Here is a 144,179-nt window from a genome sequence, read left to right as displayed (position 1 = left end):
AACTCTGTAAACGTGTAGAAGAAGAGAGGGAAGATAGCAACTGAATAACCCTTATGCATATGTGGAAGGAAGTTGTAACAATTATCAGTTACATAGGCTGTTATCCCAAATGGCATCCTATTCACATAGGGAAAGGGGGGAGGGGGTGGGTGGGATACCTAGTCAGTTATACAACTGAATGCATTCACCATAGGGCTCTGGTCAAAAGTAATGCACTATGTAGCAAATAGAGTGCTATTTGGGATGCAATCGTATTTGCTCTGCATGCCTTTGTAAAAAAAAAACAACACTCTAGCACTTTAGTGCATGTACATACAAGCTACTGCTGTCACTGTGCTCTGTCATGCCGCTGGGATGTAAACACTCGACTAAGGGGCTCTATTCAATCCGCATCGCGTAACTTCAGCTTCGCAGCGTGATTGAAATGTAAAGGCCATGTTTCCCGCTTTAACGGAGACTGCATTCCACGTGTCGGTCCAATCGGAAAATTACCTTTACATTTCTTTCATGGAATGTGTCACTGCTTTACCTTTTACAGACTGAATAGACCCCTAAAGGGACGGGATTTACTCCGATCGCACTTTGTCCGTAATGCGCGTTTTTAAAAGGTAATGTTCCTGCGTTTTGCAGAGACACATTCAATGCTCCATATGTCGACTTAATCAAAAAAATAACCTTTAAATTGCGCATTGTCCAAACCCGCGATCGAAAAGAACCATGGTGAGCTATCTTCAGCTGTCATTTTGTTGTCACAATTTAATTTAAATTAAGATCCATGTTTAAGTAGATGATTGTACTACTTTACTGTCCTTGTACAGTTGTTACTATGAGATAAATATAATTAAATGTTTTTCTTTTAAAGAAGAAAAAGCAAGATTGTGGGGAAAAAAAATGAATGTTTTAAATCAAATGTCTAAAAGTGTAATGATGTATAGTCAGATGAATTGGTAATAAACATGAATGTGTATTTACAAGACTGACAACTGCTACATTTGATCTTTAAACTGAAAATGTATCTGTGTATGCTGTTAACGCTGTGGTAACCCTGTGGTAATGCTGTTAACGCTGTGGTAACCCTGTTAACGCTGTGGTAATGCTGTTAACCCTGTGGTAATGCTGTGGTAACCCTGTTAACCCTGTAGTGACACTGTTAACCCTGTGGTAACGCTGTGGTAACCCTGTGGTAAGCCTGTGGTAATGCTGTGGTAACCCTGTTAACCCTGTGGTGACGCTGTTAACCCTGTGGTAACCCTGTTAACGCTGTGGTAACCCTGTTAATGCTGTGGTAAACCTGTTAACGCTGTGGTAACCCTGTTACCACTGTGGTAACGCTGTGGTAACCCTGTTAACGCTGTGGTAACCCTGTTAATGCTGTGGTAACACTGTGGTAACCCTGTTAACGCTGTGGTAATGCTGTTAACGCTGTGGTAACGATGTGGTAACCCTGTTAACGCTGTGGTAACCCTGTTAACGCTGTGGTAACCCTGTTAACGCTGTGGTAACGCTGTGGTAAACCTGTTAACTCTGCGTTAACACTGTGATAACGCTGTGGTAGCGCTGTTAACGCTGTGGTAAACCTGTTAACGCTGTGGTAACGCTGTGGTAACCCTGTTAACGCTGTGGTAACCCTGTTAATGCTGTGGTAACACTGTGGTAACCCTGTTAACGCTGTGGTAATGCTGTTAACGCTGTGGTAACGCTGTGGTAACCCTGTTAACGCTGTGGTAACCCTGTTAACGCTGTGGTAACGCTGTGGTAAACCTGTTAACTCTGCGTTAACACTGTGATAACGCTGTGCTAGCGCTGTTAACGCTGTGGTAAACCTGTTAACGCTGTGGTAACCCTGTTAACGCTGTGGTAACGCTGGTAACGCTGTGGTAACGCTGTGGTAATACTGTTAACACTTTGGTAACGCTGTGGTAACCCTGTGATAACGCTGTTAACCCTGTGGTAATGCTGTGGTAACCCTCTTAACGCTGTGGTAACGCTGTGGTAATGCTGTTAACCCTTTGGTAACGCTGTGGTAACGCTGTGGTAACCTTGTAAACCCTGTGGTAACACTGTGGTAACCCTGTGGTAACCCTGTTAACGCTGTGGTAACGCTGTGGTAGCGTGTGGTAACCCTGTTAACCCTGTGGTGACCTTGTAAACCCTGTGGCAACCATGTGGTAACGCTGTGGTAACCTGTGGTAACGTGTGGTAACGCTGTGGTAGCGTGTGGTAACCCTGTTAACCCTGTGGTAATGTTGTTAACCCTGTGGTAATGCTGTTAACCCTGTGGTAACGCTGTGGTAACGTGTGGTAACCCTGTTAACCCTGTGGTAACCCTGTTAACCCTGTGGTAACCAAATCCCACCAGCTGCAACCTGTTCCGTAATCAAGACCTCTACAAATACTCAGCCCTGCCACTTCCACGCTGCCAGATCGTAGCCTCTACTCAGTCAGTCTGCATTTCTAGCTGTTTGTTCCTAGCCTCACGCTGCTTTTTCTCTCTGCTACAGTCCCGTCTGCTCTGACTCTGGTACCTGTCTCCAGTCCCTCGTCTCTTCAGTCCTGCTTCCTTGCCCTGGATCCCCGCTCTACTGCGTCATTGGATTCTTCTCCAGACCTGCTTACCTGGTTCCTAATCTCCTTGCCCTCAGCCTCAGTCCGGATTCCCTACTACCCACCCCATCTCCTCTCCTGATAATAAATACATTGGTTACCTAACCTCGTCTCCTCGTCTGAGTCTGCATTTGGGTTCACCTGCACCGCCCCGCGTAACAGTGTATGGATTATAGTAGACAAACCATAGGATTGCATAGGTCAGAGGGGCCGGGCCACACAGAGGATAAGAAGATTGTCTCTGAAGTCAAATCCTCTTGTTACGTCATACGTGTGTCTCTACCATTAATCAGAGAGAGAGAGAGAGAGAGAGAGAGAAGAGAGAGAGAGAGAGAGAGAGAGAGAGAGAGAGGTGAAGAAGGAAGAGAGAGAGAGAGAGAGAGAGAGAGAGAGAGAGAGAGAGAGGTGAAGAAGGAAGAGAGAGAGAGGTGAAGAAGGAAGAGAGAGAGAGGTGAAGAAGGAAGAGAGAGAGAGAGAGATGAAGAAGAAGTGAGAGAGAGAGAGAAAGAGAGAGAGGTGAAGAAGGAAGAGAGAGAGAGAGAGAGGTGAAGAAGGAAGAGAGAGAGAGAGAGAGAGAGAGAGAGGTGAAGAAGGAAGAGAGAGAGAGAGAGAGAGAGAGAGAGAGGTGAAGAAGGAAGAGAGAGAGAGAGAGAGGTGAAGAAGGAAGAGAGAGAGAGAGAGATGAAGAAGGAGGAGAGAGAGAGGTGAAGAAGGGAGAGAGAGAGAGAGGTGAAGAAGGAAGAGAGAGAGAGAGGTGAAGAAGGAAGAGAGAGAGAGAGGGGTGAAGAAGGGAGAGAGAGAGGTGAAGAAGGGAGAGAGAGAGAGAGAGGTGAAGAAGGAAGAGAGAGAGAGAGGTGAAGAAGGAAGAGAGAGAGAGAGAGAGAGGTGAAGAAGGGAGAGAGAGAGGTGAAGAAGGAAGAGAGAGAGAGAGGTGAAGAAGGAAGAGAGAGAGAGAGAGGTGAAGAAGGAAGAGAGAGAGAGAGAGAGAGAGAGAGAGGTGAAGAAGGGAGAGAGAGAGAGGTGAAGAAGGAAGAGAGAGAAAGAGGTGAAGAAGGAAGAGAGAGATAGAGAGAGAGAGCGGTGAAGAAGGAAGAGAGAGAGAGAGAGAGGTGAAGAAGGAAGAGAGTGAGAGAGAGAGAGAGGTGAAGAAGGAAGAGAGAGAGAGAGAGAGGTGAAGAAGGAAGAGAGAGAGAGAGAGGTGAAGAAGGAAGAGAGAGAGAGAGAGAGAGGTGAAGAAGGAAGTGAGAGAGAGAGAGAGAGAGAGGTGAAGAAGGAAGAGAGAGAGAGAGAGAGGTGAAGAAGGAAGAGAGAGAGAGAGAGGTCAAGAAGGAAGAGAGAGAGAGAGGGAGAGAGGTGAAGAAGAAAGAGAGAGAGAGAGGTGAAGAAGGAAGAGAGAGAGAGAGAGAGAGGTGAAGAAGGAAGAGAGAGAGAGAGAGAGAGAGGTGAAGAAGGAAGAGAGAGAGAAAGAGAGAGGTGAAGAAGGGAGAGAGAGAGGTGAAGAAGGAAGAGAGAGAGAGAGAGGGAGAGAGGTGAAGAAGGAAGAGAGAGAGAGAGGTGAAGAAGAAGAGAGAGAGAGAGAGAGAGAGAGAGAGAGAGAGGTGAAGAAGGAAGAGAGAGAGAGAGAGAGGTGAAGAAGGAAGAGAGAGAGAGGTGAAGAAGGAAGAGAGAGAGAGAGAGAGAGAGAGAGGGGTGAAGAAGGAAGAGAGAGAGAGAGGTGAAGAAGGAAGAGAGAGAGAGAGAGAGAGAGGTGAAGAAGGAAGAGAGAGAGAGAGAGAGAGAGGGGTGAAGAAGGAAGAGAGAGAGAGAGAGAGAGAGAGAGGTGAAGAAGGAAGAGAGAGAGAGAGAGAGGTGAAGAAGGAAGAGAGAGAGAGAGAGAGAGAGAGAGAGAGAGAGGTGAAGAAGGAAGAGAGAGAGAGAGGGAGAGAGGTGAAGAAGGAAGATAGAGAGAGAGAGAGAGAGGTGAAGAAGGAAGAGAGAGAGAGAGGTGAAGAAGGAAGAGAGAGAGAGAGAGAGGTGAAGAAGGAAGAGAGAGAGAGAGAGAGAGAGGTGAAGAAGGAAGAGAGAGAGAGAGAGAGAGGTGAAGAAGGGAGAGAGAGAGAGAGGTGAAGAAGGAAGAGAGTGAGAGAGAGAGACGGGTGAAGAAGGAAGAGAGAGAGAGAGGTGAAGAAGGAAGAGAGAGAGAGGTAAGAAGGAAGAGAGAGAGAGAGAAAGAGAGGTGAAGAAGGAAGAGAGAGAGAGAGAGGTGAAGAAGAGAGAGAGAGAGAGAGGTGAAGAAGGAAGAGAGAGAGAGAGGTGAAGAAGGAAGAGAGAGAGAGTGAGATAGGTGAAGAGAGAGAGAGAGAGAGGGGTGAAGAAGGAAGAGAGAGAGAGAGAGACGGGTGAAGAAGGAAGAGAGAGAGAGAGGTGAAGAAGGAAGAGAGAGAGAGGTAAAGAAGGAAGAGAGAGAGAGAGAAAGAGAGGTGAAGAAGGAAGAGAGAGAGAGAGAGGTGAAGAAGAGAGAGAGAGAGAGAGGTGAAGAAGGAAGAGAGAGAGAGAGGTGAAGAAGGAAGAGAGAGAGAGTGAGATAGGTGAAGAGAGAGAGAGAGAGAGGGGTGAAGAAGGAAGAGAGAGAGAGAGAGAGAGAGAGAGAGAGAGAGGGTGAAGAAGGAAGAGAGAGAGAGGTGAAGAAGGAAGAGAGAGAGAGAGAGAGAGAGAGAGAGGTGAATAAGGAAGAGAGAGAGAGAGAGATGAAGAAGAAGAGAGAGAGAGAGAGAGAGAAAGAGAGAGAGGTGAAGAAGGAAGAGAGAGAGAGAGAGAGGTGAAGAAGGAGAGAGAGAGAGAGAGAGAGAGAGAGAGAGAGAGAGAGAGAGAGAGGTGAAGAAGGAAGAGAGAGAGAGAGAGGTGAAGAAGGAAGAGAGAGAGGTGAAGAAGGGAGAGAGAGAGAGAGGTGAAGAAGGAAGAGAGAGAGAGAGGTGAAGAAGGAAGAGAGAGAGAAAGGGTTGAAGAAGGGAGAGAGAGAGGTGAAGAAGGAGAGAGAGAGAGAGAGGTGAAGAAGGAAGAGAGAGAGAGAGAGAGAGGTGAAGAAGGGAGAGAGAGAGAGAGAGGTGAAGAAGGAAGAGAGAGAGAGAGAGGTGAAGAAGGAAGAGAGAGAGAGAGAGAGAGAGAGAGAGAGGTGAAGAAGGGAGAGAGAGAGAGGTGAAGAAGGAAGAGAGAGAGAGAAAGAGAGAGGTGAAGAAGGGAGAGAGAGAGGTGAAGAAGGAAGAGAGAGAGAGAGGGAGAGAGGTGAAGAAGGAAGAGAGAGAGAGAGGTGAAGAAGGAAGAGAGAGAGAGAGAGAGAGAGAGGTGAAGAAGGAAGAGAGAGAGAGAGAGAGAGGTGAAGAAGGAAGAGAGAGAGAGAAAGAGAGAGGTGAAGAAGGGAGAGAGAGAGAGGTGAAGAAGGAAGAGAGAGAGAGAGAGAGAGAGGGGTGAAGAAGGAAGAGAGAGAGAGAGGTGAAGAAGGAAGAGAGAGAGAGAGAGAGAGAGAGGTGAAGAAGGAAGAGAGAGAGAGAGAGAGAGGGGTGAAGAAGGAAGAGAGAGAGAGAGAGAGAGAGAGAGAGAGAGAGAGAGGTGAAGAAGGAAGAGAGAGAGAGAGAGAGAGAGAGAGGTGAAGAAGGAAGAGAGAGAGAGAGAGAGAGAGAGGTGAAGAAGGAAGAGAGAGAGAGAGAGAGAGAGAGAGAGAGAGAGAGGTGAAGAAGGAAGAGAGAGAGAGAGAGAGAGGTGAAGAAGGAAGAGAGAGAGAGAGAGAGAGAGAGGTGAAGAAGGAAGAGAGAGAGAGAGAGAGAGAGAGAGAGAGAGAGAGGTGAAGAAGGAAGAGAGAGAGAGAGAGAGGTGAAGAAGGAAGAGAGAGAGAGAGGTGAAGAAGGAAGAGAGAGAGAGAGGTGAAGAAGGAAGAGAGAGAGAGAGAGAGAGAGAGGTGAAGAAGGAAGAGAGAGAGAGAGAGAGAGAGAGGTGAAGAAGGGAGAGAGAGAGAGGTGAAGAAGGAAGAGAGAGAGAGAGAGACGGTTGAAGAAGGAAGAGAGAGAGAGAGGTGAAGAAGGAAGAGAGAGAGAGGTGAAGAAGGAAGAGAGAGAGAGAGAGAGAGGTGAAGAAGGAAGAGAGAGAGAGAGAGAGAGAGGTGAAGAAGAGAGAGAGAGAGAGAGGTGAAGAAGGAAGAGAGAGAGAGAGGTGAAGAAGGAAGAGAGAGAGAGTGAGATAGGTGAAGAGAGAGAGAGAGAGAGGGGTGAAGAAGGAAGAGAGAGAGAGAGGTGAAGAAGGAAGAGAGAGAGAGGTGAAGAAGGAAGAGAGAGAGAGAGAGAGGTGAAGAAGAGAGAGAGAGAGAGAGGTGAAGAAGGAAGAGAGAGAGAGAGGTGAAGAAGGAAGAGAGAGAGAGTGAGATAGGTGAAGAGAGAGAGAGAGAGAGGGGTGAAGAAGGAAGAGAGAGAGAGAGGTGAAGAAGGAAGAGAGAGAGAGGTGAAGAAGGAAGAGAGAGAGAGAGAGACAGAGGTGAAGAAGGAAGAGAGAGAGAGGTGAAGAAGGAAGAGAGAGAGAGAGAGAGGTGAAGAAGGAAGAGAGAGAGAGTGAGAGAGAGAGAGAGAGAGAGAAAGGTGAAGAAGGAAGAGAGAGAGAGGTGAAGAAGGAAGAGAGAGAGAGAGAGAGAGAGGTGAAGAAGGAAGAGAGAGAGAGAGAGAGAGGTGAAGAAGGAAGAGAGTGAGAGAGAGAGAGAGAGAGAGAAGGTGAAGAAGGAAGAGAGAGAGAGGTGAAGAAGGAGAGAGAGAGAGAGAGAGAGAGAGGTGAAGAAGGAAGAGAGAGAGAGAGGTGAAGAAGGAAGAGAGAGAGAGAGGTGAAGAAGGAAGAGAGAGAGAGAGAGAGAGAGAGAGAGAGATGTGAAGAAGGAAGAGAGAGAGAGAGGTGAAGAAGGAAGAGAGAGAGAGGTGAAGAAGGAAGAGAGAGAGAGAGAGGTGAAGAAGGAAGAGAGAGAGAGAGAGAGAGAGAGAGAGAGAGAGATGTGAAGAAGGAAGAGAGGGATGACAGAGAGGGCTGCAGGGGTGACCCTTTTTGGAGCTATTGGTGTTAATAATGAATGAGGCTCCAGATGTACACAGGAAGATGCTGATGGATACAGAGAGGAGTGGAGGAGGAGAGAGGAGAGGAGGGGAGGAGGAGATGAGAGAAGAGTGGAGGAGGAGAAGAGATAGGAGGGGAGGAGGAGAATAGATGATAGGGGAGAGGAGGTAGAGGAGGAGAGGAGAGGGGAGGAGGAGAGGAGATGATAGGGGAGAGGAGGAAGGGGAGGAGGAGAGAGGAGGGGAGGAGGAGAAGAGATGATAGGGGAGAGGAGGTAGAGGAGGAGGAGCGTAGAGGGGAGGAGGAGAGGAGATGATAGGGGAGAGGAGGAAGGGGAGGAGGAGAGAGGAGGGGAAGAGGAGAGGAGATGATAGGGGAGAGGAGGGGAGGAGGAGGGAGGAGATAAGAGAGGAGGAGAGGAGTGGAGGAGGAGATTAGAGGAGGAGAGGAGATGATGGAGGAGGTAGAGGAGAGAGGAGGGGATGAGGAGAGAGGAGTGGAGGAGGAGAGATGATACAGAGTTGATGTTGGATACAGGGAGATGATGATGGATACAGAGAGATGATGGATACAGAGATGATGGATACAGAGGGATGATGATGGATAGAGAGTGATGATGGATAGAGAGTAATGATGATGGATACAGAGTGATGATGATGGATACAGAGAGATGAGGGACGGAGGGAGGGGGAGAGAGAGAGAGAGAGTACAGTAAAGTACAGATATCCAATCAACTACTTAAGTAGTACTTTACTTTTACTTAAGTATTTTACACCACTGGTGAGTAGCGAGGGGGAGAGAGAGGAGACGGAGAGAGAGGGAGGGAAAGTGAGGAGCGAGAGGGGGGATAGAGAGGAGACGGAGAGAGACGGAGGGAAAGTGAGGAGCGAGAGGGGGAGAGAGAGGAGACGGAGAGAGAGGGAGCGAAAGTGAGGAGCGAGATGGGGGAGAGAGAGGAGACGGAAAGAGAGGAGACGGTGGCTTTTACCTCCACCACAGGAAGCAATGAAGGGAGGAGAGAGGAGAAAAGGACGGGCAACCACTAAATAATTCACACAGACAGCAGTGAATCTGTTCAGAGTGAGAGGAGAGAGAGAGAGAGCAAGATTGAGGGAGACCTCAGACTACTGTCCATCTGTCTGTTCCACTTCATCAAACTGAGTCAACCTTGATTTGACATCAATTATAGAGTAACAGGATAGGGAAGATGCAAGGAGAAACGGTAGAAGTTGACCCACTAGATGATACACAAGAGGTTGTTTCTTATGCATTTTCTATTTATTATGGATCCCCATTAGTTCCTGCCAAGGCAGCAGCTACTCTTCCTGGGGTTTATTATGGATCCCCATTAGTTCCTGCCAAGGCAGCAGCTACTCTTCCTGTGGGTTTATTATGGATCCCCATTAGTTCCTGCCAAGGCAGCAGCTACTCTTCCTGGGGTTTATTATGGATCCCCATTAGTTCCTGTCAAGGCAGCAGCTACTCTTCCTGGGGTTTATTATGGATCCCCATTAGTTCCTGTCAAGGCAGCAGCTACTCTTCCTGGGGTTTATTATGGATCCCCATTAGTTCCTGCCAAGGCAGCAGCTACTCTTCCTGGGGTTTATTATGGATCCCCATTAGTTCCTGCCAAGGCAGCAGCTACTCTTCCTGGGGTTTATTATGGATCCCCATTAGTTCCTGCCAAGGCAGCAGCTACTCTTCCTGGGGTTTATTATGGATCCCCATTAGTTCCTGTCAAGGCAGCAGCTACTCTTCCTGGGGTTTATTATGGATCCCCATTAGTTCCTGTCAAGGCAGCAGCTACTCTTCCTGGGAACCAGCTAAATTATATATTCATTTTTTAAAACATTACACTACATTGATAACAGATTTCACAACACACTAAGTGTGTTCCCTCAGGCCCCTACTCCACTACCACATATCTACAACACAGAATCCATGTGTATGTGTGTGTATAGTGCGTATGTTATTGTGTGTGTATGCATGTATCTGTGCCTATGTTTGTGTTGCTTCACAGTCCCTGCTGTTCCATAAGGTGTATTTTTATCCGTTTTTTTAAATCTGATTCTACTGCTGGCATCAGTTACTTGATGTGGAATAGAGTTCCATGTAGTCATGGCTCTATGTAGTACTGTGTGCCTCCCATAGTCTGTTCTGGACTTGGGGACTGTGAAGAGACCCCTGGTGGCATGTCTTGTGGAGTATGCATGGGTGTTTAAGCTGTGTGCTAGTAGTTTAAACAGACAGCTTGGTGCATTCAGCATGTCAATACCTTTGATAAATACAAGTAGTGATGAAGTCAATCTCTCCTCCACTTTCAGCCAGGAGAGATTGACATGCATATTATTAATATTAGCTCTCTGTGTACATCCAAGGGCCAGCCGTGCTGCCCTGTTCTGAGACAATTGCAATTTTCATAAGTCCATCTTTGTGGCACCTTACCACACAACTGAACAGTAGTCCAGGTGCGACAAAACTAGGGCCTGTAGGACCTGCCTTGTTGATAGTGTTGTTAAAAAGTCAGAGCAGCGCTTTATTATGGACAGACTTCTCCCCATCTTAGCTACTGTTGCGTCAATATGTTTTGACCATGATAGTTTACAATTTCTCCAAGCTGTTTAGTCACCTCAACTTGCTCAATTTCCACATTATTCATTACGAGATGTAGTTGAGGTTTAGGGTTTAGTGAATGATTTGTCCCAAATACAATGCTTTTAGTTTTGGAAATATTTAGGAACAACTTATTCCTTGCCACCTACTCTGAAACTAACAGCAGCTCTTTGTTAAGTGTTGCTGTCATTTCACTCGCTGTAGTAGCTGATGTGTATAGTGTTGAGTCATCCGCATACATAGAAACTCTGGCTTTACTCAAGGCCAGTGGCGTGTCGTTAGTAAAGATGGAAAAAAAGTAAGGGGCCTAGACAGCTACCCTGGGGAACTCCTGATTCTACCTGGATTATGTTGGAGAGGCTTCCATTAAAGAACACCCTCTGTGTGTCTGTTAGACAAGTAGCTCTTTATCCACAATACAATCCAGGGTTACTCCAATCCGTTTAGTCACCTCAACTTGCTCAATTTCCACATCATTTATGACAAGATTTAGTTGAAGTTTGTCCCAAATACAATGCTTTTAGTTTTTGAAATATTTAGGACTAACTTATTCCTTGCCACCTACTCTGAAACTAACTGCAGCTCCTTGTTAAGTCGCTGTAGTAGCTGACGTGTATAGTGTTGACTCATCATAGACACACTGGCTTTTCTACTAGACAAGTAACTCTTTATCCACAATATAGCAGCGGGTGTAAAGCCATAACACATGATTCTCCAACATCAGATTATGATCGATAATGTCAAAAGCCGCACTGAAGTCTAAAAAAACAGCCCCCATCATCTTTTTGTCATGAATTTCTCTCAGCCAATCATCATCAGTCATTTGTGTAAGTGCTGTGCTTGTTGAATGTCCTTCCCTATAAGCGTGCTGAAAATCTGTTGTCAATTTGTTTACTGTAAAATAGTGTTGTATCTGGTCAAACACTGTCTTTTTCAAAACTTTACAAAGAGTTGGTAACAGGCTGATTGCTCGGCTATTTGAGCCAGTAAAGGGGGCTTTACTAGAGGAATGACTTTAGCTTCCCTCCAGGCCTGAGGGCACACACACTCTCTAGTAGGCTTAAATTGAAGATGTGGCAAATAGGAGTGGCAATTTCGTCAGCTATTATCCTCAGTCATTCTCCATCCAAGTTGTCAGACCCCGGTGATTTGTCATTGTTAATAGACAACATACATTTTTTTCATCTTTTCCACGCTAACTTTACGGAATTCAAAAATTACAATGCTTATCTTTCATAATTTGAGATAGATATAATTGGATGTGTAGTGTCAGCGTTTGTTGCTGGCATGTCATGCGTAAATTGTTTTCCAATTTAAAAAAATGATTAAAGTAGTTGGCAATATCAGTTGGTTTTGTGATGAATGAGCCATTTGATTCAATGAATGATGGAGTTTGCCTTTTTTTTCCCCAAAAATGTAATTTTAGGTGCTCCAAAGCTTTTTATTATCATTCTTTATGTCATTTATATTTGTTTCATAGTGTAGTTTTTTTTTTTTTAAATTCAGCTTAGTCACGTTATTACTCAATTTGCAGTACGTTTGCTAATTGGTTGTACAGCCAGACCTATTTGTCATCTGTTTTGCCTCATCCCTATCAACCATACAAATTGTTCAATTCCTCATCAAGCCATATGGATTTACCAGTTTTTACAGTCATTTTCTTATTAATGGGTGCATGCTTATTAGTAACTGGAATAAGCAATTACATAAATGTGTCAAATGCAGCGTCTGTTTGCTCCTCATTACACACTACAGACCAACAAATATTCTTTACATCAACAACATAGGAATAAATTGACTAACAACATTACTCAATTGATTTGATCCCAGAAATTACATGGTGTCTTATAATACCATAGAGTCCCTTTAATGAAAGGATCAGAAAGACACCCCCAAAGTGAATTAGCTCCCTAGTTGTCTTCTCTCAATAGACTGGGTTTTTATTAACTATTCAGTGAATTAGGCCCCTCGTTGTCTTCTCTCAATACAAGTTATAACTCTTCAGACTAACACACACACACACACACACATGCACGCATACACGCAAATGCACAGACGAACACACAAACACACACTCTTGAAATCAAAATCTGTCATTCAATGAATAAACCAATGCATAGGATGTTAACAGTATCTAATGTTCAAGTCTGTAGAATAAACCCTATGTATATATTCTGTAAAAATCTCTCTCTCTCTCTCTCTCTCTGGTTTTGACAACTAGATTAGTGGGGATGCTGAAGTATGGTTCCTCAGTTGAAATGTAATTATGATAAATGTTTGATTTACTGGAACAACAAGTGTAACAGTGTAGGTTCCACCACCGCTAACTAACTAACTAACTAACTAGCCATTTCACATCGGTTACACAAGTCAACAGTGACGCCTGACGCTTGTAGAAATAGTCCCAGGGATGCATCCCAAATGGCACCCTATTCCCTATGTAGTGCACTACTTTAGACCAGAGCCCTATGGGACCCTATTCCCTATGTAGTGCACTACTTTAGACCAGAGCCCTTGGAACCCTATTCCCTATGTAGTGCACTACTTTAGACCAGAGCCCTATGGGACCTTATTCCCTATGTAGTGCACTACTTTAGACCAGAGCCCTATGGAACCCTATTCCCTATGTAGTGCACTACTTTAGACCAGAGCCCTATGGGACCCTATTCCCTATGTAGTGCACTACTTTAGACCAGAGCCCTATGGGACCCTTTTCCTTATTTAGTGCACTACTTTTGGCAATAGCCCCAGCCCCAGTGTTGTAGTGTGTAGACTAGAGTCATTTGATTGACATGGATCAACACTCCCTGAGGTAATGTCGTAGCCTGTAGACGGGAGATCAACACTCCCTGAGGTAATGTCGTAGCCCATAGCCAGGCTAAACAACACTCCCCGAGGTAATGTCGTAGCCCATAGCCGGGCTAATCAACACTCCCTGAGGTAATGTCGTAGCCCATAGCCAGGCTAATCAACACTCCTTGAGGTAATGTCGTAGCCCGTAGACAGGCTAAACAACACTCCCTGAGGTTATGTCGAAGCCCGTAGCCAGGCTAATCAACACTCCCTGAGGTAATGTCGTAGCCCATAGATGGGAGATCAACACTCCCTGAGGTAATGTCGTAGCCCATAGACAGGCTAAACAACACTCCCTGAGGTAATGTCATAGCCTGTACCCAGGGTAAACAACATTCCCTGAGGTAATGTCGTAGCCCATAGCCAGGCTAAACAACACTCCTTGAGGTAATGTCGTAGCCCATAGACAGGCTAAACAACACTCCCTGAGGTAATGTCGTAGCCCGTAGCCAGGCTAAACAACACTCCCTGAGGTAATGTCGTAGCCCGTAGCCGGGCTAATTAACACTCCCTGAGGTAATGTCATACCCTATAGCCGGGCAAATCAACACTCCCTGAGGTAATGTCGTAGCCCATAGCCAGGCTAATCAACACTCCTTGAGGTAATGTTGTAGCCCATAGCCAGGCTAATCAACACACCTTGAGGTAATGTCGCAGCCCATAGCCGGGCTAATCAACGCTCCCTGAGGTAATGTCGTAGCCCATAGCCGGGCTAATCAACACTCCTTGAGGTAATGTCGTAGCCGGTAGCCAGGCTAAACAACACTCCCTGAGGTAATGTCGTAGCCCATAGCAAGGCTAATCAACACTCCCTGAGGTAATGTGGTTGCCCATAGCCGGGCTAATCAACACTCCTTGAGGTAATGTCGTAGCCCATAGCCGGGCTAATCAACACTCCTTGAGGAAATGTCGTAGCCCGTAGCCGGGCTAAACAACACTCCTTGAGGTAATGTCGTAGCCGTAGCCGGGCTAAACAACACTCCCTGAGGTAATGTCGTAGCCCGAAGCCGGGCTAATCAACACTCCCTGAGGTAATGTCATAGCCCATAGCCAGGCTAATCAACACTCCCTGAGGTAATGTTGTAGCCCGTAGCAGGGCTAATCAACACTCCCTGAGGTAATGTCGTAGCCCGTAGCTGAGCTAAACAACACTCCCTGAGGTAATGTTGTAGCCCGTAGCAGGGCTAATCAACACTCCCTGAGGTAATGTCGTAGCCCATAGCCAGGCTAATCAACACTCCCTGAGGTAATGTCGTAGCCCATAGCCAGGCTAATCAACACTCCCTGAGGTAATGTCGTAGCCCGTAGACAGGCTAAACAACACTCCCTGAGGTAATGTCGTAGCCCATAGATGGGAGAGCAACACTCCCTGAGGTAATGTCATAGCCTATAGCCGGGCTAAACAACACTCCCTGCGGTAATGTCGTTGCCCATAGCCAGGCTAAACAACACTCCCTGAGGTAATGTCGTAGCCCATAGACGGGAGAGCAACACTCCCTGAGGTAATGTCATAGCCTATAGCTGGGCTAATCAACACTCCCTGAGGTAATGTCGTAGCCCGTACCCAGGCTAAACAACACTCCCTGAGGTAATGTCGTAGCCCGTAGACAGGCTAAACAACACTCCCTGAGGTTATGTCGTAGCCCGTAGACAGGAGATCAACAGCTAAGGTATGTGATGCACATGGTCATTAGGCTGGTGATAACTCTGTGGATATCCTATGAATTGTGTATGAGGCTTTCACCTTGCCTGCAGTTTCATTTGATAGGGGAATTTACAGGCAGTATTTAATTAAAGAGTTTAATTCAAAAACACTATATATACATTTTCTGAAATGTTGGTACATTAGCTTTCAGTGTTTGATTAAATTATGAAAGAGATTGGTGTGTTTTTTTTGCAAAAATGCTACATATCCGCCACACTCTCAGAGAAATCAGTAGTACTGCTAGGTTTACAGTAATAATATATATCTGCCTCTCAGAGAAATCAGTAGTACTGCTAGGTTTTATACAGTAATAATATATATCTGCCTCACTCTCAGAGAAATCAGTAGTACTGCTAGGTTTTATACAGTAATAATATACATTTGTGACATCAATATTATTATTTATTTTACATTTATACAGTAATATGAGATCTGTATGTAAAACTTTTACATTTTAGTCATTTAGAAGATGCTTTTATCCAAATCAAATCAAATCGTATTGGTCGCATAGACACATTTAACAGATGTTATTGGTCACATATTTAACAGATGTTATTGGTCACATATTTAACAGATGTTATTGGTCCATACACATATTTAACAGACGTTATTGGTCCATACACATATTTAACAGATGTTATTGGTCACATATTTAACAGATGTTATTGGTCCATACACATATTTAACAGATGTTATTGGTCACATATTTAATAGATGTTATTGGTCACATATTGAACAGATGTTATTGGTCACATATTGAACAGATGTTATTGGTCCATACACATATTTAACAGATGTTATTGGTCCATACACATATTTAACAGATGTTATTGGTCTATACACATATTTAACAGATGTTATTGGTCGCATATTTAACAGATGTTATTGGTCGCATATTGAACAGATGTTATTGGTCCATACACATATTTAACAGATGTTATTGGTCCATATTTAACAGATGTTATTGGTCCATACACATATTTAACAGATGTTATTGGTCGCATATTTAACAGATGTTATTGGTCGCATATTTAACAGATGTTATTGGTCCATATACATATTTAACAGATGTTATTGGTCCATACACATATTTAACAGATGTTATTGGTTCCATACATATATTTAACAGATGTTATTGGTCCATATTTAACAGATGTTATTGGTCCATACACATATTTAACAGATGTTATTGGTCCATACACATATTTAACAGATGTCATTGGTCCATACACATATTTAACAGAAGTCACTGGTCCATACACATATTTAACAGATGTCATTAGTCCATACACATATTTAGCAGATGTTATTGTGGGTGTAGCGAAATGCTTGTGTTTCTAGCTCCAACAGTGCAGTAATATAAAAAAATACACAACAATACACACAAATCTAAAAGTAAAATAATAGAATGAAGAAATACACTGCTCAAAAAAATAAAGGGAACACTTAAACAACACAATGTAACTCCAAGTCAATCACACTTCTGTGAAATCAAACTGTCCACTTAGGAAGCAACACTGATTGACAATAAATTTCACATGCTGTTGTGCAAATGGAATAGACAACAGGTGGAAATTATAGGCAATTAGCAAGACACCCCCAATAAAGGAGTGGTTCTGCAGGTGGGGACCACAGACCACTTCTCAGTTCCTATGCTTCCTGGCTGATGTTTTGGTCACTTTTGAATGCTGGCGGTGCTTTCAATCTAGAAGTAGCATGAGACGGAGTCTACAACCCACACAAGTGGCTCAGGTAGTGCAGCTCATCCAGGATGGCACATCAATGCGAGCTGTGGCAAGAAGGTTTGCTGTGTCTGTCAGCGTAGTGTCCAGAGCATGGAGGTGCTACCAGGAGACAGGCCAGTACATCAGGAGACGTGGAGGAGGCCGTAGGAGGGCAACAACCCAGCAGCAGGACCGCTACCTCTGCCTTTGTGCAAGGAGGAGCAGGAGAAGCACTGCCAGAGCCCTGCAAAATGACCTCCAGCAGGCCACAAATGTGCATGTGTCTGCTCAAACGGTCAGAAACAGACTCCATGAGGGTGGTATGAGGGCCCGACGTCCACAGGTGGGGGTTGTGCTTACAGCCCAACACCGTGCAGGACGTTTGGCATTTGCCAGAGAACATCAAGATTGGCAAATTCGCCACTGGCGCCCTGTGCTCTTCACAGATGAAAGCAGCTTCACACTGAGCACGTGACAGACGTGACAGAGTCTGGAGACGCCGTGGAGAACGTTCTGCTGCCTGCAACATCCTCCAGCATGACCGGTTTGGCGTTGGGTCAGTCATGGTGTGGGGTGGCACTTCTTTGGGGGGCCGCACAGCCCTCCATGTGCTCGCCAGAGGTAGCCTGACTGCCATTAGGTACCGAGATGAGATCCCCAGACCCCTTGTGAGACCATATGCTGGTGCGGTTGGCCCTGGGTTCCTCCTAATGCAAGACAATGCTAGACCTCATGTGGCTGGAGTGTGTCAGCAGTTCCTGCAAGAGGAAGGCATTGATGCTATGGACTGGCCCGCCCGTTCCCCAGACCTGAATCCAATTGAGCACATCTGGGACATCATGTCTCGCTCCATCCACCAACGCCACGTTGCACCACAGACTGTCCAGGAGTTGGCGGATGCTTTAGTCCAGGTCTGGGAGGAGATCCCTCAGGAGACCATCCGCCACCTCATCAGGAGCATGCCCAGGCGTTGTAGGGAGGTCATACAGGCACGTGGAGGCCACACACACTACGGAGCCTCATTTTGACTTGTTTTAAGGACATTACATCAAAGTTGGATCAGCCTATAGTGTGGTTTTCCACTTTAATTTTGAGTGTGACTCCAAATCCAGACCTCCATGGGTTGATAAATTGGATATGCATTGATTATTTTTGTGTGATTTTGTTGTCAGCACATTCAACTATGTAAAGAAAAAAGTATTTAATAAGATGATTTATTTCATTCAGATCTAGGATGTGTTGTTTAAGTGTTCCCTTTATTTTTTTGAGCAGTATATATAAATATTAGAACGAGCAATGTCGGAGTCCAGAGTATAACTATACAGTAGCATTCAAAAGTTTGGACACACCAACACTCAGAAACTGGAGATATTTTTACATTGCTGGTTAGAGGACAACCTGCAGAACACAATCAGCTCTGATAAGTTACATTATGTTGAGGGCTATATCAGTCCATTAATACAGGACTGGTTAATAAGGCCCAGCGCTGCAGAGGACTATATCAGTCCATTAATACAGGACTAGTTAATAAGGCCCAGCGCTGCAGAGGGCTATATCAGTCCATTAATACAGGACTAGTTAATAAGGCCCAGCGCTGCAGAGGGCTATATCAGTCCATTAATACAGGACTAGTTAATAAGGCCCAGCGCTGCAGAGGGCTATATCAGTCCATTAATACAGGACTAGTTAAGGCCCAGCGCTGCAGAGGGCTATATCAGTCCATTAATACAGGACTAGTTAAGGCCCAGCGCTGCAGAGGGCTATATCAGTCCATTAATACAGGACTAGTTAAGGCCCAGTGCTGCAGAGGGCTATATAAGTCCATTAAAACAAGACAGTGACAATAGTTGGCTGCTATTTAAGTGAGTTTGACTGTCAAATCCATGTATTGGTGTGTGTCCAGAGATTTTTATAGAGAGACCTTGCTGTTTGAGAGTTTTTTACATTTAAAGGAAAACTCTCAACCCCAATTTCAGCTTTTGCCCTATGTCTTTAAATTTAAATTTAAAAAATGCATTCAGGTGAGAAGTTGTGGGTGGGGGGGACACTTGGTAACTGATAAGGCTGGCTAGCTAGCTGGCTACTGGATATAGTTATACTAGCTAGTGGAAGTAAGTTAACGTTAGTCCCTCAATCAAGAGGAAGTGGCACGGCCAGAGGTACGTGCTGCAGAAACGTGAGATTTCTACATTACATTCTGTAGCTAACTTAGCTAGATCTTCTGTCTGGCGGGCGCTTATTGACTTCCTCCTACAACACCCCGACGAGAAGCAAAACGTCAGGTCCGTGGGACATAGTGGGCACAGAACTCATCACGGTGCCTAAAGTGCTGGGCAGAAGGTCCACCAGAAACCCAGCGGGTGGTCGGTCTGGGGGGCAGCACTGGCAGTGATGAAGGATCAGCTACCCTGACACTTTTCTAAACCATTTTTGTCCCCATTTTGTTAATGTTTCTGAAAGTTAAGGTTTTTGAAAGTTGAGTACACAATAGGATACAGTCCTACAGTTGTACAGCTACAGTAGAAATCTAAATGTGTTTGACGGTAGTCAATATGTGTCACGTCCTGACCAGTAGAGGGTGTAGTTGGGTCAGGACGTGGCAGAAGGGAGTGTGTTTTTTATTGTTTCATTGATTTTGGCCGTGTGACTTCCAATCAAGCACAGCTGTAGAGGGTTGTGGTTGATTGGGAGTCACACATAAGTTGCCTACGTTTCCTTTGTGTTTGGTGGGTAATTGTGCTTGTCAATGTGGTTGCAGGCCTCCTGTATGTCTTCCCAGCCCTGCACGTCCTGTGCCTACGCCCAGAACCAAGCCTCCTGCATGTCTTCCTATCCTGGTCAAGCCCGTGTCTCCTCCACAGACCAGTCCTCCAGTGGGTCTCCCTATCTTGGTCAAGCCCGTGCCTCCTCCACGGACCAGTCCTCCAGTGGGTCTCCCTATCCTGGTCAAGCCCGTGTCTCCTCCGCAGACCAGTCCTCCAGTGGGTCTCTCCACCCTGGTCTCTCCTGTGCCACCTCCTCAAACCAGGCCTCCAGCGGGTCTTCCCAGACTGGTGAGTCCAGGGCCTGCGCCCAGAGCCAGGGCTCCGTTATGTCTCCCCAGCCTGGTGAATCCTGAGCCGGAACTGCCAGAGTGGCCAGACTGCCCGGAACTGCCACAGTCACCAGAGCTGCCCGCCAGTCAACTGTCACCAGAGCTGCCCGCCAGTCAACAGTCACCAGAGCTGCCCGCCAGTCAACAGTCGTCAGAGCTGCCCGCCAGTCAACAGTCGTCAGAGCTGCCCGCCAGTCAACAGTCGTCAGAGCTGCCCGCCAGTCAACAGTCGTCAGACTGCCCTGAACTGCCGGAGTGGCCAGACTGCCCTGAACTGCCGGAGTGGCCAGACTGCCCTGAACTGCCGGAGTGGCCAGACTGCCCTGAACTGCCGGAGTGGCCAGACTGCCCTGAACTGCCGGAGTGGCCAGACTGCCCTGAACTGCCCGAGTGGCCAGACTGCCCTGAACTGTCCGAGTGGCCAGACTGCCCTGAACTGCCCGAGTGGCCAGACTGCCCTGAACTGCCCGAGTGGCCAGACTGCCCTGAACTGCCCGAGTGGCCAGACTGCCCTGAACTGCCCGAGTGGCCAGACTGCCCTGAACTGCCCGAGTGGCCAGACTGCCCTGAACTGCCGGAGTGGCCAGACTGCCCTGAACTGCCCGAGTGGCCAGACTGCCCTGAACTGCCCGAGTGGCCAGACTGCCCTGAACTGCCCGAGTGGCCAGACTGCCCTGAACTGCCAGAGTGGCCAGACTGCCCTGAACTGCCCGAGTGGCCAGACTGCCCGGAGCTGCTGGAGTGGCCAGACTGCCCGGAGCTGCCAGAGGTGCCCGCCTGCCAGGATCTGCCAGGGTGCCCTGCCCGAGTGGCCCTCCTGCCCTCCGGCCCAGCCCGAGGGGCCCTCCTGCTCTCCGGCCCAGCCCGAGGGGCCCTCCTGCCCTCCGGTCCAGCCCGAGGGGCCCTCCTGTCCTCCGGCCCAGCCCGAGGGGCCCTCCTGCCCTCCGGCCCAGCCCGAGTGGCCCTCCTGTCCTCCGGCCCAGCCCGAGTGGCCCTCCAGTCCTCCGGCCCAGCCCGAGTGGCCCGTCTGCCCGGCGCAGCTATCGGCGCCACCAAAGTGGGCGACGCCGAAGGTGGAGCGAGGTCCACGTCCTGCACCTGAGCCACCTCCAGGATAGGTGGGTTGGGGAGGGAGGGTGTAGCACAGTGCCGTCGGTGACGGCAGCCACCCTCCCTTCCCTCCCTTATTGTTTAGGTGTTCCTTTTTGTTGGGGATTTTCTTGTGTGTTCTTTTTTTAGGTGCATCCCGGGGTCTGCATCTTGAGGGGGGGGTACTGTCACGTCCTGACCAGTAGAGGGTGTAGTTGGGTCAGGACGTGGCAGAAGGGAGTGTGTTTTTTATTGTTTCATTGATTTTGGCCGTGTGACTTCCAATCAAGCACAGCTGTAGAGGGTTGTGGTTGATTGGGAGTCACACATAAGTTGCCTACGTTTCCTTTGTGTTTGGTGGGTAATTGTGCTTGTCAATGTGGTAGCACCTGACAGGACTGTGTTGGCTGTCAGTTTTTGTTGTTTTTGTAAATGCATAGTGTTCGTGACATTAAATATGACGAACCCTAACTCCGCCGCATTTTGGTCCATTCCTGAAGACAGCCCTTACAATATGGCCATATCATGATGCGTTGTAACAACTCAGTGATGGCAGATATGTGTAGATCCACCACTGTCACCTTTACTCCACACACAGAGACGCGTACAAAGCTCTCCCTCGCCCTCCGTTTAGCAAATCTGACCTTAATTCTATCCTCCTGATTCCTGCTTATAAGCAACAACAAAAATTAAAGCAAGAAGTACAAGTGACTCGGTCACAGATGCTAAGCTACAGGACTGTTTTGCTATCACAGACTGGAACATGTTCCGGGATTCTTCAGATAGCATTGAGTAGTACACCACATCTGTCACTGGCTTTATCAATAAGTGCATCGATGATGTCATCCCCACAGTGACTGACCGTTCGTACATTTCCCAACCAGAAGCCATGGATTACAGGCATTAGGTTGATAGGTTGATAGTATAGTGAGCAGAGTACAGCAGGTTGTCACGACTTCCGCCGAAGTCGGCCCCTCTCCTTGTTCTGGCGGTGTTCGGCGGTCGACGTCACCGGCTTTCTAGCCATCGCCGCTCCATTTTTCATAGATCCATTGGTTTTGTCTTGTTCCCTGCACACCTGGTTTTCATTCCCCCAATCACACTAATTGTATTTATTCCTCTGTTCCCCCCTCATGTCTTTGTGTGTTACGTGTTGTACGCGTTAGGCTAAGCGTTTGTTATTTTCCGTGTGTTTTCATAAAGCTTATTTGTATTACTATACATTTATGTTGTGTGACTATTGTGCGCGCTATACACTTTCCCTTGTTGGCCGGAGGAGGTTTTTGACGCAGCTGCGTCCATCTGTATATCTCTCCTGCCGAAATAAAGGGCTGCGCCTGTTCACAATTCTCTGCTCTCCTGACCAACACTGAGTAATGGCCCTCAAGCTGTGGGTTTAATGACCAACACTGAGTAATGACCCTCAAGCTGTTAGATGTGGATTATAGGCAGCGTTTCCCAAACTCGGATCCTTGGGACCCCAAGAGCTGCACGTTTTGTGTTTTTGCCCTAACACTACACAGCTGATGAAAATGATCAAAGTTTGATAACTAGTTGGTGATTTGAATCAGCTGTGTAATGCTAGGACAAAAACCAAAACGTACACCCCTTGGAGTCCAGAGGACCGAGTTTGGGAAACCCTGGATTAAAGGCAGATTTTGTGTGAATTAAAAAGGCTTTTGGATCTCCAGTCTAAACTTCCTGCCCCAGCTCTCTGCCCCAGCTCTCTGCCCCGACTCATTTAGGCTGCTCAATTATTGAAGGTGGGTTACTGCCATCTGCTGGATGGGCTGAGTGACTGGACTGGGTGAATGGTCTGGATAGGGCTGAGTGACTGGACTGGGTGAATGGTCTGGATAGGACCGAGTGACTGGGCTGAGTGACTGGACTGGGTGAATGGACTGCATAGGGCCGAGTGACTGGACTGGGTGAATGGTCTGGATAGGGCCGAGTGACTGGACTGGGTGAATGGTCTGGATAGGACCGAGTGACTGGACTGGGTGAATGGTCTGGATAGGGCCGAGTGACTGGACTGGGTGAATGGTCTGGATAGGGCCGAGTGACTGGACTGGGTGAATGTTCTGGATTGGGCCGAGTGACTGGACTGGGTGAATGGTCTGGATAGGGCCGAGTGACTGGACTGGGTGAATGGGTGGACTAAGGTCGCTCAGGGCACCATAAAAAGCTAGAACAGCCACATACGCTGAAACAAACAGCCAAACCTGAAAACTGCAGACAGAAAATGCTTTCTGCTACTAAGATCAGTGAAATGTAGGCTAAACTGACAACAGAGTGAAGAGCAGAAATCTCATGAAGAACGCGAGGGGGGGGGGGGGGGAGATTTTGGGCAGCGGAACTCCAAAGGAGCATGTTGACAGGTCGCCATTCCTTTTTTAGTATTATATCAAGAATAAAAAATCTACCCTGAACAAAATATTATTGCAGATAATTGTATAATGTATTCAGCTGTTACCAAAAAAAAAAAGGTTTTGGAAAAACAGGGAAACCTTTGCCTGTCACCTTATAGTGCACTACTTTTGAGCAGGGCCCAATGGGCTGAGAGATGGTGAGAAAAAGAGAGAGAGAGAGGTAGATATCAGAAGACTCAGTGAAAGAACCACTGTACTGGAGAGACAGATATCAGAAGACTCAGCCAAAGAGCCACTGTACTGGAGAGACAGGTGAAAGAAGAAGAGAAGAAAAGAGAGATGGAGAGAGAGTTAAAGAGGGAGTCTGATAGGATGGAGGAGTTGGAGAGAAAGCTGGAGAGATTGAGAGGAGAAAGGAGGAGATGAGGGAGCTGGAGGAGAGAGAAGGAGAGAGGAGGAGGGAGGCGGAGGAGAGACACACGCAAGAGATTGAGGAGATCATAGAGAACTATGGAGAGGTCAGAGTTGAAGCAGAGAGAAACCTGATGAAGATTGTTCTGAGATACAGAGGAACATCATAGTCTCACAGAGAACGATTCAGAGGGTTGTTCAGCAGACAGATGGACGAGAAGATTAGAAAGACGGACGTTAAGGATAGACGGATGGAGAATGATAGATAGATGAAGGAAAAAGATGAAGAGATGGAGATACTAAGACAGAACCCGAAAGAGGTCTGAAGGTCAACGGTGCGAGAGGGGAGAGGGCACGGATAGGAGGGTTGGGCCAGGAGACAACCTGATAGGACTCACCATCACAGTTTATGTGTCAAATCAGATCAGATCTACTGTACCATGAGGTGTTTCATGGTGACCATGGGGGAATACAGGTCAAATTACAAAATGGCGCTAACAGATATGGTGTCCTGATTCTATCTCCTAGCCAACTTTGCAGTATTTTGTTGTTGTCAGTGTTCTTTCTTACTTAATTTGCTCAGAGCATTTCTTGAATTATGTTGCCTACAGCCAAAAACAACTTTTGGATCACCATCATTTACATATATATTTTTTCATTCACTTCCGACAACATCTGAAAGATATGTGTACACAACCCAAACTATATTTTTTATATCTTTTTTGATAAGGGTCCTGTCCACATGCTTTAAGAAATGTTTTTATGGCTTGAGAATAAAAGTGTTTTTAATGCATTTGATTGTTCTTTTCCAATTAATATATAATGTGCTTTACTGTAAAAGCCTCTACACTACAGCCAAGGCTTCTCTTCCTGTTGCTGTTTGAAGGACAAACACAGGTGCCTCAATAGAGTATAGGATGCAATTTAGGACACAGTCATTGTGTCCACGTGTGACCAAGAGTAATCACTACTATAGCCAACCGACTATAATACAAACAGGAAGGGCTGCAATTTCAACAACAACAAAAAACAAGGGACTTTAGATAAGGTCTCTCTCATCTCTCTCCCTCATCGCTCTGTCCCTCATCTCTCTCATATCTCTCTCTACTAGATGGATAAGATCTCCCAACATCTGAAAAACATACATCAACGGGGAAAAGCGGCTGTAAGATAGCGGCTTTTACAGTAAAACACGTGGGGAGAAGCCTTTGCTGTAGTATAGAGGCTTTTACAGTAAAACACGTGGGGAGAAGCTTTTGCTGTAGTATAGAGGCTTTTACAGTAAATCACGTGGGGAGAAGCCTTTGCTATAGGATAGAGGCTTTTACAGTAAAGCACGTGGGGAGAAGCCTTTGCTGTAGGATAGCGGCTTTTACAGTAAAGCACGGGGAGAAGCTTTTTCTGTAGTATAGAGGCTTTTACAGTAAAGCACGTGGGGAGAAGCCTTTGCTGTAGTATAGAGGCTTTTACAGTAAAGCACGTGAGGAGAAACCTTTGCTATAGGATAGAGGCTTTTACAGTAAAGCGCATGGGGAGAAGCCTTTTCTGTAGTATAGAGGCTTTTACAGTAAAGCACGTGAGGAGAAACCTTTGCTATAGGATAGAGGCTTTTACAGTAAAGCACGTGGGGAGAAGCCTTTTCTGTAGTATAGAGGCATTTACAGTAAAGCACAAGCCTTTGCTGTAGTATAGAGGCGTTTACAGTAATGCACAGGGAGAAGCCTGCTTATGGATGAAGGCTTTTACAGTAAAGCACAGCGAGAAGCCTTTGCTTAAGGATAGAGGCTTTTACAGTAAAGCACAGCTCCTATCTGATATCACTAGAGGGTGAATTTCTTCAGAGTATTACTTTAACTTCCCAAGAGGACATCTGAGACTTGGAGACTTTCTGTCCTCTTCAAGTATTGTTAGATGTTACGCACGCCTCTCAGAAGAGGGAACGCAACACCCTGCTACAACTCAACTCTCCGTGGTGTGAAAGAGGTATGGGACTGTAGGTGTGAGTAAGGATGACAAAAAGGCAGAGAATTTACCATTTACAGGGAATTTATTCCTTCGCACGGTAAGTTTGGGGAAAAGGGGCTGGACGGAACCAAAGCAAAGAAAGTAAATATCAAAGCCCCCTCTCCTACCTTACCTTCCTACCCACTACTTACCTAGCACCACCTGGTGCACTAACCAAAATACAGGGGATGGTCCACCCAGGTCTTAGTGTGCATAGACAATAAACTACTGCGGGTAATGTATGCCCGTGGGCCTCTTGCCTAAGTACTCCCTAGGTGCCTTCCCCTTCCCCCCTGGGAGCAAATGAAACAGAATAACACAAATAAACTCAATAATCAAAACACTGCGTCCTGTTGACACACAACAGACATAACCAATCAGCACCCTCAGCAACAACAAACACAGTACATACCAAATGTCTTCACTCACTCACACACACACACACACACACACACACACACACACACACACACACACACACACACACACACACACACACACACACACACACACACACACACACACACACACACACACACACACACACACACACACACACACACACACACACACACACACACCAACCAACCAACCAACCAACCAACCAACCAACCATTAGCCTCCTCTCTCTGAGCAACAGAACACTGGCTTATATAGCTGGAGAAGGAGTTGTTAATGGGAGACAGCTGCGTCCTAACGAGGCGGCGGGGTCAGCTCTCCAATCAGTAATGGGGCCGACCAATCAGCTGCTTGGAGAATTTCAAGAAGCCATTTCCTGAAATACATACAAATACACAAACCGCAACACAGAAACTGGGGAACGTAACATTAGAAAAAAAGGGTAATTTCAACAACAAAAATGTTTTAATAATTTCAAAAACAACCAAATAAATTAAACAGTTTTATTCTCAAATCATAAAATCTCAAAGTTATAATATACATAGACATCCAAACAAATGCAAGTCATGTTTGTGGAAGAACTGTGCAAAGCTGACTGGTCTCCCTGGGAATAGTTATCATAGCTTTAAAAGGCGAAATTAGCTGTAAAAAGCAAGATGGAAGACAGAAGCGGATCAATCAGAACACGGAGAGAATGTTAGAGGTTCGGTTGCTGACCAGGCAACAAGGGAAAGATTCTGATTCCATGTCCAGTTTACCTCAACATTGGCCCACCCATTATTACATGGCCCACCCATTAATTACATGGCCCACCCATTATTACATGGCCCACCCATTATTACATGGCCCACCCATTATTACATGCAAATGACACCACTGTGGCATAAATAATCATTTAGAATAGGGATTGTTTCATGTCCTTTTTGACCGGTTTAGAAAAGGGTACAAACAAACTGAATTCAATGGTTAATTGACTGTATTCCCTTACATAGACCGTCATCGAAGTCAGTCGTTCCCATAAGATCTGATCTAGGATCTGTCCTCAAACCACTAATCCCATCCCCAAAACAGTGCACACAAAACAACTTAAGACTGATTCAGGATCAGCGCTTAGGGACTCTGAATTAATCTGCACCATCAGAAAGGGACTAGAAGGGGGACTCTCTGGGTATGTCTAACATAGCCTCCTCACCTCGTCTCAATCTTCCTAGAACGACGCTGAATAAGTGAGAGAAAGAAAATACCTCATCTGCCATGTTTCCTGTTGTATATTTTATAACCGGTGTTTTCTGTCAAAAGCCCATTCTCGACAACCACATTTATTTTTATGATGATGAGATACTTAAAAAAAAAATGTTGAGATAGTATTTTGTAGGACATGCTTCTTCCATCTGTCTCTCTGTGGAGGTGATTTCAGGAGGTGGCACCACAGGAGAGTTTTCCTAGGGGCCCAGAGATTTTTTCCTGATCTGGTAGACTAACCCAACCAGGTGAAACTCCAGACCCTAAGTCGTAGGGTATGACATAGTAATAGAATCAGCTGTAAAACGGTTGCATATGGGCTATGATGGGACCAGATTATTATTTATTTTTTCAAAAATCAGGTCATATGGTTTAAAACAAATATATTAAAAAAACAATACTAATCATCAACTGTGATTGGACAATAGAACGAACAGGGCTGACTGTATCCACGGTTACATCTGTAATTATAAAGTGACTCACACAGAATATCATCACTATTGTGTCTTCGTTGACTAATTTCAGTCAACCATTTTGGATTGATAAGGTCTGGGTCGACATGCCACCCGAAGTCTGAATATAAAAATCAAAATTTTGATCACATTTTCTCTTAACACAAATAAAATAGGCCTATTTTAGGCTATAAATACATAGCTTTGGCTATAAAATACACAACATTACCTCTTCGTTTCCCCTGGCCAGAGGAGAACAGAGTGCATAGGTTTCTCTAGGTCACCTGTAGCTGGTATCAGTAGGCTACAGTTGATCAGACTGAAGCACGAGTTAACAAATCCTAAGGCAAATCAGTCTAAACAACAGTAATTTTCAATGCTTTTTTGTGTCAATATTTTTATGAAACCGAATTGAAAAAATTGTTGAGGCAAATGCCAACTCGTCACACATTTAGCCGGCGACCCTGCTGTGCTGATCTCTGCAACGTGGATAGATGGAAATAAATGTACACATACTTCTACAAATTAAGAAATATATCCTGTATGTTCTACTATTTTTTTTTTAAGAGTTGGTGGCAGGAATGGGCTTCCATAGTTTTCAGATCAGTGTAGATGATGGAGAGGAAATGAGGAGACGAGGAGAGGAGACGAGGCGTCGAGGAGAGGAAGCTACTGTAGAGTGTTGACATGCAGCCCCTCATGCGGCCGTTTCACAGCGCTGGCTGAACAGGACCTCTACGACCTTGGGGTCAGCCAGGGTTGAAAGGTCACCGAGATCCTTCTCGTTCCGGGCGATCTGCCTCAGGACCCGCCTCATGATCTTACCTGAGGATGAGATATTTTGATAAATAAAACAAAAATAATAAATGAAAATGTAAAGACAAAATGTGGTAAAAATCAGGAATGAGGTAACACTTACCAGATCGTGTTTTAGGAAGTCCAGGAGCGTTCTGGATGAAGTCTGGTGTGGCGATCGGACCAATCTTCTCTCTCACTAACAAGACATAAGACATGTTTTGTTGTTGTGTTAAATCAAGAACCAACAAAACACTCATTATGTACTATTGTTTACATCAAATCAAATTGTATTGGTCCATACACGTGTTGAGCAGATGTTATTGGTCCATACACGTGTTGAGCAGATGTTAATGCAGGTGTAGCAAAACGCTTGTGTTTCTAGCTCCGACAGTGCAGTAATATCTAACAAGTAATATCTAACAAATTACACAACATATACACACAACTATAAGTAAAGGAATCTAATTAAGACTATATAAATATATGGACGAGTGATGTCAGAGCAGCATAGATTAAGATACAGTGGAATAGAATGCAGTATAAACATATCTGATATGCAGTGCGATAATAGGCTTGTGTAGCCAAATGCTACAAGGGGTAACCTGTAATCTAGTGTTAGTTCTACAAGGGGTAACCTGTAATCTAGTGTTAGTTCTACAAGGGTAACCTGTAATCTAGTGTTAGTTCTACAAGGGGTAACCTGTAACCTAGTGTTCGTTCTCTAAGGGGTAACCTGTAATCTAGTGTTAGTTCTACAAGGGGTAATCTAGTGTTAGTTCTACAAAGGGTAACCTGTAACCTAGTGTTCGTTCTACAAGGGGTAACCTGTAACCTAGTGTTCGTTCTACAAGGGGTAACCTGTAATCTAGTGTTAGTTATACAAGGGGTAATCTAGTGTTAGTTCTACAAGGGGTAACCTGTAATCTAGTGTTAGTTCTACAAGGGGTAACCTGGTCAAACACCTTGTCTCTTGAGTTCGTCCACCAGAGTGCGGTTGAACTCTCTGCAGTCCTTCAGAGTAACGAAACAGTAGAGACACTCCCCCTTGACCGTGTGGGGTCTGCTGACCACTGCAGCCTCGGCCACCGCTCCATGGTCTGTTAGAGATGACTCTACCTCCGCTGTGCTCAACAGGTGACCTGGAGGGAGACAACGTTATCAACACTATCGGTTCCCACTTACATCATCGTCATCAGGTGGCCTATAGGGAAGACAACACTATGGGTTATCATCATCCATCTATCTATCTACTGTACCTATCTACCTACTGTATCCATCTACTGTATCTATCCATCTACTGTATCTATCCATCTACTGTATCTATCCATCTACTGTATCTATCCATCTATCTACTGTATCTATCCATCTATCTACTGTATTTATCCATCTACTGTATTTATCTATCTATCTACTGTATCCATCTATCTACTGTATCTATCTACAGTATCTATCTACAGTATCTATCTATCTACAGTATTTATCTATCTACTGTATCTATCTATCCATCTACTGTATCTATCCATCTAAAATACTGTATCTACTGTACCTATCTACTGTACCTATCATATCTATCTATCTACTGTATCTATCTATCTACTGTATCCATCTATCTACTGTATCCATCTATCCATATCTATCCATCTACTGTATCCATCTAAAATACTGTATCTACTGTACCTATCTACTGTACCTATCATATCTATCTATCTACAGTATCTATCTATCTACAGTATCTATCTATCTACTGTATCTATCTACAGTATCTATCTATCTAATGCATCCATCTATGTAATGCATCCATCTATCTATCTACTGTATCCATCTAATTTACTGTATCTATCTATCTATAGCCTGTTTTTACAGCAACATTTATCACAGAGTGCTTCACAGTAACCTGGCTTTGACCCGCAAAATTAAGCCAGCAGCAGCAGCAGCAGTGGCCAAACTGTAGGAAAACAAATGACCTGAAACGTTAATCATGTCATCTATCCTGCCTGCGATCCAGTAGTATCCATCTTTATCCCTCCTGCAGCCTGGGAAAGAAAGAATTCATTAATTCACTTTATTAAACCTTTTAAAAGAAAACAACAGTGCCATATGTTTAACGTCGATGTCACCGTTACAATGTGATTGTGATCGTCAATGATTATGATGAATCTGATCTAATAAAACACAAATCTAAATCAATCAGAGAATGCAAGGTGCTGTTTCAAAAGTCTTACCATCCCCGGTCACATAGAATCCTGGGAATTTCTTGAAGTATGTGTTCTCAAAACGCTCCTGGTTTCCGTACACGGTACGCATGATACCAGGCCAGGGCCGACGGAACACCTGCAACGACATTACAGACCATGGCTCTTAGTTTAGAAATATTACGGTAATAATCCTACCGGTACATAATGAAACACCTGCAACAACATTACAGACCATGACTCTTAGTTTAGAAATATTACGGTAATAATCCTACCGGTACATAATGAAACACCTGCAACAACATTACAGACCATGACTCTTAGTTTAGAAATATTATGGTAATAATCCTACAGGTACATAATGAAACACCAGCAACAACATTACAGACCATGGCTCTTAGTTTAGATACATTACGGTAATAACCTTATATGAAACCCATATTATAAGGATAGTGAGAGAGAATAAAAAAAACATGTATAACACTGTACTCGAAGTGATTGTACCATAGAATGTGTTGTGTACTGACCAGATAGCCCTCTGCCTCTCCCTCCACTTCCTCTCCATTATAGTGTTATAATACTGACCAGATAGCCCTCTGCCTCTCTATTATAGTGTTATAATACTGACCAGATAGCCCTCTGCCTCTCTATTATAGTGTTATTATACTGACCAGATAGCCCTCTGCCTCTCCCTCCACTTCCTCTCCATTATAGTGTTATAATACTGACCAGATAGCCCTCTGCCTCTCTATTATAGTGTTATAATACTGACCAGATAGCCCTCTGCCTCTCTATTATAGTGTTATAATACTGACCAGATAGCCCTCTGCCTCTCTATTATAGTGTTATTATACTGACCAGATAGCCCTCTGCCTCTCTATTATAGTGTTATTATACTGACCAGATAGCCCTCTGCCTCTCTATTATAGTGTTATTATACTGACCAGATAGCCCTCTGCCTCTCTATTATAGTGTTATTATACTGACCAGATAGCCCTCTGCCTCTCTATTATAGTGTTATAATACTGACCAGATAGCCCTCTGCCTCTCCATTATAGTGTTATAATGCTGACCAGATAGCCCTCTGCCTCTCTATTATAGTGTTATAATACTGACCAGATAGCCCTCTGCCTCTCCATTATAGTGTTATAATGCTGACCAGATAGCCCTCTGCCTCTCCATTATAGTGTTATAATACTGACCAGATAGCCCTCTGCCTCTCATTATAGTGTTATAATACTGACCAGATAGCCCTCTGCCTCTCCATTATAGTGTTATAATACTGACCAGATAGCCCTCTGCCTCTCTATTATAGTGTTATAATACTGACCAGATAGCCCTCTGCCTCTCCATTATAGTGTTATAATACTGACCAGATAGCCCTCTGCCTCTCATTATAGTGTTATAATACTGACCAGATAGCCCTCTGCCTCTCTATTATAGTGTTATAATACTGACCAGATAGCCCTCTGCCTCTCTATTATAGTGTTATAATACTGACCAGATAGCCCTCTGCCTCTCCATTATAGTGTTATAATACTGACCAGATAGCCCTCTGCCTCTCTATTATAGTGTTATAATACTGACCAGATAGCCCTCTGCCTCTCTATTATAGTGTTATAATACTGACCAGATAGCCCTCTGCCTCTCTATTATAGTGTTATAATACTGACCAGATAGCCCTCTGCCTCTCCCTCCAGTTCCTCTCCATGCTCGTTCAGTATGGTGGGCTCCACGCCAAAGAAAGGAAACGTCTGGAACATCAGACAGATTCAAATCTATAGGATTCAAGGTTGATTAGATGCTATAATCCAGGGGTAGGCGACCCTGGTCCTGGGGCAACACTGACACACTTTTTTTTTTCTTTATTTTTTTTAATTAACCGACCTGGTAAACCAGGTGTGTTCAATTTAGACGATCACTGATCAATTAGCTCAGGTGGTCAGAACCTGCAGCGCTCCAGGAAGTCGGTTGCCTTACCCCTGCTATAAACTCTTCAATAACAAGACAGATTCTACTGGGGCAGAACTCCTCATTCCAGATTACCATCTGAGAACACTGGGGTTAGACGTCTGTAACTACAGTATACCTCAGACAAGGAGTAAGGATCCTATCACAGGTAATATGGGAAATATTTCACTTGCACGCTTCTGTGCTAGTATATACACTGAGTGGACAAAACATTAAGAACACCTGCTCTTTCCATGACATAGACTGACCAGGTGAATCCAGTTGAAAGATATGATCCCTTATTGATGTCACTTGTTAACTTCTTTGGGATAGGGGGCAGTATTTTCACGGCCGGATAAAAAAATGTACCCGACTTAATCTGGTTACTACTCCTGCCCAGAAACTAGAATATGCATATAATTAGTAGATTTGGATAGAAAACACTCTAAAGTTTCTAAAACTGTTTGAATGGTGTCTGTGAGTATAACAGAACTCATATGGCAGGCCAAAACCTGAGAAGATTCCATGTAGGAAGTGCCCTGTCTGACAATTTGTTGTCCTTCTGTTATATCTCTATCGAAATTACAACATCTGTGCTGTAACGTGACACTTTCTAAGGCTTTCATTGGCTCTCTAAAGCCGCCAGAAAGTGGAATGGGGTGTCTGCTGTCTCTGGGCAAAGTATAGGAGCAGAGTTTGTAAGTGGTCAGCCTGGGGACAGTGAGACTGGAGATGCGCGTTCACGAGACTACTCCATTTTTTTCTTTCAGCGTTTGAATGAATACAACGTTGCCCGGTTGGAATATTATCGCTATTTTACGAGACAAATAGCATAAAAATTGATTTTAAACACCGTTTGACATGCTTCTAAGTATGGTAATGGAATATTTTGAAATTCTTTGTCACGAAATGCGCTCGCGCGTTACCCTTCGGATAGTGACCTGAACGCACGAACAAAACGGAGGTATTTGGATATAACTATGGATCATTTGGAACCAAAACAACATTTGTTGTTGAAGTAGAAGTCCTGGGAGTGCATTCTGACGAAGAACAGCAAAGGTAATCCAATTGTTCTAATAGTAATTCTGAGTTTAGGTGACCCTGAAGTTGGCGGATGTCAAAATAGCTAGCCGTGATGGCCGAGCTATGTACTCAGAATATTGCAAAATGTGCTTTCGCCGAAAAGCTATTTTAAAATCGGACATAGCGATTGCATAAAGGAGTTCTGTATCTATAATTCTTTAAATAATTGTTATGTATTTTGTCAACGTTTATCATGAGTAATTTAGTAAATTCACCGGAAGTTTTCGGTGGGTATGCTAGTTCTGAACATCACATGCTAATGTAAAAAGCTGTTTTTTGATATAAATATGAACTTGATTGAACAAAACATGCATGTATTGTATAACATAATGTCCTAGGAGTGTCATCTGATGAAGATCAAAGGTTAGTGCTGCATTTAGCTGTGGTTTGGGTTTATGTGACATATATGCTTGCTTGGAAAATGGCTGTGTGATTATTTGTCTATGTACTCTCCTAACATAATCTAATGTTTTGCTTTCGCTGTAAAGCCTTTTTGAAATCGGACAATGTGGTTAGATTATCGAGAGTCTTATCTTTAAAATGGTGTAAAATAGTTGATTGTTTGAGAAAATTGAATTTTGGTATTTTAGTTGGTTTTGTATTTTGTGCCGTGCGATGCCATTGGCTGTTGGCTAGGGGTTCCGCAGGCGGAACGTCTGTCCTCAACTTCAAAATCAGTGTAGATGAAGGGGAAGAGACGGGTTAAAGAAGGATTTTTAAGCCTTGATATAATTGAGACATGGATTGTGTATGTGTGCCATTCAGAGGGTGAATGGGCAAGACTAAATATTTAAGTGCCTTTTAACGGAGTATGGTAGTAGGTGCCAGGCGCACCGGTTTGTGTCAAGAACTGCAACGTTACTGGGTTTTTCACACTCAAGTTTCCCGTGTGTATCAAGAATGATCCACCACCTAAAGGACATCCAGCCAACTTGACACAACAATGAGAAGCATCGGAATCAACATGGGCCGGCATCCCTGTGGAACGCCTTCAACACCTTGTAGAGTCCACACCCCGACAAATCGAGGCTGTTCTGAGGGCAAAGGGGGGGGGGGGGGGGGGGGGTCAATAAAAAAAATGTACACTGTGTATATATGATGGTAACTTACAGCTGATCCAGGTTTCAGAGGTGTAGCGGCAGGTAAAGGAGTTAAAACATGGCCACCCTATGCAAGAACACAAGTCATTAAACACACACACAATGAACAGCAATATAAACGCGACATGCTGAAATAAAAGATCACAGAAATGTTTCATATGTATAAAAAAAAAGAAGCTTTTTTCTCACTCAAATATTTTGCACAAATGTATTTACATCCCTGTTAGTGAGCATTTTTCCTTTGCCAAGATAATCCATCCTCCTGACAGGTGTGGCATATCTAGAATCTGATTAAACAGAATGATCATTTCACAGTTGCACCTTGTGCTGGGGACAATAAAAGGCCACTCTAAAATGTGCAGTTTTGTCTCACAACACAGATGTCCCAAGTTTTGAGGGAGCGTGCAATTGGCATGCTGACTACAGGAATGTCCACCAGAGCTGTTGCCAGAGAATGTAATGTTAATTTCTCTACCATAAGCCTCCTCCAACATCATTTTAGAGAATTTGGGAGGCCGTCTATCCGGGCTCACAACCGCAGACCACGTGTATATGGCATCGTGTGGGCGAGCGGTTTGCCAATTGTGAACAACGTGCCCTATGGTGGCATTGGGATTATGGTATGGAGAGTAATAAGCTACAGACAACGAACACAATTGCATTTTATCGATGGCAATTTGAATGCACAGAGATACCGTGACGAGGTCCATTGTCGTGCCATTCATCCGCCGCCATCACCTCATGTTTCAGCATGATAATGCACGGCCCCATTTCACAAGGAACTGTACACAATTCCTAGAAGCTGAAAATGACCCACTTCTTCCATGGCCAGACATGTCACCCATTGAGCATGTTTGGGATGCTCTGGATCGACGTGTATGACAGCGTGTTCCAGTTCCCGCCAATATCCACCAAGTTCGCACAGCCATTGAAGAGGAGTGGGACAACATTCCACAGGCCACAATCAACAGCCTGATCAACTCTATGCGAAAGGAGATGTGTCACGCTGCATGAGAGAAATGGTGGTCACCAGATACTGACTGGTTTTCTGATCCACGACCCCACTTTGTTTTTAAGATACCTTATATCTGTGACCAGATACATTTCTGTATTCCCAGTCATTTCAAATCCATAGATTATGAACTCTAGCTCAGTAAAATCTTCATTTTTTTTTGTTGCTCAGTATATTTTTCAAAATGTATTAAAATCTTTATTTGAACTGTATTTTCTAACTTATTTTCAGTCAAATAGATGTAATAGAAAACAATTAAAGAATTAAAAGGACGATTTCAAAAACAGACATTATGGAATGGTACCGGTTGGGTTCATTGTTCACTCAGCGTCTCTCACCGTCTCCGTCTGCCAGAAGGTGTCCACCACAGGGCATCTCTTCTGACCAATCACCTCGTGGTACCAATGCCACGCCTCCGGGTTGATGGGCTCACCTACAGTACCCAGAATCCTCAGCGATGACAGGTCGTACCTGCAGGAAGTGACAGGTTTAGGGTGAATAAGTGATGAAAATGCTGAGTCTGTTAAACCAGAGTGTTGGTTCTCTTTTTGTCCAACAGATGGCGCTAGTGGACAGAATGACACTGCGTTATTATTATTACTTCCCCTACTGTATTTATTTATTTATTTATTTTGCTCCTTTGCACCCCATTATTTCTACTTTGCACTTTCTTCCACTGCAAATCTACCATTCCAGTGTTTTACTTGCTATATTGTATTTACTTCGCCACCATGGCCTATTTATTGCCTTTACCTCCCTTATCGCACCTCATTTGCTCACATTGTATACAGACTTATTTTTCTACTGTATTATTGACTGTATGTTTTGTTTTACTCCATGTGTAACTCTGTGTTGTTGTATGTTGTCAAACTGCTTTTGCTTTATCTTGGCCAGGTCGCAATTGTAAATGAGATCTTGTTCTCAACTAGCTTACCTGGTTAAATAAAGGTGAAATAAAAATAAATAAAAATTATAGCTGAAGTGCTATAGCTCAGATCAGCAAAGATGAAAGGCCGGCGTTCAATCTGATCGACAGTAGATCCAGCGGTAATAGTTTGCTTGACATTTAAAAGGTAATTTCCTACTGAGCTGACACATGCAACGTTTATCGTGTATGAGGTCTCTGCGAATGCCGGGAACACCACCTTTCAAAGATGCATAGCAACAGCAACAACAAAAAAAGGACAGATTGAATCTTACACTGAGAAACACACAGCGTGTGTGTGTGTGTGTGTGTGTGTGTGTGTGTGTGTGTGTGTGTGTGTGTGTGTGTGTGTGTGTGTGTGTGTGTGTGCTTACTTCTGTACTGGATCTAATCCGTACTTCATCAGAAGGCGTATGGCTGTGGGAGCTGTGTAGAACTTGGTCACTCTGTACTTCTCAATCACCTCCCAGAAACGCCCCACGTGAGGGTGGACTGGAATACCCTCAAACTGGAGAACACACACACACACACACACACACACACACACCCCGTTGGTTCAGTCAGGCAATACAAAGAAAGTGCTAGTATTACAACGTATGAAACTGTAACTCGTGGTAATCAACCATCAGGCCAAGAGTATTCCCACACACCACCCCAACGTGTTGTTAACCATCAGGCCAGGAGTATTCCCACACACCAACCCAACATGTTAACCATCAGACCAGGAGTATTCCCACACACCAACCCAACGTATCAACCATCAGACCAGGAGTATTTCCACACACCAACCCAACGTGTTAACCATCAGGCCAGGAGTATTCCCACACACCAACCCAACGTGTTAACCATCAGACCAGGAGTATTCCCACACACCAACCCAACGTATCAACCATCAGACCAAGAATTTGCTCTTAACCGACTTGCCTAGTTAAATAAAGGTTAAATTCAAAAAATAAAAATGTGTTGTTTGTTCTACTGACCAGTATGCTGGTAGCCCCATTGGCCAGGGGTCCATAGGTGATGTAGGAGTGTCCGGTGATCCATCCTATATCAGCGGTACACCAGTACACATCGTCTGGCTGGTGGTCAAACACATACTTAAAGGTCAGAGAGGTGTAGAGCAGGTAGCCTGCTACCGTGTGGAGAACACCCTGCAGAAGAGGAAGACACGGGGTCACACACACACACACGTATATATACACACATAATATATATATGTGTGTGTGTGTGTGTGTGTGTGTGTATACACATATATATATATACACTGCTCAAAAAAATAAAGGGAACACTTAAACAACACAATGTAACTCCAAGTCAATCACACTTCTGTGAAATCAAACTGTCCACTTAGGAAGCAACACTGATTGACAATAAATTTCACATGCTGTTATGCAAATGATATAGACAACAGGTGGAAATTATAGGCAATAAGCAAGACACCCCCAATAAAGGAGTGGTTCTGCAGGTGGTGACCATAGACCACTTCTCAGTTCCTATGCTTCCTGGCTGATCTTTTGGTCACTTTTGAATGCTGGCGGTGCTTTCACTCTAGTGGTAGCATGTTACGGAGTCTACAACCCACACAAGTGGCTCAGGTAGTGCAGCTCATCCAGGATGGCACATCAATGCGAGCTGTGGCAAGAAGGTTTGCTGTGTCTGTCAGCGTAGTGTCCAGAGCATGGAGGCGCTACCAGGAGACAGGCCAGTACATCAGGAGACGTGGAGGAGGCCGTAGGAGGGCAACAACCCAGCAGCAGGACCGCTACCTCCGCCTTTGTGCAAGGAGGAGCAGGAGGAGCACTGCCAGAGCCCTGCAAAATGACCTCCAGCAGGCCACAAATGTGCATGTGTCTGCTCAAACGGTCAAAAACAGACTCCATGAGGGTGGTATGAGGGCCCGACGTCCACAGGTGGGGGTTGTGCTTACAGCCCAACACCGTGCAGGACGTTTGGCATTTGCCAGAGAACACCAAGATTGGCAAATTCGCCACTGGCGCGCTGTGCTCTTCACAGATGAAAGCAGGTTCACACTGAGCACGTGACAGACGTGACAGAGTCTGGAGACGCCATAGAGAACGTTCTGCTGCCTGCAACATCCTCCAGCATGACCGGTTTGGTGGTGGGTCAGTCATGGTGTGGGGTGGCATTTCTTTGGGGGGCCGCACAGCCCTCCATGTGCTCGCCAGAGGTAGCCTGACTGCCATTAGGTACCGAGATGAGATCCTCAGACCCCTTGTGAGACCATATGCTGGTGCGGTTGGCCCTGGGTTCCTCCTAATGCAAGACAATGCTAGACCTCATGTGGCTGGAGTGTGTCAGCAGTTCCTGCAAGAGGAAGGCATTGATGCTATGGACTGGCCCGCCCGTTCCCCAGACCTGAATCCAATTGAGCACATCTGGGACATCATGTCTCGCTCCATCCACCAACGCTACGTTGCACCACAGACTGCCCAGGAGTTGGCGGATGCTTTAGTCCAGGTCTGGGAGGAGATCCCTCAGGAGACCATCCGCCACCTCATCAGGAGCATGCCCAGGCGTTGTAGGGAGGTCATACAGGCACGTGGAGGCCACACACACTACTGAGCCTCATTTTGACTTGTTTTAAGGACATTACATCAAAGTTGGATCAGCCTGTAGTGTGGTTTTCCACTTTAATTTTGAGTGTGACTCCAAATCCAGACCTCCATGGGTTGATAAATTGGATTTCCATTGATTATTTTTGTGTGATTTTGTTGTCAGCACATTCAACAATGTAAAGAAAAAAGTATTTAATAAGATTATTTCTTTCATTCAGATCTAGGATGTGTTGTTTAAGTGTTCCCTTTATTTTTTTGAGCAGTGTATATATATATATATATATATATATGTGTGTGTGTAAGTGTGTGAGAGTACCGTACCTTAGGTTTTCCAGTAGATCCGCTGGTATACAGTATAAAGAGAGGATCCTCTGCATCCAGCCACTCAGGTTCACACTGCTCTGAGACCTGTCCCATCACCTCGTCCCAACACACATCACACGCAGCATCCCACGGGGTCTGGACAACAGGAAATACAACAGGACTCAGGTTCACACTGCTCTGAGACCTGTCCCATCACCTCCTCCCAACACACGCAGCATCCCACGGGGTCTGGACAACAGGAAATACAACAGGACTCAGGTTCACACAGCTCTGAGACCTGTCCCATCACCTCCTCCCAACATACATCACACGCAGCATCCTACGGGGTCTGGACAACAGGAAATACAACAGGACTCAGGTTCACACTGCTCTGAGACCTGTCCCATTACCTCCTCCCATCACACATCACACGCAGCATCCCACGGGGTCTGGACAACAGGAAATACAACAGGACTCAGGTTCACACTGCTCTGAGACCTGTCCCATCACCTCCTCCCAACATACATCACACGCAGCATCCTACGGGGTCTGGACAACAGGAAATACAACAGGACTCAGGTTCACACTGCTCTGAGACCTGTCCCATTACCTCCTCCCAACACACATCACACGCAGCATCCCACGGGGTCTGGACAACAGGAAATACAACAGGACTCAGGTTCACACTGCTCTGAGACCTGTCCCATCACCTCCTCCCATCACACATCACACGCAGCATCCCACAAGGTCTGGACAACAGGAAATACAACAGAAACACCACTTACTCAGAATACAGTAGAAGTACACTAGGAAATACAGCAGAAACACCACTTACTCAGAATACAGTAGAAGTACACTAGGAAATACAGCAGAAACACCACTTAGTCAGAATACAGTAGAAGTACACCAGGAAATACAGCAGAATCACCACTTACTCAGAATACAGTAGAAGTACACCAGGAAATACAGCAGAAACACCACTTACTCAGAATACAGTAGAACTACACCAGGAAATACAGCAGGACCCTGACAGTCAGAATACAGTAAAAGTACACCAGAAAATACAGCAGGACCCTGACAGTCAGAATACAGTAGAAGTACACCAGGAAATACAGCAGGACCCCGACAGTCAGAATACAATAAAAGTACACCAGAAAATACAGCAGGACCCTGACAGTCAGAATACAGTAGAAGTACACCAGGAAATACAGCAGGACCCCGACAGTCAGAATACAGTAAAAGTACACCAGGAAATACAGCGGGAACATGACAGTCAGATTACAGTAGAAGTACACCAGGAAATACAGGTGGAGGAGAACAGCACATCAACAAACACAACTCAGGTTAAAACTCAAGAAAAAAATAGATTGAACTATTGTTCAAATCGCCAAAAAAAAATATATATATATATTTTAGGCACTGGGCAGTGATAGTTTAATGTCCGTATTCTGGTCAAAATCTGGGCCTACCTGCAATTTGTTGGAAATGTCTCCATTTTGTGTCCTCAGTGCATGATGTTTTACTACTAAACATTTTGTAACAGTGGCGGATGCTCTGTGGAGTAAAGAAGAGGAGAGCTGTCAGCATGATGTATTATCTGTCTGTAAGGGCAGTCAATGTAGCACCGCTGAATATTCCCTAAACACTGTGTGGACAAAACATTAGGAACACCTTCCTAACATTTGAGTTGGATCCCCTTTTGCCCTCAGAACAGCCTCCATTCATCAGGACATGGACTCTACAAAGTGTTGAAAGCGTTCCACAGGGATGCTGGCCCACGTTGACTCCAATGCTTTCCACAGTTGTTTCAAGTTGGCTGGATGTCCTTTGGGTGGTGGACCATTCTGGATACACACGGACGGGAAAGAGATCATATCTTTCACCTGGATTCTCCTGGTAAGTCTATGTTATGGAAAGAGCAGGTGTTCTTAATGTTTTGTCCACTCAGTGTATGTTTCTACATAGCAGAACAGCCTCCATATGGTGTTTATATTCTGTCATATGTCTTCTGGCTGAGATAGACATACAAGTGCCGTTTCACACACACACAATCGCTACGGCGACAGATCGAGATTGCTAGGGGCAACAGACAGATGGGGCTTCCCTGTAGAATCAAAACCCTTGTTGTTGCCCCACCAACCCCACAGCTTGCAGAACAGACAGCACTCTCCATCAACAGGACCTGGCTCTGTGTGTGTGTGTGTGTGTGTGTGTGTGTGTGTGTGTGTGAGCCACTGCTCCTATCTCAGGGGTTAAGGTAAACAGTGTCTGTCATGAAGAGAGACACGTATATAATATAGATCTAAACACCAGCAGAAAATAGAGGACGTGTCGGTTCATCGTTACTAGTGTCTAAGGTGAACAGTATCAGAGACAGACAGACAGACAGACAGACAGACAGACAGAGACAGACAGACAGACAGACAGGATGCATTAGGTATAAGCAGAACCAGGATAGAGGTGTAAATAGAACCTACTTCTCCCTGCATTTCTCCAGAGCCTCGTCTGCTATCTGTTTCAGGTTGATCAACTTCTCCCCTCTGTACACGCCATCTTGAGAGAGAGAAAATGCAAGTTGATAAGATAGAGTGTTCATCTGAACTGTTGGGGGACCCAAGCCCATATAGGAGGTAATTGCTTTAACATGTTCTTATTTCACCTTTATCTAACTAGGCAAGTCAGTTAAGAACAAATTCTTATTTACAATGACGGCCTACACCGGCCAAACCCGGACGACGCTGGGGCAAATTATACGCCGCCCGACGGGCCTCCCAATCACGGCCGGTTGTGATAAAGCCTGGAATCGAACCAGGGTGTCTGTAGTGACACCTCTTGCACTGAGATGAAGTGCCTTAGACCGCTGCGTCACTCGGGAGCCCACTTAAGATGTCAACTCCAGGATGATTGGTCCAACTAGGGAACGTTGTCTAGCAAGGGGGCTAAAGTCCACATGCAAGGTAACATCTTATTGGTCATCAACCACGTCCCACATGCAAGGTAACATCTTATTGGTCATCAGCCACGTCCCACATGCAAGGTAACATCTTATTGGACATCAGCAGGGCTCTAAAGTGTGACCATTTTTGTCACATATGCTCCTAGATATTTTGTTGTGTGACCTGACATTTTTTTTATTTTGGGAGTGTGACCAGGAAGAAAACATCCCCCAGATAATAATAGTTGTAATGATGGGCTTCACTGGGCAGTTGTTTCAGAGTGCCCTGGAGGGAAAAAAGCAAGCGCAGATTCATTCAGTGTAAAGAATATTAAAGAATGCATCAGTGATTTGTATTTCTTGCAAATTTCTGACGACGTAACGGCATGGGAACGCCCGTGTCCGCCACTTTGTTTAGCCAGTTAGCGAAACAGTCATTTATTTTTGTATAATTTTTTTTTACCCCCTTTTTTCTCCCCAATTTCACGGTATCCAATTGGTAGTTACAGTCTTGTCTCATCGCTGCAACTACCATACGGACTCGGGAGAGGCAAAGGTCGAGAGCCGTGCGTCCTCCGAAACACAAACCAAACAAGCCGCACTGAAACAGTGATTTCTAATGAATGGCTTTCCCATAAAACTTTCCAAATTATCTGGCATAATGATATAATGATATCAAATAACATGCGCCGAATACAACCGGTCTCTTACCATGAAATGCTTACTTACAAGCCCTTAAAACCTGTTAGGGCTAGGGGGCAGTATTGACACGGCTGGATAAAAAACATACCCGATTTAATCTGGTTACCACTCCTACCCAGTAACTAGAATATGCATATACTTATTACATATGGATAGAAAACACCCTAAATTTTCTAAAACTGTTTGAATGGTGTCTGTGAGTATAACAGAACTCAAATGGCAGGTCAAAACCTGAGAGATTCCTTTACAGGAAGTGGCCTGTCTGACCATTTCTTGAACTTCTTTTCCATCTCTATCATTTACTAAGGATCTCTGCTCTAACGTGACACTTCCCACGTCGTCCATAGGCGCTCAGAGCCCGGGAAAAAACAGAATGTCGTCATTCCAGCCCCAGGCTGAAACACATTATCGCCTTTCTCAAGTGGCCGATCAAGGGACACTGGGCTTAGGCGCGTGACCCGACCGCCCCCGCCTTTGGGATTTTTTCCTCTGTTTGCCGAAAAGGAGATTCCCTGTCGGAATATTATCGCTTTTCTACGAGAAAAATGTCGTAAAAATAGATTTTAAACAGCGGTTGACATGCTTCGAAGTACGGTAATGGAATATTTAGAATTTTATTGTCACGAATTGCGCCATGCGCGCGACACTTCTTTACTATTTCGGATAGTGTCTGGAACGCACGAACAAAACGCCGCTATTCGGATATAACGATGGATTATTTTGGACCAAACCAACATTTGTTATTGAAGTAGCAGTCCTGGGTGTGCATTCTGACGAAGACAACAAAAGGTAATCAAACTTTTATAATAGTAAATATGATTATGGTGAGTGCTAAACTTGCCGGGTGTCTAAATAGCGAGCCTGTGATGCCTGGGCTATGTACTTAGAATATTGCAAAATGTGCTTTCACCAAAAAGCTATTTTAAAATCGGACATATCGAGTGCATAGAGGAGGTCTGTATCTATAATTCTTTAAATAATTGTTATGCTTTTTGTGAACGTTTATCGTGAGTAATTTAGTAAAATGTTAGCGAATTCCCCGGAAGTTTGCGGGGGGTATGCTAGTTCTGAACGTCACATGCTAATGTAAAAAGCTGGTTTTTGATATAAATATGAACTTGATTGAACAAAACATGCATGTATTGTATAACATAATGTCCTAGGGTTGTCATCTGATGAAGATCATCAAAGGTGAGTGCTGCATTTAGCTGTCTTCTGGGTTTTGGTGACATTATATGCTGGCTTGAAAAATGGGTGTCTGATTATTTCTGGCTTGGTACTCTGCTGACATAATCTAATGTTTTGCTTTCGTTGTAAAGCCTTTTTGAAATCGGACAGTGTGGTTAGATTAACGAGAGTCTTGTCTTTAAATAGCTGTAAAATAGTCATATGTTTGAGAAATTGAAGTAATAGGATTTTTAACGTTTTGAAAATCGCGCCACAGGCTGCCAGTGGCTGTTACGTAGGTGGGACGCAAGCGTCCCACCTAGCCCATAGAGGTTAACTAACAACGCAGTTAAAAAAAAAAAGAGTTAAGAAAATATTTATTAAATAAGTTAAAGTAAAAAAATAAAATAAAAAGTTACAAAATAACAAGGCTAAATATAGGGGGTACCGGTACCAAGTCAATGTGTGGGGGGTACAAGTTAAATATGATATCATGATGATTTGTATCAAATTGGGTGGTATTTTGTTTTGCAAACTCTACTATTGTGCATGCAGAACAGAAACACTGCCAGCCAAACACCAGTCTTTCGAGGCGTGCAAATGAAATGAAAGTGCAACTATACCCTCCAAAATATATATTTTATTTTCTTCCCCAGACCTCAAAAGTGGTTTCCTGATGTAGTTTGAGCATATTTGTGGACTTAAAACATTCAATTTGTTTGTTTTTCTAAAAGAAAAGTTTGATTGAGAGTGAAAACCTGAGGGAAAAAAATTGAGGAAATCCGAAACCTGCAAATAAATGTATTGGCAGGTACGAATTCTGAGTGGCTAGTAGATATTTTTTATTTATCTGCTACAGTGGCGGGTGAATCAAAAAGTTAGTTTTTAGGTACTGTTCATAAACCATATTCTGCCGGTCGTTCCAAATCCACTCACAGGCATTTGTTTACACCTTGTTAAGTCATGTTACCTCACTAGCTAGCTAGCGAACAACCTGGTTACTCTACCAGTACACCTTGTTAAGTCATGTTACCTCCTTAGCTAGCTAGCAAACAACCTGGTTACTTTACCAGTACACCTTGTTAAGTCATGTTACCTCACTAGCTAGCTAGCAAACAACCTGGTTACTTTACCAGTACATCTTGTTATGTTACCTCATTAACTAGCTAGCAAACAACCTGGTTACTTTACCAGTACATCTTGTTAAGTCATGTTACCTCACTAGCTAGCTAGCAAACAACCTGGTTACTTTACCAGTACATCTTGTTATGTTACCTCATTAACTAGCTAACAACCTGGTTACTTTACCAGTACATCTTGTTATGTCATGTTACCTCATTAGCTAGCTAGCTAACAACCCGGTTACTTTACCAGTACACCTTGTTAAGTCATGTTACCTCATTAGCTAGCTAACTAACAACCTGGTTACTTTACCAGTACACCTTGTTATTCATGTTACCTCATTAGCTAGCTAGCTAGCTAACAACCCGGTTACTTTACCAGTACACCTTGTTATGTCATGTTACCTCATTAGCTGGCTAGCTAACAACCTGGTTACTTTACCAGTACATCTTGTTAAGTCATGTTACCTCATTAGCTAGCTAGCTAACAACCTGGTTACTTTACCAGTACATCTTGTTATGTCATGTTACCTCATTAGCTAGCTAGCTAACAAGCTGGTTACTTTACCAGTACATCTTGTTATGTTACCTCATTAGCTAGCTAGCTAGCTAGCTAGCGAACAACCCGGTTACTCTACCAGTACATCTTGTTAAGTCATGTTACCTCATTAGCTAGCTAGCTAACAACCCGGTTACTTTACCAGTACACCTTGTTAAGTCATGTTACCTCATTAGCTAGCTAACTAACAACCCGGTTACTTTACCAGTACATCTTGTTATGTCATGTTACCTCATTAGCTAGCTAGCTAACAACCTGGTTACTTTACCAGTACATCTTGTTATGTCATGTTACCTCATTAGCTAGCTAGCTAACAACCTGGTTACTTTACCAGTACACCTTGTTATGTCATGTTACCTCATTAGCTAGCTAGCTAACAACCTGGTTACTTTACCAGTACACCTTGTTAAGTCATGTTACCTCATTAGCTAGCTAGCTAACAACCTGGTTACTTTACCAGTACATCTTGTTATGTCATGTTACCTCATTAGCTAGCTAGCTAGCTAACAACCCGGTTACTTTTGGGGGCACAGAAAGAAAGAAAAGGGATATCTTCTTTAGAAGATAAATGATTAAAGCAATGAATGAATGACTCATCTCTTGGCACATACTGTAGTCACTCACAAACTTGATGCTCTTAAAGAGACCGTGTAGAATTGTCAATGTAAAGCATCTCAATAGGTAGTACTTTTAACCCAATGTAGAAACCTAGTATTCTTTGTAATTTCAATGACAGCTTTTTTGTATCAACATTCTGGCTTTTTATAATAAACACGTCTTTACAGGGTTAAATATTAGTTTCTAGAGCACATCGTGTGCTTCAAAAGCAGCTAGAATTCATATAGGCCCAATATGCTATATCTCAATCAATTAAAACAAAATACATCTTCTGGTGCTCCTAGATTTTATGTTGTGCTCCTAACTTTGATGTTGGGAGCACCAGTGCTACCAATTCATTAAAAAAAAGATATATATATATTTAGAGCCCTGGACATCAGCCACTCTCTTACCTGCAGTCACCAGGATACTACACTGGGAATCCATGATCCTCTCACATAGAGACTCGGCGGAGAAGCCTGCAAACTGAACCCCCCCCCCCCCCCCCCCCCCCCCCCCCCACACACACACACACACACACACACACACACACACACACACACACACACACACACACACACACACACACACACACACACACCACAGCAGGTCAACTCAGTGAGGTTGTATAATATGTATAACAGGGTGAGACGCCAACATCTAATGGAGTCATTTAACAGAACGTTATGATTGATTGTTATTGCCGAATCAACATTTGTTCAATATTTAAAAAAAACAATAAAAAAAAGGTATTTGGTGTTAGAGTTAGCCTGGTCCCAGATCTACTTTAGCCAAAGCACACAGTTTTAACATTTACTGTAAGCCTGCTCCTTAAAAAAAAAAAAAAAAAAAAAAGGCCACTTCTGCATTGGACAAGGTTAATAGTTCACAGTGTAGCATTTAAAAGTGTCTCCCTACCTCTCAATGGGACCATAGCGTTTTATATGAAATACATTTCAGGACGTGATGGCATTGAATACAAAGCACTTCTAAAACAAAAAAAAAAAAAAAAAGTGCCTTGTGTCAAACTACATGAGAAATCAATCATGCTACATCAGAATAGAAGTAGTGATACTGCAAATACCCAAACAATCAAACATTGCCAACAATCTCTGTAACTCTTATGTCCCGTTTGTGAATCATAAAACATTAGACAGCTCATGGAACAATGATCCAGCAGGAATAGGGTCACTTATATTTAAATAGGTCTAAATATAGTCCTGCATACTAGATAAAAAAAATGTAACCTTGGGACACACAAGACATGAGGTATTTTTAAACTACAACGCTATAACCTCTACTTGAGACGCAAGGTTATGACTGAAATAGTGTCTGGCTCAACTTGCTGCTAAAATTACTATACATGTATGCTTGATATGATCCTGTCCCAAATAGCATGCTGATAGTTCTAGTGTGGCTGGCCCACATTTTAAGAGTTTAAGGGTTAGGGGTTAGCCCCCCCCTCCCCCCCCCTGCGAGGAACCGCTGTGATATTACACCTCCCCTGCAGCGTCCCAAACGGAAAACATGTTCCCAACATAGTGCACCACTTTTGACCAGAGGCTCTGGTTAAAAGTAGTGCACTAGGAAGAGAATAGGGTGCCATTACAGGGCACTATGTAGGGAATAGGGTGCCATTACGGGGGCACTATGTAGGGTGCCACTTGGGATGCAGACCTGTTTGCAGGTGTTATCCCAACTGCTACTGAACAGCTGATAGCTCTGCAAGGCAAGGTCAGGCAGAACCGACAGGGGCAAGCATTACCCCATTCTCTCCAGACCCCCCCCCCCCCCACTAATATTAACACTGTACCTTATGTCAGTCAGTACAGTCTGGTAACAGAAACAAAAAACTGAAAATTACAGTGTGGAACATCTACACACCTTATTAAGACTGCATTAGTCTTATTAGCTAGCTGAGCTAAAACCTACACAGGCAGTAGATCAGGGAGCTAACACAAGTCTTCAGGTTAAGTCTCAGAGAAGGTTCCTCATCATGAGCGCCACTGGATAATCAAACCACCTCCGGTAAACTTAAAGCAGGGATTGACATTGAAGTCTGAAAAGGCACTTGGACCATCGGGCAAGTCAGGAGTATTTTTTTGGTTGGCTCGAAGATTACGATCACTTGTCCTTTCTGAGTGTAAATAGCTCATTTACATTTTCGGATATGTATTGCCAGAAAGATCAGTACTGGAATTCTTTGTATTTTAGTTATCAGTAAAAAAAAGAAAAAACATCTCTGAGCAGGCTCAACTTGTCTGACTGTCATAAATTATCTGTCTTTCATTTAAACAATGGGGAGGAACCAGAAATATAAGTTTTAGGTTACTGGCATTCTTTCCAGTTTGGGTGTTTTCACTATAAAAACTGAAATAATACTAAAATCACCTGTGGAATGGGAGAGCAGGGCAAGCTCAACTGCTCCGTTCGCTTGTATAATGGGAATAGTTAAGATTTTATTTTATTCATTTAACCTTTGGCCCAAGTCAGTTAAAAACTAATTCTTAATTTACAATGACGGCCTAAACCCGGCCAACGCTGGGCCAATTGTGCGCAGCCCTCAGGGACTACTAATCACGGCCGGGTTGTGATACAGCCTAGATTCGAACCAGGGACCGTAGTGACGCCTCTTGCGCCGAGATGCAGTTCCTTAGACCGCTGCGCCACTCGGGAGCCCAGATGAAGTTCATATTCAGTTTAGGGTGATTAACAGAATGTTTAGCATAGTTCTATATTTCTGCCTTTCTGTAATACGTATGATTTCCAGTGTTGTTTTTAACACTGGTTGATGGTCACTAGACTAGAGACTATGTTCTGGATTAAACTCATATCTATTGATAGTGAATGACGCCAGACTGAAGGTACAAGGACAGAGGACACTGATTGTTATTGTCGTCTGTAAAACACTGTGTGTGTGCCTTTATATCCTAGTCAACAGTCGTCTGCTGACTAGGATATACAGACCTTCTCAGAGAAGACCAGTTAGACATTTTCCTCTGCTTCTGTGCTGGGAGGTGTATCCCTGTCGCAATTTGGAATAAACCCGGTATTGATTTCTGATTGTCTTCATCTCTTCACCTGGAGATTCCTAGTACAAAACTTTTCCCCCCCATGCAATAAGGCAACCCATAATGTCAATCCTTGAACTGACCACGATGGAGTGGACAGCTCCTATCCTGGCGCAGGCCAGCATGGTGTACACCAGCTCCGGAATCATAGGGAGGTAGATGGCCACCCTGTCTCCCTTCCTCACTCCTGTTAACACACACCACAGAAGACAAAATGGTGGAGGAGAGTTAAAGGTTGATGTTGTGCTGGTTTTGACGGGGAAGTTGAGTATTTAAAACATGTCAAAAGAAAAGCGGCACCATTTATGAATGTTCTTCACAGAGCAGTAAATTGGGGAAAAGTGGTAAGCTAGCCTATTTCTTTCATATGCCACACTGAGGTGTACCGTCTTACCCATCTGCTTCAGCAGGTTGGAACACCTGCACACCTGTCCCAGCAGCTGACCATAGGTGATGGCCTCGTGATGATCAGGTGAGTTCCCCTCCCTGGAGAACAGACATTAAAAACATCAAGCCTTTATCTGAATCAATACAATATAAAAACATCAAGCTTTTATCTGAATCAATACAATATAAAAACATCGAGCCTTTATCTGAATCAATACAATATAAAAACATCGAGCCTTTATCTGAATCAATACAATATAAAAACATCGAGCCTTTATCTGAATCAATACAATATAAAAACATCAAGCCTTTATCTGAATCAATACAATATAAAACATCGAGCCTTTATCTGAATCAATACAATATAAAAACATCAAGCCTTTATCTGAATCAATACAATATAAAAACATCGAGCCTTTATCTGAATCAATACAATATAAAAACATCGAGCCTTTATCTGAATCAATACAATATAAAAACATCAAGCCTTTATCTGAATCAATACAATATAAAACATCAAGCCTTTTATTGTCCGAGTCAACAATTTAGGTCATGTTGTCATTCATCACAGTCAGTTAGAGTATACACATGAAAAGGACACCTATTCCCTTATTGTGTCATTTTGGACTAACCTCAAGTGCCATTACGTTCAAATCCAGACTTTTGTTTTAAAAACTTTCCAACGACTTCACCTCAGTCCTCAGGTCGCGTCATGTTAAAACACAACTTCTGTAATTTCAATCCAAAATGTAGCAATGCATCCTGTTGTTTCCTCAGATAGATTGATAGACAGGATGTTCTCCTTTAGCAGCTTGTTCAGTCTATATTCGGTTTCAATGCTTGTCCGATGTCTGTCTGTCTTGCTTGTTTAGTTATGTGGCACACTGTTGCACAAGTCTGTCTCAACTCCTAAGCCCCTGACCCAGTTACCATGGCAGTCTGCCTGGGTAAAGCTTGGATCTGACCTCACCTGTTGTACTGTAGATAGCTGACATTAACCTCATCAGCTATGTGCACGACGAAGAGACGTGGCTGACTGTATTACCTAGTATGGCATTAATAATCCTGTTAAGGTATAGGGGGCAGTATTTTCAAGGATGGATGAAAAACATACCCAAATTAAACTGCCTACTACTCGGGCCCAGAAACTAGGATATGCATATTATTAGTAGATTTGGATAGAAAACAGTCTGAAATTTCTAAAACTGTTTGAATGATGTCTGTGAGTATAACAGAACTCATATGGTAGGCAAAAACCTGAGAAAAATCCAACCAGTAAGTGGGAAATCTGAGACTTGTAGTCTTTCAAACCATTGCCTGTTCAAACTACAGTGTCTGTGGGGTCATTTTTCACTTGCTAAGGCTTCCACTAGATGTCAACAGTCTTTAGAAAGTTGTTTGAGGCTTCTATGGTGAATTTTGAGGGAATAACAGCCAGTTCAAGCAGTGGACTGTCTGAGGTCATGTAGTTACTTCATGCGCATTCACGCATGGCTAGCATTTTTATTTTTCTTCTGTAATGAATACGCTATTGTCCGGTTGGAATATTATCGATTATTTATGTTAAAAACACCCTAAGGATTGATTGCAAACATCGTTTGACATGTTTCTACAAACGGTAATGGAACTTTTGAGCTTTTCGTCTATTGATTTGCGCTCCCGCATCGTGCCTTTGGAATAGTGTTCTGGACGCGCCAACAAAACGGAGGTATTTGGACATAAATTATGGACTTTATCGAACAAATGAACATTTCTTGTGGAAGTGGGAGTCCTGCGAGTGCATTCCGCCGAAGATCAGCAAAGGTAAGGAAAGATTTATTACACTAATTCAGAGATTTGTTGATGCCATGACTTGGCGGGTAGCTGTATAGCTTGCATTGATGGCTGAGCTCTGTACTCAGAATATTGAACAATGTGCTTTCTCCGTAAAGTTATTTTGAAATCTGACACAGCGGTTGCATTAAGAAGTAGTGTATCTATAATTCTTTAAATAATTGTTATATATTTTGTGAATGTTTATGATGAGTATTTCTGTAAATTAATGTGCACATTCACTGGAAGTTTTGGGAGGCAAACATTTTCTGAACATCACGCGCCAATGTAAAATGCTGTTTTTGGATATAAATATGAACTTGATCGAACAAAACATACATGTATTGTGTAACATGATGTCCTATGAGTGTCATCTGATGAAGATCGTCAAAGGTTAGTGCTTAATTTTAGCTGTATTTCTGGTTTTTGTGACGCCTCTCCTTGCTAGGAAAATTGCTGTGTGGCTTTTCTTGTTTAGGTGGTGTCCTAACATAATCTAATGTTTTGCTTTTCGCTGTAAAGCCTTTTTGAAATCGGACAATGTGGTTGCATTAAGGAGAAGTGTATCTTTAAAATGGTGTAAAATAGTCATATGTTTGAGAAATATGAATTATTAGATTTTTGATGTTTTGTATTTCGCGCCCTGCTATCCCATTGGCTGTTGGCTAGGGGTCCCGCTAGCGGAACATCTGTCCTCAAAGCAATTTTGAATATCATAAACTTCAATATCATAGATATCCAGATAATGCAACGATCAAGAGCAGACCAATGACTGTGAAGCTGGCCAGCAAGACTAATCCTCAGTCTGGCTGCATGCTGAAGAGACAGAAATGACCATCTCAAGCATTCAGCTAACCCTACAGCTAACCTTACAGCTACAGCTAACCTTACAGCTACAGCTAACTTTATAGCTACAGCTAACCTTACAGCTAACCTTACAGCTAACCTTATAGCTACAGCTAACCTTACAGCTACAGCTAACCTTACAGCTACAGCTAACCTTACAGCTAACCTTACAGCTAACCTTACAGCTTCAGCTAACCTTACAGCTAACCTTACAGCTAACCTTACAGCTACAGCTAACCTTACAGCTAACCTTACAGCTACAGCTAGAGCTAACCTTACAGCTACAGCTAACTTTACAGCTACCCTTACAGTTACAGCTAACCTTACATCTAACCTTACAGCTACAGCTAGAGCTAACCTTACAGCTAACCTTACAGCTAACTTTACAGCTACCCTTACAGTTATCTTGATAATACAATGATTGAGAACAGGCCAGTGACAGTATCAAGGCAGCGTCTCAATTCCCTTAACAAGAGTGGCACCTGGTAGTGTTTTACAGTGGTCTGACGACAGGCTGGTGACCAGACCTAGTGTGTTTAGTCTAGGACCTGCAGGTATGACAGTCTCATCATAACTCACACAGCCATATTCTATCGTTACTATGTCATATCAAGTGAGTGATTTCCAAGAATGTACACAATTTCTTCCATCATGCGTGAAAGCCCCTTGTCGATGATTAATGTGAAAGCACTGCCCAGATAAAGGCTGTCTGGTCGTGGATCTCAGATGTAATCCAAAACAGTCCGTATTCTGTCGTTACTTCATTTGTGTGTGTGTGTGTGTGTGTGTGTGTGTGTGTGTGTGTGTGTGTGTGTGTGTGTGTGTGTGTGTGTGTGTGTGTGTGTGGGGGGGGTGATACAGTATTTGTAGTGTCTGTAACTTTCGCACTCATTATTATTCATGATTCATTCAGGCTTATCCGTAACCATGGTAGCGTCCACATTAATGTAGAAGTGTTCAGAAACATTCTATTCTTATTTACAATAAAAAGTGACTCCTAAATGACACAATATATGATTTACCAGTCATTTCTATTTGGCACAAAATAATCTGTAACACAACCAAAACAAACAGCAAATGCATCCAACAAGTTTGTAGAGTCACAAACACGATGCAATCATTGCGTGCTATGGGAATATGGGACCAAATACTGAACTTCAAGACTACTTTAATACACATACAAGTGAATTTGTCCCAATACTTTTGGTCCCCTAAAATGGGTGGACCATGTACAAAAAGTGCTGTAATTGCTAAACGATGAAAATACTTTCAAAATTAAAGTCTGCACTTTAACCTCGTAGTCATTTTATCATTTAAAATCCAAAGTACCGGAGTACAGAGCCAAAACAACAACAAGTCAACAACAAGTTCTTAACTGACAACAAGTCAGTTAAGAATAAATTCTTATTTACAATGACAACCTACCGGGGAACAGTGGGGTTAACGGCCTCGTTCAGGGGCAGAACAACAGATTTTTTTTACCTTGTCAGCTCGGGGATTTGATCCAGCAACCTTTAGGTTACTGACCCAACGCTCTAACCACTAAGCTACCTGCCGTTAAAAACAGCTTATTTTCTGACTCTGAAACCCTCAAGGTGTTAGTTTCCTGTTGGTCTCATTACATTAACCTAACCCCCTCCCCCCAGCCCTGGCACTCTGAGGAACAGGTAGTACTTGTCTGAGAAGTTACATTTTCACACTTTGGTTATGTATGAAATGAAAAGCTTAATCAGTTACATTATACCCACACACAGAGCAAGCCAGGGTGTTGATGTATAAACTGAGTGAATAGTAGTACCTTAGTATCTAGAGGACTTCCTGTCCCATACTGGGGCGCTCCAGGGAGACTTATATGCTACAGACAGTGGCTCAAATGTAGGCCTCATTCTTATTCACTGACTTTTTTCTGAACAAGTAGAAACAGTCAAATGCAACTGTGTCTTTTCTTACCAGTAGAATGCCACTCGTTCACCAAGGTTCTTGTCATTCACGTTCCTGTCCAGGACGTTGTAACACATGTTTGTTTTGGCTCCCTCCATGCATTTCACATAGATATTCCCTTTGGTCACATCGAAGTTATACTGCAGAATGTGACCCGTAGGAGGCTTCTTCCAATAGAAATCACTAGCAACCTCTTTCCAGAATACTGCAAGAGAGAAAAGAAAAAAAAGGACATACAGATTTTGTTCAGAGCACACAGAAAGACACACACACACACACACACACACACACACACACACACACACACACAGAGACACAGACAGAGACACACACACACAGACAGAGACACACACACACACACAGACAGAGACACACACACACACACACACACACACACACACACACACAGACAGAGACACACAGACAGAGACACACAGACAGAGACACACACAATCTATTGCAGATGAGTCTTCAGTTATTCTGCGAGCAACAAGCACGTGCGCACGCGCAGCTAACAGCCTTCTTAACCTACCGTCCGGCTCCTCAATAGACTTCTTGTAAAGTTCCAGATAACAGTTGAAGTCAGGCACATGAGCATCCTTCTGCAGACCCTCCGGAGGATGGTACATCTTGTCCTCTATGTGTTGAGAGCCAGGGACCACCATCGTTGATAGGATCTATATACAGTACGTCTGAAAGAGAGACTAGAGGTGAGGCCAGGCAGTCAGTCCACAGATCTGATTTGTCTATCATCCAAGGCTAGAGGAGGGGAGAGACTAGATGTGTGGCCAGGCACAGACAACTACAGAAAGCTTCAGGCATTGGAGCAGTACACTCTGGCCACACCTCTAATGCCAGATTTTGTGTCCTTTCCACAGTCTGCTTAGTGCCAAGGGAGCCAATCAAAACAATCAACATGGCACTCCCACCTTTTCATTGGCTGAGCGGCCCCTGGTCTGTTGATGACATTCTTTTCAGAGATATTCTGTATGAGGGGGAATGCATCGGTAGGCTGGGCGAATGCTGGTTGTGACCAGACGAAGAACAGCTACAACCAGCAGTGACTTTTTCATAGCAGGTTAGGAGAGAATTTTAGCTAATCCTAACCTTAACCTAATTCTCCAAACCTGCTGCATAAATTCTCCCTAACCTGCCACGTTAATTCTCCCAAACCTGCCACGTTAATTCTCCCTAACCTGCCACGTTAATTCTCCCTAACCTGCCACGTTAATTCTCCCTAACCTGCCACGTTAATTCTCCCAAACCTGCCACGTTAATTCTCCCAAACCTGCCACGTTAATTCTCCCTAACCTGCCACGTTAATTCTCCCTAACCTGCCACGTTAATTCTCCCTAACCTAATTCTCCTAACTTCCGATTGTAGGTGTTCTTCCTCTAGTCAGAACCGTGAATGCTAGGCTGAGCGACAGACAGACAGACGGACAGACAGTCAGACATTCAGAGAGACAGTACAGACAGACAGACATACAGCCAGTCAGACATTTAGAGAGACAGTACAGACAGACAGACATACAGAGACAGAAAGACAGACAGAGAAACAGTACATACAGACTGTACAGTGTATTCTGTATTCCTGAAACACCAACCTCCCCCTCCCTCTAAATTAAGCCTACACTATGTCACTTTTGTTTTGGAGCCAATTTCGCTGTGGGCTTTGAACGGGGCATCTGGCTCACGCTGAGTCATGCATGCAATCACTTTTCATTCGGTGGAAACTCCTTCCACTGGGGTAACCCGGGACAGATAATCGAATCTCCTCATTGTGAAAAAGCTTGGCTAGGGGCGTATTCATTGTGCCGATTCTGTTGCAAAACGTTTCTTAAATCGGAAGCAAACGGAAAGAAACGGGGAGGGACCAAAATGAATTTGTCCAATAAAAACTCACGTTTTGCTCTGTTTGGTTTCTTAAACGGTAAACGGTTTCCGTAAACAATAGGTCCCAGGGTGTGTTGTCATTACTGCAAACAACGAAAACTAGAGTTTCTATTGGACAGGTTCAGCAAACAGGGAGGGACCTACCTGAATCTGTATTTCATTTTGACAATTTTTTTATTTTTTTTAACACTTTGTTGGTTACTACATGATTCCATCTGTGTTATTTCATAGTTCTGATGTCTTCACTATTATTATACATTGTAGAAAATAGTCAAAATAAAGAAAACCCCTGGAATGAGTAGCTGCGTCCAAACTTTTGACTGGTACTGTATATTCACAATTGTTTATGTCAATAATTGTTTTTTTTTAATAATCAATTGAATTTTTGATATCAATAATTATATATATATTTTTTATATATATAAAACATATGTATCGATATTAAAAATTATAATTTTGGGCGGAGAGAGCATTGAGACACAGTCTTCACATTTTGTTGCCTTAAAATGAAAATTTTACAAATTATTAAATTGGATTTCTTTCCTACCGATGTACACAGAATACCCGCCGTCTTCTGAAAACCTAACCCGACGATAGAGTATTTTTTCAGCTGAACAATTACACTTATTCTAATGCCAAAGACACACCAGAATAGCCTTTCCAAGAGTTGTTGAGTCTTCCTGAATGGTCTAGTAGTCTCATTCCTAACTTAAATCTGCTTGAAAATCAGTGACAAGCATTGAATATTGTTGTACATCAATGATTTCCAACTAAATTTACTGAGCTTGAGTAAAAAAAAAATGGATATGTTGTCCTAAGAATTGTGCAAGGTTAGTAGAATCTGTAATGGCTGCCAAAAATATGCTTCCATTAGGTATTAACTCTGAGGGGTGAAGACATACGCAATAAATACATTTTAAATTTCTTGTTTCTTTTTATTAACTTGGAAAACTGTAAAAAAAAAAATCATTTTGACAAAAGAGGAGTAAATTGTATAATCTATAAATAAATCAAAAATCTAATTGAATCCCTTTTTAGGATGTAATTTTAAGGCAGCCTAATTTGAAGACAAGGGGTGTGTAGACTTGCAATAGAAACTGCACGCAAAAATTATCTCGCCCCATGAAAGTCATTATCATTAAAAAAACATTATATAAAAAAAAAATGCAGTTAGATATAAAAAATATATTTTCATATTGATAAATCGTTGTTTACATCAAAATTCTAATTATTGACTTAAAAATGTTAAATTATTGATATAAAAAATTCAATAAAAATAGAATTTTTATATCAATAATTGTATGAAGATATTAGGTGGTGGGTTGCAGCAAGATATTTGCTTTAGTTCTCGAGATGATCAATCTCTGTCGAGGGAGGAGCTGGTTTTAACATATTGCATATATACTGCTCAAAAAAATAAAGGGAACACTAAAATAACACATCCTAGATCTGAATGAATGAAATAATCTTATTAAATTATTTTTTCTTTACATTGTTGAATGTGCTGACAACAAAATCACACAAAAATAATCAATGGAAATCCAATTTATCAACCCATGGAGGTCTGGATTTGGAGTCACACTCAAAATTAAAGTGGAAAACCACACTACAGGCTGATCCAACTTTGATGTAATGTCCTTAAAACAAGTCAAAATGAGGCTCAGTAGTGTGTGTGGCCTCCACGTGCCTGTATGACCTCCCTACAACGCCTGGGCATGCTCCTGATGAGGTGGCGGATGGTCTCCTGAGGGATCTCCTCCCAGACCTGGACTAAAGCATCCGCCAACTCCTGGGCAGTCTGTGGTGCAACGTAGCGTTGGTGGATGGAGCGAGACATGATGTCCCAGATGTGCTCAATTGGATTCAGGTCTGGGGAACGGGCGGGCCAGTCCATAGCATCAATGCCTTCCTCTTGCAGGAACTGCTGACACACTCCAGCCACATGAGGCCTAGCATTGTCATGCATTAGGAGGAACCCAGGGCCAACCGCACCAGCATATGGTCTCACAAGGGGTCTGAGCATCTCATCTCGGTACCTAATGGCAGTCAGGCTACCTCTGGCGAGCACATGGAGGGCTGTGCGGCCCCCCAAAGAAATGCCACCCCACACCATGACTGACCCACCGCCAAACCGGTCATGCTGGAGGATGTTGCAGGCAGCAGAACATTCTCCACGGCGTCTCCAGACTCTGTCACATGTGCTCAGTGTGAACCTGCTTCATCTGTGAAGAGCACAGGGCGCCAGTGGCGAATTTGCCAATCTTGGTGTTCTCTAGCAAATGCCAAACGTCCTGCACGGTGTTGGGCTGTAAGCACAACCCCCACCTGTGGACGTCGGGCCCTCATACCACCCTCATGGAGTCTGTTTCTGACCGTTTGAGCAGACACATGCACATTTGTGGCCTGCTGGAGGTCATTTTGCAGGGCTCTGGCAGTGCTCCTCCTGCTCCTCCTTGCACAAAGGCGGAGGTAGCAGTCCTGCTGCTGGGTTGTTGCCCTCCTACACGTCTCCTGATGTACTGGCCTGTCTCCTGGTAGCGCCTCCATGCTCTGGACACTACGCTGACAGACACAGCAAACCTTCTTGCCACAGCTCGCATTGATGTGCCATCCTGGATGAGCTGCACTACTTGAGCCACTTGTGTGGGTTGTAGACTCCGTCTCATGCTACAACTAGAGTGAAAGCACCGCCAGCATTCAAAAGTGACCAAAACATCAGCCAGGAAGCATAGGAACTGAGAAGTGGTCTGTGGTCACCACTGCAGAACCACTCCTTTATTGGGGGTGTCTTGCTAATTGCCTATAATTTCCACCTGTTGTCTATTCCATTTGCACAACAGCATGTGAAATTTATTGTCAATCAGTGTTGCTTTCTAAGTGGACAGTTTGATTTCACAGAAGTGTGATTGACTTGGAGTTACATTGTGTTGTTTAAGTGTTCCCTTGATTTTTTTGAGCAGTGTATTAAGTTAAAATAAGTGTTCATTCTGTATTGTCATTATTACGAATATTTTTGTTGATGTTGAAAATCAGCCGATTAATCGGTACCGGCATTTTTTGGTCCTCCAATAATCGGTATCGGCGTCGAAAAATCATAATCGGTCGACCTCTAACAGAGGGTAGTGTGTACGGCCCAGTACATCACTGGGGCTAAGCTGCCTGCCATCCAGGACTTCTATACCAGGCGGTGTCAGAGTTATGCCCTAAAAATTGTCAAAGACTAAAGCCACCCCAGTCATAGACTGTTCTCTCCGCCACTGCATGGCAAGCAGTACCGGATTCCCAAGTATAGGTCCAAAAGGCCACTCAACAGCTTTTACCCCCAAACCATAAGACTCCTGAACAGGTAATCAAATGGCTACCCAGACTATGCATTGTGTCCCGCAACGCCCCACCCGCCAAACCCCTCTTTTACACTGCTGTTACTCTCTGTTTATCATCTATGCATATTCACTTTAACTAATCCTACATGTACATATTACCTCAATTAGCCCAACTAACCGGTGCCCCCGCACATTAACTCTGTACCGTTACCCCCTGTATATAGCTTCCACATAGACTCTGTACCGGTACCCCCTGTATATAGTCTCGCTACTGCTATTTTTTTCCCCCCTTATCTATTGTTTACCTAATTTTTACTTAAAAACTGCACCGTTTCACTGTACACTGTACACCTGTTGTATTCGGGGCACGTGACAAATAACATCTGATTTGACTATCCATGTGTAACAGTGTAGGTTCCGTCCCTCTCTTCGCCCCAACCCGGGCTCGAACCAGGGACCCTTGCACACATCAACAACTGACACCCCACGAAGCATCGTTACCCATCGTGCCACAAAAGCCGCGGCCCTTGCAACGCAAGGGGAACAACCACTTCAGGTCTCAGAGCGAGTGACGTCACTGATTGAAACGCTATTAACGCGCACCACCGCTAACTAACTAGCCATTTCACATCGGTTACACAAGCCCACCATGGTATTGGTTTATCATTCTCTTTACCTTATAGTTCAATACATCCAGCATTATCCATTCCCACCATGGTATTGGGCAGCTGCTATTTGAGAACTCATCTGATTTAGAAATCAAACTCTGGTTATCTTATTGCAGAGCACATTGTATAACTGTTTTTAGAGAAGATTGTACTGCGAGGTATGGTATATGTATTAGCTAATATGCGTATGCAGCTGTCGTTTTTACACCTCCATTCTAGCATACATGACACACACACACACACCACACTTTCTAGCCTCTAAGAATCTGAGTGAAATAATTATCTTTTAGTATTACATTTTTTTTTTATCTATATTTTTTAATTCAAAATATAGATCAACAATTTACATTGTTACATCATACTTACACACTCATCTCTCACATGTAGGCTCAGCATTCCCAAACAGTCCCATTACATATCAGAATGTTGAACAAACTTCATTTCAACTTACTTGACCTGACGATTTTATCCCTCTGTCGGAGGTAATCTGATACAAAATATCCACAGGGAAATGTTATCAACCCAACCTTCACTATGCTGGTCTGGTTATCGGTTTTTATTTCCGGTTTTTATTTCCAATACTGATGCAATTCGCATTGACAAACACTTGCACAATATGGCTGAGACTAATCTAACCACAGACCGAAAGGCAAACAATTCTTACTGATTGCGAGGAAACGTGCTTAGGTGGACTGGTTTGGTTACATTCGGCTATTGTTTACATATTGTGCATCACGTCAAGAGATTGAAAATACAAGTAACATAACCTACCTACCTGCGAGTGCAAAAAGTCAGGTAAACAACACTTTAATGTGGATACCTTACCTCCACCTCCTGTCATCAGAAGGACCTACAGCTTGTACAACCTGTACATATCATTGTATTGAAACATTCTGGCTTGTGGAGACAATTGCGTCTTTTTTTTAGGGGCCTAACTTAATTTGTCCAGTAGAAACTCTCGTTTTAACGTTCCTCCACTGCCTATGTCACCAGTTATTTTTTTTTAAAGACGCTGATATTGCTGAACAATGGAGTATACAGAAAAATACAGATGTCCATGCAAATACTGAACGTTAAATCAGCCTAATAATCTTATGTGATTGTTCACATAAATGGCGATACATTTGGACAGAAAATAAATTGTAATATTTTTTGGGGGATCTGTGATCGATTAGTTTCACTTCAGACGTAAACACGTTGCGTAAGCCAGAACCGCTCAATCGAGAGCACCGTAAATCGATGTCAGCCCCTCTGCTGTCGTCCGATAAGTGTTTTATCAACGGGACAAAACTACGCTGTCAAGATGTTTTTAACTTCTGCAATTCGATCTGTTGTATCGCAAACGGTATGGTTATAACAATGTACTCACGTTAAGCTAACATTATCAGTTAAGAATCATTATGTTTTATGAGCATTTAATGAGATATGTTGCATGACACTTGACAAGGGCAAGCGGCCTAGCTAGCTAGCGGACTGGCTAGCTAGCTAGCTAGTTACATTGTTCGTTCGTTCGCTAGCTAGTAGCTAGCTACACCAGGCAATGTTACACTTTCATTGGAGTAATGATTTAGTAAAATATTAATCTGAACAAAAATGTTGATTGAAGGGTTGTGAAAATACATCTTGTCCTTGTCAGTTCGCTAGCTAAAGCTTCCTGACTGGCTAATTGAGTTAGCTAGCGTAAAAGAGCCTTGCATAGTTTGCTGGCTTTACTAGTAAACAAACATGCAGTGTTCCTTGGCTAGTTAGCTTCACGGCTACCTTGCAACTTCTTAATTATTTTGAATCACACTGGTCATAATTATAACTGGTGCTGCATTCCTCACACTGCCAAATTGTCCTGTTGGTGTTGAAGTCTTTAATAAATTCGTTTTGGGTTGGTATTCCATAGAATGAAATCTTATTCACACATTAACATCCTTCTTCTCTGTCTCTTGTTCTGTCAATGTTCCACCTTCTCAGTCCAGGCAGGTCAGGAGTCTGCACCAGTCCGCTGCCAGAGCTGGAGCTGGGGGCATCTTTGTGGTGAGTGCTGCTGTGTAGGATCTCTAGCCTCGCTGATTTCAACCAGACGTTTCGTCAGAGAGCTTAGTCAGAAAGCCTTACTGTACTATATCCTTAATGCGACTAGCCTCAGAAGCCCTGCTTCTTACCTACCAAGACGAGATTTGAAAGTATGGCCACACAAGGCTAGTCTGGGTACCAGTCTCTTTAGTTAACATTCCACTCCTTGCCATTCCTGTCATTTGCCAAAGAGACTGGCGTTTCGGCAATCTTAATGTTCAATAATGCAGACTTATTTACGGCACAGTTGTTGATTGCTAGTTGGAAACGACATTAATATTTTCCATGACAACGTTATGGAATAATATAGGGTGTGTGCAAATTTGGTGCAATATAGAAAAGGAGAATGTTTAAGAACAACAAACAATAATGCCATGATCTGCTGTGATAATTCCCTCGTGAGAAGGCAGTGTCAATACAAGATCATGTTGTTCAATGTGGCTAGAGATGAGAGAGAGAAATCATCAAAAATATTAGCCTACAAGATTCAATTGAGCTACGTTTACTTCAGTTGCATCCTATAATTGAAGGAAATGAAACGGAAAGTGGCACCTGTCGTCATTCCTCACATATACTTCAGAAAGTATTCACACCCCTTTACTTTTTACGCATTTTGTTATATTACAGCCTGAATTTAAAACTGATTAAATTTAGATTTTTTTGGTCACTGGCCTACTACACACAATATCCCATCATGTCAAAGTTTTATATATATATATATATATATATATATATATATATATATATATATATATATATATATACTTTTTTTTTTTTTTTTACAAATTAATTATGAAAAGCTGAAATGTCTTGAGTCAATAAGTATTCAACCCCTTTTATGGCAACAAGTCACATAATAAGTTGCATGGACTCACTCTGTGTGCAATAATGGTGTTTAACAAGATTTTTGAATGACTACCTCATCTCTGTACCCCACACGTACAATTATCTGTAAGGTCCCTCAGTCGAGCAGTGAACTTCAAACACAGATACAACCACAAAGACCAGGGAGGTTTTCCAATGCCTCGCAAAGAACGACAACTATTGGTAAAATAAAAAGAGGACATTGAATATCCCTTTGAGCATAGTGAAGTTATTAATTACACTTTGGATGGTGTATCAATACACCCAGTCACTACAAAATACAGGCGTCCTTCCTAACTCAGTTGCAGAAGAGGCAGGAAACCACTTGGCCTGAATACATGTTATGTTTGGGTCAAATCCAACACATTACTGAGTACCACTCTGCATATTTTCAAGCATAGTGGTGGCTGCATCATGTTATGGGTATGCTTGTAATCGTTAAGGACTGGGACATTTTTCAGGATAAAAAAATTTACTTCATGGAGCTAAGCACAGGCAAAATCCTAGAGAAAAACCTGGTTCAGTCTGCTTTCCACCAGACACTGGGAAAGGAATTCACCTTTCTGCAGGACAATAACTGGAAAAAACACAAGGCCAAATCTACACTGCAGTTGCTTACCAAGAAGACACAGAATTTTCCTGAGTGGCCTAGTTACAGTTTTGACTTAAATCTGCTTCAAAATCTATGGCAAGTCCTAAAAATGGTTGTCTAGCCAAACAATTTGACAGAGCTTGAAGAATTTTGAAAAGCATAATGGGCAAATGTTGTACAATCCAGGTGTGGAAAGCTCTTAGACTTACCCAGAAAGACTCACAGCTGTAATCACTGCTATGGGTGCTTCTACGAAGTATTGACTCGGGTGTGAGTACTTGTGTAAATATGAGAGTGCATTTGTAAAGTATTCAGATCCCTTCACCTTTTCCACATTTTGTTGCCTTATTCTAAAATGGATTAAATACTTTCCCCCCTTCACACAATACCCCATAATGACAAAGCCAAAACGGATATTTTTACAAATGTATAAAAAAACAGAAATACCTTATTTATATAAGTATTCAGACCCTTTACTATGAGACTTGAAATTGAGCTCAGGTGCATCCTGTTTCCATTGATAATCCTTGAGATGTTTCTACAACTGGATTGGAGTCCACCTGTGGTAAATTCAATTGATTGCACATGATTTGGAAAGGCACACACCTGTCTATATAAGTTCCCACAGTTGACAGTGTATGTCAGAGCAGAAACAAAGCCATGAGGTTGAAGGAATTGTCCATAGAGCTCAGAGACAGGATTGTGTCGATTTTATTTAACCAGGTAGGCCAGTTGAGAACAAGTTCTCATTTACAACTGCGACCTGGAAAATATAAAGCGAAACAGTGCGACAAAAAATACAACAGAGTTACACATGGGAGAAACAAACATACAGTCAATAACACAATAGAAAATGTCTATTTACAGTGTGAAGGCAATAAATACGCCATAGTAGCGAAGTAATTACAATTTAGCAAATTAACACTGGAGTGATAGATGTGCAGAAGATGAATGTGCAAGTAGAGATACTGGGATGCAAGAGGGTAAGTAATAATATAGGGATGAGGTAGTTGGGTGTGCTATTTACAGATGGGCTGTGTACAGGTACAGTGATTGGTAAGCTGCTCTGACAGCTGATGCTTAAAGATAGAGAGGGAGATATAAGACTCCAGCTTCAGTGATTTTTGCAGTTCGTTCCAGTCATTGGCAGCAGAGCACTAGAAGGAAAGGTGGCCAAAGGAGGAATTGGCTTTGGGGATGACCTGTGAAATATACCTGCTGGAGTGCGTGCTACGGGTGGGTGTTGCTATGGTGATTAGTGCGCTGAGATAAGGCCGGGCTTTACCTAGCAAAGACTTGTAGATCATCTGGAGCCAGTGGTTTTGGCGACAAATATGTAGTCAGGGCCAGCCAACGAGAGCGTACAGGTCACAGTGGTGGGTAGTATATGGGGCTTTGGTGATAAAACAGATGGCACTGTGATCGACTACATCCAGTTTGCTGAGTAGAGTGTTGGAGGCTATTTTGTAAATGACATAGCTGAAGTCAAGGATCGGTAGGATAGTCAGTTTTACGAGGATATGTTTGGCGGCATTAGTGAAGGAGGCATTGTTGCGAAATAGGAAGCCGATTTTATAGATTTAATTTTGGATTGGAGATGCTTAATGTGAGTCTGGAAGGAGAGTTTACAGTCAAACCAGACACCTAGGTATTTGTAGTTGTCCACATATTCTAAGTCAGAACCGTCCAGAGTAGTGATGCTAGTCGGGCGGGAGGGTGCGGGCAGCAATCGGTTGAGGAGTATGCACTTAGTTTTACTAGTATTTAAGAGCAGTTGGAGGCCAAGGAAGGAGAGTTGTATGGCGTTGAAGCTTGTTTGGAGTTTTGTTAGCACAGTGTCCAAAAAAGGGACAGATGTATACAGAATGGTGTCATCTGCGTAGAGGTGGATCAGAGAATCACCAGCAGCAAGAGAATTGAACCCTGTGGCACCCCCATAGAGACTGCCAGAGGCCCGGACAACAGGCCCTCAGATTTGACACATTGAACTCTATCAGAGAAGTAGTTGGTGAACCAGACGAGGCAGTCATCTGAGAAACCAAGGCTGTTGAGTCTGCCGATGAGGATGTGGTGATTAGCACAGTATTGTTTCTTATCGGTGGCGGTTACGATATCGTTTAGGACCTAGAGCGTGGCTGAGGTGCACCCATGACCAGCTCTGAAATCAGATTGCATAGCGGAGAAGGTGCGGTGGGATTCAAAATGGTCGGTAATCTGTTTGTTGATTTGGCTTTCGAAGACCTTAGAAAGGCAGGGTAGGATAGATATAGGTCTGTAGCAGTTTGGGTCAAGAGTGTCCCCCCCTTTGAAGAGGGGGATGACCGCGGCTGCTTTCCAATCTTTGGGGATCTCAGACGACACGAAAGAGAGGTTGAACAGGCTAGTAATAGGGGTTGCAACAATTTCGGCAGATAATTTTAGAAAGAAAGGGTCCAGATTGTCTAGCCCGGCTGATTTGTAGGGATCCAAATTTTGCCGCTCTTTCAGAACATCAGCGGACTGGATTTGGGAGAAGGAGAAATGGGGAAGGCTTGGGCGAGTAGCTGTAGGGGGTGCAGTGCTGTTGACCACGGTAGGGGTAGCCAGGTGGAAAGCAAGGCCAGCCGTAGAAAAATGCTTATTGAAATTCTCAAATATTGTGGATTTATCGGAGGTGACAGAGTTTCCTATCCTCAGTGCAGTGGGCAGCTGGGAGGAGGTGCTCTTATTCTCCATGGACTTTACAGTGTCCCAGAACTTTTTTGAGTTTGTGTTGCAGGAAGCAAATTTCTGCTTGAAAAAGCTAGCCTTGGCTTTTCTAACTGCCTGTGTATATTGGTTTCTAACTTCCCTGAAAGGTTGCATATCGCGGGGGCTGTTCGATGCTAATGCAGAACGCCACAGGATGTTTTTGTGTTGGTTAAGGGCAGTCAGGTCTGGAGAGAACCAAGGGCTATATCTGTTCCTGGTTCTACATTTCTTGAATGGGGCATGCTTATTTAAGATGGAGAGGAAGGCATCTTAAAAAAAAATAACCAGGCATCCTCCACTGACGGGATGAGGTCAATATCCTTCCAGGATACCCATGCCAGGTCGATTAGAAAGGCTTGCTCGCTGAAGTGTTTCAGGGAGTGTTTGACAGTGATGAGTGGAGATCGTTTGACCGCTGACCCATTACGGATGCAGGCAATGAGGCAGTGATCGCTGAGATCTTGGTTGAAAACAGCAGAGGTGTATTTAGAGGGCAAGTTGGTTAGGATGATATCTATGAGGGTGCCCGTTTTTACGGCTTTGGGGTGGTACCTGGCAAGTTGAATGAAGCATGTGTGTTTAGTGAGTCCGCCAGTTCAGAGGCAGTAGAGATGACCAGGGATGTTTGGTTGATAAGTGTGTGAATTGGACTATTTTCCTGTCCTGCTAAGCATTCAAAATGTAACATTCTTTTTGGTGTCAAGGAAAATGTATGGAGTAAAAAGTACATTATTTTCTTAAGGAATATAGTGAAGTAAAAGTAGTCAAATATAAATAGTAAAGTACAGATAACCCAAAAAATTTCTTAAGTAGTACTTTAAAGTATTTTTACTTAAGTACTTTACACCACTGGCTAACACAAGACTATGATGTGACTGTCACTAAGAACCTTAAGTCAATATGACCATGGCTTGTTTCGTACATGTTCAAGTACACTGTTGTCAAGGTCTGGCCTACTCAACTATATGAACCAGCCTTTCATACACATTGCATCATGCAACTACTGTTGGATGTTATATTAAAAATAAAAATAAATCTATATATATTGCAATACTCTACTGTGTATATATAATATATTGCGATACTCTACTGTATATACAAATATATATAGCGTTACTCTACTGTATATACAAATATATATATTGCATATATATTACGATACTCTACTGTATATACAAATATATATATTACATGTTACGATACTCTACTGTATATACAAATATATATATTATATATTGCAATATTCTACTGTATATACAAATATATATTATATATTGCGGTACTCTACTGTATATACAAATATATATATTATATATTGCGATATTCTACTGTATATACAAATATATTGCGATATTCTACTGTATATACAAATATATATATTATATATTGCGATACTCTACTGTATATACAAATATATATATATATATTAAATATTGCGATATTCTACTGTATATACAAATAACCCAATCTCCCCCGTCACTAGGTGTTACTGTTGAAACAACATCACATGGTTGTAGCTTCTAGTCAGGTGATGGAAACAGGGCATGGTAACAGTCCCTTGGCAGAGAGACATGTTATATTGCCTTTAGAGAAGAGATTCAACAAAGCCCCTACCTACGTGAGCTACAACCATGGCTTGTGCATTTATATGATGACCATTTTAGCCAAGGGGGCAGTGGCACATTTCCTGTAGTGCCAATATTGGCTGCGTTTTACACAAGGTGCGTAATTCTGAGATTTTTCACTAATTGGTGTTTTTGACCAATCACATCAGTACTTTGTACAAAATTGTTTTCAGAGCTGATCTAATTGGTCAAAAAAACAATTGGTGAGAGGGAAGAAAGAGAAAAATATATCAGAATTGGTCTGCCTGTGAACTCGGTTTATGTTGTTGGATACAGCGCTCCCATTGGTGTAGATAAAGCCTATATATCTCAATCGCCTTAGGCTTTCCTCTCCCATGGGGGAGATTGTCCTTTTCCTGATGAGTTGGTAGCTTTACTAATTGAACATTTTGAACAAATACAATGTTTTGGTAGGACTTCTGTAAAACTGTTTTTTCTTTCCACTGTAGCACAGAGACACACCTGACAACAACCCAGATACTCCTTTTGAGTTCACTGTGGACAACCTGAAGGTGAGCGGATGATATCAGAGCATCATTATTATTATTTAAAGAAATGACTGCAAATCAAGACTAAACAACAACTATTAAAACACCGGTTTATTACAGTGTAAATCACATGAATTTCACAACTTTTAACTCATTTTTATGAAGGAAGCTTTTATAAACAAATCACATTCTCTGTTCTTATCAACAAACCACATCATATACCATCACTAAGGAAAGCTGATTGTTTGTTTTAGAGGATTGATGCTATCATTAGTATGTACCCAGAGGGCCACAAACAGGCCGCCACCATCCCTGTATTGGACCTGGCTCAGAGACAGCATGGATGGCTCCCCATCTCAGCCATGAACAAGGTAAATCAATCAATCAATATCCTGACTGAGGCATCTGTTTGCTTCAGAATAGAGTACGTTAATCTGGTTTGCTTTTGTAGCAACAGATTTAAATGGACATAATGAGAATGGATGAGTTACACGCTGATGTAGATTTATTGAACCACAGAATTACGTGAGAATCTCTATTCGCAGACCAGGAGCGTGATCAGTAGGGACGAGCCATTTAGAAACCGAGTCCATCATCCATTACTGTACTGATTACACTTTAACTCAATGCTACGCCTTTTTTTGTTAACGAGCCTCCATTTTATTTTGTATTTTTTTTAAATATACATTTTCCTCTCTTCTCCCAGGTGGCCGAGGTGCTCGAGGTCCCTCCGATGAGGATCTATGAGGTAGCGACCTTCTACACCATGTTCCTGAGGCAGCCCGTGGGGAAGTACCACATCCAGATTTGCACTACAACTCCCTGCATGCTTTGCGACTCCGACAGTATCCTGGAGGCCATCCAGAACAAACTGGGTAAGAGATCAACAGGTGGACCCAGACACGAAAGGGGATCAAAGTGAAGATGTTGATTTTATTTTTTATTATTGTGTATATGTCAGATGAACATGTATCTGTGTGGCCATTTTGTTTTTTGATCTCACATGGAAGGGTTTTTATGATAGGCCAGTAGGAGGATGGGTTATTGGCCATTTGGTTTGTGATAGGCCAGTAGGAGGATGGGTTATTGGCCATTTGGTTTGTGATAGGCCAGTAGGAGGATGGGTTGTTGGCCATTTGGTTTGTGATAGGCCAGTAGGAGGATGGGTTGTTGGCCATTTGGTTTGTGATAGGCCAGTAGGGGGATGGGTTATTGGTCATTTGGTTTGTGATAGGCCAGTAGGAGGATGGGTTATTGGCCATTTGGTTTTTAACCTCACATGGAGGGGTTATCCTGGCCGCATGGATAATTTATTTCTTAAAGCTTAAACTTGATTAAAACTTGTCATTTTGATTTTTCTATAGGCTATTGACATAGTTAGTGACTTTGGTTTTTAAGCTATCCAAAACAACTTTGAGATGCAACTCCGTTACATTCATTGTCTGATTGGGATAAAGCCATGCATAAAACAATGAAAGCAGCCTGTGGACCAAAGTCCTATTCATAGTCCATAGAATGGAGAGAGAAGGGAATATAGGATATGCTGTTTTTAACTGCTAGTGGACACAAGATGCACTTCATGACCAAAAGTATGTGGACACCTGATTCCAAAACTCATGGGCATTAATATGGAGTTGGTCCCCCCCCATTTTGCTTCTATAACAGCCTCCACTCTTCTGGGAAGGCTTTCCACTAGATGTTGGAACATTGCTGCTATAATAGCCTCCACTCTTCTGGGAAGGCTTTCCACTAGATGTTGGAACATTGCTGTGGGGACTTGCTTCCATTTAGCCACAAGAGCATTAGTGAGGTCGGGCACTGATGTTGAGCGATTTTTGTCTGGCTCGTAGTCGGCGTTCCAATTCATCCCACAGGTGTTTGATGGGGTTGAGGTCAGGGCTCTGTGCAGGCCAGTCAAGTTCTTCCACACCGATCTCAACAAACCATTTCTGTATGGACCTTGCCTTGTGCACGGGGGCATTATCATGCTGAAACAGGAAAGGGCCTTCCCCAAACTGTTGCCACAAAGTTGGAAGCACAGAATCTTCAAGACTGTCATTGTATGCTGTAGCATTAATAATTTCCCTTCGCTGGAACTAAGGAGCCTAGCCCGAAACATGAAAAACATCCCCAGACCATTATTCCTCCTCCACCAAACTTTACAGTTGGCACTATGCATTCGAGCAGGTAGCGTTCTTCTGGCATCCGCCAAACCCAGATTCATCCGTCGGACTGCCAGATGGTGAAGCGTGATTCATCACTCCAGCGAACGCGTTTCCACTGCTCCAGAGTCCAATGGCGGCGAGCTTTACATCACTCCAGCTGATGCTTGGCATTGCGCATGGTGATTTTTAGGGTGCTGACGTTGCTTCCAGAGGCAGTTTGAAACTCGGTAGTGAGTGTTGCAACCCGAGGATAGACGGTTTTTAAGCACTATGCTCTTCAACACTTGGCAGTCCTGTTCTGTGAGCTTGTGTGGCCTACCTCTTCCTGACTGAGCTGTTGTTGTTTCTCGACGTTTACACTTCACAATAACAGCCCTTACAGTTGACCCGGGGGCAGCTCTAGCAGGGCAGAAATGTAACAAACTGACTTGTTGGAAAGGTGGCATCCTATGACGGTGCCACGTTGAAAGTCACTGAGTTTTTCAGTAAGGCCATTCTTCTGTCAATGTTTGTCAATGGAGATTGCATGGCTGTGTGCTCATTTGTATACACCTGTCAGCAATGGGTGTTGCTGAAATAGCCGAATCCACTCATTTGAAGGGGTGTCCACATACTGCTGTATATATAGTGTAGGTATTCATACATACTGCTGTGTATATATAGTGTAGGTATTCATACATACTGCTGTATATATATAGTGTAGGTATTCATACATACTGCTGTGTGTATATATAGTGTAGTTATTCATACATACTGCTGTATAGATAGTGTAGTTAGTCCACATACTGCTGTATATATAGTGTAGTTAGTCCTCATACTGCTGTATATATAGTGTAGTTATTCATACATACTGCTGTGTATATAAAGTGTAGTTATTCATACATACTGCTGTATATATAGTGTAGTTAATGTCCGAAAAAAGATAATGAAGAATGGGTGTAGGCTATAGTCGATAGCTGTGTACTGTTCTTCTGTCCTGCTGTGTGCTGCGAGACTGTTCATTACTGCTCTACACCAGTCAAGTTCAAATAGGGTGAACCATAATTTGTCACATTACGATTTCGTTACCAATCGACAATGGCTGTCAATCGTCGTAGATAGATGATGCTATTGTAATATCGCCCAACCCTAGTGTACACAACAGTAATGGATTGTTTAGAGTAGAGCATTAAGCTAGCTTCGGAGATCTAGGAGAACTATGAATCAATTAAAATTATATTTCACTACTTAACGACGATAGCTAAACCTACTGTCAATTTTCTTGTGAATATAAAGTCTGTTCTTTTCTAGTGTCTAGATGCCGGGTTTCCAGTCGGTTTCTGCTCTCTTGCCCAACTCTTTATCCAACTGTCATGCAGAACATGTTTGGCTTGACAATGTCATTGGCAAAACCACAAACTGATCTGGGACCAGTTCACCAATCCGTCCATCAGATCAGTCTTATAAGCCTAAACATCTTCCTCCTCCTCCTCCCTCAGGCATCAAGGCAGGAGGGATGACTGCAGACAAGATGTTCTCTCTAATAGAGGTGGAGTGTCTTGGTGCCTGTGTTAACGCTCCCATGGTCCAGATCAACGACAACTACTACGTGAGTATACCAGATCTGGGAATGGCCAGGAACCTCACCATACTTAAATGCCGAAACAAAATGTATTGAGATTCAATACTGTTTATTTTTTATTGCGATTCGATGTTAAAAACAATATTGCTCACCATATGTCTGCTGCACAGGAACAAGAGAGAGCCATGAGTAAACAAGTTTTCTGTTAGTTGGTCTCTAGTTCTCCGTTAGTATCTACCGTCTGTTAGTTGGTCTCTAGTTCTCCGTTAGTATCTACCGTCTGTTAGTCCGTCTCTAGTTCTCCGTTAGTATCTACCGTCTGTTAGTTGGTCTCTAGTTCTCCGTTAGTATCTACCGTCTGTTAGTCGGTCTCTAGTTCTCCGTTAGTATCTACCGTCTGTTAGTCGGTCTCTAGTTCTCCGTTAGTATCTACCGTCTGTTAGTCGGTCTCTAGTTCTCCGTTAGTATCTACCGTCTGTTAGTTGGTCTCTAGTTCTCCGTTAGTATCTACCGTCTGTTAGTCGGTCTCTAGTTCTCTGTTAGTATCTACCGTCTGTTAGTCGGTCTCTAGTTCTCCGTTAGTATCTACCGTCTGTTAGTCGGTCTCTAGTTCTCCGTTAGTATCTACCGTCTGTTAGTCGGTCTCTAGTTCTCCGTTAGTACCGTCTGTTAGTCGGTCTCTAGTTCTCCGTTAGTATCTACCGTCTGTTAGTTGGTCGCTAGTTCTCCGTTAGTATCTACCGTCTGTTAGTCGGTCTCTAGTTCTCCGTTAGTCAGTCTCTAGTTCTCCGTTAGTATCTACCGTCTGTTAGTTGGTCTCTAGTTCTCCGTTAGTATCTACCGTCTGTTAGTTGGTCTCTAGTTCTCCGTTAGTATCTACCGTCTGTTAGTTGGTCTCTAGTTCTCCGTTAGTATCTACCGTCTGTTAGTCCGTCTCTAGTTCTCCGTTAGTATCTACCGTCTGTTAGTTGGTCTCTAGTTCTCCGTTAGTATCTACCGTCTGTTAGTCGGTCTCTAGTTCTCCGTTAGTATCTACCGTCTGTTAGTCGGTCTCTAGTTCTCCGTTAGTATCTACCGTCTGTTAGTCGGTCTCTAGTTCTCCGTTAGTATCTACCGTCTGTTAGTCGGTCTCTAGTTCTCCGTTAGTACCGTCTGTTAGTCGGTCTCTAGTTCTCCGTTAGTATCTACCGTCTGTTAGTTGGTCGCTAGTTCTCCGTTAGTATCTACCGTCTGTTAGTCGGTCTCTAGTTCTCCGTTAGTCAGTCTCTAGTTCTCCGTTAGTATCTACCGTCTGTTAGTTGGTCTCTAGTTCTCCGTTAGTATCTACCGTCTGTTAGTTGGTCTCTAGTTCTCCGTTAGTATCTACCGTCTGTTAGTTGGTCTCTAGTTCTCCGTTAGTATCTACCGTCTGTTAGTCGGTCTCTAGTTCTCCGTTAGTATCTACCGTCTGTTAGTCGGTCTCTAGTAATCCGTTAGTATCTACCGTCTGTTAGTCGGTCTCTAGTTCTCCGTTAGTATCTACCGTCTGTTAGTCGGTCTCTAGTTCTCCGTTAGTATCTACCGTCTGTTAGTCGGTCTCTAGTTCTCCGTTAGTATCTACCGTCTGTTAGTCGGTCTCTAGTTCTCCGTTAGTATCTACCGTCTGTTAGTCGGTCTCTAGTTCTCCGTTAGTATCTACCGTCTGTTAGTTGGTCTCTAGTTCTCCGTTAGTATCTACCGTCTGTTAGTTGGTCTCTAGTTCTCCGTTAGTATCTACCGTCTGTTAGTTGGTCTCTAGTTCTCCGTTAGTATCTACCGTCTGTTAGTTGGTCTCTAGTTCTCCGTTAGTACCGTCAGTTGGTCTCTAGTTCTCTGTTAGTATCTACCGTCTGTTAGTCGGTCTCTAGTTCTCCGTTAGTACCTTCTGTTAGTCGGTCTCTAGTTCTCCGTTAGTATCTACCGTCTGTTAGTTGGTCTCTAGTTCTCCGTTAGTATCTACCGTCTGTTAGTCGGTCTCTAGTTCTCCGTTAGTATCTACCGTCTGTTAGTCGGTCTCTAGTTCTCCGTTAGTATCTACCGTCTGTTAGTCGGTCTCTAGTTCTCCGTTAGTACCGTCTGTTAGTCGGTCTCTAGTTCTCCGTTAGTATCTACCGTCTGTTAGTCGGTCTCTAGTTCTCCGTTAGTACCGTCTGTTAGTCGGTCTCTAGTTCTCCGTTAGTACCGTCTGTTAGTCGGTCTCTAGTTCTCCGTTAGTACCGTCTGTTAGTCGGTCTCTAGTTCTCCGTTAGTACCGTCTGTTAGTCGGTCTCTAGTTCTCCGTTAGTACCGTCTGTTAGTTGGTCTCTAGTTCTCCGTTAGTATCTACCGTCTGTTAGTCGGTCTCTAGTTCTCCGTTAGTATCTACCGTCTGTTAGTCGGTCTCTAGTTCTCCGTTAGTATCTACCGTCTGTTAGTTGGTCTCTAGTAATCCGTTAGTATCTACCGTCTGTTAGTTGGTCTCTAGTTCTCCGTTAGTATCTACCGTCTGTTAGTCGGTCTCTAGTTCTCCGTTAGTATCTACCGTCTGTTAGTCGGTCTCTAGTTCTTCGTTAGTATCTACCGTCTGTTAGTCGGTCTCTAGTTCTCCGTTAGTATCTACCGTCTGTTAGTTGGTCTCTAGTTCTCCGTTAGTATCTACCGTCTGTTAGTTGGTCTCTAGTTCTCCGTTAGTATCTACCGTCTGTTAGTTGGTCTCTAGTTCTCCGTTAGTATCTACCGTCTGTTAGTCGGTCTCTAGTTCTCCGTTAGTATCTACCGTCTGTTAGTTGGTCTCTAGTTCTCCGTTAGTATCTACCGTCTGTTAGTCGGTCTCTAGTTCTCCGTTAGTATCTACCGTCTGTTAGTCGGTCTCTAGTTCTCCGTTAGTATCTACCGTCTGTTAGTCGGTCTCTAGTTCTCCGTTAGTATCTACCGTCTGTTAGTCGGTCTCTAGTTCTCCGTTAGTATCTACCGTCTGTTAGTCGGTCTCTAGTTCTCCGTTAGTATCTACCGTCTGTTAGTCGGTCTCTAGTTCTCCGTTAGTATCTACCGTCTGTTAGTCGGTCTCTAGTTCTCCGTTAGTATCTACCGTCTGTTAGTCGGTCTCTAGTTCTCCTTTAGTATCTACCGTCTGTTAGTCGGTCTCTAGTTCTCCGTTAGTATCTACCGTCTGTTAGTCGGTCTCTAGTTCTCCGTTAGTATCTACCGTCTGTTAGTCGGTCTCTAGTTCTCCGTTAGTATCTACCGTCTGTTAGTCGGTCTCTAGTTCTCCGTTAGTATCTACCGTCTGTTAGTTGGTCTCTAGTTCTCCGTTAGTATCTACCGTCTGTTAGTTGGTCTCTAGTTCTCCGTTAGTATCTACCGTCTGTTAGTTGGTCTCTAGTTCTCCGTTAGTATCTACCGTCTGTTAGTTGGTCTCTAGTTCTCCGTTAGTATCTACCGTCTGTTAGTTGGTCTCTAGTTCTCCGTTAGTATCTACCGTCTGTTAGTTGGTCTCTAGTTCTCCGTTAGTATCTACCGTCTGTTAGTCGGTCTCTAGTTCTCCGTTAGTATCTACCGTCTGTTAGTCGGTCTCTAGTTCTCCGTTAGTATCTACCGTCTGTTAGTTGGTCTCTAGTTCTCCGTTAGTATCTACCGTCTGTTAGTTGGTCTCTAGTTCTCCGTTAGTATCTACCGTCTGTTAGTTGGTCTCTAGTTCTCCGTTAGTATCTACCGTCTGTTAGTTGGTCTCTAGTTCTCCGTTAGTACCGTCAGTTGGTCTCTAGTTCTCTGTTAGTATCTACCGTCTGTTAGTCGGTCTCTAGTTCTCCGTTAGTACCTTCTGTTAGTCGGTCTCTAGTTCTCCGTTAGTATCTACCGTCTGTTAGTTGGTCTCTAGTTCTCCGTTAGTATCTACCGTCTGTTAGTCGGTCTCTAGTTCTCCGTTAGTATCTACCGTCTGTTAGTCGGTCTCTAGTTCTCCGTTAGTACCGTCTGTTAGTCGGTCTCTAGTTCTCCGTTAGTACCGTCTGTTAGTCGGTCTCTAGTTCTCCGTTAGTATCTACCGTCTGTTAGTCGGTCTCTAGTTCTCCGTTAGTACCGTCTGTTAGTCGGTCTCTAGTTCTCCGTTAGTACCGTCTGTTAGTCGGTCTCTAGTTCTCCGTTAGTACCGTCTGTTAGTCGGTCTCTAGTTCTCCGTTAGTACCGTCTGTTAGTTGGTCTCTAGTTCTCCGTTAGTATCTACCGTCTGTTAGTCGGTCTCTAGTTCTCCGTTAGTATCTACCGTCTGTTAGTCGGTCTCTAGTTCTCCGTTAGTATCTACCGTCTGTTAGTTGGTCTCTAGTTCTCCGTTAGTATCTACCGTCTGTTAGTCGGTCTCTAGTTCTTCGTTAGTATCTACCGTCTGTTAGTCGGTCTCTAGTTCTCCGTTAGTCAGTCTCTAGTTCTCCGTTAGTATCTACCGTCTGTTAGTTGGTCTCTAGTTCTCCGTTAGTATCTACCGTCTGTTAGTTGGTCTCTAGTTCTCCGTTAGTATCTACCGTCTGTTAGTTGGTCTCTAGTTCTCCGTTAGTATCTACCGTCTGTTAGTCGGTCTCTAGTTCTCCGTTAGTATCTACCGTCTGTTAGTTGGTCTCTAGTTCTCCGTTAGTATCTACCGTCTGTTAGTCGGTCTCTAGTTCTCCGTTAGTATCTACCGTCTGTTAGTCGGTCTCTAGTTCTCCGTTAGTATCTACCGTCTGTTAGTCGGTCTCTAGTTCTCCGTTAGTATCTACCGTCTGTTAGTCGGTCTCTAGTTCTCCGTTAGTATCTACCGTCTGTTAGTCGGTCTCTAGTTCTCCGTTAGTATCTACCGTCTGTTAGTTGGTCTCTAGTTCTCCGTTAGTATCTACCGTCTGTTAGTTGGTCTCTAGTTCTCCGTTAGTATCTACCGTCTGTTAGTTGGTCTCTAGTTCTCCGTTAGTATCTACCGTCTGTTAGTTGGTCTCTAGTTCTCCGTTAGTACCGTCAGTTGGTCTCTAGTTCTCTGTTAGTATCTACCGTCTGTTAGTCGGTCTCTAGTTCTCCGTTAGTACCTTCTGTTAGTCGGTCTCTAGTTCTCCGTTAGTATCTACCGTCTGTTAGTTGGTCTCTAGTTCTCCGTTAGTATCTACCGTCTGTTAGTCGGTCTCTAGTTCTCCGTTAGTATCTACCGTCTGTTAGTCGGTCTCTAGTTCTCCGTTAGTACCGTCTGTTAGTCGGTCTCTAGTTCTCCGTTAGTACCGTCTGTTAGTCGGTCTCTAGTTCTCCGTTAGTATCTACCGTCTGTTAGTCGGTCTCTAGTTCTCCGTTAGTACCGTCTGTTAGTCGGTCTCTAGTTCTCCGTTAGTACCGTCTGTTAGTCGGTCTCTAGTTCTCCGTTAGTACCGTCTGTTAGTCGGTCTCTAGTTCTCCGTTAGTACCGTCTGTTAGTTGGTCTCTAGTTCTCCGTTAGTATCTACCGTCTGTTAGTCGGTCTCTAGTTCTCCGTTAGTATCTACCGTCTGTTAGTCGGTCTCTAGTTCTCCGTTAGTATCTACCGTCTGTTAGTTGGTCTCTAGTAATCCGTTAGTATCTACCGTCTGTTAGTTGGTCTCTAGTTCTCCGTTAGTATCTACCGTCTGTTAGTCGGTCTCTAGTTCTCCGTTAGTATCTACCGTCTGTTAGTCGGTCTCTAGTTCTTCGTTAGTATCTACCGTCTGTTAGTCGGTCTCTAGTTCTCCGTTAGTATCTACCGTCTGTTAGTTGGTCTCTAGTTCTCCGTTAGTATCTACCGTCTGTTAGTTGGTCTCTAGTTCTCCGTTAGTATCTACCGTCTGTTAGTTGGTCTCTAGTTCTCCGTTAGTATCTACCGTCTGTTAGTCGGTCTCTAGTTCTCCGTTAGTATCTACCGTCTGTTAGTTGGTCTCTAGTTCTCCGTTAGTATCTACCGTCTGTTAGTCGGTCTCTAGTTCTCCGTTAGTATCTACCGTCTGTTAGTTGGTCTCTAGTTCTCCGTTAGTATCTACCGTCTGTTAGTCGGTCTCTAGTTCTCCGTTAGTATCTACCGTCTGTTAGTCGGTCTCTAGTTCTCCGTTAGTATCTACCGTCTGTTAGTCGGTCTCTAGTTCTCCGTTAGTATCTACCGTCTGTTAGTCGGTCTCTAGTTCTCCGTTAGTATCTACCGTCTGTTAGTCGGTCTCTAGTTCTCCGTTAGTATCTACCGTCTGTTAGTCGGTCTCTAGTTCTCCGTTAGTATCTACCGTCTGTTAGTCGGTCTCTAGTTCTCCGTTAGTATCTACCGTCTGTTAGTCGGTCTCTAGTTCTCCGTTAGTATCTACCGTCTGTTAGTCGGTCTCTAGTTCTCCGTTAGTATCTACCGTCTGTTAGTCGGTCTCTAGTTCTCCGTTAGTATCTACCGTCTGTTAGTTGGTCTCTAGTTCTCCGTTAGTATCTACCGTCTGTTAGTCGGTCTCTAGTTCTCCGTTAGTATCTACCGTCTGTTAGTTGGTCTCTAGTTCTCCGTTAGTATCTACCGTCTGTTAGTTGGTCTCTAGTTCTCCGTTAGTATCTACCGTCTGTTAGTTGGTCTCTAGTTCTCCGTTAGTATCTACCGTCTGTTAGTTGGTCTCTAGTTCTCCGTTAGTATCTACCGTCTGTTAGTTGGTCTCTAGTTCTCCGTTAGTATCTACCGTCTGTTAGTTGGTCTCTAGTTCTCCGTTAGTATCTACCGTCTGTTAGTTGGTCTCTAGTTCTCCGTTAGTATCTACCGTCTGTTAGTCGGTCTCTAGTTCTCCGTTAGTATCTACCGTCTGTTAGTTGGTCTCTAGTTCTCCGTTAGTATCTACCGTCTGTTAGTTGGTCTCTAGTTCTCCGTTAGTATCTACCGTCTGTTAGTCGGTCTCTAGTTCTCCGTTAGTATCTACCGTCTGTTAGTTGGTCTCTAGTTCTCCGTTAGTATCTACCGTCTGTTAGTTGGTCTCTAGTTCTCCGTTAGTATCTACCGTCTGTTAGTTGGTCTCTAGTTCTCCGTTAGTATCTACCGTCTGTTAGTTGGTCTCTAGTTCTCCGTTAGTATCTACCGTCTGTTAGTTGGTCTCTAGTTCTCCGTTAGTATCTACCGTCTGTTAGTTGGTCTCTAGTTCTCCGTTAGTATCTACCGTCTGTTAGTTGGTCTCTAGTTCTCCGTTAGTATCTACCGTCTGTTAGTTGGTCTCTAGTTCTCCGTTAGTATCTACCGTCTGTTAGTTGGTCTCTAGTTCTCCGTTAGTATCTACCGTCTGTTAGTCGGTCTCTAGTTCTCCGTTAGTATCTACCGTCTGTTAGTCGGTCTCTAGTTCTCCGTTAGTATCTACCGTCTGTTAGTCGGTCTCTAGTTCTCCGTTAGTATCTACCGTCTGTTAGTCGGTCTCTAGTTCTCCGTTAGTATCTACCGTCTGTTAGTTGGTCTCTAGTTCTCCGTTAGTATCTACCGTCTGTTAGTTGGTCTCTAGTTCTCCGTTAGTATCTACCGTCTGTTAGTTGGTCTCTAGTTCTCCGTTAGTATCTTCCGTCTGTTAGTTGGTCTCTAGTTCTCCGTTAGTACCGTCGGTTAGTCGGTCTCTAGTTCTCCGTTAGTATCTACCGTCTGTTAGTTGGTCTCTAGTTCTCCGTTAGTATCTACCGTCTGTTAGTTGGTCTCTAGTTCTCCGTTAGTATCTACCGTCTGTTAGTTGGTCTCTAGTTCTCCGTTAGTATCTACCGTCTGTTAGTTGGTCTCTAGTTCTCCGTTAGTATCTACCGTTTGTTAGTTGGTCTCTAGTTCTCCGTTAGTATCTACCGTCTGTTAGTTGGTCTCTAGTTCTCCGTTAGTATCTACCGTCTGTTAGTTGGTCTCTAGTTCTCCGTTAGTACCGTCTGTTAGTTGGAAAACCACTACGGCTCCCTGTAAACCACAACCATGGTGCTGAATTAAGAATTAAGCAGAACTGATTGTTTTGTTGTAATTGAATAAATATAGCAATACAAATTTCACTCATTTATGTTATCAAACTGGTTTTATGATGTCAGGATAGTTTTACTGGGTAAATAGACTGGTTTTACTGGGTAAATATACTGTTTTTTCTGATGTATTAGGATAGTTTCATTGTCTGAATATGGATCTGCTTTGTGATGTATTGCTGCCCTCTGATTTACAGGAGGACCTGAGTCCTAAAGACATTGATCAGATCCTTGACGAACTGAAAGCTGGGAAAGTCCCTCCGCCTGGACCTAGGTATGAATGTCTATCGCCTCATATCATATTTACGGTCCTGTGTTTTGCGCAATTGTGTGGCATAGTAATATTTTTTTCCTTTTATTTTTAAATGTAAGCAATTGACTGAGGATGGTGCTGGACCATCTGACAAAGAATTAGGGGGGTTTGCATGATTGCGAGAAACACAGGGCCCTAACTCGTATACAATACAACAGCATGTTGTTCAGCACTGAACTGTGTCGACGACGACATAGTACTGGACTAGTGCTTTGCCTATCCATACAATGTAACAGCATGTTACTTGTCTAGCAGTGAACTATGAAGACTTAACGTTTTGACACTGGTGCTTTTTTTACAACCGGTTAATCGTTGAATCTAGCAAAGAAATTGATAGAGATTTAAGTAAACTATTGTTTCTAGTGTGTGTGGGGTGCATTCAGAAAGTATTCAGACCCCTTGAATTTTTACACATTTTGTTACATTAGTTTTAATATAAAAATGGATGAAATTGTTCCCCCCCCATCAACACACAATACCCCATAATGACAAAGCAAAACACGTTTTTAGAAATGTTAGTACATTTATTATAAATAAATAAAAAACTGATCATTTACATAAGTATTCAGACCCTTAACTCAATATTTTGTTGAAGCACCTTTGGCAGCGATTACAGCCTCATCTTCTTGGGTATGACGCTACAAGCTTGGCACATCTTTATTTGGGGAGTTAACCATTCTTCTATGCAGATCCTCTCAAGCTCTGTCAGGTTGGATGGGGAGTGTCGCTGCACAGCTATTTTCAGGTCTCTCCAGAGATGTTCAAGTCTGGGCTCTGGCTGGGCCACTCAAGGACATTCAGAGATTTGTCCCGAAGCCACCCCTGTGTTGTCTTGACTGTGTGCTTTGGGTCGTTGTCCTGTTGGAAGGTGGATCTTCGCCCCAATCTGAGGTCCTGAGCACTCTGAAGCAGGTTTTCAGCAAGGATCTCTCTGTACTTTGCTCCGTTCATCTTTGCCTCGATCCTCACTAGTCTCCCAGTCCCTGCCGCTGAAAAACATCCCCACAGCATGATGCTGCCACCACCATGCTTCACCATAGGGATGATGCCAGGTTTCCTCCAGATGTGACGTTTGGCATTCAGGCCAAAGTGTTCAATCTTGGATTCATCAGACCAGAGAATTTTGTTTTTGTCTTAAAGTGCCTTTTGGCAAACTTCAAGCGGGCTGTCGTGCCTTTTACTGAGGAGTGGCTTCCATCTGGCTACTCTACCATAAAGGCCTGATTGGTGGAGTGCTGCAGAGATGTTTGTCCTTCTGGAAGGTTCTCCCATCTCCACAGAGGAACTCTGGAGCTCTGTCAGTGACCATCAGGTTCTTGGTCACCTCCCTGACCAAGGCCCTTCTCCCCCGATTGCTCAGTTTGTCCTGGCAGCCAGCTCTAATAAGAGTCTTGGTGGTTCCAAACTTCTTCCATTTAAGAATGATGGAGGCCACTGTATTCTTGGGGACCTTCAATGATGCAGAAATGTTTTGGTACCCTTCCCCAGATCTGTGCCTCGAACACAATCCTGTCTCGGAGCTCTACGGACAATTACTTCGACCTCATGGCTTGGTTTTTCCTCTGACATACACTGTCAACTGTGGGACCTTATATTGACAGGTGTGTGCCTTTCCAAATCATGACCAAAAAATTAAATTTACCACAGGTGGACTCTAATCAAGTTGTAGGAACATCTCAAGGATGATCAATGGAAACAGGATGCATCAGAGCACAATTGAGTATCATAGCAAAGGTTCTGAATACTTATGTAAACAAGGTTTATTTTTATTTTTTTGAATAAATTCGCCAAAGTGCAGTGCATTCGGAAAGTGTTCAGACCCCTTGACTTTTTCCACATTTTGTTACGTTACAGCCTTATTGTAAAATGGCTGTACTACCCCATAATGACAGCGAAGATGGGTAGATTTTTTAAATTAAATGTATTAAATATAAAAAAAGTATTCAGACCCTTTGCTATGAGATTTGAAATTTGATCTCAGGTGCATCTTGTTTTCATTGATCATTATTGAGATGTTTCTACAACTTGATTGTAGGAACAGCCCTTTGAGTTTGCCAAAAGGCACCTAAAGGATTCTCAGACCATGAGAAACAAGATTCTCTGGTCTGATGAAACCAAGATTAAACTCTTTGGCCTGAATGCCAAGTGTCACGTCTGGAGGAAACCTGGCATCATCCCTATGGTGAAGCATGGTGGTAGCAGCAGCATGCTGCGGTGATGTTTTTCAGTGGCAGGTACTGGGAGACTAATCAGGATCGAGGGAAAGATGAACGAAGCAAAGTACAGAGATCCTTGCTGAAAACCTGCTCCAGAGCACTCAGTACCTCAGACTACGGCGAATGTTCAACTTTCAACAGGTCAACGACCCTAAAGACACAGCCAAGACAACGCAAAAGTGGCTTCGGGACAAGTCACTGAATGTCCTTGAGTGGCCCAGCCAGAGCCCGGACTTGAATCCGATCTAACATCTCTGGAGAGACCTGAAAATAGTTGTGCAGCGACGCTCCCCATCCAACCTGACAGAGCTTGAGAGGATCTGCACAGAAGAATGGGAGAAACTCCACAAATAAAGGTGTGCCAAGCTTGTAGTGTCATAGCCAAGAAGAATTGAGGCTGTAATCGCTGCCAAAGGTGCTTAAACGAGTAAAGGGTTCTGACTACTTATCTAAATGTGATGTTTCCATTTTTTTTATATTTCATAAATTTCCAAACATTTCAAAAAAAATAACAAAATAAAAAAAACAGTTTTTGCTTTGTCACTATGGGGTATTATGTGTAGATTTACAATTGAATCCATTTTAGAAAAGGCTGTTTGTTACGTAACAAAATGTGGAAAACATCAAGGGATCCGAATACTTTCTGAATGCACGTGTAATTATTTTAACATCTTCCTCTTTGTTACTACAAAACATAAACCTGCTGTTTTCACATTTGTGGATGTTTTGTGGGTCGTGCTGGAAATTAATATAAAGTAGAGCATTTTTTTCATTGTTGTTGACATTTCCTAAATGTAATAATTCTTTGTCATTTATCTTCCAGGAATGGCCGTTTCTCCTGTGAGCCAGCAGGTGGACTGACATCTCTGTCTGAGCCTCCTCCAGGACCTGGTTTTGGCGTCAGAGCTGATTTATAAAGACCTGAACAACAGGCCGCCCAGGACTAAGTTCACTAGGATGTTCAAAGTGTCTGAACTTAATAATAATGTAAATAAAATGTCAATTTAATTGTGCTTTTGGTGTCTGACTGTGTCAATTTGTATTTTAGATCATTAGAAGACATCTTTTATATTTTCTTTCGCATAAAGTTAAAGCTAGGTTGAAAATGAGCACTGATTCATAGACCTACTAGTATATATGAACAGCACCTTATCGCTTACATAGTGCACTACTTTTGACCAGGGCCCATAGGGCTCTGCTGCACAACTATTTTCAGGTCTCTCCAGAGATGTTCGATCGGGTTCACGTCCGGGCTCTGGCCGGGCCACTCAAGGACATTCAGAGACATGTCTAGTGCGCTACATAGGGAGTATGTTGGACGTACATCTATATAACATGGGGGGGAGGAAGACCTCTCTCACTAGGATGTAAAGTGGAGCATTAATAATAATGTAAATAAAATACCAATTTAATTGTTCTTGGTGTTGGACTGATTCCGTGTGTCAGTTGAGGTTAAAGACTTGCTAATTATCTCTTGACAATAAATGGATACATGCATACATACAACAGTATTTACCTTAAAATGGAGGTACCATTCATTAGAAACAGCCGAGATTTACATTCAAGGCAGATTTTGACAAAAGTTAATCTCCTTTAAAAAATAACCTGAGGAAAGAATTGGATAAACTGTCAGCTGCTACATCTCACACAGCAATTACAACCAACTTGATTTATTTTATTGAGAGCAAAATTGAACTACTGAGAGGGTAAAGTAAAACGCATGTAAACAAACACTTCTACAATGAACTAACTGTATGTAGTAAAACCTACAGTTGCGATGCAGTGCCTCTTTTAAGCAGATAGCCTTGACACATATGGTGCAATGCACTCATGTTCAATAACCATGCCAAATGATAAACCTAAACCTACTCCAACAAAGGGCCCCCTTCTATGTCCTCTCCATTCAAGCCCGGATGCTGGTGGCCGTGCATAAACCCACTGCCCCTCCCCCATCCTGATTTTTCAGCTTGTTTTCTTCCGCAATGTAATATTCCCCCACCGCGCATGCGCTTTAATAGTCAATCTAATGCAAATATCACTGCGCCACAACAATCCAATGTAACTAGAAAGCGGCAGGAATGATGCAACACATTTACGGAACTAGTATACAAATCATTGTATTGAAACAATTTTACAAGAGAGGACGACGTTTCAATGCACTAGTCTGATTACCTCTTGTGTTATTTCTTCATCCGACCATGTTTCGAGAACATTCCCAACCGGCCGCAGCGGAAAAAGATGACGTCACCGCCACTCTCTCTCCTTCCTCTCTCTGTCTCTCGTTCTCTCTCTCTCACCGTGTATGTATGTATCTCTCTCTCCATCTCTCTCTCTCTCGTTCACAAAAGCAAAAAATACTCACCATTCCGGTGTCAACAAACAGAAGAAAAAAAAACTATAAATAAATGTGCATGCTATTTACCCTAACGAAAGTGTTTGTGATGCCAAACTTTTTCTATCCGTTTATTTTTTTAGAAAATGGTTTTTAAAAAATGAGGTAAATCTGCTTGACATAAGTCATTATCCCAGCAGAGACCAGACTGTAGGTAGAGAGCCTCTGCAGGGCTGAGTTGGATCACATGACTGTTCTCCGCCAATGGGACAGCCGTTCGCTGGGTTTCTCCTTGGAGACGGTCGGTCGGACTGGGGGATGTTTTCAAACCCAACGATAAAACTGCAAAGAGACGTCACACAGTCGTAGGCTTAGCTAGCTAGCTACTGTTCATGTTCAATTATTATTATTATTATTATTATTATTTTTTTGGGTGGTAGGGGGGGGGGGAAGAAACAAAATTACTGTTTATATAATACTACGTTGTTCATATTCATGGCTGAACACGAATGAGCAACCTTGGAAAGGTAAGCAGAAAGTAAGATTTTTTTGTTGTTGCCAATAATCAGAACCCAAGTTAGCCATCTGGCTAGTTGGTGTAGCTATTAGCAAGGTAGCTAACTTTGACGTAACTGCGTTCATAAAATGTAATGTTATGACACAGCGGGGTATGTCATGTGCTTTAGATACACATTATTTGTTCATTTTTTTTAAATGACATTTTTTATATTTAGTTACAGGCATTATTGTGGTTAAGTTTCTTCTTTTTTTTGCGCCAAGAATATGGAGAATTGGGAGCCTGTTTTGGGAGCCTGAGTTTGTGTCGAGGGCAAAACTGGTTGACAACTGGCTAGTTAGCTTGCCAGCTTCAGCTAGCCGACGCGTAACTAGCTAGCACAGGGGAGGGGAAAAAGGCTAATCGGGCATTCGCCTCAGCGGGCTTTTGTTTTATACTGGCTTGTTTTGTTCTCTTAACGCATACATTTTTTAAGTCTTCAAAACCTTACAAAAATTATAATAAATGTTCTCTAAACATACCATGCTGCATAGTAAATTGACCAACTAATGTAAAGCAAGTTACGAAACTTAAACTGGCTAGTCCTTTTTTTAAGGTGGCTAAGCTAGCTCACATTACACTAATTCTTTTTTTTGCGCCCAACGTAACGTAAGGCATGCTATTCTCTGATAGCTAGCTACCGTTCTCCTTTAGTTAGCAAGCTAGCGAACTAAAATCGCTGCGTTTCTGTCCATATGCTTGTAATTAAAACACAATGTGGCAAATATTTGAATCTGTAATATGCACATTGTAGCAACAATGATTTGCAAACGCCACTGCACACTCAAACGTGCGCTATCTGACACCTTACAGGCGGTAGCAGCAGCAGCTAGCCAAGAATCTGGGGGTGTGTTGGATGGTACAAAGCTCTGTCTGTAGTGTGACCGTCCTTCGCTCTGGAAACCTTTTGTCTTAACCTGTTGGGTCTAGGGGGCAGCATTTGCACGTCTGGATAAAAAAAATGTACCCGATTTAATCTGGTTACTAATCCTACCCAGTAACTAGAATATGCATATACTTATTATATATGGATAGAAAACACTCTAAAGTTTCTAAAACTGTTTGAATGGTGTCTGTGAGTATAACAGAACTCATTTGGCAGGCAAAACCCTGAGACATTTTCTGACAGGAAGTGGATACCTGATGTGTTGTATTGACTTTAAACCTATCCCATTGAAAAACACAGGGGCTGAGGAATATTTTGGCACTTCCTATTGCTTCCACTAGATGTCACCAGCCTTTACAAAGTGTTTTGAGTCTTCTGGAGGGAGATCTGACCGAACAAGAGCCATGGAACGATGATGTCCCATTGGACACCTGGCGCGCGAGTTCATGTTGGGTACCCTCGTTCCAATACGTTATAAAAGAGTATGCATTCGTCCACCTTGAATATTATTCATGTTCTGGTTAAAAAAGGCCCTAATGATTTATGCTATACAACGTTTGACATGTTTGAACGAACGGAAATATATTTTTTCCCCTCGTTCATGACGAGAAGTCCGGCTGGCTTACATCATGTGCTAACGAGACGGAGATTTTTGGACATAAATGATGAGCTTTTTTGAACAAAACTACATTCGTTATGGACCTGTGATACCTGGAAGTGACATCTGATGAAGAGAATCAAAGGTAATGGATTATTTACATAGTATTTTCGATTTTAGATCTCCCCAACATGACGTCTAGTCTGTATCGCAACGCGTATTTTTCTGGGCGCAGTGCTCAGATTATTGCAAAGTGTGATTTCCCAGTAAGGTTATTTTTAAATCTGGCAAGTTGATTGCGTTCAAGAGATGTAAATCTATAATTCTTTAAATGACAATATAATATTTTACCAATGTTTTCTAATTTTAATTATTTAATTTGTGACGCTGACTTGACTGCCGGTTATTGGAGGGAAACGATTTCCTCAACATCAATGCCATAGTAAAAGGCTGTTTTTGGATATAAATATGAACTTGATAGAACTAAAAATGCATGCATTGTCTAACATAATGTCCTAGGAGTGTCATCTGATGGAGATTGTAAAAGGTTAGTGCATCATTTTAGCTGGTTTTATGGTTTTGGTGACCCTGTCTTTGACTTGACAAAACATTACACACAACTCTTGTAAATGTACTGTCCTAACATACTCTAAATTTATGCTTTCGCCGTAAAACCTTTTTGAAATCGTAAAACGTGGTTAGATTAAGGAGATGTTTATCTTTCAAATGGTGTAAAATAGTTGTATTTTTGAAAAATTTGAATTTTGACATTTATTTGGATTCAAATTTGCCGCTCTTGAAATGCACCTGCTGTTGATGGAGTGCACCACGGGTGGCACGCTAGCGTCCCACCTAGCCCCAAGAGGTTAAGGACGTATCAAGAGAGATATATATATATATATATATATATATATATATATATATATATATATATATATATATATATATATATATATCACTCAGATCCTACGCAAAAGCAAGCCACCAGTGCAGATGTATAGCTGAAAATTACTTCAAACCATTCTCGTTCATGACAATGGCAGAAGAAACTCCTTTTACAGGATTAAAGCCACAATGGTTGCAGAATGAACTGTTTCCATGAAGCATGATGAAATATCAAATCAAGGGCGATTTCATTTCTACCCTCCCCATACTGTTGCAGTATTTTGTAAAGCCTAATGAGTGCAATTCAGTTTGGAATCAATATCACACTATTGTTTTCAGTGAGGCAGCAATGATATCACTGAATCTATGAATATAGAGTTTCAAATATGCCTACATTTTATTTAAAAATTCAATTTTATATATAAAATCATATTTCTTACTAAATATATGTGTTGAACCCTACCCTAAATAGTAAAAGCATAGCAAAAATGTCTGTAATAAAGAACTTAATTACAGAAACCTAGGTTTTCAGTCTTAATCACAAACATGTTGAAAACCACAACTAGTCCTATATACTAGTCTTATATATTTTACTTGAAAAATATGCAGACACCATGAACTGTCATTTATTTGGCTCAATTACAGAATTCTGGTTTGAATGTCAAATATGGCGCTACATCAATATACTAAAATAAGTTCTGACCCTGACTTCAATGATCATGTTATTACATGTATTTAGTAGTTACGTGCATTTTTTTTATTTATCTTACTGTAATAGCCGTCCCAATATTTAGTACCAACCTACGACGTGGCATTTGATACGAGGCCCACAAGACCCAAGTTCCTTTCCGACTCCTCTTCTAGATCACAAAACATCATCCCTTCTCAACAACATTGACTCAATGACACTGAACTAAACACAAGTATCTCCTAGTTTCAAGTGCAGCTGCTGGACAAAGATCAACACGAGGGGAATAACAAATACAAGATTTCTAGTAGCCTACTCTCTCTCTCCTACACTCCGACCCAGGTCATTTGTTAACATTTTTACATTTGACATTTTAGTCATTTAGCAGACGCTCTTATCCAGAACGACTTACAGTAGTGAATGCATACATTTCATTTCATGCATTTTTTTTATATTTTTTTTGTACTGGCATCCCCATGGGAATCGAACCCACAACCCTGGCGTTGCACACACTATGCTCTACCAACTGAGCCACAGGGAAGACATTGGCACTCGGTTTCGATCTTGTAAAAAAGGATCAAGATCCTATCCTTCATTTAAAAAAAAAAAAAATTGTAGTCAAGATTACACTGCAATTTGACTTGTTTCGAGATTCTGATGCAGTCAGTGACTTGCAGTTATATGAAGAAATTCACATACGTTTTAATAGCAACCATATCACCTAGTCGACGTATGTCCCAGTTTTGACATCTCAGTTCATCAGAAGCTTTAGTAACGACCGGCAAGCAATGGCAATTACTTACAATGCGTCTTGGACTCTCACAATGAGTATAATGCCATGTTTTGGGCTAATTGGGTTGTTCATTTATCATTAATGCCTTCAATATCATTAGTAAAACTGACATTTTTTTATAGCTTTACCTGATTATGAAATAATTGATAACATGTTTTACAATAGCAGAAAATCACCTGTAGCACTGCTATTCAGGGCCTTGTAAGGAAAGGATGGTGTTATACGCCATGCTCTGCTGTAGCTCAGCTGGCCGAGCATGGCTCTTGCAATGCCACGATGGTGGGTTTGATTCTCGGGACCACTCGTACATAAAATGTATGTTCTCATGACTGTAAGTTGCTTTGCAATCAAAAAACATACATTTATATTAAAAGGCGTACATATCATACACCAGATTTTAACCCTCACTCAGAAGTGGACTAATGCGGAAATGGGAGACAAGAACAAAGTGACTATGTTTTAAGAGTAGTGTTGTGATGTTCAGTTTCTACTCAGTACATGATCTTCCACCAGCTAGGGCTGGGAATGGCCAGGGACCTCATTATACGATATTACCACGATACTTAGGTGCTGATTTTCTATATGTATTGTGATTCGTTACTGTGATATTTTTTTTTTTTTTGTGTGTGTGTATTTTATTTATTTATTGCCATTTGATGTTCCAAACATATTGCTCACCATATGTCTGCTACAGAGGAACAAGAAACCCGTGAGAAAACAAGTTTTGATCAAACAGGCTCCCTATTTTAAAAAACACGCTATGAAGGAACAAATAATGCCGTTTTGGTATCGATTTGTTTTCACCACAGATGTCCGTGTGAGGCAGTTTGGACACGGCAGATGTTAGCGTGAGGCGGTTTGGGCACGGCAGATGTTAGCGTGAGGCGGCTTGGGCACGGCAGATGTTAGCGTGAGGCGGCTTGGGCACGGCAGATGTTAGCGTGAGGCGGCTTGGGCACGGCAGATGTTAGCGTGAGGCGGCTTGGGCACGGCAGATGTTAGCGTGAGGCGGTTTGGACATGGCAGATGTTAGCGAGGCGGCTTGGGCACGGCAGATGTTAGCGTGAGGCGGTTTGGACGTGGCAGATGTTAGCGTGAGGCGGCTTGGGCACGGCAGATGGCAGCGTGAGGCGGCTTGGGCACGGCAGATGGCAGCGTGAGGCGGCTTGGGCACGGCAGATGGCAGCGTGAGGCGGCTTGGGCACGGCAGATGGCAGCTTGAGGCGGCTTGGGCACGGCAGATGGCAGCGTGAGGCGGCTTGGGCACGGCAGATGGCGGCTTGGGCACGGCAGATGGCAGCGTGAGGCAGCTTGGGCACGGCAGATGGCAGTGTGAGATAATCCTCCTAAGTGTAGGAGCCCAGTCTTGATCTTTTGTCCAGTTATTGACAAAAGATCTGATTGGTAAAAATACCAATTATTGGCAGAAGATCAGCATTGGGCTGCCTGTGTAAACAAAGCTTAAGTCATTCACCTGAGGATGGTATCCCATTGTTCCACTAACCCACCTACATGCATACCTGACTCAATTGTTGGTTTTGTCAAGTAAATGCATACATGGATGGATTACTAGACAAGTCCACCGCCGCCGCCAGTCCACCGCCACCACAGTAGTAAATCTCTACAGTGCTCCTTGTAAAAAAAATAAAAAATAAAGTAGGGTCCAGTCCACAACTACCACAAGCTCAGAGAAAGAGGAGCAGAGCCGTTTACTCCATTATATCCTAATGCATTGATCTGTGTTTTTATATATTGACTGTAGTCTGGTTCTCGAGTGACTTAGTGGGAACTTTTGAAGAGCAAACGCTAATTAACTCATCCTCGTCTCATGAAAACATCACCGCCAGCCATCTCATGACCTGTTGGGCCTTGTTCACTTGACCCCTGGATAAGAGACAGTCTCTCTGTTCCCATAATAGAAGCTGTCGTTTGTGGCTGAGATCTCCTTCCCGTTAGTGAGACGGGGAAGAGAATTAGTACGGTTACTTATCGTAATATTGTTTTAGGTTGACGTATAGATATTCAACGCCACGTATGATATTTGTAGTAATGCATATATTATTTTTACTTCAAAATGGTCAACGAAACGACTGTGTGTGTGTGTGTGAACAAAACGACCGTGTGTGTGTGAACAAAACGACCGTGTGTGTGTGAACAAAACGACCGTGTGTGTGTGAACAAAACGACCGTGTGTGTGTGTGAACAAAACGACCGTGTGTGTGTGTGAACAAAACGACCGTGTGTGTGTGAACAAAACGACCGTGTGTGTGTGTGAACAAAACGACCGTGTGTGTGTGAACAAAACGACCGTGTGTGTGTGAACAAAACGACCGTGTGTGTGTGAACAAAACGACCGTGTGTGTGTGAACAAAACGACCGTGTGTGTGAACAAAACGACCGTGTGTGTGAACAAAACGACCGTGTGTGTGAACAAAACAACCGTGTGTGTGTGTGTGAACAAAACGACCGTGTGTGTGTGTGTGAACAAAACGACCGTGTGTGTGTGTGTGTGAACAAAACGACCGTGTGTGTGTGTGTGAACAAAACGACCGTGTGTCTGTGTGTGAACAAAACGACCGTGTGTGTGTGTGTGAACAAAACGACCGTGTGTGTGTGAGTGAACAAAACGACCGTGTGTGTGTGTGTGTGTGTGAACAAAACGACCGTGTGTGTGTGTGTGTGAACAAAACGACCGTGTGTGTGTGTGTGTGAACAAAACGACCGTGTGTGTGTGTGAACAAAACGACCGTGTGTGTGTGTGTGTGAACAAAACGACCGTGTGTGTGTGTGTGAACAAAACGACCGTGTGTGTGTGTGTGAACAAAACGACCGTGTGTGTGTGTGTGAACAAAACGACCGTGTGTGTGTGTGTGTGTGAACAAAACGACCGTGTGTGTGTGTGTGTGTGTGAACAAAACGACCGTGTGTGTGTGTGTGAACAAAACGACCGTGTGTGTGTGTGTGAACAAAACGACCGTGTGTGTGTGTGAACAAAACGACCGTGTGTGTGTGTGTGTGAACAAAACGACCGTGTGTGTGTGTGTGTGAACAAAACGACCGTGTGTGTGTGTGTGTGTGAACAAAACGACCGTGTGTGTGTGTGTGTGTGAACAAAACGACCGTGTGTGTGTGTGTGTGTGAACAAAACGACCGTGTGTGTGTGTGTGTGTGTGAACAAAACGACCGTGTGTGTGTGTGTGTGTGAACAAAACGACCGTGTGTGTGTGTGTGTGTGTGTGGAACAAAACGACCGTGTGTGTGTGTGTGTGTGTGAACAAAACGACCGTGTGTGTGTGTGGGTGTGTGTGTGAACAAAACGACCGTGTGTGTGTGTGTGTGTGTGAACAAAACGACCGTGTGTGTGTGTGTGTGTGAACAAAACGACCGTGTGTGTGTGTGTGTGTGTGAACAAAACGACCGTGTGTGTGTGTGTGTGTGAACAAAACGACCGTGTGTGTGTGTGTGTGTGTGAACAAAACGACCGTGTGTGTGTGTGTGTGTGAACAAAACGACCGTGTGTGTGTGTGTGTGTGTGAACAAAACGACCGTGTGTGTGTGTGTGTGTGAACAAAACGACCGTGTGTGTGTGTGTGTGTGAACAAAACGACCGTGTGTGTGTGTGTGTGTGAACAAAACGACCGTGTGTGTGTGTGTGTGTGAACAAAACGACCGTGTGTGTGTGTGTGTGTGAACAAAACGACCGTGTGTGTGTGTGTGTGTGTGAACAAAACGACCGTGTGTGTGTGTGTGAACAAAACGACCGTGTGTGTGTGTGTGAACAAAACGACCGTGTGTGTGTGTGTGAACAAAACGACCGTGTGTGTGTGTGTGAACAAAACGACCGTGTGTGTGTGTGTGTGAACAAAACGACCGTGTGTGTGTGTGTGAACAAAACGACCGTGTGTGTGTGTGTGTGTGTGAACAAAACGACCGTGTGTGTGTGTGTGTGAACAAAACGACCGTGTGTGTGTGTGTGTGAACAAAACGACCGTGTGTGTGTGTGTGAACAAAACGACCGTGTGTGTGTGTGTGTGAACAAAACGACCGTGTGTGTGTGTGTGAACAAAACGACCGTGTGTGTGTGTGTGAACAAAACGACCGTGTGTGTGTGTGTGAACAAAACGACCGTGTGTGTGTGTGAACAAAACGACCGTGTGTGTGTGTGTGTGAACAAAACGACCGTGTGTGTGTGTGAACAAAACGACCGTGTGTGTGTGTGTGAACAAAACGACCGTGTGTGTGTGTGTGTGAACAAAACGACCGTGTGTGTGTGTGTGTGTGAACAAAACGACCGTGTGTGTGTGTGTGTGTGAACAAAACGACCGTGTGTGTGTGTGTGTGTGAACAAAACGACCGTGTGTGTGTGTGTGTGAACAAAACGACCGTGTGTGTGTGTGTGTGTGAACAAAACGACCGTGTGTGTGTGTGTGTGTGAACAAAACGACCGTGTGTGTGTGGTGTGTGTGTGTGAACAAAACGACCGTGTGTGTGTGTGTGTGTGTGAACAAAACGACCGTGTGTGTGTGTGTGTGTGTGTGTGTGTGAACAAAACGACCGTGTGTGTGTGTGTGTGTGTGAACAAAACGACCGTGTGTGTGTGTGTGTGTGAACAAAACGACCGTGTGTGTGTGTGTGTGAACAAAACGACCGTGTGTGTGTGTGTGTGTGAACAAAACGACCGTGTGTGTGTGTGTGTGAACAAAACGACCGTGTGTGTGTGTGTGTGTGAACAAAACGACCGTGTGTGTGTGTGTGTGTGTGAACAAAACGACCGTGTGTGTGTGTGTGTGTGAACAAAACGACCGTGTGTGTGTGTGTGTGTGAACAAAACGACCGTGTGTGTGTGTGTGTGTGAACAAAACGACCGTGTGTGTGTGTGTGTGTGAACAAAACGACCGTGTGTGTGTGTGTGTGTGAACAAAACGACCGTGTGTGTGTGTGTGTGTGAACAAAACGACCGTGTGTGTGTGTGTGTGTGAACAAAACGACCGTGTGTGTGTGTGTGTGAACAAAACGACCGTGTGTGTGTGTGTGTGAACAAAACGACCGTGTGTGTGTGTGTGTGTGAACAAAACGACCGTGTGTGTGTGTGTGTGAACAAAACGACCGTGTGTGTGTGTGTGTGAACAAAACGACCGTGTGTGTGTGTGTGTGTGAACAAAACGACCGTGTGTGTGTGTGTGTGTGTGAACAAAACGACCGTGTGTGTGTGTGTGTGTGTGTGAACAAAACGACCGTGTGTGTGTGTGTGTGTGTGAACAAAACGACCGTGTGTGTGTGTGTGTGTGTGAACAAAACGACCGTGTGTGTGTGTGTGTGTGTGAACAAAACGACCGTGTGTGTGTGTGTGTGTGTGAACAAAACGACCGTGTGTGTGTGTGTGTGTGTGAACAAAACGACCGTGTGTGTGTGTGTGTGTGTGAACAAAACGACCGTGTGTGTGTGTGTGTGTGTGAACAAAACGACCGTGTGTGTGTGTGTGTGTGAACAAAACGACCGTGTGTGTGTGTGTGTGTGAACAAAACGACCGTGTGTGTGTGTGTGTGTGAACAAAACGACCGTGTGTGTGTGTGTGTGTGAACAAAACGACCGTGTGTGTGTGTGTGTGTGAACAAAACGACCGTGTGTGTGTGTGTGTGTGAACAAAACGACCGTGTGTGTGTGTGTGTGTGAACAAAACGACCGTGTGTGTGTGTGTGTGTGAACAAAACGACCGTGTGTGTGTGTGTGTGTGTGAACAAAACGACCGTGTGTGTGTGTGTGTGTGAACAAAACGACCGTGTGTGTGTGTGTGTGTGAACAAAACGACCGTGTGTGTGTGTGTGTGTGTGAACAAAACGACCGTGTGTATGTGTGTGTGTGTGAACAAAACGACCGTGTGTGTGTGTGTGTGTGAACAAAACGACCGTGTGTGTGTGTGTGTGTGAACAAAACGACCGTGTGTGTGTGTGAACAAAACGACCGTGTGTGTGTGTGTGTGTGAACAAAACGACCGTGTGTGGTGTGTGTGTGAACAAAACGACCGTGTGTGTGTGTGTGTGAACAAAACGACCGTGTGTGTGTGTGTGTGTGAACAAAACGACCGTGTGTGTGTGTGTGTGTGTGAACAAAACGACCGTGTGTGTGTGTGTGTGAACAAAACGACCGTGTGTGTGTGTGTGTGTGAACAAAACGACCGTGTGTGTGTGTGTGTGTGAACAAAACGACCGTGTGTGTGTGTGTGTGAACAAAACGACCGTGTGTGTGTGTGTGAACAAAACGACCGTGTGTGTGTGTGTGTGTGAACAAAACGACCGTGTGTGTGTGTGTGTGAACAAAACGACCGTGTGTGTGTGTGTGAACAAAACGACCGTGTGTGTGTGTGTGTGTGAACAAAACGACCGTGTGTGTGTGTGAACAAAACGACCGTGTGTGTGTGTGTGAACAAAACGACCGTGTGTGTGTGTGTGAACAAAACGACCGTGTGTGTGAACAAAACGACCGTGTGTGTGAACAAAACGACCGTGTGTGTGAACAAAACGACCGTGTGTGTGTGTGTGTGTGTGAACAAAACGACCGTGTGTGTGTGAACAAAACGACCGTGTGTGTGTGTGTGTGTGTGTGTGTGTGTGTGTGTGAACAAAACGACCATGTGTGTGTGTGTGAGAACAAAACGACCGTGTGTGTGTGTGAACAAAACGACCGTGTGTGTGTGTGTGTGAGAACAAAACGACCGTGTGTGTGTGTGAACAAAACGACCGTGTGTGTGTGTGAACAAAACGACCGTGTGTGTGTGTGAACAAAACGACCGTGTGTGTGTGTGTGTGAACAAAACGACCGTGTGTGTGTGTGAACAAAACGACCGTGTGTGTGTGTGTGTGAACAAAACGACCGTGTGTGTGTGTGTGGAACAAAACGACCGTGTGTGTGTGTGTGTGTGTGAACAAAACGACCGTGTGTGTGTGTGAGAACAAAACGACCGTGTGTGTGTGTGTGTAGAACAAAACGACCGTGTGTGTGTGTGTGAGAACAAAACGACCGTGTGTGTGTGTGTGAGAACAAAACGACCGTGTGTGTGTGTGTGAGAACAAAACGACCGTGTGTGTGTGTGTGTGAGAACAAAACGACCGTGTGTGTGTGTGTGAGAACAAAACGACCGTGTGTGTGTGTGTGAGAACAAAAGGACCGTGTGTGTGTGTGTGAGAACAAAACGACCGTGTGTGTGTGTGTGAGAACAAAAGGACCGTGTGTGTGTGTGTGAGAACAAAACGACCGTGTGTGTGTGTGTGAGAACAAAACGACCGTGTGTGTGTGTGAGAACAAAAGGACCGTGTGTGTGTGTGTGAGAACAAAAGGACCGTGTGTGTGTGTGTGTGTAGAACAAAACGACCGTGTGTGTGTGTGTGTGTGAGAACAAAACGACCGTGTGTGTGTGTGTGTGAACAAAACGACCGTGTGTGTGTGTGTGAACAAAACGACCGTGTGTGTGTGTGGAACAAAACGACCGTGTGTGTGTGTGTGAACAAAACGACCGTGTGTGTGTGTGTGAACAAAACGACCGTGTGTGTGTGTGAACAAAACGACCGTGTGTGTGTGTGAACAAAACGACCGTGTGTGTGTGTGTGAACAAAACGACCGTGTGTGTGTGTGTGAACAAAACGACCGTGTGTGTGGTGTGTGTGAACAAAACGACCGTGTGTGTGTGTGAACAAAACGACCGTGTGTGTGTGTGTGTGTGAACAAAACGACCGTGTGTGTGTGTGTGAACAAAACGACCGTGTGTGTGTGTGTGAACAAAACGACCGTGTGTGTGTGTGTGTGAACAAAACGACCGTGTGTGTGTGTGTGAACAAAACGACCGTGTGTGTGTGTGTGAACAAAACGACCGTGTGTGTGTGTGTGAACAAAACGACCGTGTGTGTGTGTGTGTGTGTGAACAAAACGACCGTGTGTGTGTGTGTGAACAAAACGACCGTGTGTGTGTGTGTGAACAAAACGACCGTGTGTGTGTGTGAACAAAACGACCGTGTGTGTGTGTGGGAACAAAACGACCGTGTGTGTGTGTGAACAAAACGACCGTGTGTGTGTGTGTGAACAAAACGACCGTGTGTGTGTGTGAACAAAACGACCGTGTGTGTGTGTGTGTGAACAAAACGACCGTGTGTGTGTGTGTGAACAAAACGACCGTGTGTGTGTGTAACAAAACGACCGTGTGTGTGTGTGTGAGAACAAAACGACCGTGTGTGTGTGTGAACAAAACGACCGTGTGTGTGTGTGTGAGAACAAAACGACCGTGTGTGTGTGTGTGAACAAAACGACCGTGTGTGTGTGTGTGTGGAACAAAACGACCGTGTGTGTGTGTGGAACAAAACGACCGTGTGTGTGTGTGAACAAAACGACCGTGTGTGTGTGTGAACAAAACGACCGTGTGTGTGTGTGAACAAAACGACCGTGTGTGTGTGTGTGTGAACAAAACGACCGTGTGTGTGTGTGAACAAAACGACCGTGTGTGTGTGTGTGTGTGGAACAAAACGACCGTGTGTGTGTGTGAACAAAACGACCGTGTGTGTGTGTGTGTGAACAAAACGACCGTGTGTGTGTGTGTGAACAAAACGACCGTGTGTGTGTGTGTGAGAACAAAACGACCGTGTGTGTGTGTGTGAACAAAACGACCGTGTGTGTGTGTGGAACAAAACGACCGTGTGTGTGTGTGTGAGAACAAAACGACCGTGTGTGTGTGTGTGAACAAAACGACCGTGTGTGTGTGTGTGAACAAAACGACCGTGTGTGTGTGTGTGTGAACAAAACGACCGTGTGTGTGTGTGTGAACAAAACGACCGTGTGTGTGTGTGTGAGAACAAAACGACCGTGTGTGTGTGTGTGAACAAAACGACCGTGTGTGTGTGTGTGAACAAAACGACCGTGTGTGTGTGTGAGAACAAAACGACCGTGTGTGTGTGTGTGAACAAAACGACCGTGTGTGTGTGTGTGTGAACAAAACGACCGTGTGTGTGTGTGTGAACAAAACGACCGTGTGTGTGTGTGTGAACAAAACGACCGTGTGTGTGTGTGTGAACAAAACGACCGTGTGTGTGTGTGTGTGAACAAAACGACCGTGTGTGTGTGTGAACAAAACGACCGTGTGTGTGTGTGAACAAAACGACCGTGTGTGTGTGTGAACAAAACGACCGTGTGTGTGTGTGAACAAAACGACCGTGTGTGTGTGTGAACAAAACGACCGTGTGTGTGTGTGAACAAAACGACCGTGTGTGTGTGTGAACAAAACGACCGTGTGTGTGTGTGAACAAAACGACCGTGTGTGTGTGTGTGAACAAAACGACCGTGTGTGTGTGTGAACAAAACGACCGTGTGTGTGTGTGTGTGAGAACAAAACGACCGTGTGTGTGTGTGTGAGAACAAAACGACCGTGTGTGTGTGTGAGAACAAAACGACCGTGTGTGTGTGTGTGAGAACAAAACGACCGTGTGTGTGTGTGAACAAAACGACCGTGTGTGTGTGTGAGAACAAAACGACCGTGTGTGTGTGTTGAGAACAAAACGACCGTGTGTGTGTGTGAGAACAAAACGACCGTGTGTGTGTGTGTGAGAACAAAACGACCGTGTGTGTGTGTGTGAGAACAAAACGACCGTGTGTGTGTGTGTGAGAACAAAACGACCGTGTGTGTGTGTGTGAGAACAAAACGACCGTGTGTGTGTGTGTGAGAACAAAACGACCGTGTGTGTGTGTGTGAGAACAAAACGACCGTGTGTGTGTGTGTGAGAACAAAACGACCGTGTGTGTGTGTGAGAACAAAACGACCGTGTGTGTGTGTGAGAACAAAACGACCGTGTGTGTGTGTGTGAGAACAAAACGACCGTGTGTGTGTGTGAGAACAAAAGGACCGTGTGTGTGTGTGTGAGAACAAAAGGACCGTGTGTGTGTGTGTGTGTGAGAACAAAAGGACCGTGTGTGTGTGTGTGTGTGAGAACAAAAGGACCGTGTGTGTGTGTGTGAGAACAAAAGGACCGTGTGTGTGTGTGAGAACAAAAGGACCGTCTGTGTGTGTGAGAACAAAAGGAACGTGTGTGTGTGTGAGAACAAAACGACCGTGTGTGTGTGTGTGTGTGTGTGTGAGAACAAAACGACTGTGTGTGTGTGTGTGGAACAAAACGACTGTGTGTGTGAACAGAACGACCGTGTCTGTGTGTGTGAACAGAACGACCGTGTGTGTGTGTGTGGAACAAAACGACCGTGTGTGTGTGTGTGAACAAAACGACCGTGTGTGTGTGTGAACAAAACGACCGTGTGTGTGTGTGAACAAAACGACCGTGTGTGTGTGTGAACAAAACGACCGTGTGTGTGTGTGAACAAAACGACCGTGTGTGTGTGTGAACAAAACGACCGTGTGTGTGTGTGAACAAAACGACCGTGTGTGTGTGTGAACAAAACGACCGTGTGTGTGTGTGAACAAAACGACCGTGTGTGTGTGTGTGAGAACAAAACGACCGTGTGTGTGTGTGTGAGAACAAAACGACCGTGTGTGTGTGTGTGAGAACAAAACGACCGTGTGTGTGTGTGAGAACAAAACGACCGTGTGTGTGTGTGTGAGAACAAAACGACCGTGTGTGTGTGTGTGAGAACAAAACGACCGTGTGTGTGTGTGTGAGAACAAAACGACCGTGTGTGTGTGTGTGAGAACAAAACGACCGTGTGTGTGTGTGTGAGAACAAAACGACCGTGTGTGTGTGTGTGAGAACAAAACGACCGTGTGTGTGTGTGTGAGAACAAAACGACCGTGTGTGTGTGTGTGAGAACAAAACGACCGTGTGTGTGTGTGTGAGAACAAAACGACCGTGTGTGTGTGTGTGAGAACAAAACGACCGTGTGTGTGTGTGTGAGAACAAAACGACCGTGTGTGTGTGTGTGAGAACAAAAGGACCGTGTGTGTGTGTGTGAGAACAAAAGGACCGTGTGTGTGTGTGTGAGAACAAAAGGACCGTGTGTGTGTGTGTGAGAACAAAAGGACCGTGTGTGTGTGTGTGAGAACAAAAGGACCGTGTGTGTGTGTGTGAGAACAAAACGACCGTGTGTGTGTGTGTGAGAACAAAACGACCGTGTGTGTGTGTGTGTGTGAACAAAACGACCGTGTGTGTGTGTGTGTGTGAACAAAACGACCGTGTGTGTGTGTGTGTGTGAACAAAACGACCGTGTGTGTGTGTGTGTGAACAAAACGACCGTGTGTGTGTGTGTGTGTGAACAAAACGACCGTGTGTGTGTGTGTGTGTGAACAAAACGACCGTGTGTGTGTGTGTGTGTGAACAAAACGACCGTGTGTGTGTGTGTGTGTAACAAAACGACCGTGTGTGTGTGTGTGGGAACAAAACGACCGTGTGTGTGTGTGTGGAACAAAACGACCGTGTGTGTGTGTGTGGAACAAAACGACCGTGTGTGTGTGTGAACAAAACGACCGTGTGTGTGTGTGAACAAAACGACCGTGTGTGTGTGTGAACAAAACGACCGTGTGTGTGTGTGTGAGAACAAAACGACCGTGTGTGTGTGTGTGAGAACAAAACGACCGTGTGTGTGTGTGTGAGAACAAAACGACCGTGTGTGTGTGTGTGAGAACAAAACGACCGTGTGTGTGTGTGTGAGAACAAAACGACCGTGTGTGTGTGTGTGAGAACAAAACGACCGTGTGTGTGTGTGTGAGAACAAAACGACCGTGTGTGTGTGTGTGAGAACAAAACGACCGTGTGTGTGTGTGTGAGAACAAAAGGACCGTGTGTGTGTGTGTGAGAACAAAAGGACCGTGTGTGTGTGTGTGTGAGAACAAAACGACCGTGTGTGTGTGTGTGTAGAACAAAACGACCGTGTGTGTGTGTGTGTGAACAAAACGACCGTGTGTGTGTGTGTGTGAACAAAACGACCGTGTGTGTGTGTGTGTGGAACAAAACGACCGTGTGTGTGTGTGTGTGAACAAAACGACCGTGTGTGTGTGTGTGTGAACAAAACGACCGTGTGTGTGTGTGTGAACAAAACGACCGTGTGTGTGTGTGTGTGAACAAAACGACCGTGTGTGTGTGTGTGTGAACAAAACGACCGTGTGTGTGTGTGTGTGTGTGAACAAAACGACCGTGTGTGTGTGTGTGAACAAAACGACCGTGTGTGTGTGTGTGTGTGTGAACAAAACGACCGTGTGTGTGTGTGTGTGAACAAAACGACCGTGTGTGTGTGTGAACAAAACGACCGTGTGTGTGTGTGAACAAAACGACCGTGTGTGTGTGTGTGGAACAAAACGACCGTGTGTGTGTGTGTGAACAAAACGACCGTGTGTGTGTGTGTGAGAACAAAACGACCGTGTGTGTGTGTGAACAAAACGACCGTGTGTGTGTGTGTGAGAACAAAACGACCGTGTGTGTGTGTGTGTGTGAACAAAACGACCGTGTGTGTGTGTGTGTGAACAAAACGACCGTGTGTGTGTGTGAACAAAACGACCGTGTGTGTGTGTGAACAAAACGACCGTGTGTGTGTGTGTGAACAAAACGACCGTGTGTGTGTGTGTGTGAACAAAACGACCGTGTGTGTGTGAGAACAAAACGACCGTGTGTGTGTGTGTGTGTGTGTGAGAACAAAACGACCGTGTGTGTGTGTGTGAGAACAAAACGACCGTGTGTGTGTGTGTGAGAACAAAACGACCGTGTGTGTGTGTGAGAACAAAACGACCGTGTGTGTGTGTGAGAACAAAACGACCGTGTGTGTGTGTGTGAGAACAAAACGACCGTGTGTGTGTGTGAGAACAAAAGGACCGTGTGTGTGTGTGTGAGAACAAAACGACCGTGTGTGTGTGTGTGTGTGAGAACAAAAGGACCGTGTGTGTGTGTGTGTGTGAGAACAAAAGGACCGTGTGTGTGTGTGTGAGAACAAAAGGACCGTGTGTGTGTGTGAGAACAAAAGGACCGTGTGTGTGTGTGAGAACAAAAGGACCGTGTGTGTGTGTGAGAACAAAACGACCGTGTGTGTGTGTGTGTGTGTGTGTGAGAACAAAACGACTGTGTGTGTGTGTGTGTGTGAACAAAACGACCGTGTGTGTGTGAACAAAACGACCGTGTGTGTGTGTGTGAACAGAACGACCGTGTGTGTGTGTGTGTGAACAAAACGACCTGTGTGTGTGTGTGTGAACAAAACGACCGTGTGTGTGTGTGGAACAAAACGACCGTGTGTGTGTGTGAACAAAACGACCGTGTGTGTGTGTGTGAACAAAACGACCGTGTGTGTGTGTGTGTGAACAAAACGACCGTGTGTGTGTGTGTGTGAACAAAACGACCGTGTGTGTGTGTGTGAACAAAACGACCGTGTGTGTGTGTGAACAAAACGACCGTGTGTGTGTGTGTGAACAAAACGACCGTGTGTGTGTGTGAGAACAAAACGACCGTGTGTGTGTGTGTGTGAACAAAACGACCGTGTGTGTGTGTGGAACAAAACGACCGTGTGTGTGTGTGTGAGAACAAAACGACCGTGTGTGTGTGTGAGAACAAAACGACCGTGTGTGTGTGTGTGAGAACAAAACGACCGTGTGTGTGTGTGTGAGAACAAAACGACCGTGTGTGTGTGTGTGAGAACAAAACGACCGTGTGTGTGTGTGTGAGAACAAAACGACCGTGTGTGTGTGTGTGAGAACAAAACGACCGTGTGTGTGTGTGTGAACAAAACGACCGTGTGTGTGTGTGTGAGAACAAAACGACCGTGTGTGTGTGTGTGAGAACAAAACGACCGTGTGTGTGTGTGTGAGAACAAAACGACCGTGTGTGTGTGTGTGAGAACAAAACGACCGTGTGTGTGTGTGTGAGAACAAAACGACCGTGTGTGTGTGTGTGAGAACAAAACGACCGTGTGTGTGTGTGTGAGAACAAAACGACCGTGTGTGTGTGTGTGAGAACAAAACGACCGTGTGTGTGTGTGTGAGAACAAAACGACCGTGTGTGTGTGTGAGAACAAAAGGACCGTGTGTGTGTGTGTGAGAACAAAAGGACCGTGTGTGTGTGTGTGTGAGAACAAAAGGACCGTGTGTGTGTGTGTGTGAGAACAAAAGGACCTGTGTGTGTGTGTGTGAGAACAAAAGGACCGTGTGTGTGTGTGTGAGAACAAAACGACCGTGTGTGTGTGTGTGTGTGAACAAAACGACGTGTGTGTGTGTGTGAACAAAACGACCGTGTGTGTGTGTGTGTGTGTGTGAACAAAACGACTGTGTGTGTGTGTGTGTGTGAACAAAACGACCGTGTGTGTGTGTGTGAACAAAACGACCGTGTGTGTGTGTGTGAACAAAACGACCGTGTGTGTGTGTGAACAAAACGACCGTGTGTGTGTGTGTGTGAACAAAACGACCTGTGTGTGTGTGTGTGAACAAAACGACCGTGTGTGTGTGTGTGTGTGTGAACAAAACGACCGTGTGTGTGTGTGTGTGAACAAAACGACCGTGTGTGTGTGTGTGAACAAAACGACCGTGTGTGTGTGTGAACAAAACGACCGTGTGTGTGTGTGAACAAAACGACCGTGTGTGTGTGTGTGAACAAAACGACCGTGTGTGTGTGTGTGAACAAAACGACCGTGTGTGTGTGTGTGTGAACAAAACGACCGTGTGTGTGTGTGTGTGTGAACAAAACGACCGTGTGTGTGTGTGTGAACAAAACGACCGTGTGTGTGTGTGTGAACAAAACGACCGTGTGTGTGTGTGTGGAACAAAACGACCGTGTGTGTGTGTGTGGAACAAAACGACCGTGTGTGTGTGTGTGGAACAAAACGACCGTGTGTGTGTGTGGAACAAAACGACCGTGTGTGTGTGTGTGTGAACAAAACGACCGTGTGTGTGTGTGTGAGAACAAAACGACCGTGTGTGTGTGTGTGTGAACAAAACGACCGTGTGTGTGTGTGTGAGAACAAAACGACCGTGTGTGTGTGTGTGTGTGAACAAAACGACCGTGTGTGTGTGTGTGAACAAAACGACCGTGTGTGTGTGTGTGGAACAAAACGACCGTGTGTGTGTGTGTGAACAAAACGACCGTGTGTGTGTGTGTGGAACAAAACGACCGTGTGTGTGTGTGTGTGAACAAAACGACCGTGTGTGTGTGTGTGTGAACAAAACGACCGTGTGTGTGTGTGTGAACAAAACGACCGTGTGTGTGTGTGTGAACAAAACGACCGTGTGTGTGTGTGTGTGAACAAAACGACCGTGTGTGTGTGTGTGTGAACAAAACGACCTGTGTGTGTGTGTGTGTGTGAACAAAACGACCGTGTGTGTGTGTGTGTGTGAACAAAACGACCGTGTGTGTGTGTGTGTGTGAACAAAACGACCGTGTGTGTGTGTGAACAAAACGACCGTGTGTGTGTGTGTGAACAAAACGACCGTGTGTGTGTGTGTGAACAAAACGACCTGTGTGTGTGTGTGTGTGAACAAAACGACCGTGTGTGTGTGTGTGTGTGAACAAAACGACCGTGTGTGTGTGTGTGAACAAAACGACCGTGTGTGTGTGTGTGTGAACAAAACGACCGTGTGTGTGTGTGAACAAAACGACCGTGTGTGTGTGTGAACAAAACGACCGTGTGTGTGTGTGAACAAAACGACCGTGTGTGTGTGTGTGAACAAAACGACCGTGTGTGTGTGTGTGAACAAAACGACCGTGTGTGTGTGTGTGAACAAAACGACCGTGTGTGTGTGTGTGTGAACAAAACGACCGTGTGTGTGTGTGTGAACAAAACGACCGTGTGTGTGTGTGTGTGAACAAAACGACCGTGTGTGTGTGTGTGAACAAAACGACCGTGTGTGTGTGTGTGTGTGAACAAAACGACCGTGTGTGTGTGTGTGTGGAACAAAACGACCGTGTGTGTGTGTGTGGAACAAAACGACCGTGTGTGTGTGTGTGAACAAAACGACCGTGTGTGTGTGTGTGAACAAAACGACCGTGTGTGTGTGTGTGGAACAAAACGACCGTGTGTGTGTGTGGAACAAAACGACCGTGTGTGTGTGTGTGTGTGTGAACAAAACGACCGTGTGTGTGTGTGTGAACAAAACGACCGTGTGTGTGTGTGTGTGAACAAAACGACCGTGTGTGTGTGTGTGTGAACAAAACGACCGTGTGTGTGTGTGTGGAACAAAACGACCGTGTGTGTGTGTGTGAACAAAACGACCGTGTGTGTGTGTGAACAAAACGACCGTGTGTGTGTGTGAACAAAACGACCGTGTGTGTGTGTGTGAACAAAACGACCGTGTGTGTGTGTGTGAACAAAACGACCGTGTGTGTGTGTGTGTGAACAAAACGACCGTGTGTGTGTGTGTGTGTGAACAAAACGACCGTGTGTGTGTGTGTGTGTGAACAAAACGACCGTGTGTGTGTGTGAACAAAACGACCGTGTGTGTGTGTGTGTGAACAAAACGACCGTGTGTGTGTGTGTGTGAACAAAACGACCGTGTGTGTGTGTGTGTGAACAAAACGACCGTGTGTGTGTGTGTGTGAACAAAACGACCGTGTGTGTGTGTGTGAACAAAACGACCGTGTGTGTGTGTGTGTGTGTGAACAAAACGACCGTGTGTGTGTGTGTGTGAACAAAACGACCGTGTGTGTGTGTGTGAACAAAACGACCGTGTGTGTGTGTGTGTGAACAAAACGACCGTGTGTGTGTGTGTGGAACAAAACGACCGTGTGTGTGTGTGTGAACAAAACGACCGTGTGTGTGTGTGTGAACAAAACGACCGTGTGTGTGTGTGTGTGTGTGAACAAAACGACCGTGTGTGTGTGTGTGTGAACAAAACGACCGTGTGTGTGTGTGTGAACAAAACGACCGTGTGTGTGTGTGTGAACAAAACGACCGTGTGTGTGTGTGTGAACAAAACGACCGTGTGTGTGTGTGTAACAAAACGACCGTGTGTGTGTGTGTGTGTGTGTGAACAAAACGACCGTGTGTGTGTGTGGAACAAAACGACCGTGTGTGTGTGTGTGGAACAAAACGACCGTGTGTGTGTGTGAACAAAACGACCGTGTGTGTGTGTGTGTGAACAAAACGACCGTGTGTGTGTGTGAACAAAACGACCGTGTGTGTGTGTGAACAAAACGACCGTGTGTGTGTGTGAACAAAACGACCGTGTGTGTGTGTGTGAACAAAACGACCGTGTGTGTGTGTGAACAAAACGACCGTGTGTGTGTGTGAACAAAACGACCGTGTGTGTGTGTGTGTGAACAAAACGACCGTGTGTGTGTGTGTGTGAACAAAACGACCGTGTGTGTGTGTGTGAACAAAACGACCGTGTGTGTGTGTGTGAACAAAACGACCGTGTGTGTGTGTGTGTGTGTGTGTGTGAACAAAACGACCGTGTGTGTGTGTGTGTGTGAACAAAACGACCGTGTGTGTGTGTGTGTGTGAACAAAACGACCGTGTGTGTGTGTGTGTGAACAAAACGACCGTGTGTGTGTGTGTGGAACAAAACGACCGTGTGTGTGTGTGTGTGAACAAAACGACCGTGTGTGTGTGTGTGAACAAAACGACCGTGTGTGTGTGTGTGTGTGAACAAAACGACCGTGTGTGTGTGTGTGAACAAAACGACCGTGTGTGTGTGTGTGAACAAAACGACCGTGTGTGTGTGTGTGAACAAAACGACCGTGTGTGTGTGTGTGTGTGAACAAAACGACCGTGTGTGTGTGTGTGTGAACAAAACGACCGTGTGTGTGTGTGTGAACAAAACGACCGTGTGTGTGTGTGTGAACAAAACGACCGTGTGTGTGTGTGGTGGTGTGTGTGTGAACAAAACGACCGTGTGTGTGTGTGTGAACAAAACGACCGTGTGTGTGTGTGTGTGTGAACAAAACGACCGTGTGTGTGTGGAACAAAACGACCGTGTGTGTGTGTAACAAAACGACCTGTGTGTGTGTGAACAAAACGACCGTGTGTGTGTGTGAACAAAACGACCGTGTGTGTGTGTGTGAACAAAACGACCGTGTGTGTGTGTGAACAAAACGACCGTGTGTGTGTGTGAACAAAACGACCGTGTGTGTGTGAACAAAACGACCGTGTGTGTGTGTGAACAAAACGACCGTGTGTGTGTGTGTGAACAAAACGACCGTGTGTGTGTGTGAACAAAACGACCGTGTGTGTGTGTGTGTGTAACAAAACGACCGTGTGTGTGTGTGAACAAAACGACCGTGTGTGTGTGTGTGTGTGTGTGAACAAAACGACCGTGTGTGTGTGTGAACAAAACGACCGTGTGTGTGTGTGAACAAAACGACCGTGTGTGTGTGTGAACAAAACGACCGTGTGTGTGTGAACAAAACGACCGTGTGTGTTGTGTGTGTGAACAAAACGACCGTGTGTGTGTGTGAACAAAACGACCGTGTGTGTGTGTGTGAACAAAACGACCGTGTGTGTGTGTGGTGTGTGTGAACAAAACGACCGTGTGTGTGTGTGTGTGTGAACAAAACGACCGTGTGTGTGTGTGTGAACAAAACGACCGTGTGTGTGTGTGTGAACAAAACGACCGTGTGTGTGTGTGTGAACAAAACGACCGTGTGTGTGTGTGTGAACAAAACGACCGTGTGTGTGTGTGTGAACAAAACGACCGTGTGTGTGTGTGTGTGTGTGTGAACAAAACGACCGTGTGTGTGTGTGTGTGTGTGTGAACAAAACGACCGTGTGTGTGTGTGTGAACAAAACGACCGTGTGTGTGTGTGAACAAAACGACCGTGTGTGTGTGTGTGTGAACAAAACGACCGTGTGTGTGTGTGTGAACAAAACGACCGTGTGTGTGTGTGTGTGTGTGAACAAAACGACCGTGTGTGTGTGTGTGTGTGGAACAAAACGACCGTGTGTGTGTGTGTGTGTGTGAACAAAACGACCGTGTGTGTGTGAACAAAACGACCGTGTGTGTGTGTGTGAACAAAACGACCGTGTGTGTGTGTGAGAACAAAACGACCGTGTGTGTGTGTGTGTGTGTACGAGTGTGTGTGTGTGTGAAAAAAACGACCGTGTGTGTGTGTGAACAAAACGACCGTGTGTGTGTGTGTGTTTGTGAACAAAACGACCGTGTGTGTGTGAACAAAACGACCGTGTGTGTGTGTGAACAAAACGACCGTGTGTGTGTGTGAACAAAACGACCGTGTGTGTGTGTGAACAAAACGACCGTGTGTGTGTGTGAACAAAACGACCGTGTGTGTGTGTGAACAAAACGACCGTGTGTGTGTGTGAACAAAACGACCGTGTGTGTGTGTGTGAACAAAACGACCGTGTGTGTGTGTGTGAACAAAACGACCGTGTGTGTGTGTGTGGAACAAAACGACCGTGTGTGTGTGTGTGAACAAAACGACCGTGTGTGTGTGTGTGTGTGAACAAAACGACCGTGTGTGTGTGTGTGAACAAAACGACCGTGTGTGTGTGTGTGAACAAAACGACCGTGTGTGTGTGTGTGTGTGAACAAAACGACCGTGTGTGTGTGTGTGTGAACAAAACGACCGTGTGTGTGTGTGTGTGTGTGAACAAAACGACCGTGTGTGTGTGTGTGTGTGAACAAAACGACCGTGTGTGTGTGTGTGGAACAAAACGACCGTGTGTGTGTGTGTGGGAACAAAACGACCGTGTGTGTGTGTGTGAACAAAACGACCGTGTGTGTGTGTGTGTGAACAAAACGACCGTGTGTGTGTGTGAACAAAACGACCGTGTGTGTGTGGTGTGTGAACAAAACGACCGTGTGTGTGTGTGAACAAAACGACCGTGTGTGTGTGTGTGTGTGAACAAAACGACCGTGTGTGTGTGTGTGAACAAAACGACCGTGTGTGTGTGTGAACAAAACGACCGTGTGTGTGTGTGTGTGTGAACAAAACGACCGTGTGTGTGTGTGTGAACAAAACGACCGTGTGTGTGTGTGTGAACAAAACGACCGTGTGTGTTGTGTGTGTGAACAAAACGACCGTGTGTGTGTGTGAACAAAACGACCGTGTGTGTGTGTGTGTGAACAAAACGACCGTGTGTGTGTGTGTGTGTGAACAAAACGACCGTGTGTGTGTGTGGTGTGTGTGAACAAAACGACCGTGTGTGTGTGTGTGTGTGAACAAAACGACCGTGTGTGTGTGTGTGTGAACAAAACGACCGTGTGTGTGTGTGTGTGTGAACAAAACGACCGTGTGTGTGTGTGTGAACAAAACGACCGTGTGTGTGTGTGTGAACAAAACGACCGTGTGTGTGTGTGTGAACAAAACGACCGTGTGTGTGTGTGTGTGTGAACAAAACGACCGTGTGTGTGTGTGTGTGTGTGAACAAAACGACCGTGTGTGTGTGTGTGAACAAAACGACCGTGTGTGTGTGTGTGAACAAAACGACCGTGTGTGTGTGTGAACAAAACGACCGTGTGTGTGTGTGTGAACAAAACGACCGTGTGTGTGTGTGTGAACAAAACGACCGTGTGTGTGTGTGTGTGTGTGAACAAAACGACCGTGTGTGTGTGTGTGTGAACAAAACGACCGTGTGTGTGTGTGTGTGTGTGAACAAAACGACCGTGTGTGTGTGGAACAAAACGACCGTGTGTGTGTGTGTGTGTGTGAACAAAACGACCGTGTGTGTGTGGGAACAAAACGACCGTGTGTGTGTGGTGTGTGTGTGTGAACAAAACGACCGTGTGTGTGTGTGAACAAAACGACCGTGTGTGTGTGTGGAACAAAACGACCGTGTGTGTGTGTGAACAAAACGACCGTGTGTGTGTGTGTGTGAACAAAACGACCGTGTGTGTGTGTGAACAAAACGACCGTGTGTGTGTGTGAACAAAACGACCGTGTGTGTGTGTGTGTGTGAACAAAACGACCTGTGTGTGTGTGTGAACAAAACGACCGTGTGTGTGTGTGTGTGTGTGAACAAAACGACCGTGTGTGTGTGTGGTGTGTGTGAACAAAACGACCGTGTGTGTGTGTGTGTGAACAAAACGACCGTGTGTGTGTGTGTGAACAAAACGACCGTGTGTGTGTGTGTGAACAAAACGACCGGTGTGTGTGTGTGTGAACAAAACGACCGTGTGTGTGTGTGTGAACAAAACGACCGTGTGTGTGTGTGTGAACAAAACGACCGTGTGTGTGTGTGTGTGTGTGGAACAAAACGACCGTGTGTGTGTGTGTGTGTGTGTGAACAAAACGACCGTGTGTGTGTGTGTGAACAAAACGACCGTGTGTGTTTGTGAACAAAACGACCGTGTGTGTGTGTGTGTGTGAACAAAACGACCGTGTGTGTGTGTGTGTGAACAAAACGACCGTGTGTGTGTGTGTGTGTGTGAACAAAGCGACCGTGTGTGTGTGTGTGTGTGTGAACAAAACGACCGTGTGTGTGTGTGTGTGTGTGTGTGAACAAAACGACCGTGTGTGTGTGAACAAAACGACCGTGTGTGTGTGTGTGTGTGAACAAAACGACCGTGTGTGTGTGAGAGAACAAAACGACCGTGTGTGTGTGTGTGTGTGTGTGTGTGTGTGAAAAAAACGACCGTGTGTGTGTGTGAACAAAACGACCGTGTGTGTGTGTGTGTTTGTGAACAAAACGACCGTGTGTGTGTGAACAAAACGACCGTGTGTGTGTGTGACCAAAACGACCGTGTGTGTGTGTGAACAAAACGACCGTGTGTGTGTGTGAACAAAACGACCGTGTGTGTGTGTGAACAAAACGACCGTGTGTGTGTGTGAACAAAACGACCGTGTGTGTGTGTGAACAAAACGACCGTGTGTGTGTGTGAACAAAACGACCGTGTGTGTGTGTGTGTGTGAACAAAACGACCGTGTGTGTGTGTGTGTGTGAACAAAACGACCGTGTGTGTGTGAACAAAACGACCGTGTGTGTGTGTGTGTGTGTGTGTGTGTGTGTGTGTGTGTAACAAAACGACCTGTGTGTGTGTGTGTGTGTGTATGTGTGTGAACAAAACGACCGTGTGTGTGTGTGTGTGTGAATAAAACGACCGTGTGTGTGTGTGTGTGAACAAAACGACCGTGTGTGTGTGTGCGTGTGTGTGAACAAAACGACTGTGTGTGTGTGTGTGTGAACAAAACGACCGTGTGTGTGTGTGTGAACAAAACGACCGTGTGTGTGTGTGTGAACAAAACGACCGTGTGTGTGTGTGTGAACAAAACGACCATGTGTGTGTGTGTGAACAAAACGACCGTGTGTGTGTGTGTGGAACAAAACGACCGTGTGTGTGTGTGTGTGTGTGTGAACAAAACGACCGTGTGTGTGTGTGTGTGTGTGTGAACAAAACGACCGTGTGTGTGTGTGTGTGTGTGAACAAAACGACCGTGTGTGTGTGTGTGAACAAAACGACCGTGTGTGTGTTGTGAACAAAACGACCGTGTGTGTGTGTGTGTGTGAACAAAACGACCGTGTGTGTGTGTGTGTGTGAACAAAACGACCGTGTGTGTGTGTGTGTGTGTGTGAACAAAGCGACCGTGTGTGTGTGTGTGTGAACAAAACGACCGTGTGTGTGTGTGTGTGTGTGAACAAAACGACCGTGTGTGTGTGAACAAAACGACCGTGTGTGTGTGTGTGTGTGTGAACAAAACGACCGTGTGTGTGTGAGAGAACAAAACGACCGTGTGTGTGTGTGTGTGTGTGTGTGAAAAAACGACCGTGTGTGTGTGTGAACAAAACGACCGTGTGTGTGTGTGTGTGTGTGAACAAAACGACCGTGTGTGTGTGTGTGTGAACAAAACGACCGTGTGTGTGTGTGAACAAAACGACCGTGTGTGTGTGTGAACAAAACGACCGTGTGTGTGTGTGAACAAAACGACCGTGTGTGTGTGTGAACAAAACGACCGTGTGTGTGTGTGAACAAAACGACCGTGTGTGTGTGTGGAACAAAACGACCGTGTGTGTGTGTGTGTGAACAAAACGACCGTGTGTGTGTGTGAACAAAACGACCGTGTGTGTGTGTGTGTGTGTGTGTGTGAACAAAACGACCGTGTGTGTGTGTGTGGGTGTGTGTGTGTGTGAACAAAACGACCGTGTGTGTGTGTGTGTGTGAACAAAACGACCTGTGTGTGTGTGTGTGAACAAAACGACCGTGTGTGTGTGTGTGTGTGAACAAAACGACCGTGTGTGTGTGTGTGAACAAAACGACCGTGTGTGTGTGTGTGTGAACAAAACGACCGTGTGTGTGTGTGTGAACAAAACGACCGTGTGTGTGTGTGTGAACAAAACGACCGTGTGTGTGTGTGTGAACAAAACGACCGTGTGTGTGTGTGTGTGTGAACAAAACGACCGTGTGTGTGTGTGTGAACAAAACGACCGTGTGTGTGTGTGTGTGTGAACAAAACGACCGTGTGTGTGTGTGTGTGTGAACAAAACGACCGTGTGTGTGTGTGTGTGTGAACAAAACGACCGTGTGTGTGTGTGAACAAAACGACCGTGTGTGTGTGTGTGAACAAAACGACCGTGTGTGTGTGTGAACAAAACGACCGTGTGTGTGTGTGTGTGTGAACAAAACGACCGTGTGTGTGTGTGAACAAAACGACCGTGTGTGTGTGTGTGTGTGTGTGAACAAAACGACCGTGTGTGTGTGTGTGTGTGTGAACAAAACGACCGTGTGTGTGTGAACAAAACGACCGTGTGTGTGTGAACAAAACGACCGTGTGTGTGTGTGAACAAAACGACCGTGTGTGTGTGTGTGGAACAAAACGACCGTGTGTGTGTGTGAACAAAACGACCGTGTGTGTGTGTGAACAAAACGACCGTGTGTGTGTGTGTGTGTGAACAAAACGACCGTGTGTGTGTGTGAACAAAACGACCGTGTGTGTGTGTGTGTGTGTGTGAACAAAACGACCGTGTGTGTGTGTGTGTGTGAACAAAACGACCGTGTGTGTGTGTGGAACAAAACGACCGTGTGTGTGTGTGTGTGAACAAAACGACCGTGTGTGTGTGTGTGTGAACAAAACGACCGTGTGTGTGTGTGTGTGAACAAAACGACCGTGTGTGTGTGTGAACAAAACGACCGTGTGTGTGTGTGTGAACAAAACGACCGTGTGTGTGTGTGTGAACAAAACGACCGTGTGTGTGTGTGTGTGTGAACAAAACGACCGTGTGTGTGTGTGTGTGTGTGAACAAAACGACCGTGTGTGTGTGTGTGAACAAAACGACCGTGTGTGTGTGTGTGTGAACAAAACGACCGTGTGTGTGTGTGTGAACAAAACGACCGTGTGTGTGTGTGAACAAAACGACCGTGTGTGTGTGTGTGTGTGAACAAAACGACCGTGTGTGTGTGTGTGAACAAAACGACCGTGTGTGTGTGTGTGAACAAAACGACCGTGTGTGTGTGTGAACAAAACGACCGTGTGTGTGTGTGTGAACAAAACGACCGTGTGTGTGTGTGAACAAAACGACCGTGTGTGTGTGTGTGTGAACAAAACGACCGTGTGTGTGTGTGTGAACAAAACGACCGTGTGTGTGTGTGTGTGTGAACAAAACGACCGTGTGTGTGTGAACAAAACGACCGTGTGTGTGTGTGAACAAAACGACCGTGTGTGTGTGTGTGAACAAAACGACCGTGTGTGTGTGTGAACAAAACGACCGTGTGTGTGTGTGTGTGTGAACAAAACGACCTGTGTGTGTGTGTGTGAACAAAACGACCGTGTGTGTGTGTGTGTGTGTGTGTGAACAAAACGACCGTGTGTGTGTGTGTGAACAAAACGACCGTGTGTGTGTGTGTGAACAAAACGACCGTGTGTGTGTGTGTGAACAAAACGACCGTGTGTGTGTGTGTGAACAAAACGACCGTGTGTGTGTGTGAACAAAACGACCGTGTGTGTGTGTGAACAAAACGACCGTGTGTGTGTGTGAACAAAACGACCGTGTGTGTGTGTGTGTGTGAACAAAACGACCGTGTGTGTGTGTGTGAACAAAACGACCGTGTGTGTGTGTGAACAAAACGACCGTGTGTGTGTGTGAACAAAACGACCTGTGTGTGTGTGTGTGAACAAAACGACCGTGTGTGTGTGTGAACAAAACGACCGTGTGTGTGTGTGTGTGTGTGAACAAAACGACCGTGTGTGTGTGTGAACAAAACGACCGTGTGTGTGTGTGTGAACAAAACGACCGTGTGTGTGTGTGAACAAAACGACCGTGTGTGTGTGTGTGTGTGAACAAAACGACCGTGTGTGTGTGGAACAAAACGACCGTGTGTGTGTGTGTGTGTGTGTGTGAACAAAACGACCGTGTGTGTGTGTGTGTGTGAACAAAACGACCGTGTGTGTGTGTGTGTGAACAAAACGACCGTGTGTGTGTGTGTGAACAAAACGACCGTGTGTGTGTGTGTGTGAACAAAACGACCGTGTGTGTGTGTGTGAACAAAACGACCGTGTGTGTGTGTGTGAACAAAACGACCGTGTGTGTGTGTGTGAACAAAACGACCGTGTGTGTGTGTGTGAACAAAACGACCGTGTGTGTGTGTGTGTGTGAACAAAACGACCGTGTGTGTGTGTGTGAACAAAACGACCGTGTGTGTGTGTGAACAAAACGACCGTGTGTGTGTGTGTGTGTGAACAAAACGACCGTGTGTGTGTGTGTGTGTGTGAACAAAACGACCGTGTGTGTGTGTGTGTGTGAACAAAACGACCGTGTGTGTGTGTGTGTGAACAAAACGACCGTGTGTGTGTGTGTGAACAAAACGACCGTGTGTGTGTGTGAACAAAACGACCGTGTGTGTGTGTGTGGAACAAAACGACCGTGTGTGTGTGTGTGAACAAAACGACCGTGTGTGTGTGTGTGAACAAAACGACCGTGTGTGTGTGTGAACAAAACGACCGTGTGTGTGTGTGGAACAAAACGACCGTGTGTGTGTGTGTGAACAAAACGACCGTGTGTGTGTGTGAACAAAACGACCGTGTGTGTGTGTGTGTGAACAAAACGACCGTGTGTGTGTGTGAACAAAACGACCGTGTGTGTGTGTGTGAACAAAACGACCGTGTGTGTGTGTGAACAAAACGACCGTGTGTGTGTGTGTGTGTGAACAAAACGACCGTGTGTGTGTGTGAACAAAACGACCGTGTGTGTGTGTGTGTGAACAAAACGACCGTGTGTGTGTGTGAACAAAACGACCGTGTGTGTGTGTGAACAAAACGACCGTGTGTGTGTGTGAACAAAACGACCGTGTGTGTGTGTGTGAACAAAACGACCGTGTGTGTGTGTGAACAAAACGACCGTGTGTGTGTGTGTGTGTGAACAAAACGACCGTGTGTGTGTGTGTGAACAAAACGACCGTGTGTGTGTGTGTGTGTGTGAACAAAACGACCGTGTGTGTGTGTGTGTGAACAAAACGACCGTGTGTGTGTGTGTGAACAAAACGACCGTGTGTGTGTGTGTGAACAAAACGACCGTGTGTGTGTGTGTGAACAAAACGACCTGTGTGTGTGTGTGAACAAAACGACCGTGTGTGTGTGTGTGTGTGAACAAAACGACCGTGTGTGTGTGTGTGAACAAAACGACCGTGTGTGTGTGTGTGAACAAAACGACCGTGTGTGTGTGTGTGTGTGAACAAAACGACCGTGTGTGTGTGTGTGTGTGAACAAAACGACCGTGTGTGTGTGTGAACAAAACGACCGTGTGTGTGTGTGTGTGAACAAAACGACCGTGTGTGTGTGTGTGGAACAAAACGACCGTGTGTGTGTGTGTGTGTGTGAACAAAACGACCGTGTGTGTGTGTGAACAAAACGACCGTGTGTGTGTGTGTGAACAAAACGACCGTGTGTGTGTGTGAACAAAACGACCGTGTGTGTGTGTGTGAACAAAACGACCGTGTGTGTGTGTGAACAAAACGACCGTGTGTGTGTGTGTGTGTGTGTGTGAACAAAACGACCGTGTGTGTGTGTGTGAACAAAACGACCGTGTGTGTGTGTGTGTGAACAAAACGACCGTGTGTGTGTGAACAAAACGACCGTGTGTGTGTGTGTGAACAAAACGACCGTGTGTGTGTGTGTGAACAAAACGACCGTGTGTGTGTGTGAACAAAACGACCGTGTGTGTGTGTGAACAAAACGACCGTGTGTGTGTGTGTGAACAAAACGACCGTGTGTGTGTGTGTGTGAACAAAACGACCGTGTGTGTGTGTGAACAAAACGACCGTGTGTGTGTGTGTGAACAAAACGACCGTGTGTGTGTGTGTGTGTGAACAAAACGACCGTGTGTGTGTGTGTGTGTGAACAAAACGACCGTGTGTGTGTGTGTGAACAAAACGACCGTGTGTGTGTGTGAACAAAACGACCGTGTGTGTGTGTGTGAACAAAACGACCGTGTGTGTGTGTGTGTGAACAAAACGACCGTGTGTGTGTGTGTGTGTGTGAACAAAACGACCGTGTGTGTGTGTGTGTGAACAAAACGACCGTGTGTGTGTGTGTGTGTGTGAACAAAACGACCGTGTGTGTGTGTGAACAAAACGACCGTGTGTGTGTGTGTGTGTGAACAAAACGACCGTGTGTGTGTGTGTGAACAAAACGACCGTGTGTGTGTGTGAACAAAACGACCGTGTGTGTGTGTGTGAACAAAACGACCGTGTGTGTGTGTGAACAAAACGACCGTGTGTGTGTGTGAACAAAACGACCGTGTGTGTGTGTGAACAAAACGACCGTGTGTGTGTGTGAACAAAACGACCGTGTGTGTGTGTGTGGAACAAAACGACCGTGTGTGTGTGTGAACAAAACGACCGTGTGTGTGTGTGTGGTGTGTGTGTGTGAACAAAACGACCGTGTGTGTGTGTGAACAAAACGACCGTGTGTGTGTGTGTGAACAAAACGACCGTGTGTGTGTGTGTGTGTGAACAAAACGACCGTGTGTGTGTGTGAACAAAACGACCGTGTGTGTGTGTGTGTGTGTGAACAAAACGACCGTGTGTGTGTGTGTGTGTGTGTGTGTGTGTGTGTGTGTGAACAAAACGACCGTGTGTGTGTGTGTGTGTGAACAAAACGACCGTGTGTGTGTGTGTGAACAAAACGACCGTGTGTGTGTGTGTGTGTGAACAAAACGACCGTGTGTGTGTGTGTGTGAACAAAACGACCGTGTGTGTGTGTGTGTGAACAAAACGACCGTGTGTGTGTGTGTGAACAAAACGACCGTGTGTGTGTGTGTGAACAAAACGACCGTGTGTGTGTGTGTGAACAAAACGACCGTGTGTGTGTGTGTGTGTGTGTGAACAAAACGACCGTGTGTGTGTGTGTGAACAAAACGACCGTGTGTGTGTGTGTGAACAAAACGACCGTGTGTGTGTGTGTGTGTGAACAAAACGACCGTGTGTGTGTGTGTGTGAACAAAACGACCGTGTGTGTGTGTGAACAAAACGACCGTGTGTGTGTGTGTGAACAAAACGACCGTGTGTGTGTGTGAACAAAACGACCGTGTGTGTGTGTGTGTGTGTGTGAACAAAACGACCGTGTGTGTGTGTGAACAAAACGACCGTGTGTGTGTGTGTGAACAAAACGACCGTGTGTGTGTGTGAACAAAACGACCGTGTGTGTGTGTGTGTGTGAACAAAACGACCGTGTGTGTGTGAACAAAACGACCGTGTGTGTGTGTGTGAACAAAACGACCGTGTGTGTGTGTGAACAAAACGACCGTGTGTGTGTGTGTGAACAAAACGACCTGTGTGTGTGTGTGAACAAAACGACCGTGTGTGTGTGTGTGTGTGTGAACAAAACGACCGTGTGTGTGTGTAACAAAACGACCGTGTGTGTGTGTGAACAAAACGACCGTGTGTGTGTGTGAACAAAACGACCGTGTGTGTGTGTGAACAAAACGACCGTGTGTGTGTGTGAACAAAACGACCGTGTGTGTGTGTGTGTGAACAAAACGACCGTGTGTGTGTGTGAACAAAACGACCGTGTGTGTGTGTGTGTGTGTGAACAAAACGACCGTGTGTGTGTGTGAACAAAACGACCTGTGTGTGTGTGTGTGAACAAAACGACCGTGTGTGTGTGTGTGTGAACAAAACGACCGTGTGTGTGTGTGTGAACAAAACGACCGTGTGTGTGTGTGTGAACAAAACGACCTGTGTGTGTGTGTGAACAAAACGACCGTGTGTGTGTGTGTGAACAAAACGACCGTGTGTGTGTGTGTGTGTGTGAACAAAACGACCGTGTGTGTGTGTGTGTGTGTGTGAACAAAACGACCGTGTGTGTGTGTGTGAACAAAACGACCGTGTGTGTTTGTGAACAAAACGACCGTGTGTGTGTGTGTGTGTGAACAAAACGACCGTGTGTGTGTGTGTGAACAAAACGACCGTGTGTGTGTGTGAACAAAACGACCGTGTGTGTGTGTGAACAAAACGACCGTGTGTGTGTGTGTGAACAAAACGACCGTGTGTGTGTGTGTGAACAAAACGACCGTGTGTGTGTGTGAACAAAACGACCGTGTGTGTGTGTGTGTGTGTGTGTGAACAAAACGACCGTGTGTGTGTGAACAAAACGACCGTGTGTGTGTGTGAACAAAACGACCGTGTGTGTGTGTGTGTGTGAACAAAACGACCGTGTGTGTGTGTGAACAAAACGACCGTGTGTGTGTGTGAACAAAACGACCGTGTGTGTGTGTGAACAAAACGACCGTGTGTGTGTGTGTGTGTGAACAAAACGACCGTGTGTGTGTGTGAACAAAACGACCGTGTGTGTGTGTGAACAAAACGACCGTGTGTGTGTGTGAACAAAACGACCGTGTGTGTGTGTGAACAAAACGACCGTGTGTGTGTGTGTGTGAACAAAACGACCGTGTGTGTGTGTGTGTGAACAAAACGACCGTGTGTGTGTGTGAACAAAACGACCGTGTGTGTGTGTGTGAACAAAACGACCGTGTGTGTGTGTGTGTGAACAAAACGACCGTGTGTGTGTGTGAACAAAACGACCGTGTGTGTGTGTGTGTGTGAACAAAACGACCGTGTGTGTGTGTGAACAAAACGACCGTGTGTGTGTGTGTGTGTGAACAAAACGACCGTGTGTGTGTGTGTGAACAAAACGACCGTGTGTGTGTGTGTGAACAAAACGACCGTGTGTGTGTGTGAACAAAACGACCGTGTGTGTTGTGTGTGTGAACAAAACGACCGTGTGTGTGTGTGGGAACAAAACGACCGTGTGTGTGTGTGTGTGTAACAAAACGACCTGTGTGTGTGTGTGAACAAAACGACCGTGTGTGTGTGTGTGTGTGTGAACAAAACGACCGTGTGTGTGTGTGTGTGAACAAAACGACCGTGTGTGTGTGTGAACAAAACGACCGTGTGTGTGTGTGTGAACAAAACGACCGTGTGTGTGTGTGTGAACAAAACGACCGTGTGTGTGTGTGAACAAAACGACCGTGTGTGTGTGTGTGTGAACAAAACGACCGTGTGTGTGTGAACAAAACGACCGTGTGTGTGTGTGTGTGAACAAAACGACCGTGTGTGTGTGTGAACAAAACGACCGTGTGTGTGTGTGTGAACAAAACGACCGTGTGTGTGTGTGAACAAAACGACCGTGTGTGTGTGTGAACAAAACGACCGTGTGTGTGTGTGAACAAAACGACCGTGTGTGTGTGTGAACAAAACGACCGTGTGTGTGTGTGTGAACAAAACGACCGTGTGTGTGTGTGAACAAAACGACCGTGTGTGTGTGTGTGTGAACAAAACGACCGTGTGTGTGTGTGTGTGTGAACAAAACGACCGTGTGTGTGTGTGAACAAAACGACCGTGTGTGTGTGTGAACAAAACGACCGTGTGTGTGTGTGTGAACAAAACGACCGTGTGTGTGTGTGAACAAAACGACCGTGTGTGTGTGTGTGTGAACAAAACGACCGTGTGTGTGTGTGTGAACAAAACGACCGTGTGTGTGTGTGTGTGTGAACAAAACGACCGTGTGTGTGTGTGAACAAAACGACCGTGTGTGTGTGTGTGTGTGAACAAAACGACCGTGTGTGTGTGTGTGAACAAAACGACCGTGTGTGTGTGTGAACAAAACGACCGTGTGTGTGTGTGTGTGTGAACAAAACGACCGTGTGTGTGTGTGTGAACAAAACGACCGTGTGTGTGTGTGTGTGAACAAAACGACCGTGTGTGTGTGTGTGAACAAAACGACCGTGTGTGTGTGTGTGGAACAAAACGACCGTGTGTGTGTGTGTGTGTGTGTGTGAACAAAACGACCGTGTGTGTGTGTGAACAAAACGACCGTGTGTGTGTGTGAACAAAACGACCGTGTGTGTGTGTGTGAACAAAACGACCGTGTGTGTGTGTGTGAACAAAACGACCGTGTGTGTGTGTGAACAAAACGACCGTGTGTGTGTGTGAACAAAACGACCGTGTGTGTGTGTGAACAAAACGACCGTGTGTGTGTGTGTGTGTGTGAACAAAACGACCGTGTGTGTGTGTGTGTGTGAACAAAACGACCGTGTGTGTGTGTGTGTGAACAAAACGACCGTGTGTGTGTGTGAACAAAACGACCGTGTGTGTGTGTGTGTGTGAACAAAACGACCGTGTGTGTGTGTGTGTGAACAAAACGACCGTGTGTGTGTGTGTGTGTGTGTGAACAAAACGACCGTGTGTGTGTGTGTGTGAACAAAACGACCGTGTGTGTGTGTGTGAACAAAACGACCGTGTGTGTGTGTGTGAACAAAACGACCGTGTGTGTGTGTGAACAAAACGACCGTGTGTGTGTGTGTGTGAACAAAACGACCGTGTGTGTGTGTAACAAAACGACCGTGTGTGTGTGTGTGAACAAAACGACCGTGTGTGTGTGTGTGAACAAAACGACCGTGTGTGTGTGTGAACAAAACGACCGTGTGTGTGTGTGAACAAAACGACCGTGTGTGTGTGTGTGAACAAAACGACCGTGTGTGTGTGTGAACAAAACGACCGTGTGTGTGTGTGTGAACAAAACGACCGTGTGTGTGTGTGTGTGTGAACAAAACGACCTTGTGTGTGTGTGTGTGAACAAAACGACCGTGTGTGTGTGTGAACAAAACGACCGTGTGTGTGTGTGAACAAAACGACCGTGTGTGTGTGTGTGAACAAAACGACCGTGTGTGTGTGTGTGAACAAAACGACCTGTGTGTGTGTGTGTGAACAAAACGACCGTGTGTGTGTGTGAACAAAACGACCGTGTGTGTGTGTGTGAACAAAACGACCGTGTGTGTGTGTGTGGGAACAAAACGACCGTGTGTGTGTGTGTGAACAAAACGACCGTGTGTGTGTGTGTGAACAAAACGACCGTGTGTGTGTGTGTGTGTGTGTGAACAAAACGACCGTGTGTGTGTGTGAACAAAACGACCGTGTGTGTGTGTGTGAACAAAACGACCGTGTGTGTGTGTGAACAAAACGACCGTGTGTGTGTGAACAAAACGACCGTGTGTGTGTGTGAACAAAACGACCGTGTGTGTGTGTGTGTGTGTGAACAAAACGACCGTGTGTGTGTGTGTGTGTGTGTGTGTGTGTGAGAACAAACCGACCGTGTGTATGTGTGTGTGTGTGAACAAAACGACCGTGTGTGTGTGCCTGTGTGTGAACAAAACGGCCGTGTGTGTGTGTGAACAAAACGGCCGTGTGTGTTTGACCGCCGTGTGTGTGAACAAAACGACCGTGTGTGTATGTGTGTGTGAACAAAACGACCGTGTGTGTGAACAAAACGACCGTGTGTGTGTGTGTGTGTGTGTGTGTGTGTGTTTGTGTGTGTGTGTGTGAACAAAACGACCGTGTGTGTGTGTGCGTGTGTGTGAACAAAACGACTGTGTGTGTGTGTGTGTGAACAAAACGACCGTGTGTGTGTGTGTGAACAAAACGACCGTGTGTGTGTGTGAACAAAACGACCGTGTGTGTGTGTGTGAACAAAACGACCATGTGTGTGTGTGTGAACAAAACGACCGTGTGTGTGTGTGTGAACAAAACGACCGTGTGTGTGTGTGTGTGTGTGTGAACAAAACGACCGTGTGTGTGTGTGTGTGTGTGTGAACAAAACGACCGTGTGTGTGTGTGTGAACAAAACGACCGTGTGTGTTTGTGAACAAAACGACCGTGTGTGTGTGTGTGTGTGAACAAAACGACCGTGTGTGTGTGTGTGTGAACAAAACGACCGTTTGTGTGTGTGTGTGTGTGAACAAAGCGACCGTGTGTGTGTGTGTGTGTGTGAACAAAACGACCGTGTGTGTGTGTGTGTGTGTGTGGAACAAAACGACCGTGTGTGTGTGAACAAAACGACCGTGTGTGTGTGTGTGTGTGAACAAAACGACCGTGTGTGTGTGAGAGAACAAAACGACCGTGTGTGTGTGTGTGGGTGTGTGTGTGTGTGTGAAAAAAACGACCGTGTGTGTGTGTGAACAAAACGACCGTGTGTGTGTGTGTGTTTGTGAACAAAACGACCGTGTGTGTGTGAACAAAACGACCGTGTGTGTGTGTGACCAAAACGACCGTGTGTGTGTGTGAACAAAACGACCGTGTGTGTGTGTGAACAAAACGACCGTGTGTGTGTGTGAACAAAACGACCGTGTGTGTGTGTGAACAAAACGACCGTGTGTGTGTGTGAACAAAACGACCGTGTGTGTGTGTGTGAACAAAACGACCGTGGTGTGTGTGAACAAAACGACCGTGTGTGTGTGTGTGTGTGAACAAAACGACCGTGTGTGTGTGTGTGTGGAACAAAACGACCGTGTGTGTGTGAACAAAACGACCGTGTGTGTGTGTGTGTGTGTACGACCGTGTGTGTGTGTGAACAAAACGACCGTGTGTGTGTGTGTGTGAACAAAACGACCGTGTGTGTGTGTGTGTGTGAACAAAACGACCGTGTGTGTGTGTGTGTGAACAAAACGACCGTGTGTGTGTGTGTGTGTGTGAACAAAACGACCGTGTGTGTGTGTGTGTGTGAACAAAACGACCGTGTGTGTGTGTGTGTGAACAAAACGACCGTGTGTGTGTGTGTGAACAAAACGACCGTGTGTGTGTGTGTGAACAAAACGACCGTGTGTGTGTGTGAACAAAACGACCGTGTGTGTGTGTGTGTGTGTGGAACAAAACGACCGTGTGTGTGTGTGTGTGTGTGAACAAAACGACCGTGTGTGTGTGTGTGAACAAAACGACCGTGTGTGTGTGTGTGAACAAAACGACCGTGTGTGTGTGTGGAACAAAACGACCGTGTGTGTGTGTGTGTGTGAACAAAACGACCGTGTGTGTGTGTGTGAACAAAACGACCGTGTGTGTGTGTGTGAACAAAACGACCGTGTGTGTGTGTGTGAACAAAACGACCGTGTGTGTGTGTGTGAACAAAACGACCTGTGTGTGTGTGTGTGTGAACAAAACGACCGTGTGTGTGTGTGGAACAAAACGACCGTGTGTGTGTGTGTGTGTGTGTGTGTGTGTGTGTGTGTGTGTGTGTGTGAACAAAACGACCGTGTGTGTGTGTGAACAAAACGACCGTGTGTGTGTGTGTGAACAAAACGACCGTGTGTGTGTGTGTGAACAAAACGACCGTGTGTGTGTGTGTGAACAAAACGACCGTGTGTGTGTGTGTGAACAAAACGACCGTGTGTGTGTGTGTGTGTGGAACAAAACGACCGGTGTGTGTGTGAACAAAACGACCGTGTGTGTGTGTGTGAACAAAACGACCGTGTGTGTGTGTGAACAAAACGACCGTGTGTGTGTGTGTGTGTGAACAAAACGACCGTGTGTGTGTGAACAAAACGACCGTGTGTGTGTGTGAACAAAACGACCGTGTGTGTGTGTGTGTGTGTGTGTGTGAACAAAACGACCGTGTGTGTATGTGTGTGTGTGTGTGTGAACAAAACGACCGTGTGTGTGTGTGTGTGTGTGAACGACGTGTGTGTGTGTGTGTGTGAACAAAACGACCGTGTGTGTGTGTGCGTGTGTGTGAACAAAACGACTGTGTGTGTGTGTGTGTGAACAAAACGACCGTGTGTGTGTGTGTGAACAAAACGACCTGTGTGTGTGTGTGAACAAAACGACCGTGTGTGTGTGTGTGAACAAAACGACCGTGTGTGTGTGTGTGAACAAAACGACCGTGTGTGTGTGTGTGAACAAAACGACCGTGTGTGTGTGTGTGTGTGTGTGAACAAAACGACCGTGTGTGTGTGTGTGTGTGTGTGAACAAAACGACCGTGTGTGTGTGTGTGTGAACAAAACGACCGTGTGTGTGTGTGAACAAAACGACCGTGTGTGTGTTGTGTGTGAACAAAACGACCGTGTGTGTGTGTGTGTGAACAAAACGACCGTTTGTGTGTGTGTGTGTGTGAACAAAGCGACCGTGTGTGTGTGTGTGTGTGTGAACAAAACGACCGTGTGTGTGTGTGTGTGAACAAAACGACCGTGTGTGTGTGAACAAAACGACCGTGTGTGTGTGTGTGTGTGAACAAAACGACCGTGTGTGTGTGAGAGAACAAAACGACCGTGTGTGTGTGTGTGTGTGTGTGTGTGTGTGTGAAAAAAACGACCGTGTGTGTGTGTGAACAAAACGACCGTGTGTGTGTGTGTGTGTGTGAACAAAACGACCGTGTGTGTGTGAACAAAACGACCGTGTGTGTGTGTGAACAAAACGACCGTGTGTGTGTGTGAACAAAACGACCGTGTGTGTGTGTGAACAAAACGACCGTGTGTGTGTGTGAACAAAACGACCGTGTGTGTGTGTGAACAAAACGACCGTGTGTGTGTGTGTGTGAACAAAACGACCGTGTGTGTGTGAACAAAACGACCGTGTGTGTGTGTGTGTGTGAACAAAACGACCGTGTGTGTGTGTGTGTGTGAACAAAACGACCGTGTGTGTGTGAACAAAACGACCGTGTGTGTGTGTGTGTGTGAACAAAACGACCGTGTGTGTGTGTGTGTGAACAAAACGACCGTGTGTGTGTGTGAACAAAACGACCGTGTGTGTTGTGTGTGAACAAAACGACCGTGTGTGTGTGTGTGTGAACAAAACGACCGTGTGTGTGTGTGTGTGAACAAAACGACCGTGTGTGTGTGTGTGTGTGTGTGAACAAAACGACCGTGTGTGTGTGTGTGTGTGAACAAAACGACCGTGTGTGTGTGTGTGTGAACAAAACGACCGTGTGTGTGTGTGTGAACAAAACGACCGTGTGTGTGTGTGTGTGAACAAAACGACCGTGTGTGTGTGTGTGAACAAAACGACCGTGTGTGTGTGTGTGTGAACAAAACGACCGTGTGTGTGTGTGTGTGTGTGTGAACAAAACGACCGTGTGTGTGTGTGTGTGTGTGAACAAAACGACCGTGTGTGTGTGTGTGTGTGTGAACAAAACGACCGTGTGTGTGTGTGAACAAAACGACCGTGTGTGTGTGTGTGTGTGAACAAAACGACCGTGTGTGTGTGTGTGTGAACAAAACGACCGTGTGTGTGTGTGTGTGTGTGAACAAAACGACCGTGTGTGTGTGTGTGGAACAAAACGACCGTGTGTGTGTGAACAAAACGACCGTGTGTGTTGTGTGTGTGAACAAAACGACCGTGTGTGTGTGTGTGTGTGAACAAAACGACCGTGTGTGTGTGTGTGTGTGAACAAAACGACCGTGTGTGTGTGTGTGAACAAAACGACCGTGTGTGTGTGTGTGTGTGTGAACAAAACGACCGTGTGTGTGTGTGTGTGTGTGTGAACAAAACGACCGTGTGTGTGTGTGTGAACAAAACGACCGTGTGTGTGTGTGTGAACAAAACGACCGTGTGTGTGTGTGTGAACAAAACGACCGTGTGTGTGTGTGTGTGTGTGAACAAAACGACCGTGTGTGTGTGAACAAAACGACCGTGTGTGTGTGTGTGTGAACAAAACGACCGTGTGTGTGTGGAACAAAACGACCGTGTGTGTGTGTGTGAACAAAACGACCGTGTGTGTGTGTGGAACAAAACGACCGTGTGTGTGTGTGTGGAACAAAACGACCGTGTGTGTGTGTGAACAAAACGACCGTGTGTGTGTGTGTGGTGTGTGTGTGAACAAAACGACCGTGTGTGTGTGTGTGTGCGACCGTGTGTGTGTGTGAACAAAACGACCGTGTGTGTGTGTGAACAAAACGACCGTGTGTGTGTGTGAACAAAACGACCGTGTGTGTGTGTGTGTGAACAAAACGACCGTGGTGTGTGTGTGTGTGAACAAAACGACCGTGTGTGTGTGTGTGAACAAAACGACCGTGTGTGTGTGTGTGTGTGAACAAAACGACCTGTGTGTGTGTGTGAACAAAACGACCGTGTGTGTGTGTGTGTGAACAAAACGACCGTGTGTGTGTGTGTGTGTGTGTGTGAACAAAACGACCGTGTGTGTGTGTGAACAAAACGACCGTGTGTGTGTGTGTGAACAAAACGACCGTGTGTGTGTGTGTGAACAAAACGACCGTGTGTGTGTGTGACCAAAACGACCGTGTGTGTGTGTGAACAAAACGACCGTGTGTGTGTGTGAACAAAACGACCGTGTGTGTGTGTGAACAAAACGACCGTGTGTGTGTGTGAACAAAACGACCGTGTGTGTGTGTGAACAAAACGACCGTGTGTGTGTGTGAACAAAACGACCGTGTGTGTGTGAACAAAACGACCGTGTGTGTGTGTGTGTGTGAACAAAACGACCGTGTGTGTGTGTGTGTGTGAACAAAACGACCGTGTGTGTGTGTGAACAAAACGACCGTGTGTGTGTGTGTGTGTGTGTGGTGTGTGTGAACAAAACGACCGTGTGTGTGTGTGTGTGTGTGTGTATGTGTGTGAACAAAACGACCGTGTGTGTGTGTGTGTGTGAATAAAACGACCGTGTGTGTGTGTGTGTGAACAAAACGACCGTGTGTGTGTGTGCGTGTGTGTGAACAAAACGACTGTGTGTGTGTGTGTGTGTGAACAAAACGACCGTGTGTGTGTGTGTGAACAAAACGACCGTGTGTGTGTGTGTGAACAAAACGACCGTGTGTGTGTGTGTGAACAAAACGACCGTGTGTGTGTGTGTGAACAAAACGACCATGTGTGTGTGTGTGAACAAAACGACCGTGTGTGTGTGTGTGTGTGTGTGTGAACAAAACGACCGTGTGTGTGTGTGTGTGTGTGTGTGAACAAAACGACCGTGTGTGTGGTGTGTGTGTGAACAAAACGACCGTGTGTGTGTGTGAACAAAACGACCGTGTGTGTGTGTGTGTGAACAAAACGACCGTGTGTGTGTGTGAACAAAACGACCGTGTGTGTGTGTGTGTGTGTGTTTGAACAAAACGACCGTGTGTGTGTGTGTGTGAACAAAACGACCGTGTGTGTGTGTGTGTGAACAAAACGACCTGTGTGTGTGTGAACAAAACGACCGTGTGTGTGTGTGTGTGAACAAAACGACCGTGTGTGTGTGTGTGAACAAAACGACCGTGTGTGTGTGTGAACAAAACGACCGTGTGTGTGTGTGTGAACAAAACGACCGTGTGTGTGTGTGAACAAAACGACCGTGTGTGTGTGTGTGTGAACAAAACGACCTGTGTGTGTGTGTGTGTGTGAACAAAACGACCGTGTGTGTGTGTGAACAAAACGACCGTGTGTGTGTGTGAACAAAACGACCGTGTGTGTGTGTGAACAAAACGACCGTGTGTGTGTGTGTGAACAAAACGACCGTGTGTGTGTGTGTGAACAAAACGACCGTGTGTGTGTGTGTGTGTGAACAAAACGACCGTGTGTGTGTGAACAAAACGACCGTGTGTGTGTGTGTGAACAAAACGACCGTGTGTGTGTGTGAACAAAACGACCGTGTGTGTGTGTGAACAAAACGACCGTGTGTGTGTGTGTGTGAACAAAACGACCGTGTGTGTGTGTGAACAAAACGACCGTGTGTGTGTGTGTGTGTGAACAAAACGACCGTGTGTGTGTGTGAACAAAACGACCGTGTGTGTGTGAACAAAACGACCGTGTGTGTGTGTGTGTGTGAACAAAACGACCGTGTGTGTGTGTGAACAAAACGACCGTGTGTGTGTGTGTGTAACAAAACGACCGTGTGTGTGTGTGAACAAAACGACCTGTGTGTGTGTGTGAACAAAACGACCGTGTGTGTGTGTGAACAAAACGACCGTGTGTGTGTGTGAACAAAACGACCGTGTGTGTGTGTGTGTGAACAAAACGACCGTGTGTGTGTGTGTGTGAACAAAACGACCGTGTGTGTGTGTGAACAAAACGACCGTGTGTGTGTGTGTGAACAAAACGACCGTGTGTGTGTGTGAACAAAACGACCGTGTGTGTGTGTGTGAACAAAACGACCGTGTGTGTGTGTGTGTGTGAACAAAACGACCGTGTGTGTGTGTGTGTGTGTGTGAACAAAACGACCGTGTGTGTGTGTGTGAACAAAACGACCGTGTGTGTGTGTGAACAAAACGACCGTGTGTGTGTGTGTGAACAAAACGACCGTGTGTGTGTGTGAACAAAACGACCGTTTGTGTGTGTGTGTGTGTGAACAAAACGACCGTGTGTGTGTGTGTGAACAAAACGACCGTGTGTGTGTGTGTGTGTGTGAACAAAACGACCGTGTGTGTGTGTGTGAACAAAACGACCGTGTGTGTGTGTGTGTGTGTGAACAAAACGACCGTGTGTGTGTGTGAACAAAACGACCGTGTGTGTGTGTGAACAAAACGACCGTGTGTGTGTGTGTGTGTGAACAAAACGACCGTGTGTGTGTGTGGAACAAAACGACCGTGTGTGTGTGTGTGTGTGAACAAAACGACCGTGTGTGTGTGTGAACAAAACGACCGTGTGTGTGTGTGAACAAAACGACCGTGTGTGTGTGTGAACAAAACGACCGTGTGTGTGTGTGAACAAAACGACCGTGGTGTGTGTGTGAACAAAACGACCGTGTGTGTGTGTGAACAAAACGACCGTGTGTGTGTGTGAACAAAACGACCGTGTGTGTGTGTGTGAACAAAACGACCGTGTGTGTGTGTGTGTGTGAACAAAACGACCGTGTGTGTGTGTGTGAACAAAACGACCGTGTGTGTGTGTGAACAAAACGACCGTGTGTGTGTGAACAAAACGACCGTGTGTGTGTGTGAACAAAACGACCGTGTGTGTGTGTGTGTGTGTGAGGTGTGTGTGAACAAAACGACCGTGTGTGTGTGTGTGTGTGAACAAAACGACCGTGTGTGTGTGAACAAAACGACCGTGTGTGTGTGTGTGTGTGAACAAAACGACCGTGTGTGTGTGTGTGTGAACAAAACGACCGTGTGTGTGTGTGCGTGTGTGTGAACAAAACGACCGTGTGTGTGTGTGTGTGAACAAAACGACCGTGTGTGTGTGTGTGAACAAAACGACCGTGTGTGTGTGTGTGAACAAAACGACCGTGTGTGTGTGTGAACAAAACGACCGTGTGTGTGTGTGTGTGAACAAAACGACCGTGTGTGTGTGTGAACAAAACGACCGTGTGTGTGTGTGAACAAAACGACCGTGTGTGTGTGTGAACAAAACGACCGTGTGTGTGTGTGTGAACAAAACGACCGTGTGTGTGTGTGAACAAAACGACCGTGTGTGTGTGTGTGTGTGAACAAAACGACCGTGTGTGTGTGTGAACAAAACGACCGTGTGTGTGTGTGGGAACAAAACGACCGTGTGTGTGTGTGTGAACAAAACGACCGTGTGTGTGTGTGTGAACAAAACGACCGTGTGTGTGTGTGTGTGAACAAAACGACCGTGTGTGTGTGTGTGTGAACAAAACGACCGTGTGTGTGTGTGTGTGTGTGTGAACAAAACGACCGTGTGTGTGTGTGTGTGAACAAAACGACCGTGTGTGTGTGAACAAAACGACCGTGTGTGTGTGTGAACAAAACGACCGTGTGTGTGTGTGAACAAAACGACCGTGTGTGTGTGTGAACAAAACGACCGTGTGTGTGTGTGAACAAAACGACCGTGTGTGTGTGTGTGAACAAAACGACCGTGTGTGTGTGTGTGTGTGTGAACAAAACGACCGTGTGTGTGTGTGTGAACAAAACGACCGTGTGTGTGTGTGTGTGTGAACAAAACGACCGTGTGTGTGTGTGTGTGTGAACAAAACGACCGTGTGTGTGTGGGTGAACAAAACGACCGTGTGTGTGTGTGTGTGTGTGTGTGTGTGAACAAAACGACCGTGTGTGTGTGTGTGAACAAAACGACCGTGTGTGTGTGTGTGAACAAAACGACCGTGTGTGTGTGTGTGTGTGAACAAAACGACCGTGTGTGTGTGTGAACAAAACGACCGTGTGTGTGTGTGTGTGTTGTGAACAAAACGACCGTGTGTGTGTGTGTGAACAAAACGACCGTGTGTGTGTGTGAACAAAACGACCGTGTGTGTGTGTGTGAACAAAACGACCGTGTGTGTGTGTGAACAAAACGACCGTGTGTGTGTGTGTGTGAACAAAACGACCGTGTGTGTGTGTGAACAAAACGACCGTGTGTGTGTGTGTGTGTGAACAAAACGACCGTGTGTGTGTGTGAACAAAACGACCGTGTGTGTGTGTGTGTGTGTGTGAACAAAACGACCGTGTGTGTGTGTGAACAAAACGACCGTGTGTGTGTGTGAACAAAACGACCGTGTGTGTGTGTGTGAACAAAACGACCGTGTGTGTGTGTGAACAAAACGACCGTGTGTGTGTGTGTGTGAACAAAACGACCGTGTGTGTGTGTGAACAAAACGACCGTGTGTGTGTGTGAACAAAACGACCGTGTGTGTGTGTGTGTGAACAAAACGACCGTGTGTGTGTGTGGAACAAAACGACCGTGTGTGTGTGTGAACAAAACGACCGTGTGTGTGTGTGTGTGAACAAAACGACCGTGTGTGTGTGTGTGAACAAAACGACCGTGTGTGTGTGTGTGTGAACAAAACGACCGTGTGTGTGTGTGCCGTGTGTGTGTGTGTGAACAAAACGACCGTGTGTGTGTGTGTGTGTGGAACAAAACGACCGTGTGTGTGTGTGTGTGAACAAAACGACCGTGTGTGTGTGTGTGAACAAAACGACCGTGTGTGTGTGTGTGTGTGAACAAAACGACCGTGTGTGTGTGTGTGAACAAAACGACCGTGTGTGTGTGTGAACAAAACGACCGTGTGTGTGTGTGTGTGTGTGTGAACAAAACGACCGTGTGTGTGTGTGAACAAAACGACCGTGTGTGTGTGTGTGAACAAAACGACCGTGTGTGTGTGTGTGTGTGTGTGAACAAAACGACCGTGTGTGTGTGTGTGTGTGTGAACAAAACGACCGTGTGTGTGTGTGTGTGTGAACAAAACGACCGTGTGTGTGTGTGTGTGAACAAAACGACCGTGTGTGTGTGAACAAAACGACCGTGTGTGTGTGTGTGTGTGTGAACAAAACGACCGTGTGTGTGTGTGTGAACAAAACGACCGTGTGTGTGTGTGTGTGTGAACAAAACGACCTGTGTGTGTGTGTGTGTGAACAAAACGACCGTGTGTGTGTGTGAACAAAACGACCGTGTGTGTGTGTGTGTGAACAAAACGACCGTGTGTGTGTGTGAACAAAACGACCGTGTGTGTGTGTGTGTGTGTGAACAAAACGACCGTGTGTGTGTGTGAACAAAACGACCGTGTGTGTGTGTGAACAAAACGACCGTGTGTGTGTGTGAACAAAACGACCGTGTGTGTGTGTGTGTGAACAAAACGACCGTGTGTGTGTGTGAACAAAACGACCGTGTGTGTGTGTGAACAAAACGACCGTGTGTGTGTGTGTGAACAAAACGACCGTGTGTGTGTGTGAACAAAACGACCGTGTGTGTGTGTGAACAAAACGACCGTGTGTGGTGTGTGTGTGAACAAAACGACCGTGTGTGTGTGTGTGAACAAAACGACCGTGTGTGTGTGTGTGTGAACAAAACGACCGTGTGTGTGTGTGTGTGTGTGTGTGAACAAAACGACCGTGTGTGTGTGTGTGAACAAAACGACCGTGTGTGTGTGTGAACAAAACGACCGTGTGTGTGTGTGTGTGTGAACAAAACGACCGTGTGTGTGTGTGAACAAAACGACCGTGTGTGTGTGTGGAACAAAACGACCGTGTGTGTGTGTGTGTGAACAAAACGACCGTGTGTGTGTGTGTGTGAACAAAACGACCGTGTGTGTGTGTGTGTGAACAAAACGACCGTGTGTGTGTGTGTGTGTGAACAAAACGACCGTGTGTGTGTGTGAACAAAACGACCGTGTGTGTGTGTGTGGGTGTGTGTGTGTGTGTGAACAAAACGACCGTGTGTGTGTGTGAACAAAACGACCGTGTGTGTGTGTGTGAACAAAACGACCGTGTGTGTGTGTGTGTGTGTGTGAACAAAACGACCGTGTGTGTGTGGTGAACAAAACGACCGTGTGTGTGTGTGTGTGTGAACAAAACGACCGTGTGTGTGTGGAACAAAACGACCGTGTGTGTGTGTGAACAAAACGACCGTGTGTGTGTGTGTGTGTGTGTGTGTGTGTGAACAAAACGACCGTGTGTGTGTGTGTGTGAACAAAACGACCGTGTGTGTGAACAAAACGACCGTGTGTGTGTGTGTGTGTGAACAAAACGACCTGTGTGTGTGTGTTTGAACAAAACGACCGTGTGTGTGTGTGTGTGCGTGTGTGTGAACAAAACGACTGTGTGTGTGTGTGTGTGAACAAAACGACCGTGTGTGTGTGTGTGAACAAAACGACCGTGTGTGTGTGTGTGAACAAAACGACCGTGTGTGTGTGTGTGAACAAAACGACCGTGTGTGTGTGTGTGTGTGAACAAAACGACCGTGTGTGTGTGTGTGAACAAAACGACCGTGTGTGTGTGAACAAAACGACCGTGTGTGTGTGTGAACAAAACGACCGTGTGTGTGTGTGTAACAAAACGACCTGTGTGTGTGTGTGAACAAAACGACCGTGTGTGTGTGTGAACAAAACGACCGTGTGTGTGTGTGAACAAAACGACCGTGTGTGTGTGTGAACAAAACGACCGTGTGTGTGTGTGTGTAACAAAACGACCGTGTGTGTGTGTGAACAAAACGACCGTGTGTGTGTGTGTGTGAACAAAACGACCGTGTGTGTGTGTGTGTGTGTGAACAAAACGACCGTGTGTGTGTGTGTGAACAAAACGACCGTGTGTGTGTGTGTGTGTGAACAAAACGACCGTGTGTGTGTGTGTGTGAACAAAACGACCGTGTGTGTGTGTGTGTGAACAAAACGACCGTGTGTGTGTGTGTGTGAACAAAACGACCGTGTGTGTGTGAACAAAACGACCGTGTGTGTGTGTGTGTGTGTGAACAAAACGACCGTGTGTGTGTGTGTGAACAAAACGACCGTGTGTGTGTGTGTGTGTGGTGTGTGTGAACAAAACGACCGTGTGTGTGTGTGTGAACAAAACGACCGTGTGTGTGTGTGTGTGAACAAAACGACCGTGTGTGTGTGTGAACAAAACGACCGTGTGTGTGTGTGAACAAAACGACCGTGTGTGTGTGTGAACAAAACGACCGTGTGTGTGTGTGTGTGTGAACAAAACGACCTTGTGTGTGTGTGTGAACAAAACGACCGTGTGTGTGTGTGAACAAAACGACCGTGTGTGTGTGTGAACAAAACGACCGTGTGTGTGTGTGAACAAAACGACCGTGTGTGTGTGTGAACAAAACGACCGTGTGTGTGTGTGAACAAAACGACCGGGTGTGTGTGTGAACAAAACGACCGTGTGTGTGTGTGAACAAAACGACCGTGTGTGTGTGTGTGTGAACAAAACGACCGTGTGTGTGTGTGTGTGAACAAAACGACCGTGTGTGTGTGTGTGTGTGTGTGTGAACAAAACGACCAGTGTGTGTGTGTGAACAAAACGACCGTGTGTGTGTGTGTGAACAAAACGACCGTGTGTGTGTGTGAACAAAACGACCGTGTGTGTGTGTGAACAAAACGACCGTGTGTGTGTGTGAACAAAACGACCGTGTGTGTGTGTGAACAAAACGACCGTGTGTGTGTGTGAACAAAACGACCGTGTGTGTGTGTGTGTGAACAAAACGACCGTGTGTGTGTGTGTGTGAACAAAACGACCGTGTGTGTGTGTGTGTGAACAAAACGACCGTGTGTGTGTGTGTGTGAACAAAACGACCGTGTGTGTGAACAAAACGACCGTGTGTGTGTGTGTGTGTGTGTGTGTGTGTGTGTGTGAACAAAACGACCGTGTGTGTGTGTGAACAAAACGACCGTGTGTGTGTGTGTGAACAAAACGACCGTGTGTGTGTGTGTGTGTGTGTGAACAAAACGACCGTGTGTGTGTGAGAGAACAAACCTACCGTGTGTATGTGTGTGTGTGTGAACAAAACGACCGTGTGTGTGTGAACAAAACGACCGTGTGTGTGTGAACAAAACGACCGTGTGTGTGTGTGTGTGTGTGTGTGTGTGTGTGTGTGTGAACAAAACGACCGTGTGTGTATGTGTGTGTGAACAAAACGACCGTGTGTGTGAACAAAACGACCGTGTGTGTGTGTGTGTGTGTGTGAACAAAACGACTGTGTGTGTGTGTTTGAAAAAACGACCGTGTGTGTATGTGTGTGTGCGTGTGTGTGAACAAAACGACTGTGTGTGTGTGTGTGTGTGTGAACAAAACGACCGTGTTTGTGTGTGTGAACAAAACGACCGTGTTTGTGTGTGTGAACAAAACTACCGTGTGTGTGTGTGAACAAAACGACCGTGTGTGTGTGTGTGTGTGTGTGAGAACAAAACGACCGTGTGTGTGTGAACAAAACGACCGTGTGTGTGTGAACAAAACGACCGTGTGTGTGTGTGAACAAAACGACCGTGTGTGTGTGTGAACAAAACGACCGTGTGTGTGTGTGAACAAAACGACCGTGTGTGTGTGTGAACAAAACGACCGTGTGTGTGTGTGAACAAAACGACCGTGTGTGTGTGTGTGTGAACAAAACGAACGTGTGTGTGTGTGTGTGAACAAAACGACCGTGTGTGTGTGTGTGAACAAAACGACCGTGTGTGCGTGTGTGTGTGAACAAAACGACCGTGTGTGTGAACAAAACGACCGTGTGTGTGTGTGTGTGAACAAAACGACCGTGTGTGTGTGTGTGTGTATGTGTGTGTGTGAGAACAAACCTACCGTGTGTATGTGTGTGTGTGTGTGAACAAAACGACCGTGTGTGTGTGAACAAAACGGCCGTGTGTGTGTGTGAACAAAACGGCCGTGTGTGTGTGTGAACAAAACGACCGTGTGTGTGAACAAAACGACCGTGTGTGTGAACAAAACAACCGTGTATGTGTGTGTGAACAAAACGACCGTGTGTGTGTGTGTGTGAACAAAACGACCGTGTGTGTGTGTGTGTGAACAAAACGACCGTGTGTGTGTGTGTGTGTGTGTGTGTGAACAAAACGACCATGTGTGTGTGTGAACAAAACGACCGTGTGTGTGTGTGTGTGTGAACAAAACGACCGTGTGTGTGTGTGAACAAAACGACCGTGTGTGTGTGTGAACAAAACGACCGTGTGTGTGTGTGAACAAAACGACCGTGTGTGTGTGTGAACAAAACGACCGTGTGTGTGTGTGAACAAACGACCGTGTGTGTGTGTGTGTGAACAAAACGACCGTGTGTGTGTGTGTGTGAACAAAACGACCGTGTGTGTGTGTGTGTGAACAAAACGACCGTGTGTGTGTGTGTGTGTGAACAAAACGACCGTGTGTGTGAACAAAACGACCGTGTGTGTGTGTGTGTGTGTGTGTGTGTGTGTGTGTGAACAAAACGACCGTGTGTGTGTGTGAACAAAACGACCGTGTGTGTGTGTGTGAACAAAACGACCGTGTGTGTGTGTGTGTGTGTGTGAACAAAACGACCGTGTGTGTGTGAGAGAACAAACCTACCGTGTGTATGTGTGTGTGTGTGAACAAAACGACCGTGTGTGTGTGAACAAAACGACCGTGTGTGTGTGAACAAAACGACCGTGTGTGTGTGTGTGTGTGTGTGTGTGTGTGTGTGTGTGAACAAAACGACCGTGTGTGTATGTGTGTGTGAACAAAACGACCGTGTGTGTGAACAAAACGACCGTGTGTGTGTGTGTGTGTGTGTGAACAAAACGACTGTGTGTGTGTGTTTGAAAAAACGACCGTGTGTGTATGTGTGTGTGCGTGTGTGTGAACAAAACGACTGTGTGTGTGTGTGTGTGTGAACAAAACGACCGTGTTTGTGTGTGTGAACAAAACGACCGTGTTTGTGTGTGTGAACAAAACTACCGTGTGTGTGTGTGAACAAAACGACCGTGTGTGTGTGTGTGTGTGTGAGAACAAAACGACCGTGTGTGTGTGAACAAAACGACCGTGTGTGTGTGAACAAAACGACCGTGTGTGTGTGTGAACAAAACGACCGTGTGTGTGTGTGAACAAAACGACCGTGTGTGTGTGTGAACAAAACGACCGTGTGTGTGTGTGAACAAAACGACCGTGTGTGTGTGTGAACAAAACGACCGTGTGTGTGTGTGTGTGAACAAAACGACCGTGTGTGTGTGTGTGTGAACAAAACGACCGTGTGTGTGTGTGTGAACAAAACGACCGTGTGTGCGTGTGTGTGTGAACAAAACGACCGTGTGTGTGAACAAAACGACCGTGTGTGTGTGTGTGTGAACAAAACGACCGTGTGTGTGTGTGTGTGTATGTGTGTGTGTGAGAACAAACCTACCGTGTGTATGTGTGTGTGTGTGTGAACAAAACGACCGTGTGTGTGTGAACAAAACGGCCGTGTGTGTGTGTGAACAAAACGGCCGTGTGTGTGTGTGAACAAAACGACCGTGTGTGTGAACAAAACGACCGTGTGTGTGAACAAAACAACCGTGTATGTGTGTGTGAACAAAACGACCGTGTGTGTGTGTGTGTGAACAAAACGACCGTGTGTGTGTGTGTGAACAAAACGACCGTGTGTGTGTGTGTGTGTGTGAACAAAGCGACCGTGTGTGTGTGTGTGTGTGTGAACAAAACGACCGTGTGTGTGTGTGTGTGTGTGTGTGAACAAAACGACCGTGTGTGTGTGAACAAAACGACCGTGTGTGTGTGTGTGTGTGAACAAAACGACCGTGTGTGTGTGAGAGAACAAAACGACCGTGTGTGTGTGTGTGTGTGGTGTGTGTGTGTGTGTGTGTGTGTGTGTGAAAAAAACGACCGTGTGTGTGTGTGAACAAAACGACCGTGTGTGTGTGTGTGTTTGTGAACAAAACGACCGTGTGTGTGTGAACAAAACGACCGTGTGTGTGTGTGACCAAAACGACCGTGTGTGTGTGTGAACAAAACGACCGTGTGTGTGTGTGAACAAAACGACCGTGTGTGTGTGTGAACAAAACGACCGTGTGTGTGTGTGTGTGTGTGTGTGTGAACAAAACGACCGTGTGTGTGTGTGTGTGTGTGTGTGTGTGTATGTGTGTGAACAAAACGACCGTGTGTGTGTGTGTGAACAAAACGACCGTGTGTGTGTGTGTGTGAACAAAACGACCGTGTGTGTGTGTGCGTGTGTGTGAACAAAACGACTGTGTGTGTGTGTGTGAACAAAACGACCGTGTGTGTGTGTGTGAACAAAACGACCGTGTGTGTGTGTGTGAACAAAACGACCGTGTGTGTGTGTGTGAACAAAACGACCATGTGTGTGTGTGTGAACAAAACGACCGTGTGTGTGTGTGTGTGTGAACAAAACGACCGTGTGTGTGTGTGTGTGTGTGTGTGTGAACAAAACGACCGTGTGTGTGTGTGTGTGAACAAAACGACCGTGTGTGTGTGTGAACAAAACGACCGTGTGTGTGTGTGAACAAAACGACCGTGTGTGTGTGTGTGTGAACAAAACGACCGTGTGTGTGTGTGTGTGTGTGTGTGAACGAAGCGACCGTGTGTGTGTGTGTGTGAACAAAACGACCGTGTGTGTGTGTCTGTGTGTGAACAAAACGACCGTGTGTGTGTGAACAAAACGACCGTGTGTGTGTGTGTGTGTGAACAAAACGACCGTGTGTGTGTGAGAGAACAAAACGACCGTGTGTGTGTGTGTGTGTGTGTGAAAAAAACGACCGTGTGTGTGTGTGAACAAAACGACCGTGTGTGTGTGTTTGTGAACAAAACGACCGTGTGTGTGTGAACAAAACGACCGTGTGTGTGTGTGAACAAAACGACCGTGTGTGTGTGTGAACAAAACGACCGTGTGTGTGTGTGAACAAAACGACCGTGTGTGTGTGTGAACAAAACGACCGTGTGTGTGTGTGAACAAAACGACCGTGTGTGTGTGTGTGTGTGTGAACAAAACGACCTTGTGTGTGTGTGTGAACAAAACGACAGTGTGTGTGTGTGAACAAAACGACCGTGTGTGTGTGTGTGTGTGTGTGTGTGTGTGTGAACAAAACGACCGTGTGTGTGTGTGTGTGTGTGATAACCAGTATGTATGACTGTAACAAAGTAATTATAACCAGTATGTATGACTGTAACATAGTAATTGTAACCAGTATGTATGACTGTAACATAGTAATTATAACCAGTATGTATGACTGTAACATAGTAATTATAACCAGTATGTATCACTGTAACATAGTAATTGTAACCAGTATGTATGACTGTAACAGAGTAATTATAACCAGTATGTATGACTGTAACAAAGTAATTATAACCAGTATTTATGTATGGCTGTAACATAGTAATTATAACCAGTATATATGTATGACTGTAACATAGTAATTATAACCAGTGTGTATGAATGACTGTAACATAGTAATTATAACCAGTATGTATGGCTGTAACATAGTAATTATAACCAGTATGTATGTATGGCTGTAACATAGTAATTATAACCAGTATGTGTGACTGTAAAACAGTAATTATAACCAATATGTATGTATGACTGTAACATAGTAATTATAAACAGTATGTATGTATGACTGTAACATAGTAATTATAACCAGTATGTATGACTGTAACATAGTAATTATAACCAGTATGTATGACTGTAACATAGTAATTATAACCACTATGTATGTATGACTGTAACAAAGTAATTATAACCAGTATGTATGTATGACTGTAACATAGTAATTGTAACCAGTATGTATGTATGACAGTAACATAGTAATTATAACCAGTATGTATGTATGACTGTAACATAGTAATTATAACCAGTATGTATGTATGGCTGTAACATAGTAATTATAACCAGTATGTATGTATGACTGTAACATAGTACTTACAACCAGTATGTATGTATGACTGTAACATAGTAATTATAACCAGTATGTATGGCTGTAACATAGTAATTATAACCAGTATGTATGTATGTATGACTGTAACATAGTAATTGTAACCAGTATGTATGTATGACTGTAACATAGTAATTATAACCAGTATGTATGTCTGTAACATAGTAATTACAACCAGTATGTATGACTGTAACATAGTAATTATAACCAGTATGTATGACTGTAACATGGTAATTATAACCAGTATGTATGACTGTAACATGGTAATTATAACCAGTATGTATGACTGTAACAAAGTAATTATAACCAGTATGTATGTATGACTGTAACATAGTAATTGTAACCAGTATGTATGTATGACTGTAACATAGTAATTATAACCAGTATGTATGTATTACTGTAACATAGTAATTATAACCAGTATGTATGTATGGCTGTAACATAGCAAGTATAACCAGTATGTATGTATTACTGTAACATAGTAATTATAACCAGTATGTATGTATGGCTGTAACATAGTAATTGTAACCAGTATGTATGTATGACTGTAACATAGTAATTATAACCAGTATGTATGTATGACTGTAACATAGTAATTATAACCAGTATGTATGGCTGTAACATAGTAATTACAACCAGTATGTATGACTGTAACATAGTAATTATAACCAGTATGTATGACTGTAACATGGTAATTATAACCAGTATGTATGCGACTGTAACCAGAGAGCTGAACGTTATAACCAGTATGTATGACTGTAACATAGTAATTGTAACCAGTATGTATGACTGTAACATAGTAATTATAACCAGTATGTATGACTGTAACATAGTAATTATAACCAGTATGTATCGACTGTAACAGTAGTAATTGTAACCAGTATGTATGACTGTAACATAGTAATTATAACCAGTATTTATGTATGGCTGTAACATAGTAATTATAACCAGTATATATGTATGACTGTAACATAGTAATTATAACCAGTGTGTATGAATGACTGTAACATAGTAATTATAACCAGTATGTATGGCTGTAACATAGTAATTATAACCAGTATGTATGTATGGCTGTAACATAGTAATTATAACCAGTATGTGTGACTGTAACACAGTAATTATAACCAATATGTATGTATGACTGTAACATAGTAATTATAAACAGTATGTATGTATGACTGTAACATAGTAATTATAACCAGTATGTATGACTGTAACATAGTAATTATAACCAGTATGTATGACTGTAACATAGTAATTATAACCACTATGTATGTATGACTGTAACAAAGTAATTATAACCAGTATGTATGTATGACTGTAACATAGTAATTGTAACCAGTATGTATGTATGACTGTAACATAGTAATTATAACCAGTATGTATGTATGACTGTAACATAGTAATTATAACCAGTATGTATGTATGGCTGTAACATAGTAATTATAACCAGTATGTATGTATGACTGTAACATAGTACTTACAACCAGTATGTATGTATGACTGTAACATAGTAATTATAACCAGTATGTATGGCTGTAACATAGTAATTATAACCAGTATGTATGTATGTATGACTGTAACATAGTAATTGTAACCAGTATGTATGTATGACTAACATAGTAATTATAACCAGTATGTATGTCTGTAACATAGTAATTACAACCAGTATGTATGACTGTAACATAGTAATTATAACCAGTATGTATGACTGTAACATGGTAATTATAACCAGTATGTATGACTGTAACATAGTAATTATAACCAGTATGTATGACTGTAACATAGTAATTATAACCAATATGTATGACTGTAACATAGTAATTATAACCAGTATGTATGACTGTAACATGGTAATTATAACCAGTATGTATGACTGTAACATAGTAATTATAACCAGTATGTATGACTGTAACATTGTAATTAAAACCAGTATGTATGACTGTAACAGAGTAATTATAACCAGTATGTATGACTGTAACAAAGTAATTATAACCAGTATGTATGTATGACTGTAACATAGTAATTATAACCAGTATGTATGTATGACTGTAACATAGTAATTATAACCAGTATGTATGGCTGTAACATAGTAATTACAACCAGTATGTATGACTGTAACATAGTAATTATAACCAGTATGTATGACTGTAACATGGTAATTATAACCAGTATGTATGTATGACTGTAACATAGTAATTATAACCAGTATGTATGTATTACTGTAACATAGTAATTATAACCAGTATGTATGTATGGCTGTAACATAGTAAGTATAACCAGTATGTATGTATTACTGTAACATAGTAATTATAACCAGTATGTATGTATGGCTGTAACATAGTAATTGTAACCAGTATGTATGACTGTAACATAGTAATTAAAACCAGTATGTATGACTGTAACAGAGTAATTATAACCAGTATGTATGACTGTAACAAAGTAATTATAACCAGTATTTATGTATGACTGTAACATAGTAATTATAACCAGTATATATGTATGACTGTAACATAGTAATTATAACCAGTGTGTATGAATGACTGTAACATAGTAATTATAACCTGTATGTATGGCTGTAACATAGTAATTATAACCAGTATGTATGTATGGCTGTAACATAGTAATTATAACCAGTATGTGTGACTGTAACACAGTAATTATAACCAATATGTATGTATGACTGTAACATAGTAATTATAAACAGTATGTATGTATGACTGTAACATAGTAATTATAACCAGTATGTATGACTGTAACATAGTAATTATAACCAGTATGTATGACTGTAACATAGTAATTATAACCACTATGTATGTATGACTGTAACAAAGTAATTATAACCAGTATGTATGTATGACTGTAACATAGTAATTGTAACCAGTATGTATGTATGACTGTAACATAGTAATGATAACCAGTATGTATGTATGACTGTAACATAGTAATTATAACCAGTATGTATGTATGGCTGTAACATAGTAATTATAACCAGTATGTATGTATGACTGTAACATAGTACTTACAACCAGTATGTATGTATGACTGTAACATAGTAATTATAACCAGTATGTATGTATGTATGAATGTAACATAGTAATTGTAACCAGTATGTATGTATGACTGTAACATAGTAATTATAACCAGTATGTATGTCTGTAACATAGTAATTACAACCAGTATGTATGACTGTAACATAGTAATTATAACCAGTATGTATGACTGTAACATGGTAATTATAACCAGTATGTATGACTGTAACATAGTAATTATAACCAGTATGTATGACTGTAACATAGTAATTATAACCAGTATGTATGACTGTAACATAGTAATTATAACCAGTATGTATGACTGTAACATGGTAATTATAACCAGTATGTATGACTGTAACATAGTAATTATAACCAGTATGTATGACTGTAACATTGTAATTAAAACCAGTATGTATGACTGTAACAGAGTAATTATAACCAGTATGTATGACTGTAACAAAGTAATTATAACCAGTATGTATGTATGACTGTAACATAGTAATTATAACCAGTATGAATGTATGACTGTAACATAGTAATTATAACCAGTATGTATGGCTGTAACATAGTAATTACAACCAGTATGTATGACTGTAACATAGTAATTATAACCAGTATGTATGACTGTAACATGGTAATTATAACCAGTATGTATGTATGACTGTAACATAGTAATTATAACCAGTATGTATGTACTACTGTAACATAGTAATTATAACCAGTATGTATGTATGGCTGTAACATAGTAAGTATAACCAGTATGTATGTATTACTGTAACATAGTAATAATAACCAGTATGTATGTATGGCTGTAACATAGTAATTGTAACCAGTATGTATGTATGACTGTAACATAGTAATTATAACCAGTATGTATGTATGACTGTAACATAGTAATTATAACCAGTATGTATGGCTGTAACATAGTAATTACAACCAGTATGTATGACTGTAACATAGTAATTATAACCAGTATGTATGACTGTAACATGGTAATTATAACCAGTATGTATGACTGTAACATAGTAATTATAACCAGTATGTATGACTGTAACAAAGTAATTATAACCAGTATGTATGACTGTAACATAGTAATTGTAACCAGTATGTATGACTGTAACATAGTAATTATAACCAGTATGTATGACTGTAACATAG

At 44.3% G+C, this 144,179-nt stretch overlaps 2 protein-coding genes across 4 annotated transcripts; one reads left to right on the top strand and one right to left on the bottom strand.

Moving 5' to 3' along the window:
- Window positions 1-26,415: 26,415 nt before the first annotated feature.
- acss2l (acyl-CoA synthetase short chain family member 2 like) lies at window positions 26,416-61,565 on the bottom strand. Of its 3 annotated transcripts, none has more exons than XM_045694515.2 (19): window positions 61,409-61,565; window positions 55,230-55,389; window positions 54,707-54,902; window positions 50,106-50,197; window positions 49,795-49,898; window positions 47,054-47,126; window positions 42,037-42,112; window positions 41,029-41,113; window positions 39,578-39,715; window positions 37,661-37,831; window positions 37,055-37,188; window positions 36,094-36,226; window positions 34,754-34,810; window positions 32,284-32,364; window positions 30,641-30,749; window positions 30,383-30,451; window positions 29,381-29,557; window positions 28,540-28,614; window positions 26,416-28,445 (listed from the first exon to the last, which is right to left on the bottom strand). In XM_045694515.2, the coding sequence occupies exons 2-19, from the start codon at window positions 55,360-55,362 to the stop codon at window positions 28,318-28,320; spliced, it is 2,031 nt and encodes a 676-aa protein (XP_045550471.1). In that variant the 5' UTR covers window positions 55,363-55,389; window positions 61,409-61,565; the 3' UTR covers window positions 26,416-28,317. The 3 variants fall into 3 exon arrangements, with proteins under 3 accessions (XP_045550471.1, XP_045550470.1, XP_045550472.1); XM_045694514.2 differs by lacking the exon at window positions 61,409-61,565 and adding an exon at window positions 61,035-61,205; XM_045694516.2 differs by lacking the exons at window positions 54,707-54,902; window positions 55,230-55,389; window positions 61,409-61,565 and adding an exon at window positions 50,731-50,939.
- A 38-nt stretch (window positions 61,566-61,603) lies between these two features.
- ndufv2 (NADH:ubiquinone oxidoreductase core subunit V2) lies at window positions 61,604-84,164 on the top strand. Its single transcript, XM_045694517.2, has 8 exons — window positions 61,604-61,928; window positions 62,546-62,608; window positions 68,908-68,970; window positions 69,201-69,317; window positions 69,653-69,821; window positions 72,590-72,699; window positions 80,820-80,896; window positions 83,975-84,164. The coding sequence occupies exons 1-8, from the start codon at window positions 61,887-61,889 to the stop codon at window positions 84,066-84,068; spliced, it is 735 nt and encodes a 244-aa protein (XP_045550473.1). The 5' UTR covers window positions 61,604-61,886; the 3' UTR covers window positions 84,069-84,164.
- Window positions 84,165-144,179: the final 60,015 nt, after the last annotated feature.

The sequence above is a fragment of the Salmo salar genome, chromosome 14, assembly GCF_965601325.2.
Source record: "Salmo salar chromosome 14, fSalSal1, whole genome shotgun sequence".
In the NCBI taxonomy this organism is placed as follows: Eukaryota; Metazoa; Chordata; class Actinopteri; order Salmoniformes; family Salmonidae; genus Salmo; species Salmo salar.
Note: the sequence above shows the minus strand (reverse complement) of the source record. Positions and strands in the feature narration are given on the sequence as shown.

What these genes read in the sequence shown, in the direction of transcription:
- acss2l (XM_045694515.2), bottom strand. Translation starts at nt 55,362, where the DNA reads ATGGTGGTCCCTGGCTCTCAACACATAGAGGACAAGATGTACCATCCT. An exon ending in ACATTTCCAACAAATTGCAG is followed by an intron (nt 39,716 to 41,028) that starts GTAGGCCCAGAT and finishes CCTGTTGTCCAG; the next exon opens with ACCCCGTGGGATGCTGCGTG. An exon ending in TGACATGATTAACGTTTCAG is followed by an intron (nt 29,558 to 30,382) that starts GTCATTTGTTTT and finishes GTCTCCCTCCAG; the next exon opens with GTCACCTGTTGAGCACAGCG.
- ndufv2 (XM_045694517.2), top strand. Translation starts at nt 61,887, where the DNA reads ATGTTTTTAACTTCTGCAATTCGATCTGTTGTATCGCAAACG. An exon ending in GGCCATCCAGAACAAACTGG is followed by an intron (nt 69,822 to 72,589) that starts GTAAGAGATCAA and finishes CTCCTCCCTCAG; the next exon opens with GCATCAAGGCAGGAGGGATG. An exon ending in AGATCAACGACAACTACTAC is followed by an intron (nt 72,700 to 80,819) that starts GTGAGTATACCA and finishes TCTGATTTACAG; the next exon opens with GAGGACCTGAGTCCTAAAGA.